The sequence below is a fragment of the Bos mutus genome, chromosome 6 (assembly GCF_027580195.1).
Source record: "Bos mutus isolate GX-2022 chromosome 6, NWIPB_WYAK_1.1, whole genome shotgun sequence".
NCBI classification, from domain to species: Eukaryota; Metazoa; Chordata; class Mammalia; order Artiodactyla; family Bovidae; genus Bos; species Bos mutus.
In genome coordinates, this window is record NC_091622.1 from 97,848,485 (window position 1) to 97,960,582 (window position 112,098).

Consider the following 112,098-nt stretch of genomic DNA (forward strand, 5'->3'; position numbering starts at 1 on the left):
AACAATTCAGTTTGTAACAAAACCCTTGCCAACTAAACTATTTTGTTCCCAGCATTTTTCATACCACATAGATTTTTTTCTAAATCTAATTTTATTTTTACATATAACAGATAAAAATTTCATTTTATCTGTATATATGGTCAAATATTCCCATATTCCAATTCTTCGATAAAAGCTTATTTCTTAACCAAGTGCTTGTTCTGTATTTTCCAAGTCTCCTGTAAATGTTTTATCATACTTCATAATTTGAAAAGTTAAAAATTAAAAAAATTTAAAAGCTTATTTTTGTTCTGTTTATTCATATAATTTTAAAGTATCTTGAGGTGGTTTTGATATTATTCGAGTGAGAACTTAAATAGCTTTTATTTCTCTAAAATTTAAACTAATTATCCCAACATCCTCTTCTAGATATGTCTTTCTTTACTCATTTGAGTAATAATAACAAAATAAATAGTAATAATAGATAAACAATAATAAAATGAAGAAGTAATAAAGAAAGCTGTATTTTTATGTAACTCTGTTGTTTTGTACCCAAGACCTATATAAGGTTCAGACCTTTATCAGAATGAATGACATCATATTTCTTTATATTTTCAGTTGACACATCCCTTTGTCTGGAGACATCTTAGGATGGCAATTTGCAAATGGCATAACTTGCCTCCTTGCTCCAGTCTCCTCTGCGGTCCCCCAGGGTCCAGCCTCGATTTTGCATCACTCCTAGCTGTTGGGGTTGGGATCACTTGCTCCTGGCCTCTGAGACAGTAAGACAGATTTTTCTTTTCATCCTGTTGGGCAATGGATCCTTAAAACCTTCAGAGATCTGAGGGGTATGGAGGTTTAAATAGCCATTCTGTTGAGTGGAAGAGGAAGTTGATCAGAGAAATGTAGTCTGATTTCTGGGCAGGGCTGAGCCCATTTGAGGTTGGTGATCATGAATTTAAGGCGGACACCGGCAGCTCCATCGTGTGAATCTCTTCAGTAGAGACTGGAGAGATTTGAATTCCTTTTGTGGGGATTGAAAACAAATGGCGTGGAGAGGTTAAAATCAGAGAAGAGACAGAGACAGTGGACAAGAAAGAAAATACTTTATCCTCTCTGGGGAGGGAGGAAACGAGAGGGAGTGCGTGCGTGCGTGCGTGTGTGTGTGTGTGTGTGTGTGTGTGTTGGGCAGTGGGGGTGTGCAGGAGTCCCTGCCTGACTATCCCAGTGCCCTCCCTCTGATAGTGGAAGCGGAAATGGGAGGACACCGCTCTCCCATCCCTTGGCAACCAGGAGCCCTCCACCGGACACGCGCAGTTTGAATCTGGAGCAAGCGGCTGTCCTTGGCACCTGCAGTGATGCTCTGTCGAGATGGCAGCAGTGTCTGGTGCCAGTGTCCCTCCCCACTGTCACGGCTCAAAAGATACTGCATATACTTTCTTTTTTATCCCCTAGAGCTTCCTTGGTTGCAGCTAATTTTCCAAGTCTGGTTCTTAGGCTTCAAGCCAATACAGTGAACACCCACCATCCTTTTGTTATAATAGACAGTGCCAATTTCTATGACCTGCAGCCAAGAAACCTGACTATTGCTTGCGGATGCGCTATGGAACTAAACACAGGTTTTCATCTCAGCCCTAGGGGCTTCCTTGGTGGCTCAGATGGTAACGAATCTGCCTGTAATGCAGGAGATGGGGGTTCAATCCCTGGGTTGTGACAATCCCCTGGAGAAGGGAATGGCTACTCCTCCAGCATTCTTTCCTGGAGAATTCCACAGACAGAGGAGCCTGGTGGGCTACAGCCCATGAGGTTGCAAAGAGTTGGACACAACTGAGTGACTAACACTTTCGTTTATCATCTCAGCCCTGGTACTAGCTTTGCAGCCTTGAGCAAAATACTTAAGCATTCTAAGCCCCAATTTCTTTCATTTTATAAAGGAAGAATATCTATCTTGCAGAGTTGTTGTTAGATCAAATGAAACAATAAGTGCAAAATATCCTCAAAAACACCTGCATTTTGTTGAGATGTTGATGAAGAACAGTTACCTTTTCACAAACTGTTTTCATGTGTATAATGTCTCATGACCATCATACAAGGCAGGGTAGAAATCCCTATTTCACAGAGTTGTAAACTGAGGTTCAGAGAGGCAAGGTGACACCCTCAAGCTCACACAAACCTGGGATTTGATCCAGACTTTCTGAATTACAGTCCAGCTTCTAAGAGCCAGGGCTGCAGGCTTGCAGGTGAGTAAGTTTCATTGGGTATTCATGGTAACATTTGGGGAAAGGTGATTTGGAGACAGGAGTGTGGAATTTAGGACAAGCAAGATTTGTTGTCATCTTAAGATGATAGTGGATAGTGAGGTCTGTCTGGTGTAGACCTGCTCAGAGGGGAAAGATGTACAAACAGAAGGTGTGGAGTAGTGCGCAGAGAATCGGTGTCTGCACAAAGCCTGAGAATAAATAAGATCTTTGGATTGATGGACAGAATCAGGCATTTCAAAGATGTCACACAGAAAGAAGACTGAGAACAGGCCATTGGACATAGCTACAGAGACATTAAATTGAAGAAAGTAGGGAAAACCACTAGACCATTCAGGTATGACCTAAATCAAATCCCTTATGATTATACAGTGGAAGTGAGAAATAGACTTAAGGGCCTAGATCTGATAGATAGAGTGCCTGATGAACTATGGAATGAGGTTCGTGACACTGTTCAGGAGACAGGGATCAAGACCATCCCCATGGAAAAGAAATGCAAAAAAGCAAAATGGCTGTCTGGGGAGGGCTTACAAATAGCTGTGAAAAGAAGAGAAGCGAAAAGCAAAGGAGAAAAGGAAAGATATAAGCATCTGAATGCAGAGTTCCAAAGAATAGCAAGAAGAGATAAGAAAGCCTTCTTCAGTGATCAATGCAAAGAAATAGAGGAAAACAACAGAATGGGAAAGACTAGGGATCTCTTCAAGAAAATCAGAGATACCAAAGGAACATTTCATGCAAAGATGGGCTCGATAAAGGACAGAAATGGTAGGGACCTAACAGAAGCAGAAGATATTAAGAAGAGATGGCAAGAATATACAGAAGAACTGTACAAAAAAGATCTTCATGACCCAGATAATCACGATGGTGTGATCACTCACCTAGAGCCAGACATCCTGGAATGTGAAGTCAAGTGGGCCTTAGGAAGCATCACTACAAACAAAGCTAGTGGAGGTGATAGAATTCCAGTTGAGCTATTCCAAATCCTGAAAGATGATGCTGTGAAAGTACTGCACTCAATATGCCAGCAAATTTGGAAGACTCAGCAGTGGCCACAGGACTGGAAAAGGTCAGTTTTCATTCCAATCCCAAAGAAAGGCAATGCCAAAGAATGCTCAAACTACCACACAATTGCACTCATCTCACACGCTAGTAAAGTAATGCTCAAAATTCTCCAAGCCAGGCTTCAGCAATATGTGAACCGTGAACTTCCTGATGTTCAAGCTGGTTTTAGAAAAGGCAGAGGAGCCAGAGATCAAATTGCCAACATCAGCTGGATCGTGGAGAAAGCAAGAGAGTTCCAGAAAAACATCTATTTCTGCTTTATTGACTATGCCAAAGCCTTTGACTGTGTGGATCACAATAAACTGTGGAAAATTCTGAAAGAGATGGGAATACCAGACCACCTGATCTGCCTCTTGAGAAACCTGTATGTAGGTCAGGAAGCAACAGTTAGAACTGGACATGGAACAACAGACTGGTTCCAAATAGGAAAAGGAGTTCGTCAAGGCTGTATATTGTCACCCTGCTTATTTAACTTATATGCAGAGTACATCATGAGAAACGCTGGACTGGAAGAAACACAAGCTGGAATCAAGATTGCTGGGAGAAATATCAATAACCTCAGATATGCAGATGACACCACCCTTATGGCAGAAAGTGAAGAGGAACTCAAAAGCCTCTTGATGAAAGTGAAAGTGGAGAGTGAAAAAGTTGGCTTAAAGCTCAACATTCAGAAAACAAAGATCATGGCATCCAGTCCCATCACTTCATGGGAAATAGATGGGGAAACAGTGGAAACAGTGTCAGACTTTATTTTTCTGGGCTCCAAAATCACTGCAGATGGTGACTGCAGCCATGAAATTAAAAGACGCTTACTCCTTGGAAGGAAAGTTATGACCAACCTAGATAGCATATTCAAAAGCAGAGACATTACTTTGCCAACAAAGGTTCGTCTAGTCAAGGCTATGGTTTTTCCTGTGGTCATGTATGGATGTGAGAGTTGTACTGTGAAGAAGGCTGAGCACAGAAGAATTGATGCCTTTGAACTGTGGTGTTGGAGAAGACTCTTGAGAGTCCCTTGGACTGCAAGGAGATCCAACCAGTCCATTCTGAAGGAGATCAGCCCTGGGATTTCTTTGGAAGGAATGATGCTGAAGCTGAAACTCCAGTACTTTGGCCACCTCATGTGAAGAGTTGACTCATTGGAAAAGACTCTGATGCTGGGAGGGATTGGGGGCAAGAGGAGAAGTGGACGACAGAGGATGAGATGGCTGGATGGCATCACTGACTCGATGGACGTGAGTCTGGGTGAACTCTGGGAGTTGGTGATGGACAGAGAGGCCTGGTGTGCTGGGATTCATGGGGTGGCAAAGAGTTGGACACGACTGAGCCACTAATCTGATCTGATCTGACAGAGACATCACCCCACTCCAGTTCTCTTGTCTGGAAAATCCCATGGACAGAGGAGCCTGGTAGGCTGCAGCCCATTGGGTCGCTGAGGGTCGGACACGACTGAGCGACTTCACTTTCACTTTTCACTTTCATGCATTGGAGAAGGAAATGGCAACCCACTCCAGTGTTCTTGCCTGGAGAATCCCAGGGACGGCGGAGCCTGGTAGGCTGCCGTCTATGGGGTTGCACAGAGTTGGACACGACTGAAGCGATGCAGCAGCATAGAGACATCATTAGTATTCAAAGACTCCACACTCTTCCCCAATCTAGGCTTATCTAGATCATAAAATCAACAAGCATTTAAAAACTGAAGTATAGATGATTTACAATGTTTCTGGTGTACAGCAAAATGATTCAGTTTTACATGTATATATATTAAATCTTTTACAAATTATTTAATTAATTTAATTTTGGCTACACTGGATCTTCACCGCTGTGCACGGGCTTTCTCTAGTTGCAAAGGGTACGGGCTTCTCTCTTGTTGCAGCGAGTGGGCTTCTCACTATGTTTGCTTCTCTTATTTTGGATCATGAGCTCTAGAGCACAGGCTCAGTAGCTGTGGCACATGGACTTAGTTGTCCTGCAACATGTGGAATCTTCCTGGACCAGGGATCAAATCCATGTCCCCTGCACTGGCAGATTTTTAACCACTGGACCACCAGGGATGTCCTATATATCCTTTTTACATGGATAAGCATCTTAAAGCATTTATTTCATTTACAAAAGTAGTCATAAATAGAATAAGTAGTCATAAACAAATAGAATAAGAAGAGTGACATCTTTCATAAATTATACTGTATTATGGTTTTCACTAAATATCATTAATCTTCTAAATGGTAATGTTCCCAGAAGTGGAAGTATATAATAATTTCTAAAATCACCACCATTTGCTGATCTTTAGTACATTTCTCTATTGATCCCAGGAAAAATGAATGGTTTTTCTGATATATGTAATGCACAGTTAAAAAATTTTTAAAAAGCCAGCAATACAGGTGATGTAAATCTATTTCCTTATGTCTAGGAATAGGAAGTATATAATACCAGTGAGCAGTTTGGATTTTTTGTGTGTGTGCAAGTTTCAGGAGTATAAATGAGTGCTGAGCCTGACAGTTTCACTCAGCTCTAAAATTATAAGACAGGGAGGAGGCGGTCCTAAGATGGCGGAGGAATAGGATGGGGAGACCATTTTCTCCCCCACAAATTCATCAAAAGAACATTTAAGCGTTGAGTAAATTCCACAAAAACAACTTGTGAATGCCGGCAAAGGACATCAGGCACCCAGAAAAGCAGCCCATTGTCTCCGAAAGGAGGTAGGAAAAAATATAAAAGACAAAAAGAGAGACAAAAGAGGTAGGGATGGAGCTCCATCCCAGGAAGGGAGTCTTAAAAGGAGAGGTTTCCAAACACCAGGAAACACTCTCATTGCTGAGTCTGTGGCGAGCCTTGGAACCACAGAGGGCAACATGATCGGGAGGGAAAATAAGTAAATAATTAAAACCCACGGATTTCATGCCCAGTGGTAACTCCACCAGCAGAGAAGCAGCGCAGACGCCTGCACCCGCCACTAGCAAGCGGGGGCTGGGCAGGGAGGCGCGGGCTGCATTGCTTAGAGTAAGGACTGGGCCTGAATGCCCTGAGGGCAATCTGAGGAAACTAACTTGGGCTAGCAAACTAGACTGTGGGATAGCTACCACACGAAAAGCCCTAACCTAAGACACCGCCAAGCCTGCTCACAGAATAAAGGACTGAACAGAGCTGACCAGCTGCAGGCCATCCCCCTCCGGCGACAGGCAGCCAGAGCTGGAAGGGGGCAATCGCAGCCCTAGAGAGGCATTATCTACTAAACTGCAAGCAGGCTTCTTTGCTAACTAAGACTTCTTGGGGTTCTGGACAGTCAACATCCACCTGAGAAGGTGCCCTGGGTATACACCCAGAAAACCGAGCAGCAGGGACGGGGGAGGTGATAAGTCGCAGTGACCGTGCTCGCCAAACACCTGATCACCTGAGCTGCTTGGAGCTGGGAAGGGCACAAAACGCAGGCCCAACCAAGTCTGCGCCTCTGAGGACTACCTGAGTGCCTGAAGCTGAGCGGCTTAGACCTGGGAAGTGCATACAACCCAGGGCTGGCCTCAGACAGTTCCCTGCAGAGTAACCTAGAGCCTAAGCAGTGTAGACAGGGAAAGCACACTCGCCGTGAGCGGGGGCAGGCCCAGTATGGCTGAGACACTGCGAGCACACGTCAGTGTTATTTGTCTGCAGTGTCCCTCCCTCCCCACAGTGAGATGGAACAAGTGAGCCTAAAAAAGTGTCCACCACCTCCCCCTTGTGTCAGGGCGGAAATTAGACACTGAAGAGACCAGCAAACAGAAGAAGCTAAAACAGAGGGAACCGCCTTGGAAGTGGCAGGTGCAATAGATTAAAACCCTGTAGTTAGTACCAACTACATAGGAAGGGGCCTATAGATCTTGAGAAATGTAAGCTGGACCAAGGAACTATCTGAAAATGAACTGACCCCACACTGCCCACAACAACACCAGAGAAAGTCCTAGATATATTTTTACTATTTTTACTATCATCCTTTATTTTTTTAATTTTTTAAAAAAATTTAAGTCCTCTATTACTCCTTTAATTTTCATTTTTATAACCTACTATTACTTTTAAAAAAAAAAAAATAGAGACCCTATTTTTTAAAGCAAATTATATATATATATATATATATATATTTTATAATTTTGTGACTTTTTTTTCTTTTCTTTAATATTGTATTTTTGAAAATCCAACCTCTACTCTAGATTTTTAATCTTTGCTTTTTGGTATTTGTTATCAATTTTTTACCTTTAAGAACCCAATATTCAGTACCCATTTTTACTTGGGAGCAAGATTACTGGCTTGACTGCTCTCTCCCCCTTTGGACTCTCCTTTTTCTCCACCAGGTCACCTTTATCTCCTCCCTCCCCCTTCTCTTCTCTACCCAAGTCTGTGAATCTGTTTGTGTGTTCCGGACTGTGGAGAACACTTAGGGAACTGATTACTGGCTAGATCTGTCTCTCTCCTTTTGATTCCCCCCCTTTATCCTCCTGGCCACCTTTGTCTCCTTCCTCCCTCTTCTCTTCTCTGTATAACTCCGTGAACATCTCTGAGCAGTCCAGACTGTGGAATGCACATAAGGAAGTGACTACTGGCTAGCTTGCTCTCTTCTCTTTTGATTCCACCTCATCTCATTCGGGTCACATCTATCTCCCTCCTCCCTCTTCTCTTCTCCATGTAACTCTGTGAACCTCTCTGGGTGTCCCTCACTGTGGAGAAACTTTTCATCTTTAACCTAGATGTTTTATTAACGGTGTTGTATAGATGGAGAAGTCTTGAGGCTACTGTAAAAATAAGACTGAAAACCAGAAGGAGGAGGTTTAAGTCCAAATCCTGAGAACACCAGAGAACTCCTGACTCCAGGGAACATTAATCGACAGGAGCTCATCAAACGCCTCCATACCTACACTGAAACCAAGCACCACCCAAGGGCCAACAAATTCCAGAGTAAGACATACCATGCAAATTCTCCAGCAACACAGGAACACAGCCCTGAGCTTCAATATACAGGCTGCCCAAAGTGACTCCATACCCACTGACATCTCTAACTTATTACTGGACACTTCATTGCACTCTAGAGAGAAAAAATCCAGTTCCATCCACCAGAACACCAACACAAGCTTCCCTAACCAGGAAATCTTGACAAGCCACCCGTACAACCCCACCCACAGCAAGGAAACTCCACAATAAAGAGAACTCCACAAACTGCCAGAATATAGAAAGGCCACCCCAAACACAGCAGTATAAACAAGATGAAGAGACAGAGGAATACTCAGCAGGTAAAGGAACAGGATAAATGCCCACCAAACCAAACAAAAGAGGATGAGATAGGGAATCTACCTGATAAAGAATTCTGAATAATGATAGTGAAAATGATCCAAAATCTTGAAAACAATGTGGAATCACAGATAAGTAGCCTGGAGACAAGGATTGAGAAGATGCAAGAAAGATTTAACAAGGACCTAGAAGAAATAAAAAAGAGTCAGTATATAATGAATAATGCAATAAATGAAATCAAAAACACTCTGGAGGGAACAAATAGTAGAATAATGGAGGCAGAAGATAGGATTAGTGAAGTAGAAGATAGAATGGTAGAAATAAATGAATCAGAGAGGAAAAAAGGAAAATGAATTAAAAGAAATGAAGACAATCTCAGAGACCTCTGGGACAATGTTAAACGCCCCAACATTCGAATCATAGGAGTCCCAGAAGAAGAAGACAAAAAGAAAGACCATGACAAAATATTTGAGGAGATAATAGTTGAAAACTTCCCTAAAATGGGGAAGGAAATAATCACCCAAGTCCAAGAAACCCAGAGAGTCTCAAACAGGACAAAACCCAAGGCAAAACATCCCAAGACACATATTAATCAAATTAATAAAGATCAAACACAAAGAAAAAAATTTAAAAGCAGCAAAGGAAAAACAACAAATAACACACAATGGGATTCCCATAAGGATAACAGTTGATCTTTCAATAGAAACTCTTCAGGCCAGGAGGGAATGACAGGACATACTTAAAGTGATGAAAGAAAATAACCTACAGCCCATATTACCGTACCCAGCAAGGATCTCATTCAAATATGAAGGAGAAATCAAAAGCTTTACAGACAAGCAAAAGCTGAGACAATTCAGCACCACCAAACCAGCTCTCCAACAAATGCTAAAGGATTTTCTCTAGACAGGAAACACAAAAAGGGTGTATAAACTCAAATCCAAAACAATACAGTAAATGGCAACGGGATCATACTTATCAATAATTACCTTAAATGTAAATAGGTTGAATGCCCCAACCAAAAGACAAAGACTGGCTGAATGGATACAAAAATAAGACTCCTATATATGCTGTCTACAAGAGACCCACCTCAAAACAGGGGACACATGCAGACTAAAAGTGAAGGACTGGAAAAAGATATTCCACGCAAATAGAGATCAAAAGAAAGCAGGAGTAGCAATACTCATATCAGATAAAATAGACTTTAAAACAAAGGCTGTGAAAAGAGACAAAGAAGGTCACTACATAATAACCAAAGGATTAATCCAAGAAGAAGATATAACAATTATAAATATATATGCACCCAACATAGGAGCACTGCAATATGTAAGACAAATGCTAACAAGTATGAAAGGGGAAATTAACAATAACACAATAATAGTGGGAGACTTTAATACCCCACTCACACTTATGGGTAGATCAACTAAACAGAAAATTAACAAGGAAACAAACTTTAAATGATACAATAGACCAGTTAGACCTAATTGATATCTATAGGACATTTCACCCCCAAACAATGAATTTCACCTTTTTCTCAAGTGCACATGGACCCTTCTCCAGGATAGACCACATCCTGGGCCATAAATCTAGCCTTGGTAAATTTTTAAAAATTGAAATAATTCCAAGCATCTTTTCTGACCACAGTGCAGTAAGATTAAATCTCAATTACAGGAGAAAAACTATTAAAAATTTCAACATAAAATTCTGAAAAGCCTTAAAGTAAAGAAATAGGGAAATTTTGAGTTTCCCAACTATGATCACTTAAAAGCATATTCCTTTAATACCTCTTAACATTCTCCATTGACTGTATTTTACAAATACACTTTGGGAGTACAGTAGTGAAGTCATTGTGTCCCAAAGAAATTGATACAAGTGTATTATAAATATTATGTCCCACATTTACTTATACTGTTCTAAGTCACCTCTTTAACATGTCTAGATAACACTCTCACGAACTCTGGAAGATGAAGAAGAAAGTTCATGTGTTCTTTTCCTGTTATGCATGACCCTCCAAAGTGTTTACCTGGCATCTGCATTCAGTCTTGAGTACCTTTCTGCCCAATGCCATAATTTTTCCTCCTATGAAATAACAATAGTGCTACTTTATTATAACCATTATATATTTTTTCTGATTATAAAAGTGATACATGTTTATTAATGAAAATTTAGTAAGTCCAGAGAAGTTCAACAAGGAAATAAAAGTACTGAAAGCCTAAAAAAAAAAAAAAAAATTCAACATATGGAGGCTGAACAACACGCTGCTGAATAACCAACAAATCACAGAAGAAATCAAAATATGCATAGAAATGAATGAAAATGAAAATACAACAACCCAAAACCTATGGGACACTGTAAAAGCAGTGCTAAGGGGAAGGTTCATAGCAATACAGGCATACCTCAAGAAACAAGAAAAAAAAGTCAAGTAAGTAACCTAACCCTACACCTAAAGCAACTAGAAAAGGAAGAAATGAAGAACCCCAGGGTTAGTAGAAGGAAAGAAATCTTAAAAATTAGGGCAGAAATAAATGCAAAAGAAACAAAATAGACCGTAGCAAAAATCAACAAAGCCAAAAGCTGGTTCTTTGAAAGGATAAATAAAATTGACAAACCATTAGCCAGACTCATCAAGAAACAAAGGGAGAAAAATCAAATCAGCAAAATGAGAAATGAAAATGGAGAGATCACAACAGACAACACAGAAATACAAAGGATCATAAGAGGCTATCAGCAATTATATGCCAATAAAATGGACAACGTGGAAGAAATGGACAGATTCTTAGAAAAGTACAACTTTCCAAAACTGAACCAGGAAGAAATAGAAAATCTTAACAGACCCATCACAAGCACAGAAATTGAAACTGTAATCAGAAATCTTCCAGCAAACAAAAGCCCAGGTCCAGATGCTTCACAGCTGAATTCTACCAAAAATTTAGAGAAGAGCTAATAACTATCCTACTCAAACTCTTCCAGAAAGTTGCAGAGGAAGGTAAACTTCCAAACTCATTCTATGAGGCCACCATCACCCTAATACCAAAACCTGACAAAGATGCCACAAAAAAAGAAAACTACAGGCCAGTATCACTGATGAACATAGATGCAAAAATCCTTAACAAAATTCTAGCAATCAGAATCCAACAACACATTAAAAAGATCATACACCATGACCAAGTGGGCTTTATCCCAGGGATGCAAGTATTCTTCAATATCTGTAAATCAATCAGTGTAATACACCACATTAACAAATTGAAAAATAAAAGCCATATGATTATCTCAATAGATGCAGAGAAAGCCTTTGACAAAATTCAACACCCATTTATGATAAAAACTCTCCAGAAAGCGGGAATAGAAGGAACATACCTCAACATAATAAAAGCTATATATGACAAACTCACAGCAAACATTATCCTCAATGGTGAAAAATTGAAAGCATTTCCCCTAAAGTCAGGAATAAGACAAGGGTGCCCACTTTCACCATTACTATTCAACATAGTTTTTGAAGTTTTGGCCACAGCAATCAGAGCAGAAAAAGAAATAAAAGGAATCCAAACTGGAAAAGAAGAAGTAAAACTCTCACTGTTTGCAGATGACATGATCCTCTACATAGAAAACCCTAAAGACTCCACCAGAAAATTACTAGAGCTAATCAATGAATATAGTAATGTTGCAGATATAAAATCAACACACAGAATTCCCTTGCATTCCTATACACTAATAATGAGAAAATAGAAAGATAAATTAAGGAAACAATTCCATTCACCATTGCAACGGAAAGAATAAAATACTTAGGAATATATCTACCTAAAGAAACTAAAGACCTATATATAGAAAACTATAAAACACTGGTGAAAGAAATCAAAGAGGACACTAATAGATGGAGAAATACACCGTGTTCATGGATCAGAAGAATCAATATAGTGAAAATGAGTTGACTACCCAAAGCAATCTATAGATTCAATACAATCCCTATCAAATTACCAATAGTATTTTTCACAGAGCTAGAACAAATAATTTCACAATTTGTATGGAAATACAAAAAACCTCGAATAGCCAAAGCAATCTTGAGAAAGAAGAATGGAACTGGAGGAATCAACCCGCCTGACTTCAGGCTCTACTACAAAGCCACAGTCATCAAGACAGTATGGTACTGGCACAAAGACAGACATATAGATCAATGGAACAAAATAGAAAAATATTAGAGATAAATCCACGTACCTATGGACACCTTATCTTTGACAAAGGAGGCAAGAATATACAATGGAGAAAAGACAATCTCTGTAACAAGTGGTGCTGGGAAAACTGGTCAACCACTTGTAAAAGAATGAAACTAGAACACTTTCTAACACCACACACAAAAATAAACTCAAAATGGATTAAAGATCTAAACATAAGACCAGAAACTATAAAACTCCTAGAGGAGAACATAGGCAAAACACTGTCCGACATAAATCACAGCAGGATCCTCTATGACCCACCTCCCAGGATATTGGAAATAAAAGCAAAAATAAACAAATGGGACCTAATTAAAATTAAAAGCTTCTGCACAACAAAGGAAACTCTAAGCAAGGTGAAAAGACAGCCTTCAGAATGGGAGAAAATAATAGCAAATGAAGCAACTGACAAAGAACTAATCTCAAAAATATACAAGTAACTCATGCAGCTCAACTCCAGAAAAATAAATGACCCAATAAAAAAATGGGCCAAAGAGCTAAACACACATTTCTCCAAAGAAGACATACAGATGGCTAACAAACACATGAAAAGATGCTCAACATTGCTCATTATCAGAGAAATGCAAATCAAAACCACTATGAGGTACCATTTCATGCCAGTCAGAATGACTGCTATCCAAAAGTCTACAAGCAATAAACGCTGGAGAGGGTGTGGAGAAAAGGGAACCCTCTTACACTGTTGCTGGGAATGAAAACTAGTACAGCCACTATGGAGAACAGCCTGGAGATTCCTTAAAAAACTGGAAATAGAACTGCCTTATGACCCAGCAATCCCACTGCTGGGCATACACACCGAGGAAACCAGAATTGAAAGAGACACGTGTACCCCAATATTCATCACAGCACTGTTTATAATAGCCAGGACATGGAAGCAACCTAGATGTCCATCAGCAGACGAATGGATAAGAAAGCTGTGGTACAGATACACAATGGAGTATTACTCAGCCATTAAAAAGAATACATTTGAATCAGTTCTAATGAGGTGGATGAAACTGGAGCCTATTATACAGAGTGAAGTAAGCCAGAAAGAAAAACACCAACACAGTATACTAATGCATGTATATGGAATTTAGAAAGATGGTAATGATAACCCTGCGTGCAAGACAGCAAAAGAGACACTGATGCATAGAACAGTCTTTTGGACTCTGTGGGAGAGGGAGAGGGTGGGATGATTTGGGAGAATGGCATTGAAACATGTATAATATCATATATGAAATGAATCGCTGGTCCAGGTTTGATGCATGAGACAGGATGCTTGGGGCTGGTGCACTGGGATGACCCAGAGGGATGGTATGGGGAGGGAGGCTGGAGGGGGGTTCAGGATGGGGAACACGTGTATACCCGTGGTGGATTCATGTTGATGTATGGCAAAACCAATACAAAAAATTGTAAAGTAATTAGCCTCCAATTTAAATAAATAAATTTATATTAAAAATAAATAAAATTATAAGACAGGAACACATTATTTGAAATTGACTTTGGAGGTCAATTAACATAGACAAGAGAATATTAAAAAAAAAAATCTTACCTGTTTGGGGCTTTGCATGGTCTTCTCTGTATTTTCTGGGGCTATCTATGACACTAGGTTCTCTTCATGACAATGAAAAAGGACATTATTTGGAGAATATAATATTATTCTCTATTGTTATTTTTTGAAAATTTATTTTCAAATGTATTTTAATGTAAAATATAAACATATTTTATCAGAATGTACTACTAACATATTTGCATCATCACAATTTATGATCTTTGACCTCTTTTTCAGGCTGAAAGAGATACTGGCTACTTTTGAAGTCAGTTTTTGAAATTTTTGAAACCACTTTTAAATTAACTTTTAAAATTGATTTTATTTATTTATTTTTGGTTGCTCTGTGTCTTGGTTGCTGAGCATGTTTTCTCTAGTTGCAGCGTGTGGGCTTCTCATTGCAGTGGCTTCTCTTGTTGCTGCCCATGGGCTTCAGTAGTTTTGGCTCTGGGGCTCTGGAGCATGGGCTCCAATAGTTGCGGCACACTGGCTTAATTGCACTGAGGCACGTGGGATCTTCCCGGACCAGGACTTGAACCTGTTTCCCCTGCCATGGCAGGCTGATTCTTATCCACAGTACCACCAGGGAAGTCTATTTTTTTTAATTAATTTTATTGGAGTATAGTTGCTTTACAGTGTTGTGTTAGTTTCTGCTGTACAGCAAAGTGAATCAGTATACATATAGCCCCTCTTTTCTGGATTTCCTTCACATTTAGGTCACCACAGAGCACTGAGTAAGACCCTATGTTATATACAACAGGTTCTCATCAGTTATCTAGTTTAGTAGTGTGTATATGTCGATCTCAGCCTTCCAATTCATCTCTTCCCCGCCTTTCCCCTTTCATGTCCCAGCTTTTGTTCCCTATGTCTGTGTCTCTATTTCTGTTTTGCAAACAAGATCATCTGTACCTTTTTTTCTAGATTCCACATGTATGTGTTAAGACATTGGCTACTTTGATAGGCTCAAAACAGGCTCCAGGAAAACCATCAACACCATAGCCTTTGAGGCCAAGCCCAACAACCTAACTTCATCATTTTCCTCAGTGCAGTTCGAGCAGCCATCTCTGCTTGGCCAGGCACCTGGCAGAATTTGGCTCTTTGGCTTTGACCGTACTTGTCCCAGCACCTCGGAGGTGCTGGCTCTCAGGGCTGTGCTGTCTGGGTTTCCCTGTACTGTGTATCATGCCACTTCTGGTCCACTGGGTGGCTCAGAGCTTCTTGCCAGCACTGCAGGACTGATCATGAGAGCAAGTAACACAGGCTGTTTTGTCAATCTAGGGCTAAGTATTCAATTCAGTTCAGTATAGTCGCTCAGTCATATCCGACTTTCTGCGACCCCACGAATTGCAGCACGCCAGGCCTCCCTGTCCATCACCAACTCCCGGAGTTCACTCAAACTCACATCCATCGAGTTGGTGATGCCATCCAGCCATCTCATTCTCTGTTGTCCCATTCTCCTCCTGCCCCTAATCCCTCCCAGCATCAGAGTTTTCTCCAATGAGTCACGCATGAGGTGGCCAAAGTATTGGAGTTTCAGCTTTAGCATCAGTCCTTCCAAAGAACACCCAGGACTGAGCCCCTTTAGAATAGACTGGTTGGATCTCCTTGCAGTCCAAGGGACTCTCAAGAGTATTCTCCAACACCATAGTTCAAAAGCATCAATTCTTCAGTGCTCAGCCTTCTTCATAGTCCAACTCTCACATCCATGCATGACTACTGGAAAAACCATAGCCTTGACTAGACAGACCTCTGTTGGCAAAGTAATGTGTCTGCTTTTCAATATGCTGTCTAGGGTTGTCATAACTTTCCTTCCAAGGAGTAAGCATCTTTTAATTTCATGGCTACCATCACCATCTGCAGTGATTTTGGAGCCCAAAAAAATAAAGTCTGACACTGTTTCCCCTGTTTCCCCGTCTATTTGCCATGAAGTGGTGGGACCAGATGCCATGATCTTCGTTTTCTGAATGTTGAGCTTTAAGCCAACTTTTTCACTCTCCTCTTTCACTTTCATCAAGAGGCTTTTTAGTTCCTCTTCACTTTCTGCCATAAGGGTGGTGTCATCTGCATATCTGAGGTTATTGATATTTCTCCTGGCAATCTTGATTCCAGCTTGTGCTTCTTCCAGTCCAGTGTTTCTCATGATGTACTCTGCATAGATGTTAAATAAGCAGGGTGACAATATACAGCCTCGATGTGCTCCTTTTCCTGTTTGGAACCAGTCTGTTGTTCCATGTCCAGTTCTAACTGCTGCTTGCTGACCTGCATACAGGTTTCTCAAGCCCTAACAGAAGCAGAAGATATTAAGAAGAGGTGGCAAGAATACACAGAAGAACTGTACAAAAAAGATCTTCACGACCCAGATAATCACGATGGTGTGATCACTCACCTAGAGCCAGACATGCTGGAATGTGAAGTCAAGTGGGCCTTAGGAAGCATCACTATGAACAAAGCTAGTGGAGGTGATGGAATTCCAGTTGAGCTATTTCAAATCCTGAAAGATGATGCTGTGAAAGTGCTGCACTCAATATGCCAGCAAATTTGGAAGACTCAGCAGTGGCCACAGGACTGGAAGAGGTCAGTTTTCATTCCAATCCCAAAGAAAGGCAATGCCAAAGAATGCTCAAACTACCGCACAATTGCACTCATCTCACACGCTAGTAAAGTAATGCTCAAAATTCTCCAAGCCAGGCTTCAGCAATACGTGAACCATGAACTTCCAGATGTTCAAGCTGGTTTTAGAAAAGGCGGAGGAACCAGAGATCAAATTGCCAACATCTGATGGATCATGGAAAAAGGAAGAGAGTTCCAGAAAAACATCTGCTCTTCTTTATTGATTATGCCAAAGCCTTTGACTGTGTGGATCACAATAAACTGTGGAAAATTCTGAAAGAGATGGGAATACCAGACCACCTGATCTGCCTGTTGGGCTAAGTATTATAAACACTCAAAAAGAATGGAGGAAAAGAAGAAAAGCCAAGGAAGGTTTGGTGTCTAAATGTGATCTCAGTGTGTGTGTCAGTTATCAACTTATTGCCCATCAGCTCAAAAATCTACTCTTTGTTATCTGCTCTGTGGTAATGGGTTAGACCCTCACATCACTTCTCATTTGTGGAGAGCATGTTGTTGGGGTTTGTTAAGAGAAGACACTGGAAGGACACGCAGGAGGAAAGGGCTGTTCCTGGGTCTGGTTCTTCCATTTTATTTCCCGCAGATACACACACCCCAACCCAGACTGAAGCAGTAGGACTGCAGCTGTTTCCCTGTGCTGGAGGCAGCTAGGGGGACCCAGGTCTGCTTTGCCATCAGATGTACCACTGCCACCCTAGTTTCTGGGAGTGGGGACTGATAGCATCCCACACTTGCTGCCTTTGCTGGAGAATGGCCCTCAGCTACATAGCTGCTGCCTCGGCCCCCCAGGAGGCTCTGTTACCTTCTCACTCACCCTGGAGTTGTCCGGTTGTCCAGTGACCGATGAAGAAGGGTACAAACAGCTTCAAAACAACTAATTCTGCTTAATATATAAACCTCTGACTTTAACCATTTAACTAGCCAGCTGCTTCTTTTATTGGCTTCTGTGTGTATACCACTAAACTTTTTCTCCTGTGAATCTTTTGTCAGTTTAATTCACAGGCCCCAGGGACTAAACATAAGCGGGTGGAAGAAAAAGTTTTTCCTTCTCTATAAAGGCTTTGGAAAAGGACTGCTATTTCATTTGTGGTTGTGTGGCTTGACTATGTGCAAATGCAAACTTCCCAGCTCATTATCTTAACAAGGATGGATGATTCTTCCAAATAAGATGTGATCATTATTGCTCTCATCAGCTTCTAGGCACTGCTGGACCATGTCTGATCCACAGATGTTCACAGTGACCCTTCTCTCCCTGACACAGGACTAATAGGCAGCACATTCATAACCTTGTTAAAAATGTAGACGTTTGCAAGGGAAGAAGAAATGAATATATGCCAAAGTGTCAGTATGAGTTATTTCTGGATGAGACCATTTTTTTACAACTCAAATTTTAATTTTTAATATTGATTTTTATTGGAGATTTTTTTTTACAATGCTTTGTAGGATCAGACCATTTAAAATTTCCTTTTTTGGGCTTTTCTTTATTTTCTAAATTTTTAGCAGTAAATACTAGTATTACAGTATAAAAAAGCTCTTTTCTCCACACTTAGTAATATTTAAAAAACAAAAGTAAGTCATTAATCATATAAGGTAGACAATGCCCTCTAGATCATTCTTGCCTGCTGATATTTTGTTGTGTTTGTTTTACCCTCTATCCTGATTTGACATTGCTTTTTAAGTATTTACCGCATACTCAGCACTCCTTGCTCTTTGGACAGTTACATAAGTAGCAGCAGAAAAGTCATTTCCTCTGGGATTTTGCCATCTATGCAGTGGTTCAACTTTTGCCTCCCAAACCTGAAACCAGAGCTCATTTTACTATACTTTTTTGCAAAATAAAAAAATACCCCAGCTAATCACTATTTCTTTCTAGAGCTCAGTTACGGGAATTGTTTTTATTAAGCATAGCTCCCATTAATAAAGGAAAGGAGACAATTTTAAATGAGTAGAATGATTTCTTGGAAAGAAATATGAAACAGGAAATCTTTCTTTTGAAACAAACGTGATTTGAAGGTCACATACAAGTTATTTGAAAACAGTACTAATATTTATTACAATTTGGTTAAGGACAGGTTATAAGAAAGTTGAAACAAACAGAACTTAAACTGAATCGAGATGAAAAGAAAATCACTGTAAATTGGTATGCAATATCTTTATTAGAGGGCTTCCCTTGTGGCTCAGCAGTGAAGAAGCCGCCTGGTAATGCAGCAGACGTGGGTTCAGTACCTGTATCAGGAAGATCCCCTGGAGGAGGAAATGGCAACCCACTCCAATATTCTTGCCAGGAAAATCTCACGGATGGAGGAACCTGGCAGGCTACAGGCCACGGGGTTGCAAAATGTTGGACACAACTGAGTGACTGAGCACATCCTTATTAGAAAACCATGGACAAATGTTAGCATCCACCTCTCTGAGTTTTAAAGGGTTTGAGCTTTAATCTCACTAATCAATTGGCATTGAGGGGGGAAATACAATTAAAAACAAAATATCTTCACAGCCCAGAAAAACCCTCTACAAAGAAGAGGAAGACAACCATTGCACTATTGAATAAGTGTAAACCAGAATGCAATATGCAGGTTAGGCCATCTGCTAAGAGATGGCAGAGATAGAAAGCCACCTCACGCACTCACAACAGAGAGGGTGCAACCGATAGCGTTAGGTCGGTTTTTCGATTTGCAGTTGGGGACAGCTGATGTTAGGCGCAGCTCCTCCTGGGAAAGTAGGGGAAGGGGTGAGGACTTCCTTGATGCAAATTTCTTTCTTTTAAAAAAATATTTATTTATTTATATTTATGTATTTATTTGACTGTGCTGGATCTTATTTGCAACATGAGGGACCTTCGATTTTTGTTGCAGCCTGCAGGATCTTTAGCTGCAGTATGAAGTTTCTTTTAGATGTGGCCTATGTGATCTAGTTCCCTGACCAGGATTTGAACCCAAGCCCTGTGCACTGGGAGCATGGAGTCTTAGCTACCAGACCACCAGGGAAGTCCCCATGCAACTTTCTAAAGTATGGCTTCCAGGTCCTTGGGAAAGATCCCCCAAGTTGTGAAACCAGCAAGAGGCTTATTTAGTCAAAAAAAAAAAAAAATGTATATATATACAGAGCAAGAAATTCTGAAAGAAAAGGAAAAAGTAAGGGTTCTCTTTCCAGCAAAAATTAAACCTCTTATCTGTCCTTACACATACTGAGGGGTAACTTAACAACCCACTTGTGTCAAATAATGAGCAAAAAAATGAAAAATGTAATTCAGCAAATGTGAAGTTTAGTTCCCACCCCCACTTTTTTTGTTGTTTGACAAAATGCAGAAACAAACATACCCTTTTCTGATTGCCCAGACCAGGGTTTTTAAAGGGTGGCACTATCAACATCTGGGGGGCCAGATAATTCTTTGTGGCGGGAATTGTCTTGTGGACTATAGGATGTTTAGCAGCATCCTTGGCCTCTAGCCACTAGATGGCAGCTGGGCATCCCCTCCTCACCCAACCCATGACAACAAAAAAATGTCTCCAGATGGTGGCAACTGTCCTGGGGCATGGGGACGGGAACCATCCTCCATTAAGAAGCACTGGCCTAGATGAATTATCAAGACACGCAACCCAAACAGGTAGTTGAGTCTAAGACTGGGCTGGGATGCTAGTAAGCCTTCTGCTTTCACTCCATGAGCCACACCTGTATGACGCATGTTACAGTAATATTTGCTCAAGTGTGGGCTGAGCACTGCTATTCTCAGAGGAACTCAGATTCAGTCTTCTTAGTGGAAGACATCTCTCTACTAGCCCACCACCATCCAGCTTCCTTTAAAAAAAAAACAAACACCTTGATTGTCTTTCTCAATCAGTCCAGAGGGGTGGGTTATGACCCAAATCATTGTAGCTTTAGGGGTGGTCTTGTATCTAAGGACTGGTCAATTGTTCATCATTCTAGCTACCATGGAAAACATGAAAGAGGAATTCTTATTCTTAGCTGTGAGGATAAGCCTGACTGAGAATGGAGGCAATTTTAGGGGAAGCAGAATTAAAGAAAACAGAGACAGTGTCTTGAGGAGAAAATTTGATTCCTGGATCTAGCCATGCCTAAAGCCATCTTCTGAATTCTTTGTTCATGTAAGTCATCACACCTGAGACTGGGAATTCAGCAAGCAAGTGACACACAGCACTCAGACTCTTCACTCTTTCCTCTTTTCCCAAATAGATCAGGGAGGTAGAGAAGGAAGGGCTCGTGGTCTTAACATCTTCCTCTAATCTACCTCATCATTGTGTTTCTACCTCTACTCTGAAGTTCCTCTACTTATTTACTCCTGTTGTGGTAAGCTGGAATCAAGATTGCCGGGAGAAATATCAATAACCTCAGATATGCAGATGACACCACCCTTATGGCAGAAAGTGAAGAGGAACTAAAGAGTCTCTTGATGAAAGTGAAAGAGGAGAGTGAAAAAGTTGGCTTAAAGCTCAACATTCAGAAAATGAAGATCATGGCATCTGGTCCCATCACTTCATGGCAAATAGATGGGGAAACAGTGGAAACAGTGTCAGACTTTATTTTTTGGGGCTCCAAAATCACTGCAGATGGTGATGGTAGCCATGAAATTAAAAGATGCTTACTCCTTGGAAGGAAAGTTATGACCAACCTAGACAGCATACTAAAAAGAAGAGACATTACTTTGCCAACAAAGGTCTGTCTAGTCAAGGCTATGGTTTTTCCAGTGGTCATGTATGGATGTGAGAGTTGGACTATAAAGAAAGCTAAGTGCTGAAGAACTGATGCATTTGAACTATGATGTTGGAGAAGACTCTTGAGAGTCCCTTGGACTGCAAGGAGATCCAACCAGTCCATCCTAAAGGAGATCAGTCCTGAATATTCATTGGAAGGACTGATGTTGAAGCTGAAACTCCAATACTTTGGCCACCTGATGCGAAGAGCTGACTCATTTGAAAAGACCCTGATGCTGGCAAAGATTGAGGGCAGGAATAGAAGGGGACGACAGAGGATGAGATGGTTGGATGGCATCACCGACTCAATAGACATGGGTTTGGGTGGACTCCGCGAGTTGGTGACGGACAGGGAGGCCTGGCGAGCTGCAGTTCATGGGGTCACAAAGAGTCGGACACAACTGAGCGACTGAACTGAACTGAGTAGTTATAGTTCATAAACATGCCTTCTCTCTGCTACTAAGTTCTGTATTTCTGAAGGACCAGGACCTATTAGATTCACCTTTACATCCTCTGCAGTGCACAGCTGGCCCTCAATAGAAAGTACAGGTTGCATAGAGCAACTTCAGCAGGTACCAGATGCTGTGATTGACTTGTATCTGAAATCAAGGCCCTTCTGATTTCCACAGTTAAGATTAGAGGAACATTTTCAGCAACGTTCTGATGCTGAAAGCTGGGCCTGTTTGTTCCCCCTTCGTCCACTGGATTCCATCTTTCCTTTCTCTCTGTCTTCTTTACTCGTAGTTGTGGACAGATACTGTGGCCAAACAGCTCATTGTCACTTTCTTTGCCAATCACTTCCTGTTTTTTTTTTTTTTAATTTGAGATACCTCTACCGTGCCCCCAGCAGCCACATGCATGAAAACTATGATTTTATGTTGAAGTTGAAGCTCCAATACTTTGACCACCTGATTCAAATAGCTGACTCATGGGAAAAGACCCTGACGCTGGGAAAGATTGAAGGCAGAAGGAGAAGAGGGTGACAGAGGAGATAGTTGGCATCACTGATGCAATGGACATGAACTTGGGCAAGTTCTGGGGGATGGTGAGGGACAGGGAGGCCTGGCGTGCTGCAATCCATTGGGTAGAAGAGCCAGACATGACTTGGCGACTGAACAACAGCAGCAAATAAGCAACAGCAAACTTCAGCGCTTAAATAGAACACCAGAAAAGCACGTGGAAGTCTCTTAACTCACAGTATGGATGTGACAAGTGGCCCCAGAAAAAAAAGAACAGAGCTCATTCTCTTCCAAGCAATTTGAAGTCCCTATGGAACAGTTTCCTGTACAATTCCAGCAGAGACCAGCCAGGGCACCAGTTTTCAGGAGTTGAATTCAAGCTTCTGATTCAACAGAGATCACCAAAGTTCCTGCAGAGGAGTGGAAATGTGGGACGGGATGTTGTTAAGGAAATTAAAATGGAGGAGGTCTTGTTCAGGCTTCAGAAGCAGGAAAGCAGGCTTCCAACCTGCCTGAACACTGGATGTTTCCATGCCCGCCTGCAAGCACAGCCAGTCAGGTGGTACTTTATACAAGAAAGGGAGCAAGTCTTGGAATTCTTGAGTCCTGGGGAGTCTGACCAACTCCTCAGGGTCTAACGAAATCCTGCGGCTGCTCACAAGACGAAACAAAGGTGCAAAAAGGTGAAAGGAAAAGCAGAGCTGTATTTTTCATGCAAACTGATGATGAAATCAGTTTGCAGCCTGGGATTATAAGCGAGAGCCCCTGAAACTGCAATTTGAAGTCTCACCTGTTGGGTGGACGCACTGCCCACGACCCTTTCCCAACTGGGACTCCAGATTGCTGTTAACCAGGGACTTACCAGTGCTGTTCAAGTCTGAATGTAGTTTGGCCCAGTGGTGGTGCTAGTGGTAAAGAATCTGCCAGCCAATGCAGAAGATGCAAGAGACAGTGGGTTCTCTCCCTGGGTGGTGAAGATTCCCCTGGAGAAGGGAATGGCAACCTGCTCCAGTATTCTTGCTCGAAAATCCCATGGACAGAGGAGCCTGGTGGGCTACAGTCCACGGGGTCACAAAGAGTCAGACAGGAGCATGCAGGCACATATGATGTTACTCTCTATTGTTTCCATTTTTTCTCTTTTAATGATTGTATATTGAAATTTAAGTCAAATAATCTTCTAGACAAATACTTTGGCCACCTGATGCAAAGAACTGATGCTGGGAAAGATTGAAGGCGGGAGGAAAAGAGGATGATAGAAGACTCGATGGACAGGAGTTTGAGCAAGCTCCAGGAGTTGGTGATGGACAGGGAAGCCTGGCATGCTGCAGTCCATGGGGTTGAAAAGAGTTGGACGTGAATGAATGACTGAACTGAACTGACTCTTCTAGAAAAACTGAAACTGTTTATGTGTGTATTGAGTGGTTTTTTTTGGTAATGAATCCTTTGAACCTAAAACAAAAGTAAAGCTTTTGGCAAAACAGACACCTAGATCCTAGCCTGCCTGGCAGCCTCTACAGACATAAGACCCAGTCAGTTCCTCACTATGTGAATGAAACCACTAGCCACTGTGAACCAGGAACATGCCAATCATGCATTTGGAATAAATAATGGGAAAGGCGTTTTCTCTCTGATGAATCGACAAGAAAAAAAAAAAAAAAAAAGATGTTTTAGCAGCATCTGCTAGGATCTGCTCTTTTCGAGGGAAACAGCAAAAAGGTCACTTCCTAGTCAGTTTCCACCAGAAGTTAACACTGCCCTTGGTAAGAGAAGGGCAGACGCAGCCACGGCGGAGCTTGATCTGTACGTGGGACCATCTGGTGAAGCATCATACCACACTCATCTTTTTCTACGTACGGATTCATGCCCTCCTTTTGTGCTTCTCTCAAGGACTTTCAGCCTCTCTGGTGAGAACACGTGTTTCTCCGGCCAACATCTTGGCAAAGGCAAGTCTTTTTGGCAGCATTAATGATAATAGGTGCTGGCATAAATCTAGGAAGCCAGGGTGCCAGGGAAGGCGTGACCCAATTACTGACAGCTGTTAGAGCCTCGTTTCTCTGCATTTTAGTGTCCCCAGCAGAGTGGCACAGACACCACCGTCGTTAACATTTCATTTTGATTCAGTGAGTCTGCACAGGCCGGAACAGCTAACATGCAGCCTGTCGCCTATAAAAGTCCAAGCCCCCTCGAGGTCGCTCTGGACTGCACCTGCTCAGGCATGAGTGATGGGCAGAGGGGCCTTTTCACGGTTGTTCCAGTTTCTGAAGGCTTCCTCCTGCTGCAGGAGTCTTGAGAGGTGAACACAAGAGCTTTGTGAAGACCTGGAATAACTCCTGCGAAACCCTCTCCTACTCCTCTGTGATCACGCTGAGAAAAAGAACTAAAATTAAAGACCAAGGCCTAGGTTTCATAACATAGATGGAAGGAAACAAAATATCAGCCTTAGTGATAGCACGCTGTTTTACATTTTATTTTTTAATTTTTTGGCTGTGCAGCATGTGGGATTTCAATTCCCCAAGCGGGGATCAAACCCACACCCCCTGCTTTGGAAGCACAGAGTCTTAACCACTGGACCACCAGGGAAGCCCCAGTGATGGCATGTTTTAAAGTGAGCCAAGTGGTCATCTGAACAAATTCTAGAAAGTGACAGATTCTCTTCTTGACCAAATTTTAGATGGACTCATCTGAGCCCTCTTTTTGACCAGCCCTTAAATCTGGCCTAGAAAAACTGCAGACTCTCAGCACAATAGATTCTACCCACTCCCTCCCAAGCCCCCTCTAAAAGATTCCCAAGCACCTCATAGCTCAAGGCTGCCACCTAGGATGACCCCAGTCTCCCTTTTTCTCAGTCAGCCTGAGAAAACCACCAGGAGGATTACTGTTTATTCCAACTTAGACCTGGTAATAGACAGATAGGCCCCTGCACACCTCATCCCTGTCTGAGGAGTTACTTTAGAAGGCTGTGCGTGGCTTGCTCTATCTTGCACCACTACCTCCTGTCATAAAGATAGTAGAAGCTTGCTTCTCCTCTGGATAAGCATCAGTGAATAAACAGAGGCTCTGCTGGAGTGCCCGCTCGTTCCCCACTGCCCCCTCATTCTCCCATAAAAATGCCCATCACCTCTGCCCTTGTTCTTGTTCATGCAACCCCATGGACTGCAGCACTATCTCCCAGAGTTTGCCCAAACTCATGTCCATTGAGTCAGTGATGGCATCTAACCATCTCATCCTCTGTCATCCCTTTCTCCTCCCATTTTCAATCTTTCCCAGCATCAGGGTCTTTTCCAATGAGTCGGCATCTTTGCATCAGGTGGCCAAAGTATTGGCACTTCAGCTTCAGCATCAGTCCTTCCAATGAATATTCAGGACTGATTTCCTTTAGGATTAACTGGTTTGATCTCCTTCTGTCCAAGGGACTCTTAAGAAGTCTTCAACACCACAGTTCAGAAGCATCAATTCTTTGGCACTCAGCCTTCTTTATGGTTCAACTCTCACATCCATACATGGCTACTGGGAAAACCATAGCTTAGACTATACTGACCTTTGTTGGCAAAGTGATATCTCTGCTTTTTAATATGCTGTCTAGGCTTGCCATAGCTTTCTTCCAAGGAACAAGTGTCTTTTAATTTCATGGCTGTAGTCACCACCTGTAGTGATTTTGGAGCCCAAGAAAATAAAATCTGTCATTGCTTCCACTTTCCCCCCTATTTGCCGTGAAGCAACGTGCCTGGATGTCATTTTGATATTTGGCAAAACTAATACAATTATGTAAAGTTTAAAAATAAAATTAAAAAAAAAAACTCAAAAAAAAAAAATGAATGTTGAGTTTTAAACCAGCTTTTTCACTCTCCTCTTTCATCCTTATCAAGAGGCTCTTTATTTCTTATTCACTTTCTCCATTAGAGTCATATCATCTACATATCTGAGGTTGTTGATGTTTCTCCAGGGAATCTTGATTCCAGTTTGCGATTCATCCAGCCTGGCATTTTGCAAATGTGCTCTGCATATAAATTATATAAGCAAGGTGACAATACACAGCCTTGATGTACTCCTTTTCCAATTTTGAACCAGTCCGCTGTTCCATGTCCAGTTCTAACTGCTGCTTCTTGACCTGCATATAGGTTTCTCAGGAGGCAAGTAAGGCAGTCTGGTATTCCCATTAAAGAATTTTCCACAGTTTGTCATGATCCACACAAAGGCTTCAGCGTAGTCACTCTGCACTTAGTTCTGAATAAATTCTATCCTTACCACTTTACCTAGTGTCCAGCTTATCTTTGACAAAGCTCAGACATTTCTGCCCTAGGGAGCAAGGACCGGACAGACAGATCACAGTGCCAACAAGGCCAAGGTTGTGAACTTGATCTCCATATGGCTCACGGTCACACGTGTCCACCTGTCAGGTAAAGTTTCACCAGGGCTTTTCATTGATCACAAGGTGATCCAGGTGAGAACGTAGTGATGGCTCAGCACAAGTCACCTGCTGCTGCTTTTGTGGTTTCTAGTTACTGCTTCAAGAGCGCAAATATACAGATGATGTGGCTTGCAGCCTTCCCTTCGAACAGCTCAAGAAGACAACCCTCCTGTCGTCTTTCATGTCCCCTCTTCCCTACCTGCCCTGCTCCCTCTGTTCAGACATTCCCAGCCCTCTCTCAGTCTGTGGTTGACCTCTTTCACCAGTTCTCCCTTCAAAGACACTGCCTCCTACTTCTCTGTCTCTAGTGCATGTTAAGCATCTGTTACGTGGTGCTTCATTATGTTACTTTCACACCAGCAGTGGCTCATGGTTCGTGTATTTATTCTAAGTCACTTCACTTGTGGCCAACTCTTTGCTACCCTATGGACGATAGCCTGCCAGGGTTCTATGTCCACGGGATTCTCCAGGTAAAAATACTGGAATGGGCTGTTGCCATTTCCTACTCCGGGGATCTTCCTGACCCAGGGATCGAACCCCCGTCTCTTACATCTCCTGCACCGACAAGTGGGTTCTTTACTACCAGCACCACCTGGGAAGCCATTTATGCTCTACTGCTCCTGAAAGAAACAAGAAGCAGCTATTCTCCTCCCGTTTTCCACCTGTAACTAAGCACATCCACACTATTCAGTAAAATGCATGTACATGTTTTCGTTGAGTTTTTGAATGACTCTAACAAATTTCAGCAAAATGCTGAATTCCTTCATCATTTCTAGAATGGGCATAGACTCTCAAAGTACTTACAAACTTACACAGAATTAAACTCGTGTTACTGTACTTCATGTAAAGTGAGTAGAATGTTTCCAATTTTGTGTGTGATCATACAGTAATATTATGTTTTATTATAAAAGACACTGATTTAGCACACAGCATTATAATAGCTGGTTCTTTATACTTACATTACTGGTAGCCTACATTTCCCTAGCTTTATGCATATCTCTTTATTACAATAACACACTTTATGCCTCTGTGAAGACAGAAAACAAACTTAGGGGAAATATCATGGAATACTATGGCTCATAAAACCCCTCAGAAATTAGGGATGCAAATTCCCAATCTCCATGATAATCGGATCTTTTTTGCTGTTGCTTTTTTTAGTCAAGTAGGGATAGAACTTCTACATTTTAGTGAAGTTGTTGAAGGGATAAATAAAAAATCTTTTCACTGGAGAAGATGCAATTAATAAAAATGGGAGGTATTTACCATAGTTAACTTCTATAAAGAAGGAACCCTCTCTGTGCATAAATCTCCTTTGGGGGAGGTTTAATGATCTAATACATTTGGTTCAGCTAGAGTAAAATCATTCATTTCCTCTGGAGTGGCAGTGTTAATTCTAATAGCAAAACTTTTATACATTACATACATATGCTCCCCTTAAAGAGAATTATCATATCTTCAAGTACTCCAAGTGACCATATATCACTTGGGCAACCACTTACAGAAGAGAGAGATCAAAAGACGATTTTATAAATGAAGCATGCTAATTTATCGCATCATATTTGTCATTACTTCATAGCATTTTAGGCAGGAGGAAGGCCTATTATATATGCTGTCTGCATATGATGATATGATATCATATGATGATATGCATATATATGATCAAATCCTTTCCAAACACACATAGGTTAGCCTGTAATGCGAATTTGTGAGTGTGTGTGTTAGTCACTCAGTCGTGTCCAACTCTTGGCAATCCCAGACTGTAGCCCACCAGGCTCCTCTGTCCATGGGAATTCTCCAGGTAAGAACAGTGGAGAGGGTTGCCATTCCCATGTGAATAAACACAAAGAAAGAACTATCAGTCTAATCTAGCTGTGACCTAGGCTCTGTTCCTTATCAATGGAGTGATCCTGGGCAAGCCACACTTTCTTCATTTGTAACACAGGGTAGAAACGATAATGTACCTCAGATTCCTCAGTAAGGAATCTCTAAGCATACAAAACATTTAACATATTGTTGGCACAGGGTTAGCCCTCATTAAAGGTTGGTTTATTGTCATCCTTATTATTTGTCATTGACAGTAACAAAAGAAAATGCAAATTTATCAGTATGATTCTAAATTACTGGAAATTGTCAAAGAAAACTAAGTATAACAATGCTTACATGTCTTTGTACTACTTTTTATCATATTGGTATGGAATCCAAAAGCTGCGGCGATTCTTAGTTATTCCTGAAAAAAATGGCACTTTGGATATTTGTTGAGAGGATAGCTGCATTTGAAATGCTTGAACTTGATCAAAAATTTGCTGTACCCAATAGAAAAAAAATTTTTTTTTCTTTCATTGGTGGTTGTTGAAGCTCATAATGCAAATCCAGAAAAGCTAGGACATAAGAAAGGTCGTGGTGAAGTTAAGCACTCTAGAAATGGGCAATCTTGCTCATAGCTTGAAAAAAATCCAAAAAGGAAAACTGGACAGCGACACAGGAATTGCTAAAATTTTAATGTGTTGAAGCTCAATACAAGGGAACTACAGGTACCCTTCTTGATGCTTCAGAGAAGTCAGATGACACCACCAAGAAGTCCACATTCAAATCTTCTCATTTTACCTAAAAGTTAAGTTGGTTTAAGAACACAGGTGGAAATTGAGCTGAATATTTTCCTAAAACGTGATGCAGCCGTCGTTTGAACGCCATTCTTGGAACGATCCATCTTCTCCACTGTGACTTAAGTGTCCCCTGTACTTCTTTGCCCACCACTCCTTCCCTCCAACTTCTGAAAAAACTAGTACAAAGCAAAAACTCTAGATCTTGGCCTCAGAGGTGGGCAAGGACCAATTAGACCAAAGAGAATCTCTTCAGGGATTTCTCCACCTGGGATGGCAGCAGAAAGCTCTTTCTGCTTTCATCTTGAAGCCACTGGGTCAGTTGGTCTAGAGTTGCCTGACGAACAGGTGGCAAGCCCTGAAATGCTAGTCTCTGGTTCCAGTTGCTCGGAAACCAGTGTTATTACTGTCATGGTTTAAGAATGTGGCCACTATATTTTCTTTTTTGTTTAAGCTAGATATACCTGGGTTTCTATCAATCAAAACTGAAAAACCATGCTTATTACACATTAAATTCTTAAATGTCTCTGAATCTATTTTTATTCTCTATTGTGTTCCCACTAATCTACTTTTCTTCTCTAGAGCTGAACTGTCATTTTCTTTGTATTTTAAAATCTTTTAGGGCTGATCAGCCATCACTACCCTTGGTACACTTTCAGTGGCTCGCCTTACTGACACACTGATTGGGGGCAGGGCAGATGGTCCCAAACTGCAGGCACAGGTTTTCCAGTTTCTGAAAAGGTATCCTTCCAACCTGCTGCCTCTAATCTTAATAAATTAATGAAATAAATTATACATCAGCCTCATAAATTGATTAGCAAGAATCAGGGCTTACTTATAGCCTTACACACTTGGGCAAACTAATAGAGCTGGGGTGTCTCGATTTTAAAACGCTGAAGGCTCGACTGTGGACCAGTGGACTGTGGACAATCTCATGGCTGAGCCCAAGCAGCCAGCAGGCGGCCAGCTTCTCTCTTACAACTTTTTTAGCTGCAACAAATGGAATACATGCAGTGCAGCCCAGGACTCCACCAGGGCATTAGGATGCTGTCCTGTACCTCACACGAGGGCACGAGGTGTGGCGATGTGATGTCATGCTGGAGGCAAAATCAAGGTCAGGTGAAAGAGACACTCAGGAAGGACAAAATGGGGAAAATTCTACCAAGGCCAGACTGTATAATGGTTAAGTGCACAGGCTTTGGCATCCCAGGCGGCTCAGTGGTAAAGAACCTGCCTGCCAATGCAGGAGATGCAGGTTTGATCCCTGAATCAGGAAGATCCCCTGGAGGAGGAAATGGCAATCCACTTCAGTATTCTTGCCTGGGAAATCCCATGGACGGTGGACGGAGGAGCCTGGTGGGCCACAGTCTGTGGGGTTGCAAAGAGTCGACGTGACTGAGCATGCATGCATGGACTTTAGATTGGGATCGTCCAGGTCCGAAGTCCCTGCTTTGCAACAAATATCAATAGTACACGACCTTGGTCCAATTACTCTAATTTTGTCAGCATCATTTTTCCAACGGCATCTGCTCACTTTGCATCTTTGTGTTACATTTTGGTAATTCTAATAATATTTCAAACTCTGTCATTATTCTTACATTTGTTAATGTCATCTTTGATGTTACTGTCGAAAAAAGATTACAACTCAGCAAAGGCTCAGATGATGGTTAGAGTTTTTCAACAATATTTTTTATTAAGGTATATATGTTGTTTTCTTTTAGGCATAATACTATTGCACACATAATAGATTTTGGTATAGTGTAAACATAACTTTATTGGGAAGCCAAAAAATTCATATGACTTGTTTTATTGCAACAATCACTTTTTTGTGGTGGTCTGGAACTGAACTCTTAACATCTCTGAGGTGTGCCCATATTACAATGAGCTAAATGTTGAGGCACAGAGAACTGAGACTGTGGATCTATCTGCAAAGTTGCCAATGGGTGTCTCTCAGACATGTGAGGGAAGCTTTAACTAAACCAGTTTAGTACTTGTAAATAATAATAGTTATTACTCTTTTCCCAGTTTAACCAGTCATCTACATTTGAGCTAAGAATCAGAAAAGGGAGGGGGAAAAAGTAATATTTAAGTTGTGTTTAAAGAGAATCTTTAAATTATCAATTTGAGTAAGAATTCATTTTTCACAGAGGTCCTTACTTTGTGCAGCAAATTGTGTAGGTGCTATGTGGCATACAAAGACCATAACACAGGTCTTGGCCCTCCAGGGGATTTCAGACATTATATAAAGCATTATGAAGACCTGGACATGAGTGAGGGGCTCACAATCATTAGAGGAGGGAAAGAACCCATGGATGGGGTGGGGATAAGGCTGAACTTGGACAATTTCATACAGGAGACAGTATTTGAGCATTTTTAGTTGAAACAAAGTATATAATCCATTTTAAAGATAATTTTCCATGCACTTGGAATAGTTTAAGGCAGATAGGAAACAGTGGGTTTGTGAATCCCAGGGAAAATTCTGGGACTGCAAATAGTTAAGTTTGATGAAAGAAATGGGTAGGAGGATAATGAAAGGTCTGGTTGCAAAGGTACGCTGGGGATATGCTGGGAAACTTGGGATTTCATTTTGTGGTGGATGCCAGACTTTTCATTAGAGAAATAATGCATAATTATTTATGTAAGTATGGATGAGAGGACTATTCAAACATCAGCCACAGTTCTTAATATATATAGTTAAAATATATTTTTTTCATTTATAACTTATAGGAGAGCTTTAATAAAATGCATGTACAATAAATAATTCATACTTAAAAATGCTCCTCAGATAGCTTCATGCCTTTTCAGTAGAAGAGGCCACAAGACCAGGGAAATCAGAAGGCAATCTCAATAATTCTTCTACTTCTTCTTGCAAAGCCTCTGCTTTCTCATGCAACAGCATCTACAATAAAAAAATCAAGATGTGAAGTAAAAATATGCATTGTTAGGGAACTGCTAACATTTTACCACCATCTATTCAATACCTGAATCCTTATGTATCAGCATAATCTAGACATTAAAATTAATAATGAGATTGAAAAATGGTCACTTAAGAACAGCAATTATAGTAAATGAAGCTGAGGCATTTAAAGCCATTTTAGCTGATCACTACATTTGGTATACCAAAAATAATGGAGCTTTAATACTCTCAAAGGTTTGTTTTATTGAAGACTCAGCCACTTAAAATTAACTTTTAACCTATAAAATTTAAGACAGGTTTGAAAAAATTTAATTGGTTCTTAAAAATGTTACCCTATATATATAGATTTTATTAATCCTCACAGTTTAGTATGCTATCTTTTAAAAACCTATTGAGAGAGTTAAAGCTTGGGGCCCTTTAGGGATCAAACCAGTCAATCCTAAAGGAAATCAGTCCTGAATATTCATCGGAAGCACTGATGCTGAAGCTGAAGCTCCAATACTTTGGCCACCTGATGCGAAGAACTGACTCATTGGAAAAGACTCTGATGCTGGGAAAGACTGAAGGCAGGAGGAGAAGGGGATGACAGAGGATGAGATGGTTGGATGGCATCACCGACTTGATGGATATGAGTTTGAGCAAGCTCCGGGAGCTGGATGGCATCATCGACTTGATGGACATGAGTCTGAGCGAGCTCTGGGAGTTGGTGATGGACAGGGAGGCCTGGCGAGCTACAGTTCATGGGGTCAAAGAGTCGGACATGACTGAGCAACTGAACTGAACTGAACTGAACTGAAGGAGGAGGTGAATATACTGGCTCATGCTTTCCTTAAGCCTTGTGTGACAATGTATCTTGCCATATACATTAGGCTTTCTATAGGTCCTGAACTAATGATCACACAGCACAATGTCTTACTCATGGAAATGCTTTTCTTAGGCTCTATGTTAAATGATTATAATTGTTAAAAATCCTGCCTGGGAACCTGTTTCTCAGACTTGTACCCCTGATTACACAGCAACAGTGTATCCAGCCCAGAGACCTGGCCCTGGACCTATTCTCCCTGGCTCATCTTGTGCCAAAGTCATCTCAGGATGCATGCCTTGGGAAAGGGGCTGGTGGAACTCTTACAACCTTGAGGTATTCTTTTTATCTGTTCTCAGCAGCCAGTTGAGAAGTATATAAGGCCCCACTTAAACTAGTGAGGCAGGTACTCTTTCTACCCACTTCTGATGTCTATGTCAGAAGCTTTCTCTGTTCTGTCACCTTAAAATAAAATTTTGCACACAAAGCTCTGAGTGACTGAGAATCTTCTTTGGTCCCGGAGTTAAATCTTCTCCTTCAAAGACCACAAATCCAGCGGCACCATTTACCATAAGCTGTCACTATCAGTGTTTCAAAGAAAACTTTTATTCAAGCTCCTAAAACTAATATGGTTAATTTCAAAAGGAGCATAATAAACAAAGAAACTATTTCTAACCTATTTCTAAACTGGTACATAGTAGATGTCAATGAATATTTGAATAATGATTTTTCTCCTTTCTTTAAAAACAATGGAAATCAAATGTTGGTATTTGTTGCAGCTGGGTTTGTGTATATTGGTGTGAAATACTTGCATTATTTCTCTTACAACATTTTATAACAAAAAGCTCAATAAAAATCAGAGAAGAAAAAAAACCACTTTCTCTACCAATTTGATATAAAGCATAACACTATGCACATTATTGTGCCTGAAGTTGTCTAATACTTTTAACATTTAAAGTCACTTATTAAATATTTTGGCCATCGATACTGCAGCTCCCTTTGTATACTTTTTTTTTTTTTTTTGATGTGGACCACTTTAAAAGTCTTTATTAAATTTGTTACAATATTGCTTACGTTTTATGTTTTGGTATTTTGGCTGTAAGGCATGTGACATCTTAGCTCTCAGACCAGGGATTGAACCCATACCCCCTGCACTGGAAGGCCAAGTCTTAACTCCCAGACCACCATGGAAGTTCCCCTTTGTATCTTTAATAATATATAGTCTAACACTATAGTCTTGCTCTACTACTTACTGACTAGCTATGTTTCCTTGGGTAAATCACTTCATTTCTTTAAATCTCATTTATTTATTTATTCAAATATTTGTTAAACATCTACTATAGGCTGAATACCGTGCTAGGTGCTCCAGCAATAAAATAACTACAATTTCAACCCTATCAACCCAAAGAACTCCTTATTTAATAGGACAAGTTGTAGTGTCCTGAGAGGGCTGTCACGAAGATCAATCACAGTAATACAAACAATGGGAGAGCCTTTCAAAAAAGTAAGCTGGAAACTACTTTTCAGTCAGTTCGATTTATATATGACAATAGTATAACAATGAACTTAAAACACACACACACACACAACTATACAATTTCAGACCACAAGGATGGAAATATAGTTGAGATCAAGAAGGAAATAATCCCTTGCTATTGAGTTGTTAAATTGTGTCCAACTCTTAGACACGATGCCATGGACTGTAGCCTGCCAGGCTGCTCTGTGCATTGGATTTTCCAGGCAAGAATACTAGAGTGGGTTGCCTTTTCCTTCTCCAGGGGATGTTCTTGACCCAGGGATTGAACCTATGTCTCCTGCACTGGCAGGTGAATTCTTTACTGCTGAGCCACCTGGGCGGCCAAATAACCCCTAACTGCTGTGTAACGGATTTACCCACATGGGGCAGGAGGGTAGTGACAAACTGGGTTGCAACTAGCAAAGTGTAACCAGGAGAGTGAATAACCTAAAAGTAGACTGTTGACTACAGGTGAAAGAAACAGAAAAGAGAAACCTTTGGGGGCAACAAGAGCTGTTTTCAAGCATGTGAAAAACCACCAAACGAACAAAAAAAGAGCCTGGTTGCAGACGGTAGTACTACGATACCATGGTAGGCATTTTAAGGCAGCCTCATTATACTGGGATGCTGTTTGTAACACTGAGTCCAAAAATAGAACTTAGTTCTCCAGGTTGTAAATTCCTTGTCAGTGGGGGTGTTTAAAGGTGAGAAGACCAGATGTTGGGGATGCTGAGGAAAGGATTTCTGTGACAAGAGTAGTAGGAGGCGGAATTTAATGAGTTCAGAGTTCCTTATATGTCAGTGAACTCTTAAAAGTGCCTTTATTTTTTGGGAGATCCTTTTTCTCTTTTTAACAAGCCTTGTATCATAACATGTGCACTATTTTTATCCACATATGTGAATATATATTTTTGTGCCTATAGTTAATATGTCTAAAGTATAAGGAGATAACTGTAAAATATCATAAAGATTAAAAAATGCCTTGTTTGCTTACCTTGGCTGATGAAACAATTTGCTTGGCCTGGCGTCTTGATAAATGATCAATTGTCCTTATCAGCACTTCAGGATTTGCATTAGCTAAGTGCGTTAGACTTTTATAACCTGCATTGTATAACTGTCTTGCTCGTCCCTGAAAAGTATTTATAAAAATCATTAGGATCAGAATTGGGGATTAGGAAAAAATAATTAAGGATTTCACTGAAGGGAAAAATTCACTTGCAAGAGATAGGAATAAACTAAGATAATAAAGTAAATATGAAAAGATGACACATCAGAATCTGAAGGAATTTTAAAAGTGTTTTAAAAGAATTTTAAAATAATTTGGGTGGCTCCAATCTGACTGCAAGAGAGCTAGCTTTCTGTGCAGGTGAAGTCAATTGATGTGTGCTGCAATCAGAAATCGGAGAAGGCAGTGGCAACTCACTCTAGTACTCTTGCCTGGAAAATCCCATGGGTGGAGAAGCCTGGTGGGCTGCAGTCCATGGGGTCGTGAAGAGTCAGACACAACTGAGCGACTTCACTTTCACTTTTCACTTTCATGCATTGGAGAAGGAAATGGCAACCCACTCCAGTGTTCTTGCCTGGAGAATCCCAGAGATGGGGGAGACTGGTGGGTTGCCGTCTATTGGGTCGCACAGAGTCGGACACAACTGAAGCGACTTAGCAGCAGCAATCAGAAATTAGAAACCTGGGGACTTCCCTGGTGATCCAGTGGTTAAGAATCCACCTTCCAATGCAGAAGATGTGGGTTCAATCCCTGGTTAAGGTTAGGATCCCACATGCTGTGGGGCAACTAAGCCCACGTGCCACAGAGAGAAAGTCACGTGCCACGACAGGTCCCACGTGCCACAATGAAGATACCCCACGCCCCAAATAAGACCCAACACAGTAAAAATAAATAAATTAAATATTAAAAAAACAGAAATAAAAAAATCCTTAGGGCACTTGGGGAAGGGGCATTAGTTCAGATCCCCAATCAAATGTTTTAGTTCAGTATCCCTAGAATGTTCTCACTATCTACACTCTACTCCCTGGAGTGTGTGTGTGAGTGTGTGTATGTGTGTGCACGCTTTCCCAAGCAGAATTCCTCTGGTTTAAGAACTTAATAACAGAATAAACAGAAAACAAGGGTTGATCAAAAATAGAAAGCTGAGAAACCAGCCGAGGAAACCTTCATCTCATTCTCTTAGAAAATGAAAATGACTCTCACTGCCACTGAGTGGCCACCACCTTCCACAAGCACTGTCTAAACTCACAGCAGGTGAGTCTCTGCTGGAGAGGAGGAAGGCACGGCACACACGCATGCTTGGAGCAAAGAGGGGTGGCGCATGCACTTGGGGAGAATCACCCTGTTTCTACCGTTACATTTATCCACAAATGTGATTTTTCATCAGGACTGCTTCTGGATTGACAGGGATTTCGGGGAGGCCATGGCAGCAATTTATTAAAAACAAATACAACAGATTCCTGTGATAAATGAGCAATATGGCTATTGTTGCCACTTACCCTGTGACACAAAAGTAAAACCTGATTTTTCTGTGAGCTGAAATCATCTCAGTTGGGGAGCTAAGAAGTTACTAACCTCTAAAACCCCAGTCACTTCCATGAGTGGGATTAGCTCTGCCTTTACACAGTAGGTCAGCTTCTTGGTGAGTTCTCCCAAAAGGGCCCTGTAAACCCAGAACTCCTCAAGCTCCTGCAAAACACAGAGATTTGCAGAATTGAAATGTCGTAAGTTATTTCAGAATCCAGTATGTGTGGTAGGGGGCTTAGAAAGGACTCACCCTTTGGTAAACTCTGGAAGTTGGGAAAGCAAGAGATGAACAATGACTCTGAGCAAAATTACTATGAGGAAACATGGCAGACGTGGAGGGATTTGAACAGAACGCTTTTAGGATGAGGACAAAGAGTGTAAACTGAAAAATAAGTCAACAGGAAGAATTCTAGGGAGAGGGGCTCGGGAGAGAGGGAACACATGTATACCCATGGCCGATTCATATTGATGGCAAAAAACATCACAATACTGTAATTATCCTCCAATTAAAATAAGTAAATAAATATTTTTAAAAAGAGTTCTGTTCACTTTGACCAAAGCATCAACAAGACATGCAAAGCGTGTATCCTCTAGTCAATGGAATTACCTCACAGAAATGTAACACACAGGAGGAGAATGCCGCAGCTGCAGAGAGAAGGCTTTGTATATATCCTCGAGGCATGTTAAACTTTTCAGACACACTCCAAATGTTGGTCTCTTTGAGCAAAGTATAAAGAATGAAAGACAGGTACAGTCTGTTGACAATGTTCTTGTCCACTTTCTAGAAAGACATAAATAAATTCATGTATTGGACCTGCTTAAAAGGTACATCACATTCAAACTGGATAAAAGGGAATGAGAATGACGCTGTACACAGCAGGGAGAGGACAGAGTGGTTCTACAGAAACAAATCGAAGTCAAAACAATTGTACTTTAGGTTAGTTCAAAGTATTAGTTTTTCCAAGTCTATAAAAAAAGAGATAAGTCAAACTGTTTCCAATTTAAATTTCCTTCTGTAGGGAGTGTAGTGTGTTGAACCGTCCCTCCTCAAAAGATATACTCAATTCCTAACCCTTGGTGCCTCTGAACGTGACCTGATTTGGAAACAGAATCTCTGCAGATGTAATTAGCAAAGGATCTTGAGATGAAGCCATCCTGGATATATAGGGGGCCCTTGAGCCCATTAGTCAATGACTGATATCCTTATAAGAGAGGATATGAGTGACAGAGAAAGTGGTGTGAAGACGGAAGGAGGTAGACTGTGGTGAGATGGAGACTACAAGGATTGCTAACAACCACCAAAGGCCATGAGAGAGGCAAGATGGCTCTTCCTCAAGCCTCCAGAAGGAACAGCTCTGCCAGCATCTTGATTTCAGACTTCTGGCCTCCTGACCTGTAACAGAATAAAGCTCTGTTGTTTTAAGACACCTGGTTTGTGCTAATTTGTGACGGCAGCCTTAGGAAAAGAAGATGGGACGAGAAGGAGATGGGGAAACCTTTACGTTTTCTGTAGAATTTAGAGTGTTGAGTGTTGGTCGCTCGGTCGTGTCCAGCTCTTTGCGACCCCATGGACTGGAGCCCACCAGGCTCTGTCCATGGAATTCTCCAGGCAAGAATGCTGGAGTGGGTTGCCATGCCCTTCTCCAGGGGATCTTCCTGCTGGTCTCCTGTATTGCAGGCAGATTCTTTCACTGTCTGAGCCACTGAGCCACCAGGGAAGCCCCAGGTAGTACTTACAGGCTGGGTGTATATATATACACACACACACACACACATATATATACATATATATATTACCATATGTATATATGACTGATTATAAATTAGACAAATGTGTTTATTTAGATAAATATGTTAATAAGCTTGTTTATATTGTAAACTAAGAGTAAATATTAGCTTCTATGACTTAAACCTGGTCATGGTAAATAATTAATGTTTCCAGAAGTTAAAACACTGAAAGAGAAATGCTTCCTGTAGTTGATAATTTCTATTCTGTATATCTGCTTTGGCCTGTGGTGCCTAGTGATTATTTTTTGTGTAAAGTATTTCATAGCTAATACCAAGTAACTCAGAAACTGAGTAATGCATGCTTGAAATCAGAGGAAAAAAAGAATGAACTTTAAAGAGAAAAGGGAGGATATAATTTTAAAATATAAAATTATATCCTCTACTATAGTAAAAGAATGTTTAAGATGAGAACTTAGAATGTTTGAGAACTTAGATGAGTACACTGAAGGACATAAGAGTTTTAGATTCTGTATGTTTGATACTAGATCACCCTTTTAAAAGCTTTAAGCTGAAAAAGTATGATAGTTGAATAACAACTAGGAAAAGATCACTTTTTAATTTCCCAACTTTAATGCACCTTCATTATTAACTATAAATTGAGTCAATGGAGATTTTTGCTTAGAATGTACTTTCTAAGCCAAGAAAAATGACATAATTGTATTACATGGCGAGATAAGTCACTTTATGCCAATTTCAAGACCTTTTACAAGAAATGTTTAAAGTAAAGGTCCTTTTCAATGTGGAGAAATCAAGTAGATATTAAGCAAATAAGTTCTCTAGAAATTTGTTTAAAAAGATACTTCTAAAGTATTAAACTAGTAACTTGTTCATTTGTAATTAAGATAAATCCATGCTCATACAATTTTAAATAATTATAAATTGAACAAACATTTATTGACATGTTTTATAAAATGTAACAAAAATAAATTCTGATTCAAGTTTCAACAGATGCATTATTGTAACATGATTTTATAAGTGTTTATTACTTGGTAATGAGCTCCAGATTAATTTTTTTTAATATATTTTAGAGTTTGAAACAAAAGGTTTAAGAAATATTTTTATTCAACATTCTGAAGGTCTAAACAATAGTCACTTCTGAGGTAAAAGGTCCAATCTAAATACTGACAACAGGAGTACTGAAGTGCCATGCATTTATACTTTTATGATACCTCAGTACAGGGGACAGCCTCACCATTCAATTCAAATGTAAGTAAAACATCTTCCATTATCGAAAATGAAACAGTAATATCTATATAAATTTAAAAGATATACAGGGAAATGGTGGGTAAGATCATTAGGCTTCAACGAAGATTAGATTACCAAAGGAAATGAAAATTGAAAAAAAAAGTGTAAGTATTATAAGGCAGAAAATTATGTTAATTCAGGAAATGAATGTGTGTTTGCCAAAGAAATATTTTTACTTCTTGTACAGTTAGTGGCGCATTCAGCACTCGATTCTTGTTTGTTGACTTAACTTTAAAAAACAAAAATATGAGATATCACACAAGAGTACTTGGCTTCTCTGCTTCAACCTTCTAAAATGCTTTATGTACTTCAAGTACATTGGTAGTTCTTTGGGACAACGAAAAGCACCAACAAAAACAAAAATCCAAAAACTCGTCTTATGTTATAAGACGAGTGGATGCGAAGTGGACGCTTAAGAAAAAGTTTCTAGAAAGCTTTTCTCCCATGAACTGAACTTATTTCAGGATTCTTTTCTATAACATTGTGAAAATATTTTACAATTGTTATGATTTAAACCATAATAAGGAGCCTAAGAAAAATAGATTAATAAGGTTTACCTTTTCCTATGCTAAGAGCCTTAGACATGCATGACTATTTTAGGAATACAAAGGGACACAAAAAAGGGCCATCACAACCACCCAGAAATAACATTATTTTTAAAATATACCTAAATTTCTGGTTTGCAAATGTTTTGAATAGTAAAGTGGTAATTATTTTATTAAAGACAAAAAAGTGAACCGAAACGATCAAATCAACAAAGGAGATGAGATGACAGCATTAATTTCTGTTACCTGAACTTAGCTATTTAGGAAAGAAAAAAAAAAACTATGGTACGTACCTTCCTAATAGCTTGACCTGATGCTTTCTTCCCAATAAAGTTCTCAGATACTCCAACCAGAGCAGCGACATTTTGTTCTGCTGGACTGAGTTGGTTAAACTACACAGAAAAAGAATATAGAGAAAAATTAAACTGTAACTTTAAAAAGTCTGCCATTAACCAAATCTAGTAGTCATATCACATTTTCATTATGATAAAATCTATGAAAAATAACACAAATTTTACTTACAAGTATTGTGAGTATTGTATTACAAGTAATACAAATAACACAAGTTTTTACTTACAAGTATTTTACTTACAAGCTTGCAATACTGAATGAACTTAAAGACATGGCCACAAATACTGTAACCATGGTCTATGATTTTCTTGGATTGTGTTTATGTTTCATACAGGAGATGTGTGGGGAGGGAGAGGAGGGAAAGCTTTTGGAAGTAACTGCACTGTTTATATACATGTGTTTGTGTGCATGTGCTCAGTCATGACCAACCCATGGACTATAACCTGCCAGGCTCCTCTGTCCATGGGATTCTCCAAGCAAGGATACTAGAACAGGTTGCCATTTCCTGCTCCAGGGGATCTTTCTGACCCAGGGATCAAACCTGCGTCTCCTGCATTGGCAGGTAGATTCGTTACCACTACGCCACCTGGGAAGACCTGCATACTGCCACTGCCTGTTCAGAGTAAAATCATAGTAGACTGTACTCTACCACTTGGTTTTGTAATAGGTACAGCCAGTTCCACCTTGATACTGGTGATAAAGATGATTATTCCTTCTCAGGTATCAACATCACTGGGCTTGGTGTGACAGGACATGACACCGTGTGTGACTCTGATAGAGCTTTCATGTAATTAAACTCTCAACCATCAGCAATGGTTTTCTTTACATTTCAGGCATTAGAAAATGTAGTGGTCCCCACATCGCAAGAGTAACCACCTTGAGGGGATAGGGACCAGACATGGTCCTTTCTTCTCTTCTGCACCTTACTTTATTTTTTCGACAATGAACATGTTTACATTTAACAGAAAATATTTAAGTGAAACAAACAAAAAATGCTCTTGCCATAAAAAGTATTAGTCACTCAGTCATGTCTGACTCTTTGCAGTTCCCATGGACTAACCCACCAGGCTTCTCCATCCATGGAATTCTTGAGGCAAGAATACTGGACTGGGTTGCCATTCCACTTCTCTGGGAGATCTTCCTGAGCCAGGGATCGAACCCAGGTCTCCTGCATTGCAGACAGATTCTTTATCGTCTGAGTCTTTTTTCTGGCTATGAAAATATACTTGAAATTGGTCTTTTCATCTTTCAAAAGGCCCGATTTCAAATATATTTTAGTAGCAAAAAAAATGAATAATCACATGATAAAAAATCATATTGTGATTAATTATTTTAGCCTGTATTGCAAAATCTTATCTTCTCACCTGCCTGAAGTATATCATCCAATCAGGGTCACACTGAGAAGCCATATCATAGGGAGTTGTTAAGTAGATTAGATGAAGAAGGCTTTCGAGCATAAGTCCCTCAAGACCTTTCTTCAAGTCTCTGTAAAGGATGTCACAATAAGCCAAATCTATAGTTCCTAAAAGAAAGACACAAAGAGTTCATTTTTCATAATCACCAAAGGAGGAAAGAAGTGATTTTAAAGAAAATCTGGTTTACCTAAATATAGAATAAGTCTTGAGGGACTTCCCTGGTGGGTGAGTGGCTAAGTCACCATACTCCCAGTACAGGGGGCCCAGGTTCTACCCCTGGTCAGGGAACTAGATCCCACATGTCACAAATAAGAGTTTGAGTGCCACAACTAAAGATCCCTCACGGCCAAAAAAAAAAAATTTCTTTACAATTTCTTACTATGTAACTTAGCACAAAACTTAGGAGGTCATTTTGATATTATAGTATCCATCAACATTTAGTAAGTACATACCTTCTGACCTAATTAATCTATTCTTGGGAATCTAACCTAAAGAAACATCTCCACACATATCCAAAAATACAGGAACAGAGATGCCCTTGTTTATAACAGAGAAAAATCAGAAACAGTATAAACGTCCATCAATAGGGGAGTGGTTGAATACATTACGGTATCCATAGTATGGATGACTGTTGTACTAAAAGAAAATGAGGTAGATTTAAAGGGACTGATGTGTGAAGATGCTCATGATATTTTATAAGTGAGGAAAGCAAGCTGCCTCCAAATACTTATACTATTCAACATGTATGTGTGTGCATGTGTGTGTGCTATATATATAGTACATATCTATATATGCATACATACATGTAACACAAACATAAATATACATACACAAAATATTTAGAAGAATATATATCAAATTGTTATGAAATTTACAGAAAATGTCTAGAAATTGCTACTGCTATTCTTGGTAGGATAATAAGATTTGTATGATTGCTGGGGGAGGCGAGCATAAAGAAGGAAGAATCATCTTTTCCTTCATGTAATTACTTGCAATTCTAAACATTTTTCAGCTTTTAAAAATTGAAGTAGTTTAACAGTTTGTAAGATAAGATTATTATTATTAATATGAAATTGCAAATCTAATTTAGAGTTACAGAAAATTTCTATTTTTTCCGATGCATTTCCTCAGATTCACAGTCAGAGTCAGGTAAGCTCTTACCCTTAAAAGAAGCTCGTCCCAACTTTGTGATATGAAAATTATTTTGGAACTCTTCTTCGGACCCACACATAGTATCCTTTTGTAGAAGTCCTTTTTCTGTCAAGTATCTAAGTGATTCCATAGTTATTTCCCAGAGACTTTTTTCTTTCAACAAAACCTTCTGCTGAACACCAAAAAATGTACCACTCATAAAACGATATATGTCATCCAGGTTTGTTGCAATCTGAAACAATTCAGGATACCATTAGAGAAGCTTCTCTAATTCAAGGCATCATTTTGAATGAATAATTCATCAACATGAGGACTCATTTCCATACCTCAAAGCTATTCAAATAAAAAATCAATATAAAATCTACATAGTTGCATAAAGGTACTTTTATAATATTTTAAAATGACAAGAAAAAAAATTGAAGGAAGAATATATTTATCATATTTATACTCTTAATGAAGACGTCTACACATTTCTGATTCAAAAACTCCTTAGGTTTTTGAGTAATTTTTCACAGTATCTCCAAAGTTGTGCCCTCTGCTCACTCCCCACTAGTTATCACTAATTCCCACTCGGCCTCCTTCAGAAATCCTCCCTCCGTCCCCTTCCAGTCACATGTGAAAATATTCTTTAGCTCTAAAAATCGTATTAAAAAAACCACATATGGAAAACACAACTGAAAGTCTGCACTAAAGCAGGATCTGGCAATACTCTCCCTGACATTTTACCTGAAAATAAACAGCAGTTTTCTACCTCTTTTTGTCTCTCGCATCCCCATCTCCTTTCCTTGTTATTTTGCTGCCTTTTTTTCCTCCCCCCAACTCACTGTTTAAAACTTATAATAGCAATGGTGGTATTCAGACGTAGAGCTGACTCTGAGTGTGCATAACTTACAATAGCCAATTTCAATGAGATCAGCATGTTATACTAAAATACAGTCAATCAATGAGCATATTTCTGTTTCAATTCCGATGATATTTCAGTGGGAAAACTTAAGTAGTAATTTCACAGTAAACCAATATAAAGGGTAACAAAAAATATTATGGAGCAGGGACATTTCCTATTGCTTTTTCTCCTTTTAATAAAAGTCCATCCTTAACATAATATTCATTCAGGCTAAAACTGCACTTTTAAGATATTCAAGAACTGATACTCAGTTTATAGATTATCAACATACTTAGTTTCTATATTGTTTTTTAACTGAGTACAGTTACTACTGGGGGTAAACAAACAAACAAACCCCTTTACTTGATCCTTCTAGCTACCATCACATTATCTTTGTATCCCTCTGTAAAAACTTTCAGACATAGTGATTTTAACCCCCTGGGATAGCTTCTATCTCTGGCTTCTCAAAGCTGGGTTCTCCACTGTTGCCCCAACCTGCAAGTTCAGCCATGACCAACTCTAAAGCCAGACCATAATTCAAGTATTTACTGAATGCCAACCACATACCAGGCACTATGCTAGTCACTGGGATTTGGTGATACAGGAGAATAAACGTGGACCTGTCCCAGGGCTTCATTCCAGGGGGGTAAAGTTATCAGCCAAAGAAAGTCACTAACAAGAATACAACGACAAACTGATGGGTGCTACGAAAGGAAGGAAGGGTGTTTCTATAAATAGCATCCAAGAGACTGACTGCACCAGGCGGTAAAGGAAGGCTTCCCCAAGGAAGAGGTGGTGAAGCGCAAGTCTGACGGTGGAGTAGGAGTGGGTGAGGGTGAAACGAGACGGAGAGCTGAGATGAATGAGCCCCAGGCTTGCAGACCACCACGGTAGAAAGGGCACAGAACGTGAAATGCACACAGAAGGACAGTGTGTGTGGAGTGCAGAGTATAAGAGCGTGTTGAGAGATGATAAGGATGCAGAGAGAGGAGAGGCCAAATCCACACAGTGCTGCTGCTGTTGTTCAGTTGCTCAGTCATGTCTGACTCTTTGCGACCCCATGGACTGCAGCATGCCAGGCTTCGTGATAAGGGCTTCCCAGGTGGCTCAGCAGTAAAGAATCTACCTGCCAATGCAGGAGATGAGGATCCGATTCCTGCGTCGGGAAGATCCCCTGGAAAAGGAAATGGTAACCCACTCCAGTATTCTTGCCTGGAGAATTCCATGGATAGAGGAGCCTGGTGGGCTACAGTACATGCGGTTGCAAACAAGTCGGACATGACTCAGCGACTAAACAAGACCGTGATAAGGGATCTGGACTCAATCCTAACAGCAGTGGGAAACAACCACTAACAAACTTTAGGCAGAAAGGGATTTATATTTGGAGATCGATCTATTGAAGAATAATATGGAGAGGGTGTGGGAAGGGAGGGCACAGCTGATGCCAGACCAGCTGGGCGAGCATCACAAGGATCTAGGCAGGACCTCAGCACCTGGAAAAGAGTGTGCAAGCAGCCTATGTGACCTCTTTTTGCCTCGGATTCTTTTTTGTGTGAAAGCAGAACTATACTATTTCATTCAAAGGTATAAAAACATTAGAGATAAAAACATATCAAGTGTCTAGCAGGGTGTCTGAAACATAGTCGTGAGAAATGATCACTGGAGGCTCCCTGCATCCCACGGCGCGACAAGTGTTGTGTCGAATTCCTGCAGTTTCCATCTCTCCCACCAAAACCTAGTGTCCCCAAGGATGCCCACCTCCACCCTCCTGCCTCTTGACCTCACCCTGCCCTTGTCGCCTCTCACCCTATCCCACTGGTTGTTTCTGTCTGGAGGACTTGACTTCTTCAGTTCTAACCCCAAAGATTTTTCTGCCTCTCCACCCTGTCTGTAATTCCAGCCTCCTTCCAGAACTAGGGCCCTGTGGTGAAGCCCTACCTCAACGTAAAGGAAGAACCCCGATGGCCTGTTCTTCTCAGCACAGGGCCCAGGAGCCTCGTAAGGGCAGGTTTGGAACAACAGTTGCCTACCGGCTAATCTCCTGAGCTGACTCTGCCTGGTCTTCTTGCTGCTGTACTTCAATTGTTAACACAGAATTTAACTGAAACTGTTGAGCCCTATGGATCTGGCATCGCAGGCCCATAAAACCAACCCTTGTGGCCAAGTCGGTTCCCCCAGGATTCCTGTACCTGAGTGCACTCAAGTGAAGCCTCAATTCCATTGCCTTGCATGGAGTCCTAACTCATGACATACACGTATTTGTCAGATGTATATTTTCTTCCTGCCTTTTCACTGCTTAAGTAGTATCTTTTGAAGAGAATTGTAAAAATATGAGGTCTATTTATTTTTTTCTTTCATGATTTATGTTTTTTGTTTTCCTTATAAGAAATCTTTCCCTACCCTAAGGCATTTCCAAATAGATTTCAGTATTGATCTGTAATTTCTTTAAAAAAAAAAAAAAGAACAAAACCTGTTGAGATTTTGATTGGGACTGCACAGAATTTATAGACCAATGTCGGAAGAAGTAACATCTGAACAAAAGTGAGTACTCCAATTCATGAAGATGGTATCTCTCTCCGTTTCTTTAGGTCTTGTTTAATTTCTCTCAGCAGTGTTTTATAGTTTTTGGTGAGTTTTAAGTGAGAGTAATTTACACAGGGTAACAAGAGACAGAGCTGTGACCGGGACACAGGTATGTGTGACATGAGAGCCCTTGCTCTAAATCACCACAAAGCACTTTGACGATGTCTCCACTGACACGTGACTGTGCTACAAGTCTTCAGTCTAGTATTTAAGCACTCTCTCCCATCCTCCCCAACAATGGCACGCAGTCTGGCCCAACTTTTTCCGCCCAACTTTCTACTCTTAGGTTATCTTCAGCCTTTCTCTATAGCTACAATATCCAGTCTATTGACTGTTATTCCACATCATCTTAAGGTTTCTCATCTTTCAATTTAAGTACCTGGAATGGCTTATTCCTTCCCTCTGTTCATCTAAAACCTCTATCACCTTCAATACTCAGGACTAATTCCTTTCCTTTTCTGTAGCCTTTGGCTCTTATAAAATGCCAGGGGATAAAATATTACACCATTCATCTGTAAGGCGACCAAAATGGTCTCATGATATCTTTTACTTATCAATTACCTTTGGAACTTTCACTTACACCAATTTGGGATAATAAAGGTAGGCTATATGATAGATTAAGAGTCCTGGTTTTTAGTTAGATAAAGCTGAATTCAAACCCTGGCTTTACCAGTTTGGGACTGAGAGACCTTGGGCACAAGAGAATAAGCCTAAAAAAGAGGTTTTACTCAAGAATAACCTGAAGAAAGAGAGTCAATTTCTAATCTTAGGGAAAAGAGTGTTTTCCCATTGTGCCCCACCCAACTTTTTTTTTTTTTAATTTTCTGCCTGATAAAGGCTATACTGACTTCACAAATGTTTATTTTATATATATATATATATATATAGTCAGAGGACTTACAGGGATCTTTTCTTACTAAGGCAGAGATGCTGGATTATCTGTCATTAGGACCCATGCTTCTAAGGCTCCTTTATCCCCCACAGTATCCGCCAAAGTCTCTTACTTGTAATGGATGCCCAGTTATTATTCGTTCCATACAATTCAAAGGATTAAAAATCCACAAATAAATCCAGTTTTAGATTTATCATGTCATAGACTGCTCTTTCTCACATTATATAGAAGTGAACATTTTTTTCAACTGTCTTTACAGTTTTCAAAACTTTTCAACTGCCACTGTCTCAAATAATAGCAGTAAGATATAAAAATATTAAAAAAAAAATACCTTCAAACCAATCAAAGAAAGAAACAAAGTCTGGATTCCCTTGGTGAATTCCTGAACAAGATGGCTATAGCAGTTTTCCAATGGTTTGCTTATTAACTGCAATACCTACAAGAGTTAAAGCAATACTATGTTTCACATTATTATAAAAAATAAATTGTGTTCCATATAAAATTTTATAATTGCATACATCTTGTGGAGGTTGGGAGAAAGAAAAAACAGAAACAAAAAAATAAGAATTTAGCAGGTATCCACATGAAAATGGAAGAAGATAGGGAAAATACTTTTCATTGAAATACAGAAGTATTCAAGCTACTCTTTCTAATGCTTAATCGCAGAGAAGAAGGAAACATTATTCAAAGGAATATTATTAATTAATTTTTAAAAGATGATATCAAAGGGCGAAATTAAAGACTGAGAAAACACAACAAAACAACCAACTAACAACCAGATTATTACCTGTTGCTTGTCTTTTTCTTGCAATATAAGGATACTCTCCCCAACAGAATCTATTCCAGCACGGCCAGCTCTGCCAATCATCTGTTTATACTGATTCCTCTTTAAAAATTCCTTAGCAACATAGGGTGCTCTTAATATAACTCTATGGAATTGATAAAATTAATTAAAAGTGGTATTAGATCTATACCATTAGCATCTATTTTTAAACTCTTCATTTCATTATTTTTATATGATATTCAATTTAGTGACATATTAACTCAAAATAGTACGTAACTACCATTTACCAGTAGTCTATATGTTATGATGTTCTAGGTTCTTTATGTACATTATCTGTTATCTTACAAAACATGTGGTGATATTCTTATGTACTTTAATTTTCCTTTACAAAATGGTTGACTGAAGCACAGATAAATAGCTTATAAAAACCAACAAGATTAGTAATTAACAGAACCATAATTTGAGCTTAAGTCTGCTTACCTGCAAAGCTTACGATCAATCCACTATAGCAATAATCTCAAAAGGTTTTTGATTTGATACTCCATAAATGAAAAATCTGACCACGGGCCACTAACATATGCATATTTATTTATGAATTTGTATTGTCAACTACATAAAATTGCAGATTTATGTATACAGACGTCTATAGCCAGCTTTCCTGTTCAAAGGTAAGAGAAAACCTGTGCTATTTACCTATTCAACCAATTCCTTTATTTATAAATCTCAATGGACAGACAAGATTATCGAATACATGAAGAAAACAAATGACACAGAAGAAAAACAATGAGAACATATAGAATATACATCTGACAGAGACAGATAATACAGGGAACAGAAAAGAACTTTAAAAAATTGAATTAGTATGCACAGAAAATTCTGGAGGGTACTGTATTTATAGAAGAACAGAGTACTATAAAGAAAGAACAATAAAAGAAGAGAGTTCTTAGAAATAAAAAATTAATTCATTTAAACAATTCAACTGAAGAACTGAATAATGAATGAATATAGTTAGTGGGATATAATTAAAAACTGATTTTGTAATATAGAAAGTAAAGGAGTTACATAACTCATATAGACTGAAAAACATGTAAGAAAAGTTATGAGAAATGAATGACCAATTTAATTGTCTAACTGAAGTTATAAAAGCAGAGAAACAGAGAAAATGGAAGGAAAGAAATGATATAAGAAATAACTGAAAATAATTACTCTAAGATGAAGAAAGGCATAAAACTTTAGACTGAACATGTACCCAATGGCTAAGCCCTATGAAATCAGAAGTAGCTAGGGACTTCTTTGGTGATCCAGTGGTAAAGAATCTGCCTGCCAAGGCAGGAGACACAAGAGATGTGGGTTGATCCCTGAGTCAGGAAGATCCCCTGGAATAGGAAATGACAACCCACTCTGGTATCCTTGCCTGGGAAATCCCAAGGATAGAGGAGTCTGGTAGGCTACAGTCCACGTGGTTGTGAAGAATCGGATGCAACTGAGCACACACATTACAAAATGTTGAGGTAAAGGAGTTCGTCAAGGCTGCATATTGTCACCCTGCTTATTTAACTTCTATGCAGAGTACATCATGAGAAACGCTGGGCTGGAAGAAGCACAAGCTGGAATCAAGACTGCCGGGAGAAATATCAATAACCTCAGGTATGCAGATGACACCACCCTTATGGCAGAAAGTGAAGAAGAACTAAAGAGCCTCTTGATGAAAGTGAAAGAAGAGAGTGAAAAAGTTGGCTTAAAGCCCAACATTCAGAAAACTAAGATCATGGCATCCAGTCCCATCACTTCATGGCAAATAGATAGGGAAACAGTGGAAACAGTGGTTGACTTTATTTTTTGGGGCTCCAAAATCAGTGCAGATGGTGATTGCAGCCATGAAATTAAAAGACGCTTATTCCTTGGAAGGAAAGTTATGACCAACCTAGACAGCATGTTAAAAAGCAGAGACATTACTTTGCCAGCAAAGGTCCATCTAGTCAAGATTTTTCCAGTGGTCATGTATGGATGTGAGAGTTGGACTATAAATGAAGCTGAGAACCGAAGAATTGATGCTTTTGAACTGTGGTGTTGGAGAAGACTCTTGAGAGTCCCTTGGACTGCAAGGAGATCCAACCAGCCCATCCTAAAGGAGATCAGTCCTGGGTGTTCATTGGAAGGACTGATGTTGAAGCTGAAACTCCAATACTTTGGCCACCCTGATGCGAAGAGCTGACTCATTTGGAAAGACCCTGATGCTGGGAAAGATTAAGGGCAGGAGGAAAGGGGGACGACAGAGGATGAGATGGTTGGATGGCATCACTGACTCAGTGGACATGGGTTTGGGTGGATTCCAGGAGTTGGTGATGGACAAGGAGGCCTGGTATGTTGTGGTTCATGGACACGACTGAGGAACTGAACTGAACTGAGGTTAAAGAGAAAAGCCTACAAGCTTCTGGAGAGGGAAAGCTGCCAGCCTACGTAAAAACGAAAATGTCCACCACTAGTTCCTTCAAGACATAGAAGAATACTACAAAGGCTCCTAAGGGAAAACACTGAACCTAGAATTCTGTTCGCTGCGAGGTGTTCAAGTGTGAGGCTAAACTAAAGACAGCTTCAACTATGCAAAGGTTCATAAATTTTTATTTTCAATGCATCATCTAAAAAGAATTACCCAAGGATGGCAAAATAAAAAATGGATCACAGAAGGAAGATGTTGGATACAAGGGGCAGTGGTAGGCAAAACAAAACAAAAAACCCACACAAGTATGATTTATTGGTAAGTTTAAATAATTATTGATTATAAGATGAGGGAAGTTGTTTGGTAGAAATCAACACAACACTGTAACGCAATTGTCCGTCAATTAAAGATAAATAAATTTTTTTTTAAATGAGAGAAAATTAAAAATACAGACCTAACATTTTAGGTAACCGCAACAATACACAAGACAGAGTAGAAAAAATATACAAATGCTAAGACTCTTGTAATGTTGAGCAGAGGATACAGTTATCAATTCTAAAATCATAGAAAACACATTTGATTATCACTGTTAAATTTTTAAGAGTAACCATTGCTAACAAGAGAAATAAAATATGTAACTTCCTTTTTTTATTTCAACAATTGTTTGAAAAAATGGAATACTTCCTAGGTGACAGAGTTTGAAAACAAAAGAATAGAAAAAGATATAGTTGGCAAAAAAAATATAGTTCTAGTGTTCAAAATAAAGTCATTCTGAGGAAAACAAGAACTTATTCTACTGATAAAAGGTGTAATTCAGCCATAGGATATTTGGAGTAAACTTTTATATACCTAAATAGTTGTAAAATACAAAGCAAAAAAATTGTAAAAATGTAAAGAGGAGAAGTTGATAACTCCATAATTACAGTAGAAAACTAACATATGTCTCTGGAACTGATAGATCAAAGAATCACAGAGAAAACAGAGGAGCTGATAACATGAATAATAACTGGGATCTCATTGAGATACATAAAAGTGCACACCCAACATAAAATATATAGTTTAAAGCTCTTGGATGATTCATAAAAATTGACCATTTATTTGGAAAAAAAAAAAAGTTACAAATTTTAGCATCATCATTAACTAAGAGTGGAAATCAGCTCCACAGGGCTACAGCTTTGGTAATAACTAAGAAGGTAAACAAGGATCTGCTGCTGCTGCTGTTGCTAAGTCGCTTCAGTCGTGTCCGACTCTGTGCGACCCCATAGACAGCAACCCACCAGACTCCCCCGTCCCTGGGATTCTCCAGGCAAGAACACTGGAGTGGGTTGCCATTTCCTTCTCCAATACATGAAAGTGAAGTTGTTTAGTCGAGTCCGGCTCTTAGCTACCCCATGGACTGCAGCCTACTAGGCTCCTCGGCCCATGGGATTTTCCAGGCAAGAGTACTGGAGTGGGTTGCCATTGCCTTCTCCAAGGATCTACTCTGAAAAAAAAAAAAAAAGATACTATTAATAGACTCAAAAGTCTTCATAGATGAGTTCTCTAAGGTGTCAAGGAAATCTCTATATTAAATAAACTCTTTCAGATTAAAAAAGAAAATGGTCAAAAGCTTGCCAACTGTTTCTACATAACTAGAATAATAAACCCTAATATCAAAACCAGATAAGGAGAGGACTAAAGAAAGAAGCAATAATACTAGCAAGAGATCTACTAAGGGAATTCCCTGGTGGTCCAGTGGTTAAGAATCTGTCTTCCAATGCAGGGGACACAGGTTTGATCCCTGGCTGGAGAACTAAGATCCCACCTGCCGTGCGGCAACTAAACCTGCTCACAACTAGAGAGAAGCCCACGTGCTGCAACAAATAGGCCATGAGGGGCAACTAAAACCAGATATATAAATATAAATTTAATTTTATATTATATACAAATATAAATTTGAAAAGAGAGAGATCTACTAATGCCATTTTTTCACTAAGATATTAAAGGAAATAAACCAAACAATCAACTCAGCAAACACTGAAAAAAACATTTGATAAATCTACATTCATTACTGAGAAAGAATAAAACAATTAAAAAAAAACAAACCTGTTGGCAAGCTGGAACTGAAAAGTTTGGAGCCTGAGCGACAATGACTTGTATCTTACCTTCTCGCTGGTAGGTTAACACCTGCTGCGAGGGTGGATGTGCAGGTGAACAGGCAGAGGACCCCTGTGGAGTAGGCCTCCTCCAAGAGCTTCCTTTCATCGCTGGTTAAGCCACTGTGGTGATAAGCAACTCCAAACGGGATGGTGTGCCTTAACACGCGACACAGGTTGCCACCGCTGACATTCTTCAAGTTCTGAATCACCTCCTGTTTTTCTTTCTCTTTGTGCTTCAGATATTCCCTAGGGAAAAGATCTGTTGGAACCCTTGATCTTATAGGGAAGGAGCACCTACCATTTTAACTTTAGTAGCTACATGCAAACATTCTCCTTTTAAAATCGTGTTACTTTTATTGACCTAAGTACATAAAATGTTCTTAGAATTGTAATTCCGATTTCGTTAACAGGCAGTTTCTCTCAGCCTATTTGGGGATCACAAAGTCCTATGAAAATCTGCTTAAAGCTAAGGGAAAAAACAGATATTCACATTAATACAACACTTTGCATATAATTTCAGAGGGTTTCTGTACTTCCTGAGGTTCAATCCTGTACTTCCTATGAATTCATGAATGCTGGGTTCAAACACCTGCTCTAGAAGTTACAATTTTTTTTTCACAAGAAAATGCATCTTCAGCGAAGATGAACTGCTTTGTCATACATTTTCTTCTCTGAAGATAAAAATTATATGTACTATTAAAGCATATGAATTATATGTAAAACACTGTCTAAATATTAGCACTTCAGAAGCCTCAGTAATATCCTACAATGTCTCCTTACCTAGAAGCACCTATTTTTCTCAATTCCTTTCTAGAAAAGAAAAAAAGGAAAGACTAAGTACAACTAACTCCTAATTGACTGTAAAGCAACAACTTCTGAACACCAGTCACAAACAAACACAGCCTGTGTGCGTGCTAAGTCGAGTCAGTCATGTCCAGCTCTCTGCGACCCTATGGACCGTAGCCCGCCAGTCTCCTCTGTCCATGGGATTCTCTGGGCAAGAATACTTGGGTGTGTTGTCATGCCCTCCTCCAGGGGATCTTCCCTACCCAGGGATCGAACCCGTGTTCTTTTACGTCTCCTGCTTTGGCAGCTGTGTTCTTTACCACTAGAGCCACCTGGGAAACCCAAAAAATAGTGTCTAAGATATAAATATAATACACGCAGCCCTTGTTGCAGCAAGCTTCATGGAAAGCACAGACAGCTCTGGCTGGTGCTAAATGCACAAGTTCAGTAATTTCATAAGAAGCTGAGAAATGGGTGGCAAGGAGACAATGAAGAATGGGGCAGAAAGTGGTTGAGAGTCAACAGTGTAAGAACCAAGTGACAGCTGGGTAGGGAGCTATTGACTTTATATTACTATTTTCCAGTCAAGAGTTTGAGGTCCTGAAAGGGACAAATTCTTCTCAAGGAATTAAGTCTTAAGGATAATTACCCTATACTTTAAGAGAAGGGAGACATTATTTGTAAATGACCAGATAAGACATGGATCTATGGAGAAGGGTTTTGTGGGGGGTAGTTGAGAAGTGAGCTGGGTGCTGAAGAACAGGTTAGAGGTGGCAGTTGATAGCTAAGCAAGAAGTAAACAGTACCGCCAGATTCATCATCTCCGAAGAGGAAGATTTAACTCCGGGACCAAAGACAGTCTCAGTCACTCGCAGCTTTGTGCAGATTTTATTTAAAGTGAAAGTGACAGAAAAAGCTTCTGACAAAGACATCAGAAGACGGCAGGAGAGTACCTGCCTCACTAATTTAAGTGGGGCCTTATACACTGCTCACCTAGCTTCTGAAAATAGATAAAAAATACTTCAAGGCTGTGAGAATTTTGCCCAGACCCTTTCCCATAACATACACCCTGGGATGACATCAACACGAGATTAGCCAGAAGGAACAGGTTAACCCAGAGCTCAAGGCTGTGGAAGTTTTTACCCAGACCTTCTCCCACAGCATACATCCAAAGCTCAAAAAAAGGCATGTCCTTGAACAAGAGATTCTGATGCCTACAAGGACTATTTGTCTACGTCAAAAGAATGCGAAAAAGAAAGAATGCTGACCTCCTCCTTAAAGGGGCCTTCGGCTTGGACTCCTTATCAACCTGCCTAAGTTAACTCTTTCACAGTGAGGGGGTGGGGAAGTACATTATTGGCAGAAGGTAAAGCATGATCGCAGGCATGGAAATGAGTGGTTCAAAACATAAACAAAGAAGACAAGTAGGGACGTCCCTGGTGGTTCTGTGGTTAAGAATCTGCCTGCCAATGCAGGGGACATGGGTTCAATCCCTGGCTAGGGAAGATTCCATACGCTGTGGAGCAACTACGCCTGTACGCCACAACTACTGAGCTTTAGAGCCCATGATCTGCAGCAAGAGAAACCACTGAAATGAGAAGCCTGAGCACCACAACCAAGAGTAGCTCCTGCTCGCTGCAACCAGAGAAAGCCTGCAACAAAGGCCTAGCACAACCAGAAATAAATGAATAAAAGAAGACAAGAAGTTCAACTGGATGATGTGCAGGGTGGATAAAGAGTAGAAGAAATAAAGGTGAAAAACTAAATTGGGTCCGATTTTAGCATGAATCTAGGCTAAGAAGCACTGTGGTATCACTATTAGGGAGACTTTTAGGGAAAGTAATACAATCAGAGCTTTGGCCATTGTCAGGAAATAGTGTTTAAAAGACATTCTTGACTTAGAAGTCCAAAGCACTAACAGCCATAAAAAATATAATTTTCCTTGAGGTTGACACAATCACTTGGGAAAAACTCTGCTTTAGTCTTTGCACTTAAACACACATAATAAGCATATTCTAGGAGATTGCACTGTACCTGCGTCCTGTGAAAGTTATGATTAGGAGGCAAATAATTAAGGGCTGATACTCCATGACTTTCAAGAAATTATCTTTCGAAGATACTACTGAGATCAGAAACCATTTAGCCCTAGATTATATTCATCTATGTATAAATTACAGAAAAACAGAAAAAAGTATGCTCTAAATATGACAACATTTTAGTTAACAGCCACCAAGATGGGAGCTAAACTATGTTATTGTTTGTTGTTCAGTTGCGCAGTCGTGTCTGACTTTGTGACCCATGGACTGCAGAACGCCAGGCTTCCCTGTTCTTCACCAACTCCAACAGCTTGTTCAAACTCACATCCATTGAGTCAATGATGCCATCCAATCATCTTGTCCTCTGTTGTCCCCTTCTCCTCTTGTCTTCAATCTTTCCCAGCATCAGGGTCTTTTCCAATGGGTTGGCTTTTCGGATCAGGTGGCCAAAGTACCGGAGCTTCAGCTTCAGCATCAGTCCTTCCAATGAACATTCTGAGTTGATTTGATTTTCTTTAGGATTGACTGGTTTGATCTCCTTGCAGTCCAAGAGAATCTCAAGAGTCTTCTCCAGCACCACAGTTCAAAGGCATCAATTCTTCGGCGCTTAGCCTTCTTAATGGTCCAGCTCACATCCATACATGACTAATGGAAAAACCACAGCACTATATGGACCTTTGTAGGCAAAGCAATTTCTCTGCTTTTTAATATGCTGTCTAGATTTATCATTGCTTTTCTTCCAAGGAGTATCTTTTCATTTCAAGGCTGCAGTCACCATCCACAGTGATTCTGCAGCCCAAGAAAATAAAGTCTGTCACTGTTTCCATTCTTTCCCCATTTATTTTCCATGAAGTGATGAGACTAGATGGCATGATCTTCATTTTTAAAATGTTGAGTTTTAAGCCAGCTTTTTCACTCTCCTCTTTCACCTTCATCAAGAGGCTCTTTAATTCCTCTTCACTTTCTGCCATAAGGGTGGTGTCATCTGCATATCTGAGGTTATTGATATTTCTCCCGGCAATCTTGATTCCAGCTTGTGCTTCATCTAGCCCAGCGTTTCTCATGATGTACTCTGCATAGATGTTAAATAAGCAGGGTGATAATATACAGCCTTAATGTACTTCTTTCCCAATTTTGAACCAGGCCGTTGTTCCATGTCCAGTTCTAACTGTTGCTTCTTGATGTGCATACAGATTTCTCAGGAAGCAGGTAAGGTGGTATTCCCATCTCCTTAAGAATTTCCCACAGTTTGTTGTGATCTATACAGTTAAAGGCTTTAGTGTAGTCAATGAAGCAGAAGTAGGTATTTTTCTGGAATTTTCTAAGGATTTTGAGCATTATTTTGCTAGCATGTGAAATGAGTGCTATGTGCAGTAGTTTGAGCATTCTTTGGCAGTGCCCTTTTTTGGGACTAGAATGAAAACTGGCCTTTTCCAGTCCTGTGGCCTCTGCTGAGTATACTCAGGACATTTACCTTAAGAAAGCAGCAAGTAATATGGAAAATGTATTTTAGAGGAAATTTTCCTTCAGAAAGAGTTAAGTCCTATCTCTTTACAAAAGTATCAAGGGTCCATCACAATTCACTAACTAAAGGTTTCGGGGAACCAAATCAGTATGTCAATATTAAACATCAACATTTACGACCCAAATAAACTATTATCCCCGAAAAGCAAAATAAGTCAAGGGTATGATTTGACCAACAATTAATCTCATTTCACACAGTCAAAAGTCTGTCTTTAAATTTCTCCATCACTTAGTCAGGACTATATTACCTTATTCTAAGAAAACAAATGACTCACTGAGCATCCTTCAATGATAATTTAATTTCCCTAGGTTTTTATACTCTACATCATCATTTTAAAGTCAGACTCTGTTACTGAAATGGGAAACACTCCTTGACTTTATCCCAAACATCGGCATCTTTGTGCTAGCCAATGAGTTTAACTCTGTATTAGGCCAATCCACGACATTGGGATTGTGGGGGCAAGTGGAGGAGGGCTGGGTGAGAATCCAGGGTACTGATCTGTGTGTAGTCACATAGCACCAGCTCAGGGGCCCATAAGAAATCTGAAAAATATGCTAAAACAACACGTGGGACAAAAAGGTACAGAAAAAACTAAAACTGCTCATACTTAAGGTCATTTTATACTTACCTCTATAACAGAGTCAATGCTAAGATATTATACAATTACAAAGCAGTACATTTCTTTATTATTTAGCAAATTCAATTCCAATGTCCACATAATCCAAGTGTGAAGCTTACTAAGAAAACAAAGGCTACAGTATTTAATTACAGAGAAAGTTAAGCTAAAGATACGATTAATCCCTACACTGGTAAGTCCTCTGATCACACAGCCCTTCATCCCTACAGTGATTATTGATTAGTCCTCTGATCACATGGGGCTTTCCTGGTAGCTCAGATGGTAAAGAATCTGCCTGCAATGCAGGAGACCTGGGTTTGATCCCTGGGTTGGGAAGATCCCCTGGAGAAGGGAATGGCAACCCACTCCAGTATTCTGGCTTGAATTCCATGGACAGACCATGGGGTCGCAAAGAGTCAGACACGACTGAGTGACTGTAACACTGATCACACAGGCCTTCGTCCCTACAGTGATTATTGATTAGTCCTCTGATGACATAGGCCAAGCAGGGGTTGACCTCAGCTGTATGTTGCACTTGCTTAGAAGCTTTACAGAAGAGTAGTACCTAGGTCCCACTCCCAAATATTCTGATTTGTCTTGGAGGTAGCTTGGGCGCTGAGATTTTAAAAAGGCCTCAAGGTGACTCACTGTGGAGCCAAGCTGCTGTATTAGTCAGCATTCTCTACATGTAGCCTTAGACTTTTTCTCTGGCCATTTCACATCTGTGAATTTCACAGTTCAGCTCTTTTCCCTCAAGGCCAGGACCTTTAGAATCTAGTATAATAACTTAGCATAATGTCTGCAAAAAGTAATCAGTGCTTGTTAAACAAACAGAATACAGGCATGTAGATCATGATAAAAATGAAACAGAATATTTTTAAAAGATTAACATACTTGCTTAAACTTTTGCATATCATTTCTGCTACATTTTCACAGTTCTTCTTAGTGGGACAAAAAACTAAGCAGGAATAACTGGGAATAACTTCTGTCACCAGTGCTACCAAGTGATCAGGATCCATCTTTTTCAGAGTATCGGAATACTGCACAACAAGATTTAGGAACAAGGTAGTTAGCAACCATGAAAGCCTTTCACTTTACCAGTGTGCTCTGAAAGGTAAGTAAATCAACCATAACTTTGAACTTCTCATTTAATAAATATGACCATTTTTAAAAAAAGATGCAACTTATATTACAGAGCAAAATGTTAAGTCCCACTTTTGTTATTAGGGTTTTGTTAGGTGCATTTAATTTTAAATAAAGGAAGTGAAAATAATAAATTGTATTAATAACTCTATGGCCCGCCCATCTTCACCAAAGCAGAAAAAGTCCACAGAGAGAAACACAAAGTGATCCTAATAATAGTCAAAGAACTGCATAAATAAGTTAAACCTCTTGCTATTGCTAACGGTTTTCAAAAACATATTCAATCATACCATAGGATATGTTTTCAGAAATACAAAATATATTTATCAAACAGACATAAATAACTCAAAGAACAAAGAAAAATATAAAGTTATTTAAAATCTCCTCACTTTATTTAACTTTACTTTACTGAAAACTAATTAAGATACAGATTTAGAATAATATATATTATTATAATTATACCTTTATACCTAATATACCTAATTATTATAATTATAATATTCCTTTATGTTATTGTTTAGTTGCTCAGTCGTGTCTGACTCTTTTGCAACCCCATGGGCTGTAGCCCGCCAGGGTCCTGTGTCCATGGGATTTCCCAGGCAAGAATACTGGAGTGGGTTGCCATTTCTTTCTCCAGGGGGTCTTCCTGACCCAGGGATCAAACCCCTGTCTCCTGCATTGGCAGGTGGATTCTTTACCACTGAGCCACCAGGGAAGCCCAATATACCTTCATGGAATAATAAAACTGATATAAAATTTCTTTCTCCCCTTTTAAATGTCCTCCATGAAAACCACAGAACATTAGCACAGTAGATATCCATATTTTCATACGCCAATATCTGAGCTATAGAGCCCACAAATATTTCTTCTTGTATTACTGTTGCTGCTGAATGAATAAACATTTATGGGAAAGGTCTCCAAGCTTTCTTGGTCCATGGAGCCCCAAGGTCAAAAGAAGTACCTAACAGTTTGATTATTAGGTAGTCAGGTCCAAACAACAAGTATGCATTTCTTCACAAATAAGTAGACATCTGAATAACAACAAATGTCAGTTGAAAAAAAATTTTTCATTTCATTCTTAAATAACTATCATAACCTACTAAATGAGAAGTATGCACACCTGGGCCCTGCAGTCTTTCAAACCATGAAACCCTCATTTCCTGTTCCATATTGATTTTCACATGGTATTTGCTTACAGTAAGTGCAAAAAAAAAAAAAAAAGAAAAAAAAAGTCACCAACTTCACAAAGATATACTATCCTAGGGAGGAATGTAGTATGATCTAATATTGACATTGGAAACTGTCTTGAACCAGTCATTTGTATGGTATCCAACAGATGTCCAGCATCAGCTTTTTTTCTCTGAAATACCTAAACTTTCCCGTGGTACCCATGTGACTCCTTGTGGTGTGCCAGGGCAGCTGGGCACAAAGTCTAGGAACCTCACCATCAGGGATTATCAAGGTTACCTTGTAATTAAGGAGGCGTGAAAAAGTCATGCCATTCTCAGCTCTGCTGTCAACTTCATATATTGTGTCATTTATTTTCAGATATTCTTTTAATTCAACCTTGAATTAAAAGGACATTTGCAATTAATATCATATACAAATTCCTTTTTCTAGAGTTTCAAATTTTGTAAAATATGTTATAAAACAGTACAAAAAGTTTAGCTTTCCTAAGGTATGCAGAATGCTTCAACTTAAATTTATTTCTTTCCCATTTAAGTTTCTTTTTCCTTTTAAATCAAAATAGGGATTACTATCCTTGAGGAAATACTTTTGAATTAAATAGCCACATATCTAAAAGGAAAATCAGACACTTGTATTTGTCACAAGAGGAAGTAAAGGTGAGCCAAGTATTCACACTCTTATCTTTTATTAAGGAGTTATTTGTGTTACTCCTCCAGATTTAAAACTTTATTAGTCACCAGTTTTAATGTGAATACCACCAAATTATTTTCAACTTAAGTATCTGTAGACAAAAGAAGTTTGTAAATAGAGCTTACTGAATTTTTAAAAAAATAGCATTGAGAAGCTCAGTGTACTATCCACTGTACCACACAGCCACCCACAGAACGCCATCTAACTTGACAACTAAGGTCAGGAACTATCTCGTGAAAATTCTCACATTTGGTGCAAATGTAAAAACACCAAATTTAAAGATAAAATTTTGTGATTTTAAACAATTATTTTCTGAAAACCTATTTAGACACAGAGACTACGGAGTACATGTACATTATAAGCTTCTTTCAAATAACTATGAGTAACATGTACTTATTTTCTTCAAGCCTTTTGGGAATACTGTTATTGGGGAATTTAAATTTATATCCATGTGAGGTCTTAATTTATTTTAAAAAAGCATTATAACTATCAAAACTTTTAATTTTTAAGATAAACTTTTTTATGTGTTAATAACTCAAAACGTGAATCACTAAATTCTTACCAGATGAAAAAATTTACCTTACAGAATATAAAGTGGAAAAGCAGAATGGGTCTGAAAATTTTCATTCAGTAACTATTCACTGAAGGTCCGTGAGCTAGGCACCCATCTTGGCCAAGCTCCCTGACCCTACAGTGTATGCTCCCTCCATACAGACTTGTTAGCATTTAGACACAGTGAGTGGCATTATGCGCCTTCATCATTCTCAGAATTTTTATATAGTACGTTTGCTACAAATATGATATGTAGCAAAAATGACAGATAACAAATCAAACCTTAGGTACATACGGGTCTAAACTGACTGGTGTAATATTCTGCTTGCAGGAACTTTTGTAGGTCTTCAACATTGTTTAACGTTGCACTCATACCAATAATTTGAGTCGTTTCTAAAAAAAAAAAAGTATTGAGAAAAATGTGTTATTTAGTATATCATAACAGTAATTTTAGCAACCTTTTTATGTTTGTAATTTTTCCAGAGTGATGTGCGAAAGAGGGGGCAGGTAAGACAAACAGTTGACCATGAACTAAATGAGGGTTAGGGATACCACCCCTCTGTACAGTTGAAAATCCATGTAAAACCTGTACCCGGCCTTCCTTATCTTCAGTTCTGCATTTCTGGATTCAACCAACCACAGGTCCTGTGGTACTGCAGCACTTATTACTGAAAAAACCCACTTACAAGTGAACCCATGCAATTCAAACTTGTGTTGTTCAACAATCAACTCTATAAAACCAGACGATTAATCTGGCAGATGATATTACTCAGATGATATTACTCAGAAGAGAGGTATAAGCTGGTCACACAAATTGGGAGCCATCAGAACACAGGAAGACTTTGAAGTCATGAGTATGGATGAGAATTAGCAGAAACTGTATGAAGAAGGAAACAAGGCATGAATCTACGGTAACACCAATGTATACAATGAACACACTTAGCAAGTAGTGTCACAAAGGAGAACAAAAGGAGAAACTGAAGAGAGCCCTTTTGTTCAAATATCTATTAAGTGCAAGGCATTGGTGACAGAAAGACACATAAATATGTATCAGTATACTTACATAAATAAGTATATAGCAGCAGTGTACATAAGTATACATGTAAGTACACAGCATCAGTGTACGTAAGTATACAGCAGCAGTGTACATAAGTATACACATAAGTACAGAGTAGTAGTGTACATAAGTACACAGCAGCAGTATACATAAGTATTCATGTCAGTACCCAGCAGCAGTGTACATAGTATACACATAAGTACACAGCAGCAGTGTACATAGTATACACATAAGTACACAGCAGCAGTGTACATAAGTATACACATAAGTACATAGCAGCAGTGTACATAAGTGTATAGCAAACACATGTCCATTATGTGCAGGTACTATGCGAGATGCTTTACAAAGACTGACTCACACTGTCTCCACAGCAAGTCAGTGAGAAAGGTTCTATTACTATCCTCCATTTTTGATGCACAAGGAAAAAGAGGCACAGTTACTATACTATATACTGTACCTGCCCAAGGTCACATACAAAGTTAAAGTGAGCTAGGATTTGAATCCAGCTGCAGAGTCTGCCCTTAGCCATTACGCTGTTCTACCTCTCAGTGTTAACACAGGATTGGTCTTACAGAAAGACAATAGGGAAACGAAGAGAGAATGGTGTTTCAGCACCCAAAGGAAAAAAGAATGATGAATACTCAAATATTGAAAAGAAATTAAGACAAGAACTATCAGTGTACACTGGATGTGACAAGTAGATGATCATTCTCCTTTCTTCCTCTGCTTTATATTTTGTCACTATCTGACACACTGTTTTCTTGTTTATCTGCTTATTATCTGTTCACTTTCATTAAAATATAGGTTTGATAAAGGCAGGGACTTTGTTTTATTCACTGCTACATCCCTAGCACTTAAAATAGGGCCTGACATGCAGTGGGTACTCAGTAAACATTTTTTAATCAATGATTATAAAGTGCTACAATCTGCCTAAATACCACTGTTATCAGAATTTTAAAAATAATTCTTAAAATCTGACCTTTATGATTAATAATTTTCTATAAACTATTATAATACATAATAAGCTATTGCAATAGTATATAAAAATAGAGAAGACATTTAGAATAAATATTTCATATACATTTAGAGACTATCTGATGTTGCAAAATAGCTCCTTAAAGTGACTATTTACAGACATTGTTCTACATGATACTGATGCTGGCAACAGCAGCAAACCTCCACTGTGCTCTGTCTGAGCATGGCTGAATGTGTTGGTCACATGTGTTACCTCATGTAATTCTTACAATTCCATCATGTTGGTACCATTATTGTGCGCATTTTACAGATGAGGAAAGGGCGGTTAAGTCACATGCCTAAGCACACACAGCTAGTAAGTGGAGGATACTGATGGGGACATCTTCAAATGCTAACTTCATTTATCTTCATGATTCTACTCATGCATCCAACAAAAATGTATAAACTTATTTTAGAAATAGAAAACTAAGACAGAAAGCTTAAGCATCTTACTTTAGGTTACATAATCTAGCTAGTGATAGGATTAAGTCTTTCATAGGTCTCTTGATTATAAATCAACTAGTGACCACATCTGGAAAAAAACTTACTGCTGGTGTAGAGGATTTTGGCCAGAGTCATTTCCAGTATAGCCCCACGGGTTCCTTCACCAATCATGTGCAACTTCGAGATTAAAAAAAAAAGGATAAAAGTAAATCTGCATATAATACCTATATAAAACAAGCATATATTTGATGAAATGAAGAAGCAGTGTATGCTTTATAACTCAAGCATTTTAGTTATGTACCAACTAGAGTACATATACATTATTTCACTGATATTTTAAGTTATTGAAGTTATCTCTAGGACAATGTCCTGGGATCAGGAATTCATCAGTACCACCATAAAACTGAACATATGGACATATATTCACTCTTCAAGAAACAACTGACAAAAAACTGAATTTAAGATTACCAAGCATGAAATGCCTTCATCTACATACTGTCTATATACTAAAATAAATTACTCATCCTCATAAGGTATCAAACAGATACACATAATAAGTGTTAGTATAATAAAAATGTTAATGAATCAACAAACATAGTAACCAACCTCATCTACAACAACCAGACCCAGACTGCTAATTCTTCCAGTTTCAATCAAGGAGTTCACCAGACTATGTCCTTTTTCAATAGTGGCAATATATAATGATTTCTTTTCCCTTCTTTTAATTGGAGGAAATTTTCCTTTGCTTCCAGCGTATTCCTCAACAAAGAAACCCAGTTCTATACCAAAACTTGACAAACCTGAAATCTAGAACATTAAAATAAACAAAAAAAGTCAGATAAATAAGAACTCTAATTATTAAATGTGCACAGGGATTTAAAAAAATCTAAAATAGTGTTTCAGAGAAGGCAATGGCAAGCCACTCCAGTACTCTTGCCTAGAAAATCCCATGGATGGAGGAGCCTGGTAGGCTGCAGTCTACGGGGTCGCTAAGAGTCGGACACGACTGAGCGACTTCACTTTCACTTTCACACAATGGAGAAGGCAATGGCAACCCACTCCAATGTTCTTGCCTGGAGAATCCCAGGGACGGTGGAGCCTGATGGGCTGCTGTTTCTGGGGTCGCACAGAGTCGGACACGACTGAAGCGACTTAGCAGCAGCAGCAGCCGCAAAATAGTGTTTAATATAAATCAATGGGAATAAGGTTACAGTTAAAACATATACATCTAAGAAATGTCATAATGTATTGACCCTTGAAAATGCCATTTTTAAACTATGTAATAAATGTAAAAAATAAATTTTAATTGTCTTTTCTGATATTAAAAAACATCAGAATAACTCATTTATTTTGATAGAATACTTGGTTAGTTTCTGCTTGAAAAAGCATGCTAAAATATCAGTAGGACATTTGAAATGGAGTTTAATTCACAAGTTTAGGGGAAAAAAAAAACTCTTTCTTACACAGGTAATTAGTATTAGAAGAGATTTTTAGTAACTACACCACACTGCTTCTGCATATCCTAAAAATAATTCTCCATCAATAAGGCTACCTCTTCTCAGTCAATAAAAAATTATTACATTTATTCTAGTTTTCATATCTGAACATCAAAATAACATTAACAAATACCATTTTCTTTAAAAAAAATCACACCTTTTCTTGAACAATTGCCACATATGGTAGGATCATTAAAACATCTCTTCGCCGGCATAGTAGTTCTTGTAGCATTAAAATCTCAGCCACGAGGGTTTTTCCACCACTTGTTGGCAAGGAATATATTAAATTTTTTCTTTCTTGCACAGATTTCAATGTTAAGCAAGTATGTTGCCATTCTGTGGAATTGAAAAAAAGAAGAAGCCTTATTTTTCCCTTCTACAAAGTTTTCTAAGAAGAAAAAAGTCAAATCCTACCCTGTGTAGCATCTTCTTATAGTAGTAAATGTAACTATATATAAATATAAAAAATCTACAATGCATGGTGTGTATACTCGTTCAGGCCTGGTTGGTGGGGTGGGCAACTAGTTTACCCAATTGCCAGCTGCAGACTGAGGTCTAAGATGCCACCAGGCACGTAGGCCTGCTGGACAAGAGGTACTGCCTGGGACATCAGAGGGGCTAAGGGGCATTTCAAGAATCTGTGTGAATTCTAAGGTCTTTCTCTTATATTCAGTAAGGACACTGTGTAAGCTTCCCTTCCTCATTCACCCAACAGAGAAACAGAGCCAAGAGGGAAAAAAAAAAAGAATTTACACAAACTTAGACCAGCTTTCACAGGGTGCTGGTTTGAATGGTCTGAATACTATTTTAAACCGATGAGAGGGACTTCCCTGGTGGCCCAGTGGTTAAGATTCCACACTCCCAGTGCAAGGGGACTGAGTTTGATCCCTGATGAGGGGATAAGATCTGGTGTAGCCAAAAAAAAAAAAAAAAATCCTTAAATTGATGAGATTGCTTAAACCATTAAAGACTAGGGTTATTAACCATGACATCTAAGGTTTCCCTGGTGGCTCAGTGGTAAAGAATCCACCTGTCAATGTAGAAGACACAAAGAGACATGGGTTTGATCCCTGAGATGGGAAGATCCCGTGGAGAAGGAAATGGCAACTCACTCCAGTACTCTTGCCTGGGAAATTCCATGGACAGAGGAGCCCGGCGAGCTATAGTCCACAGAGTTGCAAGAGTCAGACATGACTGTGACTAAACAACAAAATCTAGTTTCCACAAGTTAGCAAGGTGGAATTCATGAAAAGGATTATATTAGATCCAAAACAAAATGTGAAAACTAGTATAAGTACTTTGTAGGAAAAGTGGACAATGTGGACCATCAAAAGTCTTCAAAATGTGCATTATATTTACCTCTAGAAAAATGGGCAAAAGATATGGTAAGACATTTCACAGTATAGAGAAACGCAGATGGTTTATGAATACACAGAAAGATGCTCTACTGTTACCTATCAAGCTTGGCAAAAGAAATAAACCAATAAAAAGCATTAAATAACTACCTAAACAAAAAGCCCCCCGCATGTAAAACAGAGTTGACTAGAGCAGGAAGAAACAGGCACTTCTGTGTATGGCTGATGAAAGTATAAACCGCTAGTCCTTTGGGGAAGCAATCAGCAACAAACATACAACCGCACGCTGCCTTTGATCTGGCAGTGTTGCTTACAGAACTCTACACTGACTGAAATAAAGAGCAAGTACATGTGTAAAGGCTGTGTGCAAGGTGTTCACCATAGCATTGTTTATGTAACAAAGAGCCAATAACAGGGTATAGACTGAATGATTACACAAGCATATGAACTAATTATTTGCAGCCTGAAATATATGCAAATGATTATGTATTTTTTACTTTAAAAGTATTTCAGGATTTTACAGTACGGGGAAATAATAGCCATTATTTTGTAATAACTTTAAGTGGAGTATATAACCTATAACAATATTGAATCACTATGATGTATACCTGAAAACTAATACGTTGAGGAGGCTGCAAAGTTCATTTTGGTTTTTCCACAAGCTGCTATAATGCTGTAAATCAACTATGCTTTGATAAAAAATTTTTCAGAAATATTTAAATACATTGAATATTTAATACCTAAATATTAGAAAATACTGTAGGCTAGTATCACCCATTAGTTATCAAACTGCAGATGTTTATGTTAAACTACACGTCCACATTTTATCCAACTCAAGAGTTTTAAAGTATAAAATGACCAAAATAATATTTAGAAATAACATTTATCTTCACATACTAAAAAAAAATTACATTAATTTAGTTCCCAATATTTTTATAAAATACTAAGAATGTAATTCTATGCCTAAAAGGCAAAAACAACAGTACTGTTTAAGGCTGATGTTCTCTAGCTCAGGAGCTCTCAAACTTTCTGCACATCAGGATCAGGAGGGCTTATCTGAGCAGAATGCCAGATCCCAGCCCAAGGTGCTGACTCAGGAGGGCTGGGGTGGGACTTGGGAATGTGTATTGCAACAGATTTCCAGGTGATGCTGATGCTGCAGTTAGGAACTGCACTTTGAGAAGCACTGTTTTAGCTCAATGAAAAGTAACACACATATTCATGCTTTAAATTGGTCGTATCGTCATCAGATTTACCAATATTGAGATTTTAAAAATTATTTACTAAAGTTCTTACTTTAAAGCAGTCACAACTAAAGTCCAACTTGGCAAGTTTTTGACACAACATAACTGGCAAAAAAATTATCATCCCTTTTTAAGGAACTAAGGCTCAGAGTACAAAACCAGTGGTTAAGTGACAGCGCCAGAACTCATCATCAGGTGCACAATCCCCAAGATCCCACATGTCGTGCGACAACTAAGTCCATGTGCACAACTACTGAGCCTGTGCTCTAGAGCCCGTGGGCCCTAGAGCCTGTGCTCTGCAACGAGAGAAACCACTGCAGTGAGAAGCCTGCACACCGCAACTAGGGAGTAGCCCCAGCTCACTGCAACTAGAGACAGCCGTGCTCAGCAATGAAGACCCAGTGCAGCCAAAGATAAATAAATTTAAAAAAATCTTAAAAAAAGAAAAAGATGAGTTAGGTAAGAGTCTTGTCCTGAGGGTAGGAGATGCAGATGAAACAGAACAAGGTGCTGGGAAAAAAAAATAGAGGGCATAAAAGTAACATCTACTTCAAGGACAATACACACCTTTAGCTCTTGAACTGCAAACCTCACAATTTAGTTTGTTAGACTCTTGCAAAGCCTTGTATTAGACTTTGTTTCCTGTAGTCCTACTTCTCCAACCTCAATGTCTTCCCCCTGAGATAAGAACCTATGTTTTCAGGTGGTTCATGTTACTTAGGAGTTTCAGAAGTAATTATGAAGCGATTTGTTGATAGCATGCTCTTTCAGGATGGCAGCAAGTATCCCTTCTTTGTCTAAAATGACACATATTTGAAAATATGCAAGGAGCCAGGGTTTTTGAAAAAATGTTACAAATCAGCTATTATTACTACTATTTCTCTGCATTTAAACCCTAATTTAAGCTGTCTTTAAAGATGTTTATTTTTAATTCATGATATCAATACTGACTCACTCAAGACATATGAGTAGTCAAAGGAATTTCAGCAACTACGTTTTGGTAGCAAAGTAACAGTCAGCCAAGGAAGCTAAGAAGACTGAGGAGCAGCCAGTCTAATTAGAAAAAAAAAAAAAGCCAGGAGTGGAATGCCAAGAAATGGGTGTTTCAGGAAGGGTCTGGTCAGTCATGTTAGGTAAGAAACTGAGAAGTCAGGGAAGAACTAAAGTCTCACTGGGTTTACACTCCAGTCATTATATAATAAGGGACAACACAGAACCCAGAGGCAGAATGGGCTGGGAATTATCTGAGGTGAGGAAAAGGAGACAGCAAGGATAACAGGTTGGAGGAGTGTGGCCACGAAGGGAAGAAAAGAAGTTCAATAGCAGCAGGATATGGATGGAAAGCTGAGAGGACTGAGTTTTTGATTTAAGGTGAGAAATAGGACCATGGATGCATATTTTTTCTACTGATTTGCACCAATATTTTATGGTAATGAGGGTAAATGTTTTTTAATTCTAGCAAAAAACATTACCATATAATTTTTCAATTCCCTTGAACTGAACATAAAGATCTCTCACTTTGCTGGGTAATGAATAAAAAGGACCAAGGTCATCTGATGATGACTCAATTGTTTTCTTAGCAACATTAATTTCTTCAGATAGGAGAGTCTCTTTGAGCTGTTTAGTCCTAGAAAATATTGGTGTTTGGGCTTTGGCATTTCCAGTCATGGTACTTTTTAGATGATCTTTCAGACTTTTTCTCCTATTTGCATCTGAACTAGTTCTGATTTTAGAAGAGGATTCAACAGTCTGCTGGGGCTGCTCTCTGCTATTAACGGGCAATTCCTCATTCACAGTCTTAGGAAAGGATGAGTTCCAATCTTTTTCTTCAGTAGATGGACCACCCAAATCACTGGAAGAGTTATGCAAATTTTCAAAGAATAAAACCTGAGAAGAAGGTACATCATACGAAATATCAGCTTCAGGTTCAATAGAGACATCTTCATGCCTGCTCTGGTTCTTTGTGTGGTCACCTATATTTAATTCTGTACAGTCACCTACAACAGTAACGTTGAGCGTGTTATGTTTATCACTTTCTGAACAAAGATCTTCATTGGCATGGTCTGTAGCATGGTTCCTATGTTCAGGAAGTTGCAAATACTTTTGTTCCAAGTCATCAACTTGAGCTAAAAAAGAGTTCTCAGCAAAACTATCATAGTCACCAAACATGTCCTCTTCACTGTCAATAATCTGGAAAGAAAACGAAAAGATTTATCGTGGAGTCCAGCTTCATTAAGAATAAAAGTTTCAGCTGAAAGCTCTCTTAGGTATATAATTGTATGGTCACATACGGATCACAAACCTAAATGTAAATAATCCTATAAAATAGATACTATTGTCCCATTTTACAGATGGAGATACAGAGGCCCAGAGACATTAAGTGACTGACATCAACTGCACTCCTAGGGATGCTGGGATCCTAATTCTTAAGCGACCGTTAAATCCTTTAAAATGGTAGCAAGACCGACGGCCATCTACTGGGAAGGATATTATCTCACTAGGAGTTTCTGATAATCACAGTACTGTTTCCCGTCCCATCTGCAGACACTGGCCTGCAATAAAATCATGCTTGTGTCACTGGGCACTCCAAGAAGATTGTTCTTAGAATAGAACTGAAATGGAAAGTCTGACTTGGGACAGTCTATAAACAGAAGAGATATAATTTGGGGGTTAATTTGGGGGTAGCAACATAGTGAAGGGATTAAGAACACAAGATTTCTTAACTTCTCGGTCTAATTTCTGTTGTAAAACCTGGATAAAGCAAATAGCTTAACAAAGCCCATAACAGGTCTGGGTACTTTGAGTACAAGGAGAAGCAAAAACTTGGAAGTATAGAAAGTATAGGACTTCGTGTCATGCCATTCCTTTTAAGTCTCAAGGTCTATGTTTCACAATTATATATATCTACGGGGGCTAACAGTGAGGATTAACAGCGATAACAAAGATGAAGTAATAAGCCCAAGAAGGCTAGTAGATGACCTGTCAATTGCTTGCACCTGAGACAAACTCGGGAGTTTCAAGGGTCCCGCCTTTCAGTGAGCATGCGCAGTGGGGACCTGGGTATATATCATCACTTCAAAGGTGGGAAATAGAACGAGGAACTCGGGAATCTGAGAGGTGATGGGGCTGTACCTCGACCGGCTGCACGTCCACGGTTTTCCGCCGCCGGCTCCCGGCCACCATCTCCTCGTCGTCCTTCTCTTCATCGCTGTGTTTAAGCTCTGTCGCGGGGGAGGCGGCAAAAACGCTCTCTAGACTAGGACGGTTTCTTTTGCGGACGGACACCCGCCTGCGGATGCGGGAACCACCTTCGTCCATGGCAGGGCCTGAGAGTCCAGCCCCAACTTCTTTTCCCGTGACCCAGCCGCCAACCCCCTAGTGGAGGGGTAAGTGCAGCAACAAGGGGAGGGTAGCAACAGGTGGAAGCTGCGAACCCCTCTCCATCCACCTTGGGGAAGGACCGCTTTGAGACCGGAAGCGGAGGCACCAACCTGGGAGCCCGCCCTCTCCTCCTCCAATCGTTAAGTGTGCTGGGCTGGCGGCTCGCCAAGCGGTGGGGGGCGGGGGTGAGGAGAAAGGGAAGGTACTGCGCGGGCGTATTGAAAACCCCACCCACTCTTTGAGTCCCGGCAAACTGCGGAACCTGTGAACCGAGTCCGCGGGCCTCTGGGGGAAGTACACCGGAAGGGACTTGTCAGGACGTTTTTGGAAACAGGAAAGGAAGGGGAGGAGCAAGGAACCATGGCTGCTGTGCTAGGTCTTTGCGGTGGGCTAGGGAAGAGAAAGTTTACGCGTTTCCCAACGGCTTTTGTCTGCCTCACAAATTCCGGGACTCGTGCAGGTAAAGTCTCCATATCCTATGCTCTTCTGTAGCACTGCAGCGGTTGGTTTAGGTCTAGTTAGGTCGTTGGAGTCGTCGCTGTTAGCTAAAGGACGCTGGTGTTTAGGCGATTGTTTCGCCAATAGAAGTGGGCATCAGTAATGGCCCGTATTTAAATGACTAGTATTTTAAAGCTGAAGAGGGCACGAGATGTCGTCCAGTACAGTGTTTTAACGTACGAAGAGCGATTCCCAAAAAGAGGCAAGGACTTGCCCAAGATCTTCAGGTAGACTTAGTAAGGAAGGAGCATTTTCAGAGTCACCTAGCAGCAAATCGCAGATATCCGAGGGCCCCAGATCAGGGCGAAATTGTGACATAGGCCACGGAATATATCACTTCTGCACTTTTATCTGCTTTGTGCTTTTTTTTGTAGAGTCTGTTTTCACTCTCCCTTTGGCATGACAATGCCTTTCAGTTTGCATTAAAATCTGTCTTTACCCACGGAGAGAAGGGAAAATAAATTTCAAGAACAGGTGAGAGGTTGTATGGCTAGGGGTATATATGCCGTTTTCCCAACGCCCCAGAAAACATTTTTATCCTAAGTCTACCACTGTCTCAAACCTAAAGGCCCTTTATTTTACTTTGTTAGTAATAATGATATAAACCTTTTACATTGTGTCCCTTAGTGCATCTTGCCTCAACAGAAACACAATCTTTCCTTAGCTGCTGAGCTAACAAAAAGTTTGTTGCTGTTTCTGTTTAATTGCAGTGCTGTGGAGAAGTTGTTCACAATGTAAACAGGTAACCAGCAGTGAGGACCTGGTAAGAATTTTTCTTCTTCCTTTTAATAAGGCATTTGCAACTAAGACCAGATTATGTCTTAGCTGTTTGAATAGAGTTCAGCTGAAGGACAAAGATGATAATTAATCTGAGTTTGAAAATTGTAATTTATTGATGAGTAGTCACTTAAGTGAACTTTGAAGTAAGAGAATTCCTAGATTCTTAGCAAGAAGCATGACTTCTGTAACACCGTATTTTCCTTTCTAGATACGTGCTTTGGGAATTTATAAAGGTAGTTGTGATGCATGCTGTACTTGCAGGAAGCCCAACAAAGGGGTTCTACAAACTTTACCCATACCTTGACTCCCTGTCCTCATTTCAAATTCAATTCTATTTTTATCTTAGTCATTAAAGGTTTATGTCAGGACGTTAAATAGTTTCTTCTAAACTGTAGATGTATGTTTTTTTATGGATTTCAAGTAGTAGCATTGGATTTAGGCCGTATAGCTTTTCTTGCTACATACAAAGACAATTTGATACTAGTTAGACCACGTAACGGAGAAGGCAATGGCACCCCACTCCAGTACTTTTGCCTGGAAAATCCCATGGACGGAGGAGCCTGGTAGGCTGCAGTCCATGGGGTCGCTACAGTCGGACACAACTGAGCAACTTCACTTTCACTTTTCACTTTCATGCACTGGAGAAGGAAATGGCAACCCACTCCAGTATTCTTGCCTGGAGAATGCCAGGGATGGGGAAGCCTGGTGGGCTGCCATCTATGGGGTCGCACAGAGTCGGACACGACTGCAGTGACTTAGCAGCAGCAGCAGACCGCATGAAGGAGAAGGAAATGGCAACCCACTCCAGTATTCTTGCCTGGAGAATCCCAGGGATGGGGGAGCCTGGTGGGCTGCCGTCTATGGGGTCACAGAGTCAGACACGACTGAAGCGACTTAGCAGCAGCAGACCACATTAAACACATAGAGAAGGGATAGTCATTACACGTGAGTTGAATGTAAGTTGAATTAGGAACATTTGAGGAATTGGAAGAAACGAAGGAACTCCTCTAGTCCCTTTGAGCATCCATCTTGGTCATCTAATTCACACCATAGTTAAGAGAGTAAATGAAATTACTAGAGCTTCTCTTTGGGTCCTTAAATCCCAGTGAGACTCATGAAAGCTAAGGGTTCCTCAGAAAAAGGCACAAAGCCCCATTTATTTGAAGTTTTGCATACAACTACAGGGGTTCAAGACTTCAAAGCCATTTCTAGATTCAGAATCTGTATACTGGAGACACCTAAAGTGATTTTAGGACTGAGGCTTTGTGATGGAAGCTTTAGAAGCAGTAGTGAACAAAGAAAAACCAAAAAGGCTGACACAAACTTATAAAACAGCCTGGGACTGTTTTAAATTGTTATGAAACAATTTTACACTACTATAAAATTGCAGTAAAAGAATAAACTTGTAGTATTACAGTAGGCTGTGGGCATACTGGGCCTCCCAGGCGGTGACAGAGGCAAAGAACCCGCCGGCCAGTGCAGGAGACAGAGAGAGATGTGGGTTCCATCCCTGGGTCAGGAAGACCCGCTGGAGGAGGACATGGCAACCCACTCCAGTATTCTTGCGTGGAGAATCCCATGGGCAGAGGAGCCCTGCAGACTACAGTCCATGGGTCACAAAGAGTTGGACATGATTGCAGTAACTTAGCACACACATGGAGGCATTGTCTTTTTGTAACACAAAAATAATCAGTAAAACATCTAGAGAAATATAGGGATGGATTTAGAGATACTATACTAGTTTAAGAATTGCATATGTTATCTGTTGTGCTGTTTTTCTTAAGTATAAGAATTTTTAGTCACCTAACAATCTGGGCAAAGCATTTTTAATCACTTATTGAAGATTTTTTTGCCTCCGATAAACCCCTTTTCCCCCCAGATTGTATTTTTCACAGAATTGTCCTCCGTCAATTAATCCCTCCTTCGCCAAACTAAAACAAGATACTTGTACAAAATATATATGAATACTCTCAAACTTTAAAATGGTCTTTTTCAGAAATAACTGCTTTTCTTTTGTAAGCCAAACTGTTGTTATTTATTCATTTTAACAGTAAGAAAGGTACAACTAATCCCTTGGAGAGATTTAAATGTGGTACCCTAAGATTATTTTGATTCAAAGTTAACACAAAAAACATTTTCAGATTTTTGTTTTTTTTCCTTTATGCTAGCCTATTCCAATGGAAAATCCTTACAAGGAGCCTCTGAAAAAATGTATCTTGTGTGAAAAACGTGTAGATTATAAGAATGTACAGGTGAGATCTGGTTTTACTTCACTGTGATACTTGATTTGGGACTTTTGCTCTTTTATTAATACAGTAGAGAAGCAGGTCAGTTTTTATAATAGGCTTTGTGTAGGGGTGACTGTTTCAGCAGCTTTGTAACTTCAAATCTGGTTATACTTGCGTGGATAAGGCATCTGTTTTATTCAAATCGGAACCTCTGGGCTGTCCTTCATTGACTCTTAATCATCTCAGTGTGTCTTGTTTTTTCTTCGCCCCAAACCTCTGAACAGTAGCTCCCTGTGGCAGTGATTCTCAGTCGGTGGGGTTGAGTAGTTAGGGAAAAGCTCCTGTGTTGAAGTTGATATCTTACCTCACCACCAGTATCGCTATTTTGAATTCATTTTATCTGTGGTCGAGCGCTCAGCAGATTAAAAGTGGCAAATGTGGGGGAGGAGATGGTGTCGGAGTTAAGTGTACTGACAGTAGTATACAGTGATAGCTTCTTTGGTGGGAGAAAGCCCAAGAAACTGTAAAATGCAAGTGTTAGGATTAATCAAACAGAAGTAGCAGCAAATGGCCTGATACACCTGTACATCTTGAAGACCTCACTGTAGTCTGATATTATGGGATAGTCTATCACGACAGATGGAATGTTCTGTACCTTGTTGTAAGCAGCAGTGGTTTAGAAAAGTTATCTGTGGAAAAGTGAAGAAAACAGTTTTAGCACTGAAAGAACATGCTCATTAATCTGTTGTATAGACTTTTTTTTGACATACTGAGGAAGAGATGTTAATTTTCACAATTACTTTGGTTATTTTAAATAGAATGAACATAGTTCAGTGTTTTTATTCATATTTTTGAAGTTTGTCTAAAATTTATTAATCAGCCTTTTATAGCTTGAAGGTGATATAAGTTTTGTGTTTTGAAATTTATACAAGGTTGAATAACAAGTGTATTAACATAAAATGTTTTTCCTTTCCAAATATACCTCAAACCAGCTTTTATCCCAGTTTATTTCTCCATTTACTGGATGCATTTATGGAAGGCACATAACAGGTATTTTGTTTTCTATTACAGCAACTTAAATGTAGATGTCTACTCCTGTTATTCAAAAAAAAAACTGGCAGATTTTCAAATATTGCCACAAATTACTATTAGACCAAAAACTATGGGTACTTTGAGAAAGTCTCGTCTGAGGCCAAAAGGGTAATTATTTTGCATATCTTCTTATACTCAGTTAACTACAGGGTGACAACATGTAGAGAACTCGGGCTTTGCTGTTTGGGAAGACGTTGTAGTCATCCTCAGGCTCTCATTTAAACCAGGGGCCTACTGCCTACAGGCCAAATCAGATCTGCCACTTGCTAAATGGCTAAGTTTCCACAATTTCTGAGCTACAAGAGCAGAATTGATGATGACAGAGACTGTGTGGCCCACAAAGCCCACGATACTTACTCTCAGGCTCTATACAGTTTTCCAGTCCTTCTGTGACATAATTGTCATGCATTTTGAATATTGGTATTTTTTTATGAATAAGAAAGTATTTTCTTTTATAGGTCTTTGTGGGAAGAAACAAAGAGAAATCACAAAAGCAATTAAGAGAGCTCAAATATTGGGTAAGAGCATCTGAAAAGCTGAATTATGCTAAGCAAGATTTTCCTCATTGTCTTTTGTGAAGAACTTTCATTCTCTCTTCACAGGGTTTATGCCAGTTACATACAAGGATCCTGCCTATCTCAAAGACCCTAAAGTTTGTAACATCAGATATAGGGAGTAAATTATATAAAGTTATCATCAATAAATGTATTTTGCAATAAGTCGTTGTGTGGTGCTAATACTGGCTCAAACTACTTAAACTATAAGATTTAATAACCACTGAGTAGAAAAACTAACAGGCTAAATCTTGTCAAACTATAAAGTATTAAGTTTTTAATTCTTATAGTAATTTGGAATAATGAGGAAAGCGTTTCAGGAGGGAAGCTTCCTCTTCATATCAGAATGTTCACTAGGTAAAACAGATTATTTAAAATGTTAATACTTGTCACATTTACATACACATATATTTTAAAATGTTAACACTTGTTACATTTAACGTACACATACACTTAAAAAATTGTTACTGTGGGGTCTTCACTTAAATCTGGCCCCCCAGACAGTTCATACAACACACTGCAGACAATGCGATGTCACACACGGCAGGGCTGACTTGCACTGGACTTGACTTTATGCCCAGACTCCGTGTTATAAACAGGATTGTAGAGTATGGGTGCAGGACAGTGGAATGCTTACGTCATGGACAAATCCCACAGGACAGGGTGTAGGTTTGAAATTGTTAAGATTTCCTAACAAGCAGATAAGCCTGAGTAGGACCAGGCGTCTTCTCTCTGCAGAGATGTCACTTGGGGATGGACAGTGGTGCAGTCCATCACAGGACCCAACACTCAGCTCTGGACTAGTCTATCATAAACTAGAAGTGTCCTCTAAATAAGCCAATCCATAGGCATCTGTGCTATGTCTCATTCCAGTAATACAAACAAATCCCCAAATGACAGAGAATAATGAGAAAAAAATGTCTTACAAGCATTCTTTTTCTCCTTTTCATTCCCTGAAGGATGGGACATCAAGCTTATTTTAAAATTAGGGTTCAGACAGAACCCTATTTCCTCTGTCCTGCGCTTCTTATGTAACCAGTAAAGCAAACCCAGCAACTCATGATTTGCACACATCATCCCAGGTACTATGTGGATTCCATAAGCACCCCACAGCAACTAATGTATGTTAGCACATAAATAAAAGATGACAGCACATTCATAGCTAATATAGAAAAACCATCACTTAGGAGTCGCTGATGGAAGAGCAATGGTCAATGTGTGGGTTCAGCATTTCAGCCAGAGAGTAAAACATGAAGGCTTCATGTGATATGTCTTCATGGGAGATTCTGTTACAGAAAAGACATACAAAAACCAAACCATAAGAGTGCTCTTAACCAACCTCCACTAACCAACTCACTGAACAGGGGCTTTGCTGCTGCTGCTAAGTCACTTCAGTCGTGTCTGACTCTGTGCGACCCCATAGATGGCAACCCACCAGGCTCCGCCGTCCCTGGGATTCTCCAGGCAAGAACACTGGAGTGGGCTGCCATTTCCTTCTCCAATGCATGAAAGTGAAGTCGCTCAGTCGTGCCCGACTCTTAGCGACCCCATGGACTGCAGCCTACCAGGCTCCTCCATCCATGGGATTTTCCAGGCAAGAGTACTGGAGTGGGGTGCCACTGCCTTCTCGAACACGGGCTTTACATCCTCTTTAAAAACCACAAAGAAGCCTACAACTCTCTTTTATTTGTTGAGATCTGTATTACCAAGATTTTTTTTGTTCCCAGACCTGTGTCAGTTCTGTTTTTGTACTGATGAATATAAGCATTAAAAAGAAGTTATTATTAAAATGAAAACCAACTAAAATGCTTTGAGACCTGATTAAAGACAACTAGCTTTAAGAAAGTCAAATTAGGTATGGTTAAGACAAATAAGATTGGGAATGGGAAATGAAAAACCCTAGTAGCATTTTGTACTTAGGCTGCTTTGCAAATTTCTTTAAAGAATCTAAAACTGGGACTTACATAAGTAATGGGTGTGATTTACATAGGAACTCCAATAGTGTTAGTTGCTCAGTTGTGTTCAATTCTTTGTGACCCCATGGACTGTAGAATGCCAGGCTTCTCTGTGCATGTAATTCTCCAGGCAAGAATACTAGAATGGGTACTCTTCCCTTCTCCAGGGGATCTTCCCAACCCAGGGACTGAACCCAGGTCTCTTGTACTGCAGGCACATTCTTTATCATTTGAGCCACCAGGGAAGCCCAGGAATTCCAATACATCCATTAAAATGTTCCTGGCCCTATAAAAGTTTGACAAATGAATATATACTTCTGCTTTATGTTAAAATGAAATCTCTGATAGACATCATCCATATTTATTTATATGTATCATTTGAGTCCCACCTAATGGGCTTTTTCACCTAACTGAACAAGTGCTGATCCAAACACACTGCATTACCAGGCTTGTTCTGTACTCAAATTCTGGACTGATTCAATTTAAAGTATTTTATAAAATAAATGCACTAGAACTTCCCTATGTGTTACTGCAAAGAGCTGAACACAGTAAAACAAACAAACAAACAAACATTTGGCTTTCCCCTTCAGCTAATCAAAAATCTCCTTTGGGCCCAAAAGAATCAGAAGGTAGGAGACTGTGGATATTCACCAGAACCCTTCATTCTCTCAATCTCTTCATCTGTTTCTGGGCTGCTCACTGTGGATGCTTGTTCTTGGTTACTACTATTGGTATCTGTTTTAGAGGGTCTGTTCTGTATCCCTCCCAGCCGTGACTTCTTGAACTGCCACCCATCATCCGTGTCTGAGGCTTTCCGCTTGGTCACCAGCAGGGCACTACGAGCTGGACTAGCTTCAGGAAAGTCTGTGTATTCCACCATTAGGGTTAGATTGTCGACCCCACTGAGAGGGTGGGTGGTAGTACAGCTACTTCCAGAAATGCGCCTATTTTTCAAGGAGATAACACATGAATGAAGAAGTTCACAATCCGGAAAAAAGGTCCGTAAAGCTTGACAAAGCAAAATGTTCTCCTGAGGGTCTTTTTGGACATTCTTCTCTCCTAAACAAGGAAACAAACAGTTCAGCATACGGGATCTGTACTACAAAGCTCTTGTATTTATTTGTAAGTAAAGTCAAAACGACTTTAAAGAATTCTACCAGATTACCTAAATTAAGAAAAATGATAATCCCAAATTTGTATGTCACACTATCCTAACAGGAAATTAAAGTTATATTTCTTAATATCAAGATAGCATAGCTACAGTAGCACCATGTTCTTTGTTGGGTGGGATTTAAGAGTATTAATATAAGTTATTTTTAATCCTCAGGTGGCAAGTTCATCATTTAGTGCAGTCACCTCATCCATAATTCAATCAGGGAGAATTTTCCTTTGAAGCAAAGATAGTAGTGATAACGTGAACTTTTTACTTACGTGTTGCTTGCATCTGTGCTTGTTTTCTTTTTTTAATTTCTCCTTTTAATCTGTTTACATCATTTAGTAGTTTTTCTACAGCTCTCTCACTGTGTTCTACTTTTTCACATATACTCTGCAGAATAAAATAAGGGCACAGCCAAAGTTCCAAATTGTTACTACAGTCTAGGTTCACAAACAATACAAAATCCTTCATGGTATATAACATCGATTATTTCTCTTTAACATTTTATTTTGCAGTTTTCTGAAGGAATAAGTTCCCACTTATACAGTTTTATCATTCAAGTTACTTCCTAGATAATACACAAAAGATATTTAACTTGCTTTGAAACAAATTATTTTGAGATGCATAGTTACTGCAAACGTAACATTAAGAAACTAACAATAAGTATGAAAAAAAGTAAATTGACAATTACAAAATAAAACTGATGATTTTAATTCCTGTAAAACTATTTTTGAAATGCAGAATGGTCTTAATGTGTCATTTGACTCAGTGATTTCATTTTGGGAATATAGATAAGAAACATTTATATATGATGATGGTTCTCAGTATCAGATCAAAAACATCTAATTTCCAATTATAGTGTAGTAAGCAAGAGAGTTCCAGAAAAACATCTATTTCTGCTTTATTGACTATGCCAAAGCCTTTGACTGTGTGGATCACAATAAACTGGAAAATTCTGAAAGAGATGGGAATACCAGACCACCTGACCTGCCTCTTGAGAAATCTGTATGCAGGTCAGGAAGCAACAGTTAGAATTGGGCATGGAACAACAGACTGGTTCCAAATAGGAAAAGGAGTACATCAAGGCTGTATATTATCACCCTGCTTATTTAACTTATAGGCAGAGTACATCATGAGAAACGCTGGGCTGGAAGAAACACAAGCTGGAATCAAGATTTCCGAGAGAAATATCAATAACCTCAGATATGCAGATGACACCACCCTTATGGCAGAAAGTGAAGAGGAACTAAAAAGCCTCTTGATGAAGGTGAAAGAGGAGAGTGAAAAAGTTGGCTTAAAATTCAACATTCAGAAAACGAAGATCATGGCATCTGGTCCCATCACTTCATGGGAAATAGATGTGGAAACAGTGTCAGACTTTTTTTGGGGGGGGGCTCCAAAATCACTGCAGATGGTGATGGTAGCCATGAAATTAAAAGACGCTTACTCCTTGGAAGAAAAGTTATGACCAACCTAGATAGCATATTCAAAAGCAGAGACATTGCCAACAAAGGTCCATCTAGTCAAGGCTATGGTTTTTCCAGTGGTCATGTATGGATGTGAGAGTTGGACTGTGAAGAAAGCTGAGTGCTGAAGAATTGATGCTTTTGAACTGTTGTGCTGGAGAAGACTCTTGAGAGTTCCCTGGACTGCAAGGAGATCCAACCAGTCCATTGTGAAGGAGATCAGCCCTGAGATTTCTTTGGAAGGAAGGATACTAAAGCTGAAACTCTAGTACTCTGGCCACCTCATGCAAAGAGTTGACTCATTGGAAAAGATTCTGATGCTGGGAGGGATTGGGGGCAGGAAGAGAAGGGGATGACAAAAGATGAGATGGCTGGATGGCATCACTGACTCGATGGACGTGAGTTTGAGTGAACTCCAGGAGTTGGTGATGGACAGGGAGGCCTGGCGTGCTGCGATTCATGGGGTTGCAAAGAGTTGGACATGACTGAGCGACTGAACTGAGCTGAACTGAAGCCTGTTTTAGTGCATACTTTAGGACACTTCTACCCAGCCTATTTCTCATGAACTTACACACCCTGCCCTAAAAGTTCACTAGTAACCTTTCACCAACCTGAGCCAAGCAGACATACTGCAACAGCCAACTGGCAAGTCCTAATCTCTCAAACAGAAGAGATCTAAATGCAGAAGCTATAGGTTAGCTGCTTTCTGGTCAGCCAGTGGGTAAGTAAACAAGATCCACAGAGACTATGAAGGAAACCAGCGTGCAGACACAGGAAGTCCAGATGGCATTCGAGCTCCTGGTTCTAGTTGCTTCCTAGGCTCAGTGACCTGTCATCTCTTCCTCTCACAGACCTTTCCATTCCCTAAATTAGCCCAAGTTGGTACTTTTAATGTAAGAGTTCTAATATACCACTCTAAGAAATATACTATTAAAAGGAACTAAAATATGAGAAATGAATGATACATCAAATAAAAATCATGGTACAAATTTCTGTGTCCCGTCCCTGTGCACAGTATGCAGGTGTGTGTGTTAGGGGAGAACAAGAATGTGACCAAGTGCAAACAGTGCAGTTACAGTGGTAAGACTCCTGACGCTTCTCTATTTTCTAAAGTTCCTATACTGTAGTTCATATTTAAAAAAGCACAATATTACTAGTGTGTAACATGCATTAACCCCATTTCTCTTGGTGCGCTATACTGATGAGTATGGTGGCCACGGAGCATGCTACTCAGATCCCCATCTGCAGGAAGCAGAGCTGACCGATGGCTCCTGCTGCTATCCTTTAGTTCTGCTGCTGTGTGCACTTAGCTCATGCTCCCCCTGGGCCTCTCTTAGCCAATGAGTGAGCACAGTGAGGATATGAGAGATGCTCAGACTGCATCATCTGGCTCAAGTTTTTCTAGCCATGTAGTCCACAGCTCTTCCTACCCCCTCAATCCTCCTTCCCCTGTCTCCTCTCTCAGGTGTTAGACTTAACATGGCAAGTCTCCCTGCCACTCTTGGGCTCTCCCCTTTATTCTTCAAAGGTCTAACAAACCACCTGCATGTCTCAATGCCCATGTTGATGTCTACTTCTCAAGGGACCTGAGTGGACACAGTGAGACAACTCTACTGTGGCAGACTGTTTTGTTCTCAAATATTTGCTTCTCTTTTTATCCTGTAAAAGGGTCATATATCCCTGCCTACTACCATGGCATCCTCTGGCCCGTAAAATGTGAGTGGAGGTAGGTGATATGCCAGCTCTGAGCAGAAGTTCTAAGAGCTGCTGTGAATTTCCACCAGTTTTACTGCTCTTTTCCCTTTGTCATGAGATGAACATGTCCCACATAAGGGCTGGACCCCAGAATGAAGACGACATTTAGAAAAGAAGCAGAGATGCAGCCAAGACACAGTATTTCTGTCGATCGCTGAGATGGAGGTCTTCATTAATGAAGCTAAACTAATACAAAAACTTATGTCTAGGCAACCATGAAGCTGTCCCTGAGTATATATTCAGTGATCAATGTGATATGAACTCTGTAAGAGATTTTTAACATTTTTTAATTGGAGGATAATTAATTGGTTTACAATGTTGTGTTGGTTTCTGCCATACAACAACGTGAATCGGCCGTAAGTACATGCATGTCCCTTCCCTCTTGAATCTCCCTCCCACCTCTCCACCCCCATCCTGCCCCTCTAGGTTCTCCCAGAGCACTGGGTTGAGCTCCCTGTTAGATAGCAACTTCCCACTAGCCATCTGTTTTACATATGGTAATGTGTGTATGTGAGTGCTACTTTGTCAATTCGTCCCACCCCTCTCCTTCCCCCACTGTGTCCACAAGTCTGTTCTATAAGAGACCTTTAAATGTTTAACTTACCTTTAATTCATCTTGTAAAGAAGTATACATTTCATTTATCTTCTGCACCTCCTTTAAAGATCCATCTTCTTTAAAAAATTCAGAGCTATAAAAAAATTACCATTTCTTCCAGGCAAATGTACATAACTGATTTTAATAATACAATAAAAAAACTTTGTAGTTGAGGAACAATAGAAGATTGTTTTTATTGGCTTTGCAGGGACCACAATTTTGTTAACCTATTGTATACAACAAAACCAACCAGAAAACCTAGTTCATCTATCTTCACCTCAGCAAACTTTTTAGCCTCCTAAATACTATTTCCAGGACTCAAAGGAGAAGTTAAGTGAAAGTAGATAAAGACTGAAGGAGAGGGGTAGAGGACGGATCTGTCTTGGCAATGCCATCAGTCAGTTATCTTACTAAGTTCAAGGCATCATGGATTGAAAAAAGCAACATTATAAAAGAAAAACAATTCTAAGGCATGTTTTATAAAACTCCCAACTGAGATAAATATAAAACTTTGTGTCTTAAAATCAATGAAACACGGTATTCAATTTCAATAAGGCACTGTTAAGCACTGTGGGAACACAAAGATAAATAAAATCGAGTTCATTAGTCTCATAAAATTTACATTTAGGAAGTACCCTACAGTACCAGTGTTGTGATTTCTGACATTCATTATCCCCTTACTGCTCACAAAACTTAACAGCTCCACAGTGTGAGTCTTGACTAAAGCCTCATTTTTTTTTTAATATACAATCTAATTTTTTTGCCTTTATAATCTGAACTGCTGCCTTAGAAAATTATTATTTTGAGGCTAGCTCCTTATTCTAAGAGTAAATATGTCATAATATGTAGGCTGTACACTACCACCCCCTTTCGTATTTGACAAATGGACAGATGCTGGAAGGAAATACAGAGAAGTCGTTTACTTAAGTAAACTTGAGTAATGTGGCCATTAGTCAGTTTTCCTTTTATTTTTATTCCTTGTGTAATAAAAAATTAACTTCAAAAAATGAATAGGAGTTTAGTGGGAAAGCAGTTGAGTTGGGAAAACAGTTGAGGAATCTCACCTGTGTGTGTTTACTGCTCGACTGAAACCAGCAGACGTACAGGAACCAGATGTAGTTTTATAACCCAGCTGTTCGGACATGCCCAGATTGGCCACCACTAAAGGTATCCTATGAAAAAGTCTGAAGAAATAAACATTTTTAAAATAAAGTGAAAAGCTAGCATCTAGTTATTAGTATAGACTACCTTTTCCTATAAGATTAAAACACAAACAAAAACCCCATTCCTTACTATTTACGCAAGAAAAAATTATTGATTTGAGGCAAATAGCTTTTAAAAATTGTGAGATGTGCATAGTGTAAGATTATTGTGTGAAAAAATACTTTAATGGCTATTTTAACTGATCACCACATGTGAAAATAAGGTATTACCACTGCGATTCATCCTATCTTTCATGAACGATAGAATTACTCTTCATTGGTACTCTCTGAACTTCATTTTCATACTCTATGAAAATGCTGTCTGTATTTCCTGTGGAGAGTCCTAGTAACTCATTTTGGTGGATCAACAAGAAACACCTGTTTCCTGGCAGAGGTTAAGAGAAAAACTGCTCAGGTACACAGGCTTCAGTTCTACATTATATTCCTTAGCAACTGATACCTAAAGCATGCATATTTTTTCCACCTTATGGCAAATAACAGCAAATTCTCAGTGTCAGGAATGCAAGCATCATTCCACTGTTGTTTAGTTGCTAAGTCGTGTCCAACTCTTATGAGCCCAGGGACTGCAGCCCACCAGGCTCCTCTGTCCATGGGATTCTCCAGACAAGAATACTGGTGTGGGTTGCCATACTGGACTTCTAATTTCCTTATCTGAACTTCATTTTCCCATCTATAAAGAACCAATGTTAAAACAGACCAAAAAGAATTACAGTGACAATCTAATGCCAATATACGAGAACAGTAAGCCATAAAAAGTACAATGAAAATACTAAGCACATTTTTTTCTTATCTGAAAATAGCCAGTAACTGGTCAACATTTACCCTTTCTGAGGTTTATATAAGGCATGCTCCAGTCGATGAGTAGAGCAGCTTTCTGTTATTATACTTGGTGTTAATAACAGAAAAACAAGTTCCTGGCTTGAAAGATGCTGCTGTAAGTTTCTGTGAAGCAGTCTCTCTCTAAATGTCATGATCTGGTCTGAATGACGTCGCAATTTGTACCAACCAACTACATCCTGAAAGAAATAATATATCAGGTGTATACCTTCATGGTTACAATTATTATCTGTTTTACTGTCATAAGTAATGAAACTGACAATCTTGAAAATGGCTTAATATTCAGCAAGATTTGAGGCCTAAATAATCAAAACATACATTTAATATTGCTTTAACCTTATATATAGTGTGCAAACTGACTTGCAGTTAAATTACTTCCCATTCAGTTAACAGCACTACAATTTTATTCAATATGGATTAAAGGAAAAATTCTTAACTTCCTCTAGTTCTCTTATGGCATTTTCTATCTTAAATCTTAATCTTTAGACAAAATTTAAATGAAGAAAATGTCAATGAAAACCAATTAACTTCCTGTCTGGATCTTTGGTTTGCTAAGGAAGTAAACTGAAGCCAATAGCTTTTAACTGAAATTTATACAATAGGCATGTTATCAGACTTTGTTGCAAGATTAAGATCATATGAAAGGGTTTTGTAAATTATAACATGCTAAACAAATGTGTTGTTAGTATCACTAAACCTTTTTCTTCAAACTGAGAAAATCACATTTACTGGAAACTTAGTACTAAGAGAAAAACAACCACTTTGGAGATCTCTGACAGTTTCAACAACTAATTTTAATGTTTGCATGTTTAAATTGAGGAAAATAAAATTACTTTTCTTTAAAACTAAAACATTTTTACAAGTACATTTTTAAAAATTTATTTTTAATTGAAGGCTAATTGCTTTACAATATTGTGCTGTTTTCTGCCATACATCAACATCAATCAGCCACAGTTACACATATACCCCCTCTCTCTTGAAGCTCCCTCCCACCTCCCACCCCATCCCACCCCTCTAGGTTGTTACAGAGCCTGGGTATGAGTTTGCAGAGTCATACAGCAAATTCCCATTGGCTATCTATTTTCAGTACGGCAGTGTACGTTTCCATGTGACTGTCTCCATTCATCCTACCCTCTCTTTCCTCCCCTCACCTCCGTGTCCATTAGTCTGTTCTCCATGTCTGTGTCTCCACTGCAGCCCTGCAAATAGGTTCATCCGTACCATCTTTCTAGATTCCATATATATGCATTAACATGTGATATTTGTTTTTCTCTTTCTGACTTACGTCATTCTGTATCATAGGTTCTAGGTTCATCCTGACTCAAATGCATTCGTTTTTATGGCTGAATAATACTGCACTGTATATATGTATCACAGCTGCTTTATCCATTCATCTGTTGATGGACATCTAGGGTTCCTCCATGTCCTAGCTAGTTACAAGTACATTTTTAAATACCCAAATAAAATTGGAGGAAAAGCTCAAGCACTTTCAACAGGGATGGTTTTTGAAAGAAACTTCTTTTACTAAATCTACTTTTATTCTCGACTAAGAGATGGAGAAGTTTTAAGGGGAAATAAGTATTAAGAAAAAATGCTGTCTTTGGACAAAAATTCAACAAGTTTTAACTGAACACCAAGCAGGCTGGGGAGGATCCAGATTAGGTGCTGTGTGGGAAACCATACCTGCAACAGGAGAAACTAACTGTAGCCATGGCAAAGGACGGCAGTGGAGTAAGTCCCTAGTGATAAGTGGTGTGGGAAGGGGCAAGGTGGAGATGGAGAGAAGGGAGACACTATGTAAGCCACAACAGCCAGGAGAAGGAGAGAACAAGATGAAGATTCTTAGTGACTAGCTTTGCTTTCCGGAGAAGGCAATGGCACCCCACTCCAGTACTCTTGCCTGGAAAATCCCACAGACAGAGGAGCCTGGAAGGCTGCAGTCCATGGGGTTGCTGAGGATTGGACATGACTGAGCGACTTCGCTTTCACTTTTCACTTTCATGCATTAGAGAAGGAAATGGCAACCCACTCCAGTGTTCTTGCCTGGAGAATCCCAGGGATGGGGGAGTCTGGTGGGCTGCCGTCTATGGGGTCGCACAGAGTCGGACACGACTGACGTGACTTAGCAGCAGCAGCAGCAGAAGCTTTGCTTTCAGAGAAACCCCTCTGAATTTCTGGAAAGAACAAGTCTTTCCTTACCTGCTTTACAGAAAACTTTGTGAAGACAAATGCTGCTTGAAAGTTCTGTCAAAGTATTACACATTTTCAGGAGCTTAAAATAATACATATAATACAAAAAGAGAAAGGGTAAATCAGGGAATACCTTCTTGACATTTGATAATATTTTCTTCAGCGCCTGCTCATTTACTTCACCAGAAGAATTATAAAAGCTGTAAAAGACAAAATTAAAGGCATTTGAAATAAACTAAAAATATGATGATTTTATTGGCACTTTTAATTTTAGTTACTCCTAGCCCAACAACCCAACATTCATAGACTTACTTACCTGTTAGATGAAGTTCTAAAATAAATAGGAGAAAAAGTTCTCAAATGAACAGACTTAAAAGTGGTAGAAATATGTGGTCCATAAGCAATTAAAAAGGAAAAGGAATGGAGAAACTTCAAGGGATAAGTATGGGCACCACATTTTTTTTAACCTAAAACAAAACAAACTATCCATTAAATACAGGTATTTTTAAGTTCACATAGCTAGTTCACAATTTACATACTAAAACTTTTTTTTACAATAATGACACATACAAAAGAATGTGTAATGAAGCAAAACAAAAAGAAAACAATTTATTCATTGCTAATTCCAAAAGCTATACTTAAATTAAGAGAAGTGCTTTAGGAGCTGGTTGATTTTGGGGGGAGTCAGGGAGGGGATAGGTATTAGTTTAGTGATCTCTGTTCTGTAGCTGGAATGTTAAATGTAGATAGGAAATGTAGGGAGAAGTGAAAAGTATTTCTACAAGATTCTAAAGCATTGACTTCCAGCTTTCTTTCCCCTCCAGGGCTGGCAAATATTTTCCTCCTTTTTAACTTCCAAGATCAACAATATTCTTTTCGATGATGAGGTATCTGTTATGCCAAATTCCTGACAAATACTATTCACTGTAATAGGCTTTTACTGGTAACTCTAATCTGCACACTGAAAAAATTCAGCTACATGAAAGTGAAAAAATATATCCTAATAGGCAATATTCTTTTTCTTTTTAACTTACAAAATAGACAAAATAAAGTGTTCTACCTCTAAAGGGGAACAGTTCAACTCACTGAACAGACTCTTTCATCTCACCTATTCATTCCAACATGAAAAATCTAAATGCAAGAGTTTATTCCTGTGTTTTTTCTAGGATGATCCACTTCTGAGCTTCTCAAACTGGGGAACAAGGCAACATACCAGAGTGTAAAAGAAACAGCAGGAAAACCCAGTACATCTTCTGTGCAAGCACCAATTTATGTGAAGCTTTTGGGAAACGGGGCTTTTTTTAATAGAAATACATTGTGCAGTAGAATTCAAGTTAAACTGCTTTATTTTTTTTAGTGACTTTGAGTTTTAGGCTTCAATGGGCTGTTTTCCAGATTTCTGAGGTGAGAGAATCAGTATATTTCAGTAGAAAACATTAAGAAACAATGTATCAAAGCAGTGTTGAGAAACTTTTGCTGTAAAAGCCAGAAAAGTAAATATCTTAGGCTTTGTGAAATGGTCTCTGTTACATATTTGTCAGTCATTTTAACTCTTAAAAAACATGTTATTTATTGAGGGCCACATAAAAACAGGTCATGGGGCCACAGTTTGCCACCTTGCGTATTAGAATACAAAACTGAGTACTAAGGCTCATCCAGCTCGGATTCCATGAAGTATGGTATTGAAAGACGGATTTTAATACGTGCACCTGTATCATTTAAAACGAGAGAGAAACAGGACAGCATGCTGTAGGATTAGGACTTAAGAAATCTGGATTCTTCTAGTTTTGCCCTACTGCTGACCAGTTAGTTATTCCGTCCCCTGCCCCACAATTCTGTAAACCTAAAAGGCTGAGGCATGGCTGCCTTATCACTGGACCAGACGGCGTCCTCAGCTCTAAGACTCTATTAAAAGCTGGTCTAATTATGCAAAGTGGTTGCCAGGAGATACTGAATGACTTATTTTTTTTTATTCTCCCTCCTTAATCCATTCCTGCCCCAGAGTTCCTCAAGAAAGTACTCTTTATGAATCTCCACCAAGAATCCCTCATTCAAAAGGTATTTTCTCATACCCATTGTATATTAGGCAGCACAGAGGAACTGTGCCCCTTTCTAGTACAGCAGTTTAAGACCACACTAAGCCTCCTTAACACTCTGCTCCACCACAACTCTCACACAACCTCGGAAATGGTGCATACAATGTGACTCTAAGACATTCACATACCATTTACATAAACCATAAAGCTATTTCACCAGAACCACACCATATTGTTTTATGGTTATGGTTGCTTACTGTATGGAAGTTCACTGATTTGTGTACTTTTCTATGTATTATAAACCTCAATGAAAAGTTTTTAACAATATCACAGCCTATCAGGGCTAAGAGTACTACTACTATCTGTAGGTTAATAGTGTAAGTTTCTACCCTTGAAAAACAACAGGAAGCAGGTTAGATAAAGAACCTAACCAGTTAATAGACAAAAGGTAACAATAAAAAAACAGAAGTGAGGCAACAGATGATAAAATAAACCGGAATAAAAAGATAGGAAAAAAGGGCTGCTGCTGATGCACGAGAGTGTGTCACTGAGTTTACAGTATGTGATGAGGTGATGGGTGGGAGAAGGAAAAGCAATTCTCAAGGTAAACTGGTGCCTGGGAGAGGCAGTGAGGACCAACTGAACGAAGCAGATAAACACAGAGAAAGAACTATTAGACAGGGCCGAAATGAAGAGGTGAAGTATCAGGTATTTTAAAAGTCTTTATTTTCATCTGTACCACCATGTATAACTTGTAACTAAGATACTTTGTTAGTTATAAAGATTCACTTGCAGATAATAGTTTTCACAATGGATTTCTGACTTGCTCTTACTACTCACCTAAAAAGCTGATAGCATGAAATGTATTTCTGAATGTCTGGGGGGAAAAAACAAAGAATGTTTAGTTATGATTACATTAATGATCACTTGAATAACGTATATCAAGTATATCAAGTATATCAAGCATTCCATGCCAGGATTTATGTTACTGTTATCTCATTTAATCCTGACCACAAACCCATGTGATAGATGTAATTATTCCTTCCATTTTAAAGATGAGACAACAGGCAGAGAGATGGTTTACCCAAGCCACTGGTGGAGCCAGAATTTCAACCCAGAGCCTCACTCGTGACTAAAATGCTATGTTCTTTCTAACTAGGTTTAACAATGGCTACACAAAAGACAAAGTCATAGTCACTATATTCACTGATTTCTGAAACAGTTATGCTCCAATTCTCCCCAACTGATAAAAGCAGTTGTTAAAGGAATTATCTGTTTTTCCAACTGATTGTTTCATAAAGGATTTGTCAGTGTTAATTGTAGACTAGAGAAAAAATGTTCAACATCTCTTAAGAGGTGAATTTTATTCTCCTGTCTGTAGAAATACTACATCTAAAAACATCTAAATTCTGGTAGTTGCAGATGCTGTGCAAACATTAAATTCTATCATATGAGACATCATTACAGATCACATAGGAAGCAATTCATGTAAGAAGTATCAAGATGAATATGGTGTTTCCTCTATCATTCCAAACTTTCAGATCCCTCAAGATTCAGTAGGGAACAGTGAAAAGAGCGAAAAGACTCACATATGATCACACAGAAAGTCATCAAGACAATACAAGCTCTTCTAGGCACCCCGTCTTTCTGTGTTTGTCAGACAGCCTTTACAGGATCACTGTTAACACTCATTACCCATCTCTCAGACAGTTCCTGTGACAGGTCTTCTCCTCGGGGAGATCCTAGCCAAACTACCCGAAATTTCCTTAGTCACTTCAAAGACATCAGTTTGATTAGTGAGTCTTCATCTATATGAGAAAACCCAACACCAAACTGCTGTAGAAGAATCTTTCAAGTAAATATCTGCAGGTTGTACTTTTTTCACTTATCAAACTGGCAAAGACTGAAAGATCTGATAATACCTAATGGTGATAAGGCCCAACCTTTGGGCTTCCCTGGTGGCTCAGACAGTACAGAATCTGCCTGCAGTGCAGGGGACCTCAGTTCGATCCCTGGGTCGGGAAGATCCCCTGGAGAATGGAATGGCAACCCACTCCAGTATTCTTGCCTGGGAAATCCCATGGACAGAGGAGTCTGGTGGGCTACAATCCAGGAGGTTACAAAGAGGACTGAGTGACTAACACTCCAGTTATTTAACCACTAAGTTTTTTTAGTTCTCATCTTCCAAATTTTCTGCACCATTTTACGTTTTACTCCCACCTGTTTTACCTCTTTTCTCTGGGTCTTGCTTATCCGCTCCTTCTTTGCTGGACCATCTTCCTGCCACTTACATACATGCAGGAACGATGTTTCATCCTTTTCTCCCGACAGTAATCTTAATCTGCTTCCTATGTCTCACACTGTTTTTTGCTTTAGGGTATAGCCATAACTTTAAGAAATGAGTGTGATATATTGTTCTAAAATTTGCCTTTAAAAACTCTTATCTATTCCTTAACAACTTAAAAGTAACTTATGCTGATCCCTTTCAGCATAAACTATCAAAATAGGAAGACACAGAAATAAGTGACTCACCAATTGTATAAATAACTTCAACATCATCCATCTGGGAATCAGTTATGCTGTTCTTGGCTTCACCTTTCACTTCCCCGAGGAGAAAACCTTCCTAGGAGGATAAGAATAAGCAATATATGGAAAACACCAATAGGATTACCATTCAGTCACTTAATTCACCGGTATTTCCCAAGACTTTTACAACATGTACAAGTGTGTGCTACCAACTGGGGCATACTCAAAAGACCAGGTGCACTCCAGTTTACATGGGAAAACATGGGTAGAAGAGACTGTAAATACCACGTGACTTTAGCACTCTTGGAAGCATAAAAGGCTTAAAGCCAGAAATGAGAGCACAATGTTTGAGGAAGGAGGAGCAGCACAGTTAGCCTTAAAAAGAAGACTCCCATTTGTAAGTGAAAGTCGCTCAGCTGTGTCTGACCAGCTGCATCTGACACTTTGCGACCCCATGGACTGTAGCCCACCAGGCTCCTCTGTCTGAATTCTTCAGGACAGGATACTGAAGTGGGTAGCTGTTTCCTTCTCCAGGAGATCTTCCCAACCTAGGGATCGAACCCAGATCTCCCGCATTGCAGGTGGATCCTTTACTGGCTGATCCACCAGGGAAGCTCCATTTGTAAGGAAAGCTTACAAAGAGTCTGCCTGCCAATGCCAGAGACATGGGTTCGATCCCTGGGTTGGGAAGATTCCCTGGAGAAGGAAAAAGGCAACCGGCTCAAGTATTCTTGCCTGGGAAATCCCATGGACAGAGGAGCCAGGTGGGCTACAGTCCATGGGGTCGCAAGAGTTGGACACAACTTAGCGACTAATCCACCACCCATCTATAAGGAAATCATCATAGGTAGAAGGAACAGTGCCAATAATCGACCATCCCAAATGACCATGGGCATCAATGGCACGGGCTTCTGAGAGACAGTGGTGGCTTCTGTGCTATGAAATGACACAGGATGGGCTTTTTAGTATTAAGAACTGTGCTCATAATTAATGATTTGGAAATATCAGAGTCTACTTTATAAAAGAAGAGCCTGGTTCTTTTTAAGATGTAGGGATTTTGCCACAACAGCAGTGACTTCTGTGAATTTCAGAGAATTCAATTATTTCTCTTGGTACATTTAGAGACAAAATGTGCTTAACAATGAATTTTTAATCTTTATAGTCAGTTAAGACTACTTTTAAAAATTCATTAGAGGAACGCAAAGCAATGTTTCCACAATGTGAGTCTTCATTAGAATCAAACAGGAACAATCCAGAACTCTACCCTCTAGTGTTCTAGGCAAAGCCCTGGAAAAGAGACAGCAGAAGACAATACAACTACCCAGAAAACCACCTTTTAAAGGCTTTAGGAAAAAGATCTGAGAAGCAAAGCCCTAAAAGTATGGTACTTTGCAAATGCTAATCCTTTAAGCTACACAGGATTAGACCCATTCTGTTTATATTCACACTAACATATTTGAAGATAATTTCCACAACCACACGTATTTTAAATCATCATATATTTGCTCTATGCTAGGTGTTAAGCTACAATGTAATTTAAATTTGCATACATAGGCTAGGCTAGGCTAAGTCACTTCAGTCGTGTCCGACTCTGTGCGACCCCATAGACGGCAGCCTACCAGGCTCCCCCGTCCCTGGGATTCTCCAGGCAAGAACACTGGAGTGGGTTGCCATTTCCTTCTCCAATGCATGAAAGTGGAAAGTGAAAGTGAAGTCGCTCAGTCGTGTCCAACCCTCAGCGACCCCATGGACTGCAGCCTTCCAGGTTCCTCCATCCATGGGATTTTCCAGGCAAGAGTACTGGAATGGGGTGCCATTGCCTTCTCTGAAATTTGCATACATGAAAGCTATCAATTCCAACCTTATTAGTTAGTTAGTTAAGTCACTCAGTCATGTCTGACTCTTTGCGACCCCATGAATCGCAGCACGCCAGGCCTCCCTGTCCATCACCAACTCCTAGAGTTCACTCAAACTCACGTCCATCGAGTTGGTGATGCCATTCAGCCATCTCACCCTCTGTCGTCCCCTTCTCCTGCCCCCAATCCCTCCCAGCATCAGGGTCTTTTCCAATGAGTCAACTCTTCGCATGAGGTGGCCAAAGTATTGGAGTTTCAGCTTCAGCATCAGTCCTTCCAATGAACACCCAGGACGATCTCCTTTAGGATGGACTGGCTGGATCTCCTTAGAGTCCAAGGGACTCTCCAAGAGTCTTCTCCAACACCATAGTTCAAAACATCAATTCTTTGGCACTCAGCTTTCTTCACAGTCCAACTCTCACATCCATACATGACCACAGGAAAAACCATAGCCTTGCCTAGATGGACCTTTGTTGGCAAAGTAATATCTCTGCTTTTCAATATGTGATCTAGGTTGGTCATAACTTTCCCTCCAAGGAGTAAGCGTCTTTTAATTTCATGGCAATCACCATCTGCAGTGATTTTGGAGCCCAAAAAAATAAAGTCTGACACTGTTTCCACTGTTTCCCCATCTATCTTCCATGAAGTGATTTTTAGGATTGTGCCAAAAAACTATTTTGGAAAAGACAAGCCTTTATTACAAAATGAAATACACAAAATTTAGCGGAAATCACAAGGCTCAGAACAGTAGGATATTCTCTAAACCCTATTAGCAAGTTACTAAACACCTCCCTGGTGGCTCAGACGGCCAAGAATCTGCCTGCAATGCAGGAGGCCTAGGTTCGATTCCTGGGTCAGTAAGATCCCCTGGAGAAGGGAATAGCAACCCACTTCAGTATTCTTGCCTGGAGAATACCAAGGACAGAGGAGCCTGGCAGGCTATACAGCCCATAGGGTCGCAGAGTCGGACACCACTAACGACTCTTTGTGAACGACTAACACAAAGCACTTAGTCTCTATGACACTACTTCTCGGGCTCAAAGTTTTACAGTGGTTTTTAGTTTCATAAATATAAAAGTTTTAAAAATAGGCTCTACTAAAAAAAAAACCAAACTACTTCACTACTTAACTTTATCTAGAGGTTTTGAACCTAGGCAAAGTGTGAAATCAGCATTTAAATATTTAATATTGGAGGTTATACTTAAATGTTTATAAGCGAAAGCTGAGGCTATAGCTTAATAAATTTGACACAAATGCAAATAAGTCAGATACCCGATATACATCTTCTCCGCGTACTAAGACTGACGCCAAAATAGCCACCGGTGGATCATCCATCTTCCCTTTACAAGCCATCCATCTGAGCAAACGTGCCCAGCTGCGGCTCCGCAAGGGAAACATCGAGTTGTCTGCGAAAACCACGATCGGGAGCGAGAAGCAAGTTAACCCGCAACGTTCCGAGCCGCGGGGGGAACGCTGTGTGAACTTTCTATTCCTTCACGACCGACTTCGACAAGAAAAGGGGACTCCCAACAGACACGGGAGCGAGCGAGGCACGGAAACGCACTGGTTGCGAGAGGGCAGCTGACCCTAGTGAAGGCATCTGGCATCTCTAGGACCTCTCGGGAGCGAGAGAAGGCAGCTCCGACGGCAGAGAGCCTGGGCGTCGGCGGCGGGGAGCCCACGGGCTGGACCCGAGCAGCGGCGGCCCGGAGGTCGCCCAAGCGCAGGGGGTTGGGAGGGCCCTTCCGAGGCGACGCCGGATCCCGCCCCAGCCCTCGGCTCACCGTGTCCGAGTCGGTGTTGAGGTGCTGGAAGGCGAGCGCGCCGAGCACAAATCCTGAGAGCACCGCCGTCGTGCTCTCGCCCTCCATGCTTCCGTCGCCGCCGTGCGGCCCCAGGGGGCGGGGAGTGGGCGGGGCCGAGTGAGGAGGCGGGCCTGCGCCTGCGCACTGGCCACGGCGCGCTCCGCGGTGCCGCGGGCCGGCGGGCGACGCTCGGGCGCCCTCTGGTGGGGAGGCCGCGGCGAAGAGGTTGTAACTAGTGCTCAGGTCCGTCTTTCTGGGTGTTGGGCGACTACTCTGCCCAGGGCCAGGAATAGCGCCTCAGTAGCTAGCTAAGTGCTACTCAGGGGCCCTGGCATACAAGCGAAAGTATGGAAGATGAAAACAGCTGACAGAATAGAAGCATTGCCTAGTGGCATAATATCACAATGGAAATGCCACGTTTGGAGTTTTCACAGAGTCAGATGCTGCGCTTTACCATTTGAAACTTCTAGAATACTAACGACAATGTCAGAGAATGTCTCTAATAGACCTCTCTAGCGATGTTCCATCTCGTGGAGTGAGGGAGAGGGATGGATTTCTTTGAATGTTTGCTTTTAGAAAATTGAGGACTCAATTCAAAGAATATACAGGCTGTTTAACCTTGTTCTGACAAGTTCAGTTCAGTTCAGTTCAGTCGCTCAGTCGTGTCCGACTCTTTGCCACCTCATGAATCGCAGCACGCCAGGCCTCCCTGTCCATCACCATCTCCCGGAGTTCACTCAAACTCACGTCCATCGAGTCAGTGATGCCATCCAGCCATCTCATCCTCTGTCGTCCCCTTTTCCTCCTGCCCCAATCCCTCCCAGCATCAGAGTCTTTTCCAATGAGTCAACTCTTTGCATGAGGTGGCCAAAGTACTGGAGTTTCAGCTTTAGCATCATTCCTTCCAAAGAACACCCAGGGCTGATCTCCTTTAGAATGGACTGGTTGGATCTCCTTGCAGTCCAAGGGACTCTCAGGAGTCTTCTCCAACACCACAGTTCAAAAGAATCAATTCTTTGGCACTCAGCTTTCTTCATAGTCCAATTCTCACGTCCATACATGATCACTGAAAAAACCATTGCCTTGACTAGATGGACCTTTGTTGGCAAAGTAATGTCTCTGCTTTTCAATATGCTATCTAGGTTGGTCGTGACTTTTCTTCCAAGGAATAAGCATCTTTTAATTTCATGTCTGCAATCACCATCCACAGTGATTTTGGAGCCCAAATAAAGTCAGCCACTGTTTCCCCTGTTTCCCCATCTATTTGCCATGAAGTGATGGGACTGGATGCCATGATCTTAGTTTTCTGAGTGTTGAGCTTTAAGCCAACTTTTTCATTCTCCTCTTTCACTTTCATCAACAGGCTTTTTAGTTCCTCTTCACTTTCTGCCATAAGGGTGGTGTCATCTGCATATCTGAGGTTATTGATATTTCTCCTGGCAATCTTGATTCCAGCCTGTGCTTTTTCCACCCCAGCATTTCTCATGATGTACTCTGCATAGAAGTTAAATAAGCAGGGTTAAATATACAGCTGTCAATGCCATTCTTTGGCATTGCCTTTCTTTGGGATTGGAATGAAAACTGACCTTTTCCAGTCCTGTGGCCACTGCTGAGTTTTCCAAATTTGCTGGTATACTGAGTGCAGCACTTTCACAGCATCATCTTTCAGGATTTGGAAGTTATAAACATGCTGATGATCATTTGATAAGGGTGCTGCAGAAACCAGTAATCAATAAATCAAACACCACAGTCAGAGAGTTGGAGAACTCAGGTTTATTACGCTGGCAGGCCCAGAGGAGTTAACACTTCAAATTCTGAGCCCTGAACAAAGGGATTACAGAGTTTTTATACACAAACTATAGTGGGCATCACTAGTTGCTAATAGGCTGGTTTAAACTAAGGGGTTTTGCACACACGGGAATAGTGGTCAAGATAGGGAGGGGGATACCTGACCTTTCCACAGAAGGCATGATTAAGCAGGTTTGCAGGGGCTGGACAGTTGGGAAGAGCAAACAAGGATGAGTGAGATAAGCTCCAGTTCCTAGTATTGCAGGTCCCCACTTTCTGAGACTACGTGACCTACATGATCCAGACTGCAAGGAGCAAGCTGAGTTACAGAGGCAGAATGAACAGGAGGTTATTTAAAATTTTAACTTGCCATCTTCAAGGGGAGTAGGAAGATTATGAATTAACAATTTTCCACACATGATATGTAAAGCTATGGTTTTTAAATGAAAGCTAGCTATATATCAGACTACTGAATTAAACTAATATTGCTTGTTTCTGGGTTTTGTTGTGTATTAGCCATATTTGACTAACATATTGAAGACATCTATAGCATTAAAAGTTATGTTTTTTTCTCTAAAATTAAGTTTCTTGCTGTCATTTCAGCAAAGTCACTGTTAATACAAAAAGATTTTCACTTAAGTTGTGTTTTATAGGTAGTAATGATCTAAAGGATTAAAAACTTTTTTTAAAGTTTGTCCAAGAGAATGAAAGTAATGTAATTAAACATTAATTTTCAATAAATGCAAAAGAATGTAATTAAACCCTCACATACAAGAGCGAATGATTTTTGACATGGTTGCCAAGACACTTCATTGGGGAAGGACAGGCTTTTCAATAAATGCAAAACAATGTAGTTAAGCCCTTACTTTTTGCCATATACAATAATTAGCTCAAAATTAATGAAATACCTAAATGAAAGACCTAAAACTAGCATTCTTAGAAGAAAACATGGGGGAATCTTCATGACAGTGGATTTGGCTGTGATTTTTTTTTGTAGGTAACACCAAAGTAAAAAAAAGATGAATTTTATTTACTCATCAAATTAAAAACTTTTGTCTGTCAAATGACACTATCAGAGTGAAAAGGCAACCCACAGAATAGGAGTATTTGTGAATCATGTATCCAATAAGGGATTACTATCCAGAATATATATAAAGAGCTATAATTCAATGACAGCAGAAAAAAAATTAGCAAAGGACTTGAGTAGACTTTTCTGTAAAGAAGATGCACAGGTTTCCCAGGTGGTGCTGCTACTGCTGCTGCTGCTGCTAAGTCGCTTCAGTCGTGTCCGACTCTGTGCAACCCCATAGACGGCAGCCCACCAGGCTCCCCCGTCCCTGGGATTCTCCAGGCAAGAACACTGGAGTGGGTTGCCATTTCCTTCTCCAATGCATGAAAGTGAAAAGTGAAAGTGAAGTCGCTCAGTTGTATCCGACTCTTTGCGACCCCATGGACTGCAGCCTTCCAGGCTCCTCCGTCCATGGGATTTTCCAGGCAAGAGTACTGGAGTGGGTGCCATTGCCTTCTCTGGAGTGGTGGGCTAGATAGCTTTAAGGATGGGAACTAGTTTCCAGAAAGAGGAAGCCCTGATTAGAGGACTGAAACTTTTAGCCCCACTCCCGACTTCTTCTCTGGAGAAGGGAATGGCAACCCACTCCAGTAGTCTTGCTTGGAGAATTCCAAGAACAGAGGAGCCTGGTGGGCTACAATCCATGGGGTCGCAGAGAGGTGGATATGACTGAGTGACTAATACTGACTTCTCAAGTGAGAGGGGCTGGAAGTTGAGTTTAAATCACTACTAGGTGACAATTCAATCAACTGTGCCTAAGTAACGAAGCTACCGTTAAAACTAAAGAATGGGGTTCCAGATTAAAGACTTGAATGCCAGGCCTAAAACAATTAAACTCATAGGAGAAAACATAAGCGGTGCACTCTTCGACATCAATCTCAGCAATACCTTTCTAGATACTTTTCCTCAGGTAAGGGAAACAAAAGCCAAATTAAACAATGGGCTCCCTCATCCCCAGACTGTTTTACCCACTCCTGTGCATTAGATTTTGGGTCTCCAGCCTGAGGAAGGATACCGTTTTGTCAAATTTTCATGTTAATTTGTCTGCCTGACTATTGATTGCCCCGGGCCATGCTAGGTCAGGTTTCCCATTCCCTTCTTTGCTTTCCAGCTTTTAAAAAGTTCGTCCAAACTGGGCTAAATAGAACAGACTTGTTGGGGGCATTTTAATGTTTCGGGACCATCAGAGGGTCCATCTGGTCCACCCAAGCTCGGACAGTGTTCCTTTTCTCAGCTCTATCAATGTACATTTTATTCATCCCACTTCTTAATAACCACCTGAAGATTTCCACCTTATGGAGTCCCTTGGCTCTTCCCTCTGCCTTCCCCCATTTTCTTCTTCACTAATTTAAAGTCTCTGAGATGCCTTGGTACAGGAGCCTCATGCACTGCAGCACAGCCCATCTAATATGGGCTGCAGTGGGATTCAGAGAATATCGTATGGAAATGGAAGAGTTGATGCCTTCTCATTTATATCTTATTGCTTTAAAAATGCTTATATATTAAAGGTATCGACCTTGTCTGTCAAATACTGAAACTATTTTTTTTCCCAGATTGCTTCTAACTTTTACATGCATTTAAGGTAAACTATTTTAATATGGAAGCTTTAAAGCTTTTATTCATATCCTTAATCTTTCTGTCTAAGGTATCATGTTTAGGAAGACCTCCCTGTGTCATGATTAATAACCATTACTCTTGAATAAGAGGCAATTACTGATTAAGACTAATGCCATTTGCTGAATGGAACCCTAGCAGAGATCATTTACCAAAAGTCTAAGCCCTGAATCAATACAAACAATAGAATTGCTTTAAAAAGATTTTTAATGGTCATTTGTTTCTTTCTTCACTAACTGAAAGCTGGAGCAAAAGAAAATACAAGATGAGCCTGAAACATTTATTTAGTGCCAGAAAATAAAGATGGATTCAAAGATGAGATAAACATGTTGATCTGACATAGAAGTCAGGTGGAAAGGGCTGATACTGACCACATCTGAGGTGAAATATCAAAATGAATAACAAGAGTAATACATTATGTCCCATTGAAAAAAATAAGAATCTTTCAGTCCATACTGATACAAATGAGTTGATGAACAAATAAATGGGCTAAGAGAAAGCTCTTCCTTACAGTTGCAAACCAACTGAAAAATGGAAAAGAAATCAGAAAATTAGAAAATCCCTTTTAGCAACTATTATCATCATCATCATCATCATAATTGATACAAGGCAACAGATAGTAAAACTAGTGGATTAAGTTTGACTAACCGCTATTTATGTAGTGTCTGAGTAGGAAATGAAAACCCACTCCAAAATTCTTGTCTGGGAAATCCCATGGAGAGAGGAGCCTGATGGGCTACAGACCACGTGGTTGCAAAGGAGTTGGACACAACTTAGTGACTAAACAACAACAGCGATGAGTATTTCCACAAAAGATATTTATGAATGACAGGAGGAAAAATACCTTTACAAACACCATCTTAATCAAATAGTTGAAGTTAACGTCACCAGTAAAGAGGCCAATCAGCATCAGATGCCTCCTGGTACAAAGCTCTGATAAGACATCTGTTCGGCCATATTCTTGCTAAAAGTGAATTTTTCCATGAGACATCAAACTTAAACAGAAGAAAATTTTATAAAAAAACGGACCTGTATTCTTTATAAATGTCAATGGCATGAAATACAAAGACTGAGAAAACATTCTAGGTTAAAGAAAAACAAAGAAACAGGCAACCAAATGCTGCAAGGAATAACCTGAAATGACAGGGACAACTTGGCTCAAACAATGTTGAAGTACTGATGAAAAGAATTTTACCTGATTTTATTCTGCCTTCTTTATAATTATCATGGGCTTCCCTGGTGGCTCATATGGTAAAGAATCCATCTGCAATGCAGGAGACCTGGGTTCAATCCGTGGATTAGGAAGATCTCCTGGAGGAGGGCATGGGAACCCACTCCAGTATTCTGGCCTAGACAGAGAAGCCTGGTAGGCTCCAGTCCATGGAGTTGCAAAGAGTCGAATACAACTGAAGCGAGTAGGCACAGCACATAAATAGCATATGATAACTCAGGAAACTTTAAGTAATAGAGCAACTCTGAAACTGCCACTTCAAGAGCTATTTTTAGAATTTACAAATAGATTTCCTCATTACCTAGATTGCTTAGCACTGAACACACTTGAATAATAGTTTGTAAATGTTCTGGTCAAATTGAAACTTTCCCTGTCTTGAAATTTTGCTTAAAAAAAAAAGCATGGATTTTATTTTTCTCAGTCTGAGGATTTCTTTAATATACTCTATAAATTTTCAAAAAACTCATTTTACAGGTGAAGTACTCAAAGAACTATACAAGATATATTCATGACATTTCATGGATCAGAAATATCATCCATATCATTCTGAGTCCCCAAACTTAGAAGAAAAGATGATCTATTATAATACCAGAATAGGCTAAAATTTCTATAAAAAGCACTCTCCTTTCAGCTCAAGTTTTAGCTCCATATAACTCAGATTGTAAAGAATCCACCTGCAATGTGGGAGACCTGGGTTCAATCTCTGGGTCTAGAAGATACTTGAAGAAGGGAATGGCTACCCACTCCAGTATTCTTGCCTGGAGAATTCCATGGACAGAGGAGCCTAGTGGGCTACAGTTCTTGAGGTTACAAAGAGTTGGAGAAGATGGAGTGAATAACACACACACACACACTGATATTATAATTTTTACATCTGAAATCCCCATCAAGTCTTTAAAATTCTTATAGTAACGCTCATAAAGCTTGGCATGATTCCTACTCTGATGGATTCCTCCTAGATGCTTTCCAATCTTGTCAAGTATTTTCAAAGTATCATTTTGTTAGGTAGTTAGAATAGGAAAAAGGAGTCCAAAATGGCAGTGGCTAAAAGACAAAGGGAAAAGCCCACAAATATAGAACAAAGGAAGGTCTGAGGACCGTAGTGAGGACCTCAGGTAAAACAAACAGCCCTCCTGGCTAGCCCAGTTTACATAGGGCAGTCTCAGCAGGAGGAGAAAAAACGCATAAACAGAGGAGCCAAAATTGAACTGGGGGTGAGTCTTCTCTTCACATATTTTGGGTCGACCCACCCTCATGCCTCGAAAATGTATTTTCTTTTGCTTGCCAAAAAAAGCTGAGCTGTAACACGGAGATGTTACACTGGTTTGTTCATTGCTTCAAATTTTTGCTGCGGCAAGACAGAACCGAGGAAATTACACACTCCCCCTACAATTTCAACAATATATGTCCACTAGGTACACAAACATATATGCTCAACAGGTACACAATATGTTTCCAAAAAGAACATTACCATTACCTTACCCTTCCTTGGTGTACCACCAGGAGATATAAGAAAAGATACCAGCAGAAGTCAGCCTTAGAACATACTAGGAAAGAACATAGATCCTAATTACGTTTCCTAGCACCAACACACACTCTTGCTTCCCAGTTGTATTTGTTGGCTAGGGCTACCATAACAAAATACCACAAGACTGGGTGGCTTAAATGACAGAAATTATTTCCAGTTCTGGAGGTTAGAAGTGCAAAGTCAAGGTGTCAGCAGGATTTTTCTGTTCTGAGGTCTCTCTCCTTAGTTTGTAAATGGGTATCTTCTTGCTCTGTTTTCTCATGGTCCTTCTTTTGTGCATGAACATCCCTGGTGTCTGTGTATCCAAACTGTCTCTTCTTGTAAGGACATCAGTCATTTAGATTAGAGCCCACCCACCCTAATGAACACATTTTAACTTAATACAGTCACAGTCTTGAAGTACTGGTTTTTAGGGTGTCAATATAAGCATTGGGGGGACGTAATTCACTCCACACCACGAGCCTGATGTATTTAGGACCCCAGATATCTAGTTCACTGGAGATCTGATTCTTAGGCTCCTTAAACAGTCTCCATGAGCAGATGACTTCCAGAAGTAGAAAGCTTTCTCCTGTAAAAAAATTAGTAAACAGAAGCCTCAGTTAAATATAATCCGGAGACCAGGAGGGGGAGCTCTCACATCCTGTGACAATAGGCAAGCCCAACAAGAGGAAGAAAGACCTTTCTTTCATATGGGAAAGACTCAGCATATGAAAAGCCCTGAGTGCCTTGTTTAATGATTGCCCTCCAAACTGCCTTTTCCTCTTGACAAAAATGTTCTCCTTCTCTTGCTGTGTTGAATTGCAATTGTCTCCTGATCTCAAATAAATACATCTTCGCTGGAGAAATATCTGGCAGTCTGTTTGTTCTATGCCAAATATTTTATGTATCAAGAAGATGGCATTGGCTATTGTCAAAGATAAACAAAGCTGGACATTCATTAAAGGAGTAAAAACAGACTTTATGTAGTAATTACTATCGTAGGAGAAGATCCCCTAGAGAAGGAAGTGGCAACCCACTCCAGTATTCTTGCCGGTGAAATCCCATGGACAGAGGAACCTGGTGGGCTACAGTCCATGGGGTCAGAAGACTCAGACATCGCTTATTGACTAAACCACCACCACCACCACCACCATAGAAAAAAAGACCTGAGCTCCACTCCAATTTGTGCAGAGGAAGAATGAGGAAGTACAAAGGGCTGAGAGGGGGCTGAAGCAAAGGCAGGAAAGTGAAAAATTACTGGAAAAGGGTAAGAAGATTGGTTAATATAAATATGATTTGACCTGGACTGCTAACTGGCATTTTCTTGAAATGAGGCCTCTACCCTTCCAAAGGAGGCTTCTCTGGTAGTACAGCTGGTAAAGAATCCACCTGCAATACTGGAGACCCCGGTTTGATTCCTGGGTTGGGCAGATCCCCTGGAGGAGGCATGGCAACCCACTCTAGTATTCTTGCCTGGAGAATCCCCATGGACAGAGGAGCCTGGTGGACTACAGTCCATGGAGTCACAAATAGTCAGGCATGACTGAGTGACTGAGCACATAGCACCCTTCCAAAGAGACTGGGAGACAGATCAGTTCAGTTCAGTCACTCAGTCATGTCCAACTCTGCAACCTCATGAACTGCAGCACAGCAGGCTTCCCTGTCCATCACCAACTCCTGGAGTCTACCCAAACCCATGTCCATTGAGTTGGTGATGCCATCCAACCATCTCATCCTCTGTCGTCCCCTTCTCCTCCTGCCCTCAATCTTTCCCAGCCTCAGGGTCTTTTCAAATGAGTCAGCTCTTCACATCAGGTGGCCAAAGTATTGGAGTTTCAGCTTTAAAATCAGTCCTGCCAATGAACAGCCAGGACTGATCTCCTTTAGGATGGACTGGTTGGATCTCCTTTCTGTCCAAGGGACTCTCAAGAGTCTTCTCCAACACCACAGTTCAAAAGCATCAATTCTTCGGTTCTCAGTTTTCTTTATAGTCCAACTCTCACATGACCCTATCTTTCCTGATGATTACATTTTAAAGGAACAGTTTTCAGGTCCTTGAGAAAGATACTCAGATTGTAGGAAACACAAATACGTCTAAAAGGGATAGAGGAAGGATTTATAATTGTAAGCCCTTTTAAGTAAATGCTCTAAGAAAGGGAGGTCACTCCTCAGCTTTTCAAGACAGAAATTCAAGGGCAGCTGGGGGGCATCCCAGGGACATGGCCTTAATCTGGTGGAAGCTATGAAGTTTGTTCAAGTGTCCTAGTGCATGAGTTTGGATGGAGCCTTTTGTGCCAAGAGTTTTTGCAGTTCTCAGTATAATTATCTTTCTCTCGTGACCTTTGGATCAAGACCCATGATTTGACGATGGACTTTAACATCCTTAAATATCATTCTTAAACAATCAAAGTGACTGCAAATCTTTCCAACAAATGGACTTTCCAACCACTGGACTTTGCAACTATTGAATTAACTGACCCTAGAACCCTCTAGAATATTATCAGCTCCCACTATCTGCACACCCAAGTGTACTCCAGGTCTCCATTAATTAGCTCCTATTACTGTTATCTTCCAGAGCCTTAAAGAAACCCAAGAGACATCAAGAATAGAAAGAGACAAGGGACTAATAATGGAAGCTATTATCTAATTATTTTCTCACAAAGTCATATAGAGACCATTATGTGATTTATTTAACACCATTCAGGGCATTTATCCTCCACAATCAGACGGAAAAATCAGACAGCAACTTATACCTTAAACTGGACATTTTTGTCTCCTCCGTGAGAATTCCTGGGACATTTCTTCCTGTGATGACCTCATCAAAATGCAACTTCTAATTTAGACATAATTCTGGAGAACAAGACTTCCTATTTCAGCTGCCAAGGTTTCTTTTAGCTCCAGGAAGCTACCTTGTCCAAGGACCTGTCCTTTCTAGGGTGGCTGACATTTAACTGATTGTGCAGGGTTATAAGGGCCATTTTGGCTCATTGAGGGATAACTCTTGTGGGTCATATATGCCCCAGAGCTCCCTGTGGCTTTGGTTGGGCTGAGGCTTTGCCAAGTCTGCATGACTGTTGGATTTCACCTTCTGCCCAATCCTTTTCCCCTGCATCGCTCTCCAGCCTCCCAGGTGTTGGTGTTACTGAGCCAAACTTGGGTTTACTCCCCCATGGCTTTTAGGGAAGGATTTTTAAAGGCAACAATAGGGGTGAGGGTCAAAAGTATCTGATCAGTTTGTGGACATTCTTCTGATTAACTGGTGGTAAAGTAACAGGGTGATGTTTTGGGAAACTTAATCATTAGTTTTCTGCTTTCAACCAGTCTGGGATCTACATGGGTCAGCTTGTAGTCACCATTTGCCACCAGGTGGGGGGAATCTCAGTTTCTGCAGAACAGCTCCAAGGTATGCCTCAGATTATTATCTACATCCCTTCCAGAGGAACTAGGGGTCCTGTGACTCTGTTGTGTCCTGACTGCTTTTCCTTTGTTTCTCTATTCCCTTGATTCTCTAATTATTAACTGCTTGAGTCTGCTCTTTGGAACTTGGGGAAGGCCTAGGAAGCTAAGAGTTTTCTACAAACAAGAAGTGGGGGACATGGAGGAGCTTTTGTACCCAAGAAGGCCCTGCAGGGTCCTGCTTGGTTTCACTGATCCTTAATAAATGCCCTATAGACCAAACTTCATCTCAGTGGTGGCTGTCAAAGAACCCACCATATATCAGTGGTCAGTTGGACTTTCCAAAAATACTCAAGCAAATCCATTTTATCAGGATGATAAACTACCAGGAGAGGTCTGAAATACTGGTTTGTGCAAAGATTTTTGACCTGACTACAAGTTTTTGAACAAAAATCTGCAATACATAGTTTAACCCTGACTGTGACTCAAACTGGCTAGTCCTAGGCTGACTAGAGAATTGGTTATAAAAGTAGGTTCAAAGTAATTCTTATGATAGTCATGATTGCCATTACACTTTTTGCCTTTCTCTGTTGTCTGATGTACAGATACTTAATGTTCCTATAAAGTCATTATCCCAGCTCAGTTCAGTTCAGTTCATTCGGTCAGTCGTGTCTGACTCTTTGTGACCCCATGAACCGCAGCACACCAGGCCCCTCTGTTCATCACCAACTCCCAGAGTTCACCCAAACCCATGTTCATCGAGTCAGCGATGCCATCCAACTATCTCATCCTCTGTCGTCCTCTTCTTCTCCTGCCCTCAATCTTTCCCAGCATCAGGGTCTTTTCAAATGAGTCAGCTCTTTGCATCAGTTGGCCACAGTATTGGAGTTTCAGCTTCAAAATCAGTCCTGCCAATGAACAGCCAGGACTGATCTCCTTTAGGATGGACTGGTTGGATCTCCTTTCTGTCCAAGGGACTCTCAAGAGTCTTCTCCAACACCACAGTTCAAAAGCATCAATTCTTCGGCACTCAGCTTTCTTTTTGGTCCAACTCTCACATCCACACATGACCACTGGAAAGACCATAGCCTTGACTAGACAGACCTTTGTTGGCAAAGTAATGTCTCTGCTTTTTAATATGCTATCTAGGTTGGTCATAACTTTCCTTCCAAGGAATAAGCGTCTTTTAATTTCATGGCTGCGGTCACCATCTGCAGTGATTTTGGAGCTCAAAAAAATAAAGTCTGACACTGTTTCCACTGTTTCCCCATCTATTTCCCATGAAGTGATGAGACCAGATGCCATGATCTTAGTTTTCTGAATGATGAGCTTTAAGCCAACTTTTTCATTCTCTTCTTTCACTTTCATCAAGAGGCTCTTTAGTTCTTCTTCGCTTTCTGCCATAAGGGTGGTGTCATCAGCATATCTGAGGTTATTGATGTTTCTCCCAGCAATCTTGATTCCAGCTTGTGCTTCCTCCAGCCTAGCATTTCTCATGATGTACTCTGCATAGAAGTTAAATAAGCAGGGTGACAGTAAACAGTCTTGACATACTCCTTTTCCTATTTGGAACAAGTCTGTTGTTCCATGTCCAGTTTTAACTGTTGCTTCCTGACCTGCATATAGGTTTCTCAAGAGGCAGGTCAGGTGGTCTGGTATTCCCATCTCTTTCAGAATTTTCCACAGTTTATTGTGATCCACACAGTCAAAGGCTTTGGCAGAGTCAATAAAACAGAAATAGATGTTTTTCTGGAACTCTCTTGCTTTTTCCGTGATCCAGCGGATGTTGGCAATTTGATCTCTGGTTCCTCTGCCTTTTCTAAAACCAGCTTGAACATCAGGAAGTTCACAGTTCACGTATTGCTGAAGCCTGGCTTGGAGAATTTTGAGCGTTACTTTACTAGCATGTGAGATGAGTGCAATTGTGTGGTAGTTTGAGCATTCTTTGGCATTGCCTTTCTTTGGGATTGGAATGAAAACGGACCTTTTCCAGTGCTGTGGCCACTGCTGAGTTTTCCAAATTTGCTGGCATATTGAGTGCAGCACTTTCACAGCGTCATCTTCCAGGATTGTGTCAAAAAGCAGCCCTTACAGACAATTTGTTTCCTTTAGAAGCTGACATTGACCAAAAGGGTGAAACGGAGAATTTCTGATGAGGAAAGGGTACAATCCTGGTTTACCCAAAATAGAGGTGCCAACAGAAAAACAGCAGGTGTTTCACACTACAGAGAAAGCTCTCATGGTTTTTCAGAGCAATGATTCTCCAAATGCTGGAGCAGAAGCATCTTGGACGCTGTTAGATATGCAAATTCTCCAGCCCCACTTCAAACCTAAGACATCAGAATTTCAGATGGTGGAGCACAGCACTCAGGGCCTTAACAACATCTCCAAGTGCTTGCAGTAACATTTACAAACTGCTCTTCAAAAGAATCTGCAAGTAACTGAAATTGTTTCCCCCCTCAGGACTCAGTCAGCATGTCCCAGGGTAGACTCCTGGATGGGCCCTCATTGATGCTTTCCACTCAGATGACTTAAATAAAAGAAACTTTGTTGTTGTTTTGCTGTTTAGTTGCTAAGTCATGTCTGACTCTTTGTGATCCCATGTCCACCAGGCTTCTCTGTCCATGGGATTTCCCAGGCAAGAATACTGGAGTGGGTTGCCATTTCCTTCTCCAGAGGATCCTCCCAACCTATGGATTGAACCTGCATCTCCTGCATTGGCAGGTGGATTCTTTACCATGGAGCCACTAGGGAAACTCTAATAAAAGAAAATAGAGCCCATTATTTCTAGACTATCTTTTTTCTTCCCATCTTGTCTCCCCCTTTATATATTCGCTTTTTACCTTTGTTTAATTGTAACCAAGAATGAACTCCTAATATGCCAATTAAGTGAAAGTCTCTGAATTAGTCCCAAGAATTATTTATTGATCTCTTTGAAGTTACCATTTTGAGCCAGAAAGAGCTAAACTGGGATTGCCAGACTGATAATATAACCTGGACCAGCTTGCAACCTTCCAATGGTGAGTTTAATGTATTTGATACTAGGAGCAACCATGTCATTTTTTTAATTTTTAAAATTTATTTGTTTATTTATCTTGCTGTTCTGGGTCTTGGTTGTAGCATGCAGGATCTTCAGTTGCAGCGTGCAGGATTTAGTTCACTGACCAGGGGTATGAAACGTGGGCCCCCTGCATTGGGGACACAGAGTCTTACTTACTGGACTACCAGGGAAGTCGCTTCCTTGCCTCTAACCAGAGTCTATGGTTAAACTTTTATCGTTTCGTATTGCTTGACTGCTTTTCTTTCTGCATTTTTTCATTTTTCTGATTAAATTTGCTCTTAGGAATTCAGGGAAGGCGTAGGAGTCTGAAGCTTTTCTGCAAACAAGAGGAGGAAGGAGGAGGAGTCTGTCCCCTGGAAGACCCCTGCCGGGCCCTGCTCGGGTTTCAACTGGGCATTTAGGAGGGAGAGTAAGAGAGTACCGAGGGGTAGTCACCAGGGGGCTCAAGTGGAGTCAGCAAAGTGAAAAATCACAAAGGGTTGATCAGCATAAATATGATTAGGCAAGTCATGCCTGTTAGCTTGCTAGTATCCGAAGTTGAGTTCTACCTTTCCACAGAGACTAGGAGACAGTCCCTTCCTTTCTGATAATTACATTTCAAAGGAGTGGCTTTCAGGTCCTAGAAGAAGATACTCCTGAGTTGTGGGAAATACAAATATGTCTCAAAGGGACAGAGGAAGGCTTTACAACTGTAAACCATTTTTAGTAAACTCTCTAAGAAAGGTAGGTCAGGAGTCTATCATCAAGTATTGTTGGGACGGGGGCTGAGTTGCCTCAGGGAGCGATCTTAGGGAGCTTTGTTGTTATTGAGTCACTCAGTCATGTACGACTCTTTGCAACACCATGAACTGCAGCATGCCAGGCTACCCTGTCTGTCACCATCTCCTGGAGCTTGCTCAAACTCATGTCCATTAAGTCGGGGATGCCATCCAACCCTGTCATGGTCTGTCGTGCCCTTCTCCTGCCTTCAATTAGGTTGCTAAAAGCTGTGTAAAAGTTTGGTGGAGTTTCCTCCTGCAGGAGTTTGAATGGAGTGCTCCAGGCCAAGAGTTTTTGCAGTTCTCAAAGGTTTTAGTCAACCAAGTCCTTTTTTCCTAGAGATGCAGTGTTGTCAATTGGAATTTCATTCCTGGGAACCTATTTCACACTGCAAATATATCAGAACTAATGAAAACATGAAGTAGAAGTAAACAAATGGAAAGGTTTGCTTTTATAAACATGAATTAACAAAATACACTATTTAATTTATAATCACAGAAAATGTTTTGAAGCACTTACCTGTGAGGCATACTGTTGAGAAGCTCCCACATCAGTGGTTCTCAAATCACTTAAGAATCACCTAAGATTTAGATTTATTTCATTTAGATTTTGCTTATTATTTTAAGTAATGAATACATCATTTGATAGAAATTTAACCATGTACATAAGTAGTGCTGCGTCTTTTTACTATTCCTGTCCCCCGAGACTCCCTGCATCCCTTGAGCATCTTTTAGAGATTTGTTCCTAGGCCTCAGGACAGAGCTAATGAATTGAAATCATCAGAGATGAGGCCCAGGCAGGGGCAGTTTTGAAGAGGTCGTTCTGATTGTCCTCAAGTTTGTAAACCTCTGCTTTACAGAAGATTATATGTGATTTGTTTTTACTTTTTAAAGGGTACTCTTTAAAAAACATATATTTATTCATCTGGCTGGGTCTTAGTTGTGGCATGTGGGATCTAGTTCCCTGACCAGGAATTGAACTCAGGGTCCCCCCGCATTTG

General features: G+C 40.0%; 3 protein-coding genes across 9 annotated transcripts; 1 reads left to right on the forward strand and 2 right to left on the reverse strand.

Annotated features, from left to right (window-relative positions):
* Window positions 1–31,282: 31,282 nt before the first annotated feature.
* HELQ (helicase, POLQ like) lies at window positions 31,283–72,145 on the reverse strand. Of its 6 annotated transcripts, none has more exons than XM_014481722.2 (18): window positions 71,873–72,145; window positions 70,213–70,930; window positions 66,299–66,477; window positions 65,252–65,452; window positions 64,750–64,822; window positions 62,426–62,523; window positions 61,168–61,266; window positions 59,452–59,597; window positions 53,601–53,840; window positions 49,020–49,161; window positions 48,564–48,668; window positions 43,884–44,106; window positions 42,672–42,829; window positions 41,250–41,348; window positions 37,986–38,159; window positions 37,427–37,540; window positions 35,840–35,974; window positions 31,284–32,509 (listed from the first exon to the last, which is right to left on the reverse strand). In XM_014481722.2, exons 1-18 carry the CDS (start codon window positions 72,056–72,058, stop codon window positions 32,402–32,404), a joined length of 3,198 nt encoding a protein of 1,065 aa, XP_014337208.2. In that variant the 5' UTR covers window positions 72,059–72,145; the 3' UTR covers window positions 31,284–32,401. The 6 variants fall into 6 exon arrangements, 4 of the variants coding, with proteins under 4 accessions (XP_070228729.1, XP_014337208.2, XP_070228727.1 ...); XR_011464541.1 differs by lacking the exon at window positions 31,284–32,509 and adding an exon at window positions 42,372–42,475; XM_070372628.1 differs by lacking the exons at window positions 70,213–70,930; window positions 71,873–72,145 and adding an exon at window positions 69,308–70,199 and having other exon boundaries at window positions 31,283–32,509.
* Window positions 72,146–72,434: 289 nt separating this feature from the next.
* MRPS18C (mitochondrial ribosomal protein S18C) lies at window positions 72,435–77,438 on the forward strand. The gene is made up of 6 exons (XM_005906495.3): window positions 72,435–72,581; window positions 73,330–73,382; window positions 75,568–75,651; window positions 76,620–76,677; window positions 77,178–77,237; window positions 77,322–77,438. The coding sequence occupies exons 1-6, from the start codon at window positions 72,482–72,484 to the stop codon at window positions 77,396–77,398; spliced, it is 432 nt and encodes a 143-aa protein (XP_005906557.1). The 5' UTR covers window positions 72,435–72,481; the 3' UTR covers window positions 77,399–77,438.
* A 1,516-nt stretch (window positions 77,439–78,954) lies between these two features.
* ABRAXAS1 (abraxas 1, BRCA1 A complex subunit) lies at window positions 78,955–96,776 on the reverse strand. 2 transcript variants are annotated; one of them, XM_070372630.1, is made up of 9 exons: window positions 96,653–96,776; window positions 93,019–93,109; window positions 91,327–91,363; window positions 88,584–88,650; window positions 86,246–86,439; window positions 85,265–85,384; window positions 84,210–84,294; window positions 80,660–80,774; window positions 78,955–80,287 (listed from the first exon to the last, which is right to left on the reverse strand). In XM_070372630.1, exons 1-9 carry the CDS (start codon window positions 96,737–96,739, stop codon window positions 79,851–79,853), a joined length of 1,233 nt encoding a protein of 410 aa, XP_070228731.1. In that variant the 5' UTR covers window positions 96,740–96,776; the 3' UTR covers window positions 78,955–79,850. The 2 variants fall into 2 exon arrangements, with proteins under 2 accessions (XP_070228731.1, XP_070228732.1); XM_070372631.1 differs by lacking the exon at window positions 96,653–96,776 and adding an exon at window positions 88,767–88,917 and having other exon boundaries at window positions 93,019–93,110.
* Between the last annotated feature and the right edge of the window lie 15,322 nt (window positions 96,777–112,098).

Excerpts from the sequence above, each read along its gene's own strand:
- HELQ (XM_014481722.2), bottom strand. The coding sequence starts at position 72,058 with ATGGACGAAGGTGGTTCCCGCATCCGCAGGCGGGTGTCCGTCCGCAAA. Across the intron at positions 70,931-71,872 it reads TGGACGTGCAGCCGGTCGAG|ATTATTGACAGTGAAGAGGA; the intron begins GTACAGCCCCAT and ends TTTTCTTTCCAG. Across the intron at positions 32,510-35,839 it reads AAATTGTTTCATCAGCCAAG|ATGCTGTTGCATGAGAAAGC; the intron begins GTAAGCAAACAA and ends TTTTTATTGTAG.
- MRPS18C (XM_005906495.3), top strand. The coding sequence starts at position 72,482 with ATGGCTGCTGTGCTAGGTCTTTGCGGTGGGCTAGGGAAGAGAAAGTTT. Across the intron at positions 75,652-76,619 it reads TAGATTATAAGAATGTACAG|CTTTTATCCCAGTTTATTTC; the intron begins GTGAGATCTGGT and ends ACCTCAAACCAG. Across the intron at positions 77,238-77,321 it reads TAAGAGAGCTCAAATATTGG|GGTTTATGCCAGTTACATAC; the intron begins GTAAGAGCATCT and ends CTCTCTTCACAG.
- ABRAXAS1 (XM_070372630.1), bottom strand. The coding sequence starts at position 96,739 with ATGGAGGGCGAGAGCACGACGGCGGTGCTCTCAGGATTTGTGCTCGGC. Across the intron at positions 86,440-88,583 it reads TATTATCAAATGTCAAGAAG|GATGTAGTTGGTTGGTACAA; the intron begins GTATTCCCTGAT and ends TATTTCTTTCAG. Across the intron at positions 80,288-80,659 it reads AGCACAGATGCAAGCAACAC|GAGAGAAGAATGTCCAAAAA; the intron begins GTAAGTAAAAAG and ends TTCCTTGTTTAG.